At 39.1% G+C, this 144,179-nt stretch overlaps 1 protein-coding gene and 1 non-coding gene across 2 annotated transcripts; both read left to right on the top strand.

Annotated features, from left to right (window-relative positions):
* The first annotated feature begins 25,625 nt into the window (after positions 1 to 25,625).
* On the top strand, positions 25,626 to 139,128 carry TSPAN7 (tetraspanin 7). The gene is made up of 8 exons (XM_069463132.1): positions 25,626 to 25,712; positions 117,358 to 117,546; positions 122,100 to 122,174; positions 124,488 to 124,583; positions 126,310 to 126,465; positions 131,471 to 131,554; positions 137,777 to 137,852; positions 138,121 to 139,128. The coding sequence occupies exons 1-7, from the start codon at positions 25,632 to 25,634 to the stop codon at positions 137,843 to 137,845; spliced, it is 750 nt and encodes a 249-aa protein (XP_069319233.1). The 5' UTR covers positions 25,626 to 25,631; the 3' UTR covers positions 137,846 to 137,852; positions 138,121 to 139,128.
* LOC138379369 (small nucleolar RNA U13) lies at positions 106,553 to 106,656 on the top strand. The gene has a single exon (XR_011232132.1). It is a non-coding gene; the product is annotated as a small nucleolar RNA U13 (small nucleolar RNA).
* Positions 139,129 to 144,179: the final 5,051 nt, after the last annotated feature.

The raw sequence follows: 144,179 nt of genomic DNA, 5'->3' as shown, positions 1-144,179 counted from the left end.
GTTTTGATTTGCATCCACCTGATGATTAGAGATGTTGAGCATTTTTTCATATGTTTGTTGGCCATTAATCTATCTTCTTTTGAAAAGTTTCTGTTCATGTCCTTTGCCCACTTTTTGATAGGGTTGTTTAATTTTTTCTTGCTGATTTTCCTGACTTCTATATAGATTCTAGTTATCAGCCCTTTATTGGAAGAATATTATATAAATGAAGTTGAAATCACACAGTGTGTAAACTTTCTAGATCATCTTTTTGTACTCAGCATAATTCCCTGAAGATCCATCCAAGTTGTTGCATATACTGATAGAATATTCCTTTTTATAGCCGAGTAGTATTTCCTGGTACAGATGTACCACAGTTGTTTAAGTGTTCATTCATTAAAGAGCATCTGGATTGTTTCAAGTTTTGGGATATTATAAATAAAGCTCTATGAACAATCATGTACAGTTTTTTGTTGTGAACATAAGTTTTCATTTCTCTGGGATAAATGACCAAGAGTGAAATTGCTGGGTTGTATGATAAGCATGTGTTTAGTTTTGTAAGAAACTGTCATACTCTTCCAGAGTGGTGGGAACATTTTACATTCCCATCAGCAATGTATGAGTGATCCAGTTTTTCTGCATCATCACCAGCATTTGGTGTTATCATTATTTTTTATTTTAGCTATCCTGCTAGGTATGTAGTGATATAATAACATTTTTTAGTAATATGACTTGACCAGATGGGCATGATCTCTTTTCCTTTTTGTTTCCGCAAGGATCTTATTTTCTTCAGAGCTTCTAGGCCTAGGGTCTTCCAAGAAACTTCTCAACCATATCAAATGGCGAGGGGAACTCTTACTTTTTTTTATACCACCTCTTCCTCTTTGACCATCCTCCATATAATGGAGAAAAGAATGAGTTATTTGGGGTCTGTAGCTAATGGCTGGCTTTCCTTTCTTAGAAATCACTCCTAAAAGATATGCAGAGGCAGAATGCACTTTGTTCCAAAAAAGATTTAAATAAATTTTCTGTAAGATATTTTAAGTAAATGAGAAATTTAAGATAAAAAAAGATAAGGATAGGGAAAAGATTAAATATAAAGTTAAATATATAAAATGCATTAGATCTCTTGCAATTGAGTCAAAAATATGTCTGTACATTTGTAGAGTTAAGAGGCAGATGTGGTAAGTTATCTAATTCACAACACTTACAGAGAAAGAATAAATCAGTTTCTCAGAGAAGCCAGCCTGATTCTGAGCCCAGAGCAGAAATTCTCCCATGTCTATCTACAGAAGCCATGTAGTTAAGTGAGTGAAGCAGATTGGGAATAAGACAATAGGGAGTGGGGATTAGGGCTTTGTTAAACTGGAAAGCACATATATAGTCCAAAAGGGCAGTTACTACCCAGCCTCAGCCAATATTGCTGAGAGGAAAGTGTAGGTCCAGTGTTGCGAGATTTGAGTTATTTCAACTTTTAATGTATTAGTAACTATATCAGTTAAAATACTAACTGAACAAATCACTTTTGCAGTCCAGAGTTGGTCTACTACTGAGAGTTTAAAACCTCTGGCCTTAAAGACTAGGCAAGAACATCTCTCTCAGCTTACCTTTGGGTAAATATTGAATGCCACTGAGTTGATGGCTATGCTTCCTGACTTGTGTGGTTGGTCATATGTGGTACTATAGGCTTTCATAGTCACCCAACAGTAATACAAATATGAACAAAAGACTTGAACAGCCACTTCACAAAAGAAGATATCCAGATTGCCAATAAACATATGAAAAGATGCTCAACATTATTAGTCATTAGGGAAATATAAATTAAAACCACAATGAGATAAAACTATATACCCACCAGAATGGCAAATATCAAAAACACCCACTTAAATGTGGATGAAGATGTGTAGCAACTGGAATGCTCATCCATTGCTGGTAGGAATATGAAATTATACATCCTTGTTGTTTCTAATAAAATTTAACATATTCCTTCCTCATGACCTAGCAATTCATCTTCTAAGTATATATTAACCAAAAGAAATGAATGTATATATCCACAGAAATAATTGGACAAGAATGTTCAGAGCAGCTTTATTCAAACTAGCTGTTAACTGAAAGCATCCTAAGTGTCCATCAACAGAAAAATGAGCAAACAAAAACTTTAGAGTATATTCATACAATGAATGAGCAATAAAAAGAACTAATTAGGATGCATCCAACAACATAGATTAATCTCAAAAACATTAGGTTGAATGAAAGGAGCCACACACAAGAGTACTTACTGTATGATTCCATTTATATAAAGTTAAAGAACAAGCAAACTTATGGCAATTTAAAAACTGGTTGCCTCTATGGGTTGGGGACTTGATTAGAAATATTCAAAAAAATGAAAAGTTCAAGAACAAAACTTATGGTAATTTAAAAACCAGTTGCCTTTATGGGTGGGGAGATTGACTTTGGTTCTGGCAGATGGAAATGTTCTATGTCTTTAACTGAGTGATGGTTACATTGTGTATATCTTTGTCAAAATTCTCCAAACTGTATATATAAGATCTGTACACTTTACAGTGTGTCAATTATACCTCAGTGATATGCTAAAATAATAGCTGGGTCTTGGCAGAGAACTGAACAAAGTACTCCTGGCCTGGCCCAACCAACCTATCCAGCTCCACACAGGGAAGGAATGTCAGCCTCCTTGTTGGCATGTTGTACTTGGGTACATGTGCTGAGCCAGTTCCACACACAGATGGTAAAACATGCAAATTGAATGCCCGCGAGAGAAAATGCTTCTTTCCTCAGAAGATTCCTACCATACAGATGGGAAGTACATGCTAGTGTGAAGAAAATGACTTTGGGGTCAAATAATATTGATTCAAATTCTGACTCCCCAAATATTAGCTGGATGACTCTGAGCGAATTCTTTCACTATTCTAAGCCTCTTACTGCTTATCTATAAAATGGGTATAATAATACCTTCTTCAAAATATTGTCATGGAGATTGTCTATAAAGCCCTCACCTAACACAGTAACACACATGTAAGAAAGTAGTCAATGAACGGTGGCATTTCACTCTGTAGTCATATAGGGACTAAATGTCTGAACATCTAAAATCTCCTTAAAGATCCTTTCATATTCTAAGACTCCTAGGAGGAGTAACACACTGAGTTCTTAACACCTTAGTGTAAATTACCTTTAGCAAGAAATTACTTCCTCAGAGACAATCAAGGTAGGGAAAGTTATAGGGTAATTTACTTGAGGTGGATGTAGGGAAAAGTACTGCTAAAGGAGGATGTGTGTCACTTATGGCTTTCTGTTTTCAAATAACTGATAGAAGCTCTTCTTAACTGAAGGCAGAGGTGGCAGATCAGGCTTGGGCTTGCAGAAATCAAGGTCACTCTAGTGGCCATAGAATTCATAGCCACCGACTTAAAGCAGGACATAACTAATTACTGCATGACCTCCAATTGTTTCTTTACATCATTTCCTCAAGATTCAAAGTCTTAGGAGAGAGCATCAGATTAGTCAAGCGCAGATGAAAGTCTCCATCCTGGCTCTCAACGTTGACAAGGGAAGGAAAGACTGAATGCCTTCCATTTCCAAAGGGTGAGGCAGGAACCTGGAAATGCCTTACACCAAGACCACTCTAATGAGAGAGAGAGATAGTCCTTAAAAGAAAATTGGAGTACCCTTGGGAAGTAGCAGTGGATGCTAGGCAGCTGATGAACAAATGTCTACCAGGGAAAATACAGAACAGAGTAATGGAGGGCCAGAAAATGCCCTTTCCTCCTTCTTAGCAGATTCTTAAGTGACTTTCTATTTGGTATTCAATGACCTTTTTAGTGATCCCATTATTAAATTCATTTCAACAATAGCTCTAAGCAGCAGAGAGGGACTATAAATTTATTTCCTCATTAGTGACCTGTTCTTTCTCTTATTGTATTTCTTAACAGTCCAAGTGCTTTCTGTGGAGGTCAGCAAGAAGCCTAGAGCAAATATTTAAGAGCATCATTTGTGGTACATTTTTACACATAAAAGTTGAAAGATTAGAACAGCTTCTTGCACAAATTATAGGAAAGCAACTGTACTAGCAAATCATACACAGTAGTCATCAGAATATTAAAATACAGAGAAATTTCAATTTTAGTTTGTTTAAGTGTTGCCAAAATAAATATTTCACTTTCATAGAAATATTACCTTGGTGTTGTCCACTATAGCCTTCCAGGGAAAAGGGAGGCCAAAATATAAATTTGAAAATTATACCTAAAGTTTATTTTAATTTTTAGATTTTCCCATTTTTTTATATGTTTTTCTCAGCTTGAGAGAAACCATGTACTTCCATACTAAATTTTTTTTTGCATTCAGTATCAACTCTATCACAAAGATTTTTTAGTTTAGTTAATCTGTGTATGTGTGAGTGTGTGTATCATTTTTTAATACTCATTGTAACTGAAATGGTTTATTGCAAAATAAATGCATTATCAAACAATAAAATTGTTGTGGATTAGCATCATACAATAAAGACAAAACCACTGTAGCAAGAGCATTCAGGATAATCACTATATAAAGGGTTGGCAAACTATTGCCTGCAGACCAAATCTAGCCCACAACCCTTTTTTTTTGTTTTTTTTTTTTTTGAGACAGAGTCTCGCTTTGTTGCCTGGGCTAGAGTGAGTGCCGTGGCGTCAGCCTAGCTCACAGCAACCTCAAACTCCTGGGCTTAAGCGATCCTACTGCCTCAGCCTCCCGAGTAGCTGGGACACCCAGGCATGTGCCACCATGCCCGGCTAATTTTTTCTATATATATTTTAGTTGGCCAGATAATTTCTCTCTATTTTTAGTAGAGACAGGGTCTCGCTCTCACTCAGGCTGGTCTCAAACTCCTGACCTCGAGCGATCCACCCTTCTCGGCCTCCCAGAGTGCTAGGATTACAGGCGTGAGCCACCGTGCCCGGCCCAACACAACCCATTTTTGTAAATAAAGTTTTATTAGAACACAGGCACTTTCTTTCATTTATGAGTATTGTGTATGATTGCAACAGAGACCATATGACCCACAAAGCCTAAAATATTTACTATCTGGCACTTTAAAAAAATTTGCTGACCCCTGCTCTATCTACAACACAGCAGGGCTGGTCAGCCTCTATTTCCAGTACATATTTTATATTGACCTAATCCAGAGTTTCTCAACCTCAGCACTGTTGATATTTTGGGCTGGATAAGTCTTTGTTGTGGGGTAAATTGTCCTGTGCATTGTGGGATGTTTAGCAGCATTCATGATCTCTGCTCACTAGATGCCATTAGCACCCTCCCACTTTCAATGATCAAAAATGTGTATAGACAGTGCCAAATATCCTCTGGTGGGAAAAATAACCCCTGGTTGAAAATCACTGACCTAACCTATAATTTCCCACTGATCTCAAAAATTGAGACATGGCAGTGTCATGCAACTTGGGGCTGTGGCGTAATCCATAGGACAACAGGCCAGTACTCCAAGAGGCCAGCAGAAGCAAAGCAGTGTGGAGTGTTTTTCCCACCACCTTCCAAGGCTAGTGAGCATTAGGTGTCTCTAGTCACTGCTGAAGCACACACTATCACATCATTGAGTACCCTGTATTCTGTCCTTTGTTGGAAGGTTGTGTTAGTTCCTTTGTGTTTGGAAAAGGTCAGGAAATGAGGAATGGGTTATTGTTAATCATTTTTTAGATTTAACTACATGTTAAGGTGATAACTTCGTTCACTGCCTGTGTACTGTACACACTGCTACAGAAGATTATGGCAGAGGCCATAAGTATAAAATGGAGATCTAAACCATGTGAGAAGAGTGGGTAAATAAGCAATACATAATAAATCCACTACAAGATCTCTATCTTCCTAAGTCTTTGGATTCCTTCACCTATATCATACCAAGAAACCTTTAGCATCTCAACTTTTTTTACTCTGACCCCCTTGTTGAGTCCAGGTGAATAAACAATTAGAACCACATCCACATTCTTAAGGTACCACAATGAAATTAGAATCTCCTAGTGAGTGCTTCTTAAACCATGAATTTAGCTTGATCTAGTATGTTATCCTGCTTTTGTTGGTATAGCACCTATTGAACCGATTCTGATTCTTGCTAATATACATTAGTAAATTTACAATTTGCCAACTGAAGCCTGCCATAACCTGATTCTAATTTAGGTGTGGCAATAACCAGAAGTAGTGGGTTAAGATTGCAGTCCCCAATTCCTGGGCCACGGCCCTGTACCATCTGTGGCCTGTTAGGAAAACAGGGACATGCACCACCACCTGAACTCCACCTCCCCCCAATGCCTCCCTCCACCCCTGTCCATAGAAAAATTGTCTTCTATGAAACTGGTCCCTGGTTCCAAAAAGGCCAAAAAGGTTGGGGACCACTGGGTTAAGAAGTCAAGAGAATTCTTTCCCCTTTTCAAGGTAACACTCTCAGTAAGGTAGTTACAGGGTCTTCAAAGAATGAAGGACAGCCTCATCAACCAGGAGAGGAAGGAAGCTTCTATGGGTTTTGGAGTACTGAGTTATATGAGTCCTACCATATGTTCCCATTCCAATTCTTGGGATCCCACTCTCTCCAAATCCAAATATAACTTTTATGTAAAATATCTGGTAAACCAATGTTATTATGCAGCAGCCTAAGAAAATTTAAGTTGTGTTTTCAGCAATCTCAGCCAGTAGCTGGAAGTGATAAGATATTCCTTGAATAAAATCATAGAAATTTCACAAATTTTTGTTTTTGTCTTGATACAAGACATTAAGACTTTGAAGATGCTCTTCTGTTTTCTTTAAGCTGTCAAGTTCAGCTAGCAGCAGCTAGATTATACTGCAAATTTTGAATTCCTTAAGACTTTTATATTATTCTCTTAGGTTATTAAGTATGGAATGTCCAGTTCCCTTAAGTACTAAGCTTGACAGTTGATATCTCTGACATTTCACTTTGACACTTCTTTTTTTTTTTAATTATGAAGGTACATCCTGATTCTTTGAAATGAATGTTTTGGCTTATGATTATCTTTCAAAATTTTTTAAGAGCAATTTCTGTGAAACCATGGATAAGTCAAAAATACGTGTTATTTCTGAATTTTAACAGCTTTATTGAGATCTAATTTATATACCATAACATTCATTCATAATAAGTGTACAATTAAATGCTTTTCAGTAAATTTATGGTTTGCAAACATCACAAAAATCCAATTTTAGGACATTTCCCTTACCCCAATAAGACCCTTCATGTCCATTTTCAATCTTCATTCTTACACTCAGCCCCAGACAACCACTACCTAATTTCTCTCTCTATAGATCCACCTATTCTGAACATTTCATATAGATGGAATCATGCAATCTATAGTCTTCTGTGTCTGGGTTCTTTCACTTAGCAAAATGTTTTTGAGGTTCATCTGTGTTCTAGCCTGTATCAGTACTTTGTTCTGTTTAACTGCTGAATAAAATTCCACTGTATGAATATGCCACAATTTGTTTATCCCTTCTTCAGTTGATGGGCATTTGGATTGTTTCTGGGTTTTGACTATTATCATTAATACAGCTATGAACACTTGTATACAAGTCCTTGCATGAACATTGTTTTCATTTTTCTTGGATAGATACTTTCTCCAAAGTTGCTGTACCATGTTACACATGCACTACAGTGAATTAGGGATCCTATTTCTTTACATCTTCACTAGCACTTGTTAATGTCTGTCTTTTTATTGTAGCCATTCTTGTATGTGTGAACACACATCTCATTGTGGTTTTTATTTGCATTTCCCTAATGACTAATGATGTTGAGTATTTTTTCATGTACTTGTTAGCCATTTGTATGTCTTTTTTGGTGAAATATCTACTCCAATATTTTCCTCATTTTTAATTGGGTTATTTATCTTATCATTGAGTTTTAAGAGTTCTTTATATATTCCATATATAAGACTTGTATCAGATATATAATTTGCAAATACTTTCTCCCAATCTCTAAACTTTCTCCCCATTTGTAACCACAATTTTATGCTTTCAATAGTATAATTCTCACCAATTATTGGATTTTGTTCATGGAACATACCAAATTTGAAGAAAATTGGAATCAATGAGAAGGTGTGCTTTGGTAGAGCTCTATTTCTATGGTTTGAAGTTGAAAGGGCAATTGCAGCTGTCCAATAGCTAAAAATAATTTAATTACTTTAGCAAGTTTATAAAATAACATCTTGACCATCAACTTGCACCTGGAGAGAAAAATAAAGAAACAATATACAAGATGCCTAAATATGATCCTGAAAAACCAAATCAATACATTTAATACACATTTCTACCATTGGTTTAATTTCCAGTAGCATTGAAAATTGTTTTACCTTGATTATCTAGGAATTGGAAATCAAAATCTAAAAGCACATTTTCCAACCTGATAAACTGAGGTTTTTTTTTTATAAGCATTTTTACTTCAAAAGGAAGGTAATATTTGTAGATTTTAAGTTTATAAGTGAAATGTAAATCATTTTAACATTTTATCTGCATCTGGCTGATTTTATCAGTGTAAAATAAAGCAGGTGGCCCAATTCAGGCAAATGTTTATTGAGCAGCTGTTCAATGAGGCCCTGTGCTAGGTATGACAGGGAATATAGAGATGAGAATAATTGTTCCTTTGCGGTTTACTAAACAAGGTAACGAATTACCTAAGTGGGGAGATGTGCAGGACAATTTTGTATTATAAGAGTTGCTAATGATAAGCTCAATTCCACATTCTACTATAGAATAGAGAAACTGCATAAGAGGATATAAGAATGAAACTCTTTTTGTTTCAGTTTTGGCTGAGTTCCCAAAGACGGAGAATAAACAATAAATTCCAAATCCATTCACGTGCCAGAGTGAGGCACTGGACTTGCAAAGAGGATGGAGCAAAAGTAATGTTTTTTAATCCTCAGCACATTGTTTATCTTGAAGACACATAATTGGCTTCAGAGTGGCCACTCAGCTTCATATGAGCCTCTGGAGTTTGGGATACTGATGTCTGACACTCGCAGAGAGAAGTCCAGAGGGAAGTAACTGTGACTAATGCTGACTGTCTGACAGCAGAGTGAGGGATGATTGCATTGAAAGTGAGATGCACTTTCCTCCATATAGGACGGTGGAGCAAGGGTGCTTGGGTTTTCCCCTTGGCCAATGGAAGGATGGAGTTAGAACTCTGCCCTCGAGGATTTAATCCTTTCTGCTCCTCTATCTTAGAGTAGTGGTCCCCAGCCTTTTTGGCACCAGCGACAGGTTTCATGGAAGACAATTTTTCCACTGATGGGGAAGGGGGGGACTGTGGGGGTGGGGCGGAGTTCAGGAGGTGATGTGAGCGATGGGGAGCGGCTGTAAATACAGATGAAGCTTCACTACTTAGCCCACCACTCACCTCCTGCTGTGAGACCTAGTTCCTAAGTTTCATGGAAGACAATTTTTCCACTGACTGGGGCAGGGGCTGGGGGTGCGTGTGCAGTGACATGTGGCCTGTGGCCCGGTTTCTAACAGGGTGTGGACTGGTACCAGGTGTGGCCAGGGGGTTGGCAACTGTAGCCTTGGAGCCTTTCCACACTTCCCTCCAGAGACTGAGCAAAGGGCCTACACTGTTTCAAGTTTTCCCCTTCATGTGGGTAAGAGATGGATACTTGTTTTCTCCAGGGCTCATGGGCCTAATGATCTACAACTGTGTTAACCCCTTTTGCCATTTTCAGGGCTGGCAGGAGAAATAATCCACAAACTAGGAGATTCATAACTAGAGCTGAATGTGGCCCAAACACCTGGCAATCATTTTCATCACTCTCATTTTTTACCTGGACCATCCCTGCTGATGGAGCAAGGCTTACTCAATCTGATGGACATGCCTTCTATTTCTCTTGGCATCATCTACCTCTAGGCAGTCATAAAGGATGGGGGATGGTTTATTCCATCCAGTATTTCTCTAATAGCTAAGTAAATTATTAATAGATAGATAATGCAGTGTCTATACACAGTTGGGGAGACTTAGGAACTTTTTACAGGTATCAAAATGAACATTTCTCTATTTGTCACCATTCACAACTATTGAATCTTTGTTCATTTGTATGGTTTCTACTGGGGCTCCCCATCCCCTCACCCCACATCATCAGCATCTCTCTACTTAGTTATTCCTGTTCAGAGTCTTTCACCTTTATCTCTAACATAGCTTGGTTTGAGAACTTAATTTTTTAAGGTACCATGATCAAGTGAATTTATAACCTGAAGAAGGCATTACATGATGATTCGAATTTGGCATTGAAACACACAGAAGATATCTTGTGATTTACTTACATTTACATACTGACATTAACACATTGACTGCCATGTGAGTTGTATTTAACTCAGGCTAGTTTTGAGCCCAGGGCTGCGTGAAGCAAAACCCTGCAGTTGGTTGTGAAAACCAACTTGTTGATGTTCTTATTGTTACAATTAATATTGATGATTTAATTTTTTAAAAAGCGGACTGTGTTACATGTAACTCACACACAGAAAACAATAAAAAATAACAAATTAGAAAGGATCACTTTGTTTTAATAACACATCTGTGGCCCCAGGGTAAAAATGTTTTTCTAGTGTGGCAGTCAATGTGTTAATGAGATATAGCTTAAATCTTTACAGACAAAAGAACCCAGCAGCAGGCTTTGGGAAACATTTTTTCAATTAGTAATCCATTTCATTTATACAAGGGGAGGATTGAATATGTACATTTTATTGTTTTACCTCCAGTTTTGAGAGGGTGAGCATTGTTTTTTGCTTGTTTCATGTTTATCCTGCCAGTGTTTGAAAATAAATATTCATATTTTCTCCTTTTTTACACAAAAGTTAGCATATGCACTATACTATACCTTGACTTTTTTTACTTAATATTAATTATATATTTTAGAGTTTGTAGCATATCAGGACATAAAAACATACTCAATCTTTTCATAGTTGTGTAGCATTTTATTGTATGAATGTGTCATAATTTTTTAAACCAATCTCTAATTGATGGACATTGGGTGGCTGCCAAACTTTTACTATTACCAAAAACAACCAGCTACAATAAACAACCTTGCATATACATTTTCTTACATATGTACATGCATGCATGTGTGCATATGTGCACAAGTACCTGTCGTGAAGAATTCCTAGGTCCAAATTGGATGTGTAATTTTGATGATTATTACCAAATTGCCTTTCATAAGAGATATACTATTTTCCACTGGAAATGTATATGAGTGCTTGTTTCTTTACAAAGAGGATCATAGTTTTCAATGAACCCAGTTGTTTTTTTAACTAAAAACAAAAACAACCAACCAACCAACCAACAAAAAAATCTCCCTAGTTTTATAATCCCTCAGCCAGAATCAGGCTTTATTTTTTTTCCCTGTGTAGGCAAGTTCATTCTTCCAACTTGTAGACAGGCTAACCCATGTACATAGTTTTTTTCTAAATATAGGCCTTAAATTATTACATTTTGAAACATCTTTTCTTTTGGTTTCTGCTAAAATTTCTGTTTACATGATACATTTGCTTTTAACTATTAAACATTACTTCTTAAAAAATTGAAATATTTGATCTATCAGGATAGAGTGATGGTAGCTCCCCATGGAGAGAGGGATTCATGTTAATGCACCCTACAAAATAATTTTACTTCTTTATTCAAAGAATAAGAGCCCCTTGAGGCTAAACATCATATTTGACCTTACTGTCAGAAATATTACCAGTTTGTGAGATACAAAAAGCTAAAAATCCTAAAACTACTCATTTAGTAAAAGATATTTTAGATAATTTGCCCATAAAGAAAAATTAATTTGCTATGTCAGAGAAAAAGAGGAAAACAAGCTTGGTGATGCTATTAACGTATTTTGCTTTTAAATAATGACATGAGGTTGATCAAAAATATAATGTTTTGATATATAACCCCATTTGGCCAAGCAGAATTTGGAGACCTTCTTAGGTATAGTGTCATAACAATAACTACAATAAGTCACATTTTTATGACACTTTACAAAGCGCTTCCATGTACATGATAATAACTCCAGATGCCATTGGTTATATATACCAGGTATTTTGAGAGGCCATGCACTGGAAAATATTAATCTCTTTTCACCCAAGATGAGAGAAATAAAAATACATTATTTGTTTAAAGTCAAAAAGCCAGTGAGTGGTAAATCATAGAGACAGAATGTTGGTTGCCAGAGGCTGCAGGGAGGGACGAATGGGGAATAATTGCTTAATGGGTACAAAGTTCAGTTTTGCAAGATGAAAAGAGTTCTGGAGATGGATGGTGGTGATGTTTGCATAACAAGATAAATGTACTTAATAGTACTGAAGTGTGAACTAAAATAAAATCTTAAGGCTCAACCCTCCCTCCACTGGCTGACTGAATGGACCCCCTTGTGGCCAAAGGAATACCCTAAAACTAAATTGCCTGCCTGGAGGAGGGAGGTCAGACAGGCCTCCTCACGCCCCTCTCCCTTCTTGGGGACATCCTTTGTAACCCATTAACAGGCCTAAGAGTATGGGAGACAAACCTGCAGGTCCTCAATTTGTATATGTCCGGGTGGCTTATCTCTAATAAACAGCTCCTTATGTTAAAACATTCCAAGCCTTTAGACAAAGCTTCATGTCTCTAACCAATTACAAGTCAAAGAATCTTTAAACCCACCCATAACCTGTAAGCCCCCCCACCACCACCGACTTCGAGATGGCCCACCTTTTCCGGCCAAACCAATGTATGCCTCCCAGGTATTAACTTATGACTTGACCTGTAACCCCCATGTCCCTGAAATGTATAAACCAAACTGTAATCCACCACAGTGAGTCCACCTGCTCAAGGCTTCTTGGGCATGGCTCCAGGTCATTGTCCTCAAATTTGGCTCAGTAAATCTCTTTAAAATTATTTTACAGGGTTTGGCTTTTTTCCTGTAAACAGAAGTGTACATTTGAAATGGTTAAGATTGTAAATTTTATGTTATGTGTATTTTACCCACAATAAAAAAATGGGGAAAAAAGTCAGTGAATGGTGGGGCTTGAATTTGATTTTATTTCTGTCCAACATTTTCTTTCTACTTAGAGCACTTATCATCCTCACATTACAGATGAAGGTACTGAGGCCTACAAAGACTGAATTGTCTTAAGTCGCACAACTATCAAGTGGCAGAGTTAGAGTTTAAACTAATGGAAGTGATTTAGCAGCCATAGGTTTAGCATAGGAAGTCAAAGTAAAACTAAGGGCTCAGCTAAGCACTAAGGGTTAATCACGTCACCTGTCAGGGCCTCAATTTACTCAGTTGTAAAATAAATGGACTGATATAAATCAGAATTTTTTTTAAAGTCAATGTTTTTAACCATGACTAACAGTCAGAAATGTTTTATACTGACCCAGTACACATACACCACCACCACCACCACCATTTTGCCCTAGGTTGGGAGTCCCAGACACAGATGTTGAGATAGGGATTTGAATGCAAGTGATTTATCAAGGATATTCTCCCAGGAGAAACTGGCATTAAAGTAGAAGAAACAGAGAGAGGAAGAAAGGGGTCAAAATCAAGGAAGGATGAGATTTCAGGTGAAGTCCTAGCCTTGGCCTTATTCCACAGGGAACTCTGGAGCATGAAATACTTTGTAGAATTTGACCAGCCTTGAGGCAAGAGAGCTGGGCTTTCATACTTCATTACCATTCAATCACTGGTTATAGGCTACCCCAGTAGGAGCTAACCTCCCAGGCATTTCCGCTCATGGTACGTGTGGTAGCCAGTCGCCAAAGGTGGCCCCCAATGATCCCTACCTTATGGTATTCACACCTTTGTGTAGTTCCCTCTTACACTATACCATAGTTGGTCTGTGTGACCAATAAAACACAGCAGAAATGATGGTATGTCACTTCTGAGATTAAGATATGAGACCATCCATCTTGGATTCTCTCTTTCTTGGGTCACTGGCTCTGTGGAGGAGAAAATCCCATTTTATGAGCAGTTCTATGAAGAGGCCCATGACATGGACTCTCATGACAAAGAACTGAGGAACTGAGGCTTCCAGTCAACATTCGGCAAGGAACAGAGGCCTGCCAATAACCACATGTGTTTGAAAGCAGATTTTTCAGCCCCAGTCAAGCCTTGAGATGACTGTAGTCCCAGCTGACAACTTGAGTGAAATCTCATGAGAGACTCTGAGCCAGAACCACCCAGCTAAGTTGTTCTTGGATTCCCGACCCTCAAAAACTGTGTGAGGTAATAAACATTTGTTATTTTAAGTCACCATGTTTTTGAAAAATTTGTTATGCAGCAACAGATAAATACATTACATTTGGCTAATGTGGCTCCAGTAGCTGAAGGGTAGTTCTCTGAAGAACAAGAGGAAAAATCATGTAGGAGAGAAGCACAAACATGCTGGGGGATGGGCAGAACCAGTAGAAGAGACCTGAGGTGATGTAGGTAGAACATCCATCATGTCTTCTATCCCCCTAAAACAAACATTTCATGAAGTAACATTTACTCTTATTACATGCGATGCAGTCTGATATTTTCTATTTTATTTTATTCTTGTTTCTTAAATGCTGGAACAGAGCTCTTAAACTCATTTCATAATCTGCTAACAGAATGTGACCTGCAATTGCAAACAGTGAACTTAATCATCATTAAGGTCCCTTTTAGAGCTAAACTTCCATAATTAGGAGGCGGCACAGTATTATTATAATGATAACTAGTATTTAGTGAGCATCCATTATGCCAGAACTGCTTGAAATGCTTCACATATACTGTCTTATATGAAGACAATAAGGTAGGTACTATTAATACAGATGTGCAGACTGGCAAGTGCCAGAGGCCAGGAGGGAACTCAGGCAGTCAGACTCCAAAATCTATTGTCAAGATTGAAGGCTCCTATATCAGACTATTTGGGTTCAAATCCTGATTCCAATGGTTGATCAATAAATGTTTCCTTCCGATGATGATGATGATATAACCCAATTATTGGAAGCCATCAGTTCACTGATAGGGATAATTCTAACAAAAGGCCATTTAGGGCCAGGGTTATATATACATCAACATTGACTGAATTCAGCAGTTAACTCACTGATAATCAGCTCAGTGTTCTGTACTGCTTCAGCCACCCTGGGCCAGTCGTCCCCTTAAATGTAGTCACTCACGCATTTCAATAAGATGGGTCTCTAGCCTAGGTTATATAACATCTGTATAATTTAATGTTTATAATACATTTTATTATAACTTGATAGGAATTTAGACATACTCATTTTTATGTATTGATTATTTGTTAAAATACATTCAAATATAATTCTCTAATAAATGAACCTAACTAAAATAGACTAGTCACCATTACCTAGAAAGTATTCCTACTGGAGTCAGTGAATATTAATTAACCTTTGGATTTCAAAAATAGGGTCAATAAACATGATATAATTGACTAAAAGTGATAAAATTGTGTGTAGAATCTGGGTACCTGGAACTATCATCTTTCAGCTAAATTCTTCTGAGCCAAGTCTCCATCAATTATACCTTTCATGTCACAGGAATACAGTATTTATCATAGATATTGGAGTTAATGTAAAAGCATTACATCTTTTTAATAAAAGATTCTCAGTAATCAAAGATTCATACACCTTCAAAATGAATTATCCAGAGCTGGAAACAGATAGGGGATATGTGTCAGGAGGATGTTTCAGCAGGTACTGTGTGGTAAGGTGACGTGGGGTCTTTAGAAAGAGGGCAGAAAGAAAAAAAGGATATAAGTCCCACTTCTGATGCTACTGCATGATCATGGATTATAGGGAACAAGAGTGGCTATAACCTAGCTTGGAATACTGTTATCAGGGGTAAAAATAGTCTTATCATGTCACCTCTTTTTTGAAAAATAAAAGTCATTTCGAATATGTTGCTAAAAAGGGAGTTACAAAGGTTTTCATGGCTCCCCCAAACCAAATATCGATCAAGATATCTCAAAAAATTAACAATTCAAAAGAAAACTTTTTCTAATTATAAAAGAAATACATGCCTTTACAGAACATTTAGTAAATGCAGAAAATGCAAAGAATAAAAGAAAAATTGTCAAAATGATAAGATATTGGCACGTGAAGTAATAATTATTAATATTTATATATACACCTCCAAATTATGTGTATATATGTGTGTATGTATACATGTGTGTGTGTGTATATCTACAAATTGGCATCATACTATGTGTACCTTTTGTAATTTCATTTTTCACTTAAAAACATACAGTGTGAATTTCCTGTGTCAAAATATTCTACTTCAATATTAATTTGATGGATGTATAGCATAGCATTTGTAAGTCAGTGTCTAGTCAGGAAAGCAGAAACTATATATTTAATGCAGAAAAGGATTTAATTCTAGTAATTTGCTACAAAGGTATAAAAAGTGCTGATAAAACAAAAAGGAGAAAGAAGCGTATCAGTTAGCTATCTGTGTAACAAACCACCCTGAACTTACTGGTTTTATTTAAGAAACAATTCTGTGGTCAGCAATTTAGGCTGGGCTCATCTGGTCAGTTTTCTGGTCTCAGTCGAGCTCCCTTATGCACCTGCGGTTGGTTTTGGGTTGGCTTTGCTGATCTTGGCTGGGCTCCTCTACATATTTGAAGCATCACCTGGGACAAGAGGGCTTGCTAGACTCCAATGCACAGGGTTTTTCATTTCCTAGCAGGCTAGTATGGGCTTATTCTCATGGCAGTCACAGGGTTCCAAAGAGTGAGCACAAGCTAGTGAGTTGTCTTGAGGTCTAAGCTTGGCACTTTCACAATGTCATTTTTCATTGCATTTTATTGTTTAAAATAAGTAACAAGACCAGCCCAGATTCAAAGAGAGATGAAATAGATTCAACTTTTTATGAGAAGAGCTGCAAAGTCACATTGAAAAAAGGGCATGGAAAGGGAGAGAAAGAATTCTGGTTAGTTTTGCAAACAATTGACCATGGTATGTGTAACCTAGAGATCAGAAAGTTCTATTACTTCTGAGCTTGGAGCCCACAAGCCTGCACTTGATGCTGATCTGTGAGCAGTGCTATCACTGCAGCTTTTGGGTGTGTTGCTACCAATGAGTAGGAATCCAGGAGTCCATAGCCTTACTAATGCTGTTAGAACTGCCATACATGGTTTTCATACAAATAGTTGTCTGTAGTCACTGTTGCTGCTGCTACTGCGGCTGGAGGGATTCCCCAGAGACAGAAAAAAAGGCTTTTCTTTTAATCCCACCTTATAATCTCCCCACCAGTAGTTCCCATTGTCAAACCTAACAGGAGACCAGTTGGAAAGAGAATCTGAAAAATGTAGTTTGTGGGTTTCTAGCTCCCTGTGATACAGAGAAGAACACTCAAAGAATAGCTGGGAGCCAAGTGAAAAATTATTGCACAATTACATAACTTTTAAAACTAATCCCCTATTGCTGGTATTTACATTGTTTCTTTTGAGATACAACATAAATGTGGAAAGCAAAGCCACCAGTGGGATAGTTTTTGAACCCAATGGACAATGATATTTATTTCTAAGAAAGGTATATAAGAAGGGACATGTCCTTCTTGAGTTCAGAAAGAAACAAAGGATACATAAAATGGAGCAGCTCTAAGTAGCTCTGTTCTAGTCCTTCCATAAATAGATTTGTATTCATCATAAAGGGAAGAACACTGGAGCTCTTTGCATGTGCAGCTATAACCATATAGCTTACCTCAAAAATTCTTGTCTTCACATGGTATTCCCATTGGGTTGAGATCTTCAGGGATTATTCTTAAGTCATAATTATAATTTTTTGTATCCCTAAATACACAGAAATTTTATCTACATTTCCCTATGTCCCAATAGCCACAGGATAAATATAAGGTCCCAATAACAACCTTTCAGAAAGAATTTCTAGGGTTTAGTCTCTATACACAGTATTTCTTTTTAATAATTTATTTTTATAATACATATAATACTGCTTATAAAAAATCAAGTGAGCATTTTTGGAGGTGATATTCCTTCCTAAGACCATTCAAAGATGGTCATGTATGTTTACCTTGATTTTTTTCCCATAAACACTAATACATTTTATGATTATAATCACAAAAGTAGGATATTATAATTTTCTTCTGCAACTTACAAATAAAAAATTGTGTATAATGTATTTTATCTTGTGGAAATTTTGTTTTAAGCAGGCCAATGCCTTATCCATTAGGCAACTGGGGAAATTTTGTTTTAATACAGTTAAATGTATATAATATTTAAATACTATATCATATAATTCTATAGTATGGATATGCTAAAATCTATTTTATTCTTTGTCTTCCCCAGTGGAGTGCAAGCTCCCTGAGGATAGGGACCTTGGTGTGTGTGTGTTTGTTTGTTGTTGGTCTTTTTTTTTTTTTTTTTTTTTTGCTCACAGCTATATTCCCAGTGCTTAGAAAAGTGCCTGGCAAATAGTAGGAGTTCAATAATTTTGTAGAATGAATGAATATATGGCAAAACACTATTGATGGATATTTGAATTATTTCCATTTTCACTATTCCAATAATGAATTTTGCAATTAGTCTCCTTGCATATATATTTTGTACATGTATTTATTTTTGTGGGGCAAATTTATTGACAAAGAATTACTGGGTCAAAGAGCAAAAACAAAATTGAAGAACTCTAACCGCTCTCAAATTCCTCCCAACATTTTCAGTAAGTCCCCAGTGTGAAGAGAGGTGGCAGCTGTATTTATAAGCCTTGTCTTTCTGGCTAACATTGTTCTTCCATTGTAAGTCTTAGGAATGTAGTCTTGTTACTAAGTGGCATTGGCCTTTTTCTCCTTTTTAGCTTATTCTGTTTAGGGGAAGTTGTCTGAGTCTTTTATGTTTCCTCACTATGTTCTGAGCCATTCAACTGTCATTCTGTTGAAATGAGAACAGTAGGTTTTGTCCCTTCTATTTTTTGTTATGCAGGCTATATTGGCTACAAAACATTGTACTCTGATATCTTTATGAATTTTTTTCTAATCTTGCTTTGTTGAAAACATTTCCTTAACCTCTAAGGTTCAGAGTAAATCCCTATGGAGGAAAGGTGAGGACTTGCAATCATTCATTCCATATCTATATCAAGCTGTCCTCAGAACAACCCTAACCCTCTGACACTACCCAAGGCTCCTTGAGCTAAGTTTGCAAAGCTCAATTCTTTCCCATCTTTGGTTGAGTGCTGCTCTCCTGAGTGGCTTTTGCAAACATACCCTTGGCAGGTCTAGTCTCAGTCCTGTAGACATTTCTGAATCCCAGGGTAAAAGTCTTTTTGGGTGCTCAGGTAGGGATCCTGGAAACACTCAGACATACTAGTAAATATGGAAATATATCTAAATGGACATATGCTCTAATTTCATATCAGCAAGTTTTCAAAGTAGTTCAAGGTCTATCCCCTTAAATTCCAAAGCTGTAATATTTTAATCTTTTGGGTGGAGGACTCCCTTTATAGAATATTATTTTCTGATTATAAATGTAATATATGATCACTTAGAAGTTTTGGGAAATAAAGGAAGTATAAAAAAGAGAAAATGAAATCACCTATAACCTCACCATCCAGAGGCACCACTGTGGAAATTTTATACACATTTCTTCCAAGCTCTTTTCTATGGTTTTACATATTTAAGGTCATATTGCATATGCATTTGTTGGTTGTTTGCCTTTTTCTTAATATTATAACAAAAATTTTCCTTTGTGATTAAAAGAGTTCTTCATATACACACTTGCTAAAAACTGTATGCTAGTCCAATGTTTGGATATACCATATATCAGGGTTATGTGTTTTAAAAGCTTTCCTGTGAATTGACTAAGACTAGCAGTCAGTCATATTTTCCTTCATCACTCAGATCTACTCATTCCTGAGGGCTGTCTATTTTATTTATGGACAATTTCTTTTATCTATCCAGGAGTTTCAATCCAAGCTGGGGCATCTGGGGAACTTTTAAAAAATCCTGATTGCTGGGGCCCCCCCACAGACCAATTCAACCAGAATCTCTGGGAGGTGGAGCCCAGGCATTCATACATCTTAAAGTTCTCCAGTGAATTTTAATGTGGCCAGAGTTGAGATGCACTGCTCCATTGTTCCTCCCCAGCCCACTGTCACATCCTTAGGTTAGGCCATTGCAATTACCTTCTAACTCTTCTTCTGCTTCTAGTCTCTCTGCTCAGCAACCTCTTACCCTTCATACTGCTTCCCAAGTTACTTTCCTAAAATGTCACTCTCCTATTGAGAGACTCTGCACTCCTCCCTACTGCCTACACTAGAGAGTCTAACTTGGCATGAACAAGACCTTCTGCCACCACAGCCCAACTTATATTTCTGTATCTTTTCCTATTCTAGGTCCTTGTTTTAGTGTGTTTTTTGTTACTTATAACAATACCTGAAATTGGGTAATTTATAAAGGAAAGGAATTTATTTCTTACAGTTATGGAGACTGAGAATTCCAAGGCTAAGGGACCGCATCTGGTAAGAGCCTTCTTGCTAGGGGGAATCTTCAGAGTCCTGAGGCAGCACAGGGCATTATGTGGTGAGAGGGCTGAGCATGCTGACATGCTAGCTCAGGTCTCTCTTCTTATAAAGCCACCAGTTCCCCTCCCATGTTAACACATTAATCCATTAATCCATGAATGAATAAATCCATGCATGAGGGCAGAGCTGTCATGAGCCAATCACCTCTTAAAGGTCCACATCTCAATATTGCCACATTGGGGATTAAGTTTCAATATGAATTTTGGAGGAGACATTCAAACCATAGCAGTCCTCTAGTGTGTCTGGCCACTTTTCTGAGTGAGCTTTCTGCTTTTCTTCAAACTGTCTTTGTTCATGGTGTTTCTAGTCTGTAATAATCTCCTTCTCCAATCCTCAAAGACCATCATTATCTTACTCATAATTCAAGGCTCATTTCAAATATTAATATCACACCCTTATTCAACTAATTGACAAGCATCTATTGAGATACTACCATGCACCATTCATTTGTTCAACAATTTTCTTGAGTTCTACTATACCTAAGTGCTGAGAAGACAATAGTGAACAAAACAGACAAAAATACCTTCACGTGCAGAGCTTACATTTTCATGGGAGACACAGGAAAAAAACCCAAGCACACAGATAAGAAAATATTAGATAAGTGCTATGCAGAGAATGACAACAGATAGTGACTGGTTGGCTATTTTTGTCTGAAATGGCCTCTCTGAGGAGGTGACATCTATACTGAGATCTGAATGGCAGGAAGGAAGGGACCAACCATTCAGAGTTTAGGAGGCAAAGCATTCCAAAGAGAGGACCAGCCAGTTTGAAATCCCTTAGGTGGAACAAGTCTCTCTTGTTTGAAGAACAGAAAGAAGGCCAGAGCAGCAGAGGGAGAGTACTCAGCCTAAAAGAGAGCACTGGCAGAGAAAGTAAGAGGCAGCTCACCTATACTTTCTAAGCTAAGGTGAAGAGCTGAAATATGATTCCAAGTGCAATGCTGAAACGCCACTGGAGAATTTTAAGCCAAAGAGTGACACGATATAGTTTGTGTTTGAACAAGATCATTCTGGTTGCGTGTGAACAACAAATTGAGGGCGTGACAGTAGTAGCAGGGACCAGGAAGGTGCTTTGGTGGCAGTCCAGTTCTCCTTGAACTACTTGCTGAATTTAAAGCAAAGAAAAAGCAAAAGCTTCCCTCACTCTTACGCAAAAGATTAAAATTCTCAATATTACCTAAAAAGATCTAGATGGGCTGACCTCTCCCCAACCTCTTGTATACCTTCTTTCCTTCCTGCTTTTGAGCCTTGCTAACCTTCCTTTTAGTTGTCCAAATGCACCACTCCTTCAGGCTGCAGGACCTTTGGACTTGCTGTGGTTACATATTATTTCTGTGTGCAGTAAAATACACATAACATAAAATTTACCACTTTACCTATTTTAAAGTGACATTAAGAACATTCACACTGCTGCACAACCATCACCACTATTTAGATCCAGAGCTTATTTATCATCCCAAAAGGAAACCCCATACTCATTAAGCAATGAATCCCTATCAGGGTTAGCCTCTGGTAACCACTAACCTGCTTTCTGTCTCTATGGATTTGCCTATAATGGATAGTTCATATACATGGAATCATATATATATGGCCTTTTGTGTCTGGCTTCTTTCACTGAGCATATCTTCAATGTTCATTCATGTTGTAACAGGTATCAGTACCTCATCCCTCTTTATAAAGGCTGAATAATATTCCATAGTATGGATATGTCACATTTTGTTTATCCATTTATCAGCTGATGGATATTCATTTGTTTCCACCTTTTGGCTATTGTGAATAGTGCTTCTGTGAATATTCACATGCAAGTTTTGTTTGAATGCCTATTTTCAGCTCTTTGGGGTATATATCCAGGAGTGGAATTGCTTAGTGATATGGTAGCTATGGTTCTATTTTGATCAACTGTAGAACAACAGTGTGTCAGTTTCCGGTGGCAGCTGTAACAAAGTACCAAAAATTGAGTGGCTTGCAACAACAGAAATTTATTCTCTCATAGTTCTGGAGGCTAGGAGTCTGAAATCAAAGCGTCAGCAGGGCCATCCTGTCTGAGACTTGGGGTAGAGTCTCTCCTTGCCTGTTTCCAGCTTCTAGAGGTGACCATCCATCCTTGGCATTCTTTGGCTTGCAGCTGCATCACTCCAATCTCTGCTTCTGTTGTCACATGTCTTTCTCCGTGTGTGTCTCTGTGTCTCTTCTTCTTTAGGAATCTGTACTTAAAAGTCCTTGAATTAAAGGCCCCTACTGCTCCAGTATGCCCGTGTCTTAATTTAAATAATTATATTTGCAACAACCCTATTTCCAAATAGAGTCACATTCTGAAGTACTGGGTTTAGGACTTCAACATATCTTTTGGGGGTGACACAATTCAATCATGACAAACTGACAGATATTACTGTGCATCTGAATCCTCTGGAGATCTTGCTAACATGGGCTTGGGCTGGGGCTTGAGTTGTGCATTTTCAACAAGCTCTCCCAGTGGATGTCAATGCTGCTAGTACAGGAATAGTGTGACCAATATGTCCTGTTTTGCCTAAGACTTTCCTGGTTTTAGCAATGAAAATCCTGAATACAGAGAAACCCCTCAGTCCTGGGCAAACTAGGTTGGTTTGTCACCCTACATTATGAACCATAATTTGAGTACCAAGGATCTAGCTACAAGCTATGTTAATTCATCTATTAATTACATTACTGAATATTCATATTTATCTTTACATTTAAATAGTTTATTTTTGCTAGAACAGTACAAGTTTTCTAGAATCTGGACCTAATAGATATTCCAAAAATGCTTTAGACAAACTGTGCAATGGTGAGTTAGTTTAAGCTGTTGGGTGTCATATATTAACTCACCAAATTATCTATAGTCCTTGGCAGTGTGCCTGTTGGCTGAACATTGAGATTTCTGACCCCTTTACAGAGTAATTATACATGGCCAAGACCTTTTGAAGCTAAGGATACCCACTGGACTTGAAGTCTTTAGTATCCTTTCCTTGCTGCTGCAACAGTAGGCATCAGCCTGGGGACTGTAAAAGTGAAAGAGAAAGTTCCTTTCTGAAGTTGGGTCTAAGCTCATCACGGTAGGGGCAGTGGCCCTCAATGCTTGCTTCATATTAGAACCACCTGAAGAGCTTTAAAAAATGCTGAGCCCTCATCCTCACCCCATCAAATGACTCGGAATGGCTGGGATTGGGCACAGGCATTAATAGTTGTTTTTAAACACCAGGTAATGCAAATGAGCACCCAGTGTTGAGAATCACTGTGCAGAGTCTCCCTTTATAACAGACGCTTTGCTCAATCTGTCCCCAATCTTCTTGCACTTGCGCCCATACTCCACTCCCTTCTATGCCCACATACCCTTGTTATGTTTGAGTATTTCCTTAACCAGGTTCTCCTCTTCCTCATATTCGTGTCCTGTTTATACAATGACTTCACTGACCTGACACCAGGTATAACTCATTGGAGGTAATAATTACTCCTGTAACAACTGACCTTGGCAGGCTTTTCCCAAGCCTTATTGACTCTATTTTTTACTCTTTCACAAAAGGTAACATCATCCTTAACATCACCCGTGACTGACATAGCCTGTGATGGTGTTGTTGCTTTGACTGCAGATTCTCTCAGGAATCAAACTAAATCTCCCACCTGTGTTCCTCTACAAATCAGCCACAGGAAATCTCGGTAGAATGTACATTATTTTTTATTGTGATATAATTCACATTATAAAAGTTACCCTTTTAAAGTGTACAATTCCATGGTTTTTAGAAATTCACAAAATTGTACAACTATCACCACTATGTAATTCCAGAAAATTCTCATCATTCCAGAAGGAAACCCTCTACCCATTAACAGTCACTCCTCATCCCTGCCACACCCCCACCACTACCACTAATCTGTTTTCTGTCTTTATAGATTTGTCTGTTCTGGATGTTTCCTATAAATGGATAATTTTTTATAGTCTTTTGTGTCTGGCTTCTTTCACTTAGCATATTTTCAAGGTTCATCCATGTTGTAAGATGTGTCAGTAGTACTTCATGCCTTTTAGTGGCTGAATAATTTTCCATTGTATGTGTGCACCACATTTTATCTATTCATCAGCTGATGGACATCCATATTTTGGCTATTGTGAATAATGTTGCTATAAACATTTATGTACATGTTTTTGTATTGACGTATATTTTCGTTTCTCTTGGGTAGATACCTAGGAGTGGAATTGCTGGGTCATAAGTTAACTCTGTGTTCAATTTTTTGAGGAACTTCCAAATTGTGTTTGAACATTATTTTTTAACCTCCTTGATGCAGCTCTCCTTTATGGGTGTAAGGTGTTTTGTACTTCCTGGGGGGGGGAGGGAGGCAAATGATTCTCAGCCACTGGAAACATTTTTTCTGTGTTCCATTAAACATTTTATGTGCAGGAACAATAATGTCTCATACAGAACCTTCTTGTCATTTGGCTTCATCGTTTCAAAATGTGAGGAAATCTAAAAAATGGGGGAGGCTACAGATAATCATGGTGGCAAGGATTTGGGGTCTCTGAGTTCCTGTCCATCCCTCCAGCTGTATCTCCAGCCACCTGTCACAGTCTGTTCCTGGCACAGACAAGGCCTGCTTGTTGCCAAGGACATGACTACTCGGGCCACTTCCATCGGAGAAGGCCAGGCCCGGTGTCCAAATGCAGAAATGTGACTGATTTCGGGGAACACTCATAAACCTCTCATAGCCAGGTGCAGATATCCCTGCAAATGTAAGACCCTACTGTGTACAAAGTAGAAACCTAAATGCCAGGGCGGTGTGGGAGAGGTTGCTCTGACCTCCTACCTGGCCTCTAGGCTCTCCCCTTCCTTTCCACCCCCCTGCCCAGCCCTGCCCTTCTCCTCGACTGGGGGTCTGAGCCTGCGCGAGATTGCGGATGCGGGCGGCCTTCCCAGCATGCGCAGTCGCTGCCCGGCCCGGCTCCTTCAGCCGGAGCCCACGCTGGGTGCGCGCTCACGCACGCGCACGGCCTCGCTGGCGCGCTCACTGGGCCTCTCGCGGCACGCGCCCCCGCCCCGCCCCGCCCCGCCCCGCCTCTTCCCCCCTCCCGCGCGCCCGCCCGCCGCCTGCCGCCGCCGCCGCCGCCGCTGGAGCTCCGTAGTATGGCATCGAGGAGAATGGAGACCAAACCTGTGATAACCTGTCTCAAAACCCTTCTCATCATCTACTCCTTCGTCTTCTGGGTGAGTGCCCAAGCCAGGCTGGTGGCCGAGCCGCTGTCCATCCGTCTGTGTGATGATGCTCTGAGAAAGGAAGGGGGGAGGAAAACCCAAACCAAAAATCAATCTCAGCCCCCTCTTTAAGAAGACAGGCGCGGGGTGCTGGGTCGGGGCTGCGGGATGGCAGGGTGTAGGTCGGGGCTTCTAGGATCCTGGACCCTGCCCAGCACGGGCTGGAGGGGGCTGCGTAGTGGCGGTGACTGCAGGTTGTCGACCTTTCCAAAAAATTTTTTAGTGCATTGATTTCTTTTTTAAGAAAGAACCCTATCGCGGGATAGGGTCAGCCCCTGGGGAAAGTTGCAGGTTTATTCGTCTGTTTTCCTCGCTGGACACCCAACCGTACCCTCCCTTACTAGCCCGTTCGCGGCACCTCTTGGAGCTAACCTGTGGCCAGCTAGGAGCGGGCGCAGGAGCGCGGGTTTTAATCCCAGATTTCCAGTTATTCCCAACCCCTCGGGGCTGCGGGAGTGAGGCACCGCCGGAAGCCCTGTGCCTGCTTGGCTGGGCAAGGGCGACCAGAGTCCCCCAAGCGCACTGATGAAGGGCAGGCGCTGTCACCGCGTGGAGGCGCACAGAGGGGAGAAGGTCTTACATAAGCCATGGGCATCTTTGAGCTTTCTTGGCGACCCAGGAGATGAGTCTTTCGACCCTTTTCCTACATCCCTCCATCCTTACACTCCCCATCTGGTCATTCTATCACTGCGTGAACCCAATCTGCAGCGCCCTGGGGGAGGACCCCGGCCACTTGGTGACAGTGATAGCGCCCCAACTCTGCTCCCTATCTAACCAGTGCTGCCACGGGTCCTTGAAGCTCAATGCAGAAGGGTGACGTCAGCCCCTCAGCCCGGGCTGCGGGGGGGCTGTGCGGTGCACCTCACAGAGGGATGCGCTCTTCTGCGCGCACTGGGGAGAGGAGGAGGCGGGGGGAGGAGGGGGAGGACGAAGAGGAGGAGGAGGAGGGGGCTCCAGGCTTGTGCCTTACCTCATCTTGTTTGGCAAATCCTGGAATCGGTGCAGGGCTGACACTGCAGAGATTCTCTAGGATGGATAGCACCTAAAGACCATTCGCAGTTCTTTTTCTTATGTAGATGACCCCCATCCCCCAAGTTCCTCATTCCCAAGCCAAGCCACAGCCACCCCGCTGGGAAATGAATATTTGCCCTCTCCCCTCTGCCCCCCACCCCCAATCTGGGTCATTTCAGTTTCCAAGACAGTCATTTTGAAATCTGAGGCTCTACAGAAAAAGCCAGTCCCGCCTTTGGTTGTTTTTCTCCTCTTCCCCCGACACCACCACCACCACCACCACCACATATTGGCCCTAATTTTGCTTTGAAACTGGAGCACAGTGCTGTATAAGGTACCCAGACTCAGCTTGATGGTGAACTGGGCTGTTTGGAATGGTCAAGGCAGGAGCTGAGATTTATTAAGGATTAAAAAAAAATCCCTAATGGCTCCTGGGGAATTTCCTTGTTTCTGGTGTTGGTGATTCTTCAGGTTGGGGCAACTATGAACTCCAAGGACCAGGCATAGCAGGAGCTCTTCAATGAGATAGGATAATTAACTGATGTATCACACAAGGCAAACACAGAAACAGACTTTATTTGGATTGAAAACGACACAGGTTGAAATATCTCAGTAGTGGAATTGTGAGCTATGCCCAGATCATATCCTATTATGATCTGCCTGGAAAAAGCAATAACGCATGCTGATTACCGAAACTTCCCAGTAGCCATTCCTGGGAACTGGTTTAGTTTTTTATGTTTCCTTAAATCTCTTTTTGTTTGGCCCATTATTATTTACTTGACTTCTTATTTGTTACTGGAATAAATCATATGGAGGATTGTTTTAGCTTCTTTAAAAATAAGGTTTACAGTGCATAAAAGGAATGTTGTTCTTTCAACATCTCTGCAATGTGGTAAAGAAGAGGGTGTTCAGGCTGAGGCTTTTCATAAGAGCTCCTTAACTCTCCTTGCTTGCATCCCTCCCCACGAATCTAATTACTTAATGCCCCCAATACATCTTAAACAATTACTGCATTTTATATCCTCTGGTTCCTGCTGCCTGTGTTTTAATTTTTTTCTGCTTTCAAGATTTTCATAGTCTTAAATAAAATATTTACCTGGAACATTTCAATAATTTAAATTGTATTCAATAATCATTTCCTATGTCACAATCAAAAGAATGAGATCTCTTCAGAAGCAAGGGTATTTTAAACAAGACATTTTCATTACTAAACCATAGTCCCAGGGCTGTGTTTTCCATTGTACCTTAAATGCTACTTTTTAAAAAAAAAAAAAAAAAGCAGCTTTATTGAGACATAATTCACATGCCACAAAAGTCACTCATTTAAAGTATACAATTAAGTGGATTTTAATATATTATAAATAGTATACATTTTATTATATAAGTAGTATATATTTTAATGTACTTTTAGTATATTCGTAGATATGTATAACCATCACCCCAGTACGTTTTAGAATATTGCATCACTTCAAAGAAAACGATATTTCTTTAGCTGTCATCTGCTTTCCCCTGCAATTTCCCACCCTCGCCCCTGCCAGCTTTAAGCAGCCACTAATCTACTTTCCATCTCTGTAGATTTCCCTATTGTGGACATTTCATAGAAGTGGACTCATACAATATTCATCCTTTTGTGACTGATTTCTTTCACTCAACATAATGTTTTTAAGGTTCATCCATGTTGTAGCGGGTATCAGTACTTCGTTCCTTTTTATGGCCAAATAATATTCCATTGTATGATTATAGCACATTTTATTTATCCATTTGTCCATTAGTGGACATTTGGGTTGATTGGACCTTTTGACCATTATGAATAATGGTGATATAAATGTTCATTTACAAGTTTTTGTGTGAACATGTTTTCATTCTATTGGGTATATACCTAGGAGTGGAATTGCTAGGTCACATGGTAATTCTATGTTTAATTGTTTGAAGAACTGCCAGTCTTCTTTCCAAAGCAACTGCACCATTTTACATTCCCTCCAACAATGAGGGTTTCAATTTCTCCACATCCTTGCCAACATTTGCTATTATCTGGCTTTTTGATTATAGCCATCCTAGGTGTGAATTGTTATCTCATTGTGGTTCTGATTTGAATTTCCCTGACGAGTACTGATGCTGAGCATCTTTTTATGTGCTTATTGGTCAGTTGTACATCTTTTTTGAAGAAATGTCTATCTATATCCTTTGAACATTTTTTATTTGGGTTGTCTTTTTTATTAAGTTGGAAGAGTCCTTTGTATATTCTCGATACAAATCCCTTATCAGATAGATATATGATTTGCAAATATTTTCTCCTATTCTCTAGGTATCTTTTTATGTTCTTGATGATATCCTTTGAAGTACAAAATTTTTTTAATTTGATGATGTCCAGTTTACCTATTTTTTCTTTTGTTGCTCATGCTTTTGGTGTCATGTCTCAGAATCCTTTGTGAAATCCAAGGTCACAAACATTTACCTATTAAATAAGGTTTATAAGAGTGATTTCTCAATTCAGTAAATGCAATTAATACATTAGTCTTTCTTTAGCACCTGGAACTATGTCTGGCACATAGTAGGTACTCAAATATTTGTCCAAACTTCTGAGATTATGCTAGGTAACTAACAAAAAGATGACCTTGGCATTCTTTAAAGTGGAAGATGGAGCAGAATTGTTTCCTGTGTGTTCTTTAAGAGTTGTTTTAATAGAACTTCTTTTTTACCTCAATTTAGATTTAGGCCTAGAAAACATTTGACCTTAAAATGTGGTAGACCAGTAACATCAAGAAGGTTGATGTACTTGAACATATTCTAAACCAGAAGTCTACAGTTACGAAAGAGAGGTCATTGTTTTATTTGGCCTCCTTTTTCTATCTGCAATCATTTTCCCTCTCTAAGGTATTTCTCTAAAGTGATGGTTCTCAACAGGAAGCAATTTTGCACCCTTTCCCATATTTGGCAACATCTGAAGAAATTTTTGGTCACACCTAGCGGGAATGATGATGCTGGCATCTAGTGGGTAGAGGCCACAGATGCTGCTAAATATACTACAGTTCGCAGGACGACCCCTCACAACAAAAAAATTCAAAATGTCAATAGTACAGCAGCCTCTGCACTACTGGACTTACATAGCAGTAAGTCATATGAAGAAAAATAAAGCCTTATGCAAAACTCACTATATTTACTGGTGTTTGGAACCACCATAGCAGAGCATGCTCAACACCATCACATGTAAGAAGAAAAATGTTCTCTATGGTGTACCATAATTCTTTATCTGAAGACAAAAGGTAGGTACCTCTTTACATAATTGTGTTCAAATGGATAGCATGATTTGTCTTCCAGTTAAATAACTGCAATGCAAAGTAAACAGATCCATTATTTTTCTTGATTTGTATGTTTTATTTTCAGGTTTATAGAAAAGGATGGAAAATCATACCTAGGAGTAAATTATCCTGTGCTTTAAAAACTAACAAATAATGCCTAGCACATAGTAGGTTTATTTAGTAAATATTTACTTAATGAATGAATGAATAAATAAAATTTTGTTGACTACTCTTGGCTTTGGCTCAGTTATTTGTTTCAACTCACTTCAATGGAGAGGCTTTTTAAAACTGTTATTTTCAGTCTACCTGTGGTAATTTAAATGTTCTTTTGTCATTAATGTGTGGAAAGGTAAAACAGAAAACTTTACAAGGACTTGCTTATCCTAATGAAAGTTCCACCATTATATTTTCATGATCAACTAGTTTGTCAGACATTCTGGTTATCTAAATTTTTAATTGGAATTTAATTTGTTAAGCTTGAATAAAAATGTATCTGTCTTATTCTATATAAAACAAACCATCCTTCCTTCATGACAAATATAACTTTTTCAAGAACAAGCAGGAAAACTTTTTTTTTTTTTTTTTGTTGAGACAGAGTCTCACTTTGTTGCCCAGGCTAGAGTGAGTGCCGTGGCGTCAGCTTAGCTCACAGCAACCTCAAACTCCTGGGCTTAAGCGATCCTACTGCCTCAGCCTCCCGAGTAGCTGGGACCACAGGCATGCGCCACTAAGCCCGGCTAATTTTTTCTATATAGATTTTTAGGTGTCCATATAATGTCTTTCTATTTTTAGTAGAGACGGGGTCTCGCTCAGGCTGGTCTCGAACTCCTGACCTTGAGCAATCCACCCGCCTCGGCCTCCCAGAGTGCTAGGATTACAGGCGTGAGCCACCGCGCCCGGCCTGGAAAACTTTTTAAATATGTTGCTTACCAGGTAAATTGTTTTGATATAAATTTTTAAATGTATTTTAAATACTCATCTGAGTTCTAAGCTAAGATTTAAATCTATCACATCTAAATGTACTAAATAATATTGAAGAGAAATATCCCTTGCTTCATTCTAGTATATGTTGGATTTGATTTTTTTCTTGATTATCCAAGGAGGTATTTAGCATATTAATAGTGCTATCAAATTCTCTTGTGAAATATCTGATTTTTTTTTTTTCATTTGGGAAGCATCGTTAATCTTTTCTGGGAAAAAATTTAAAAATAATAGTCAAAATGTATTTTTTTCCTTTTTTCATTCAGAAAGTTTAGATACTTGGGTTAAAAAGAAGGGGAAAATATCTTTAAGAGCAGCCCCTAACATTTTACAGAATGTTTGAATTTGGGCACGTACTTTTATAGTTATTCTTTTGCATGTTAGTGCAATTCAACAAACATTCATTGAATGTCTATTACATGCCAGGTACTGAGTATTCAGTAGAATATTTACCAACATTTACTAGCTGCTGCTTTTGGCATTTTACCTACCTTTTTAAGTATGTATTCTACTACTTCTCAACTTTTCAGTTTTAGATGTTATATATTGTGTTTCCACTATGGAAGATGAAGATTTAGCTTTCCTGTCCCTGTCCCCTTCACCCATACTCACGTTTTCCCTATATTGTACTAGATCCTAATATATTATTTATCATTTTATCATTATCATATATCATATTGGTTAGAGCAGGAGTCAGTGATTTCATTAATATGACTAGGTAAACCTATTCACAGCTGAGCCATGCAGTGTGTATGTTATGATTACTTGCATAGCTCTTTGTTTTCTCTGCAATTAAGAATTGTCTTGTTTTATCTTTTGCTCATTAGTTTCCTATGTTCACCGCAAATTTAGCTCCATATTCTCCCTAAGAGCTGTATTTCTTCACTCAGTATGTTCAAATACTTCATGTATCATATCAGTTTCTTCTTGGAGACATTTCTCCCAAAGTATTTTGATCTTCAATCTGGACTAGTGTTCTCTGGGCCTCTGAAATAGCAGACATCATTATAATCTTCCTTCACCATTGTTCTAGGGAATCCTCTCTTTTATGTTGGATCCTCACTTTCTGAGGTGTCATGCCTTCCTCTTTCTTGGTTTGTTCCTTTATTTTGGTGGAGCAAATCTAGTAACTTTCTGGAAAAGGGTGAATGGGAGATTAATTTTTGAGGCCTTACAGGTATGAAAATCTTATTTTTCTCTTGCAATTAATTTGATAGTTTGGCTGAGTATAGAATCATCATTTGGAAATCATTTACCTGAAGAATTTTCCTGTCTCTCCCTACCCCAAGACTTCTTGTTCTTGTTGTTAGTGTTGGGAAATCAGATGTTATTCTGATTCTTCTTAATCTTGCTTTGCTTTTCTGAAAGTTTTTGGGATCTCTTGCTTGCTCTTAGAGCTCTGAAATTTCACAATAATACCTCTTGGTGTTTGTCAGTTTTTAACTGTTTCCTGTGTACCCTTCCAATCTGGAAATTTTCTGTGTACCTTTCAGTTTGGTCCTTGAGTTTGGGGAAATTTTCTTGAATTATTTTTTTTATTTCTTTACCTTTATTTTCTCTGTTCTATTTGGATGTTGAATTTCCTACTCAGCCTCTAATTTTCTCCCCTTCTATTTTTTACCTCTTTGTCTTTTTGCTCTACTTTTTGGGAGATTTCTTCCACTTTGTCTTGCTCCTATTGCATTTTTCATTTGTTTTGTATGTTAATTTCCAGAAGCTTCTTTTTGAGGTCTGAATGTTCTTTTTTTAGCATCCTACTCTTGTTTCATAACTGTAATATCATTTTTAAATCTCTCTGACAATATTACTAATTGTTTTTTAAAAATGTTTGTTTTTTCCTGCATTGTTTCCTTTAAACATTTTTGTTTTATGGCATATTACAGGTTTACCTCAAGTTTCTGGTCGTGCTTTGCTTTCTGTTTTGTACATGTTTAAGAGGAGGCACTAAAAAGCTGATCAGAAGCTCTTAGCATGAAGTGGGAGTTTGTCAACTGTACATTGGGTGATTTGGCTGGGCAGTTGAGTTTTGGAACCAAGGTCAGGAATATCTTTAGGTCTTTTGGTCTCATCAGATTTTCCACAAAATAATCTTTTAATTGCTCTCTGAATAAAGAAGATAGGAATATGGAAACTTCCACATACAATATATTAATCTTTGCTTAAACTCCTATTTTCAGTGTAGAATCCAGGTCCACTGTGTCTATATTCCCTAATTCAGAGACCCTCTGTACACCCTCCAGAGAATAAATATCTGAACCTATGATAGAATGAGGCAAGGCCAGAGACAGGAAGCTGAAGGAGATCCAATTGTCTTTCAAAAAACTTTTACTGGGTCCTATTTATTTTGTCCCTATTTATTTTGTCCAGGTGTGCATGGAGCTGCTAATTCCTGAGTCTTTTAGGGGTATTTGGGTACAAATACTTTATTCAGGGCTTCTTTCAGAGCTACCATAAGATTTGGCTTTTTGTCAGCTTCTAGGATATCATTGTGGTTGTCTCCTCTTCTATTCTCTTTGTTATTGTGGGTTAAAAAAATCCTTTTATTGTCATTTCAGTGGAGTTTTGGGAGACAGCCAAGATAAATGGATGTGTTCAATCCATCATCTTTACCTGGAAGTCCTTTATATCTGTATCTCTACATCACATGGTACTAATTAAATACACAGTTGATTGTGAGTGATTGAATAGACCATCTAAAATGGCAATAGTTGGGCTATTCTAATAAAAATTGATATCTACTTTTCAATTTTTAAAAAGCTTTTGGATTTCAAGAGAGGTGTTGTAGGTTGAGACAGGCTTATTAAGGCACATCCTTTATAAGTGCAGTCCCCAGCCCCTGGGCCACGGACTGGTACTGGTCTGTGGCCTGTTAGGTACCGGGCACACAGCAGGAGGTGAGTGGCAGGCGAGCCAGTAAAGCTTCATCTATATTTACAGCTACTCCCCATCACTCTTATCACCGCATAAGCTCTGCCTCCTGTCAGATCAGCAGTGGCATTAGAGTCTCATAGGAGCTCAAACCCTACTGTAAACTGTGCATATGGGGGATCTAGGTTGAGGTATCCTTATGAGAATCTGATGCCTGATGATCTGAGGTGGAGCTGAGGCAGTGATATGAGCACTGGGGAGCTGCTGCAAATACAGATTATCATTAGCAGAGAAATTTGACTGCACAGTAAATGTAATGCACTTGAAATCATCCTGAAACTCTCTCTCCCCACCCTGGCACCCAGTCCATGGAAAAATTATCTTCCATGAAGCCCATCCCTGGTGCCAAAATGGTTGGAGACTGCTGCTCTATAAGGTCATCTCGTCATCAGGGACTGGACAAATGGGAATGAAACTCTGAAGGTTGCTGCTGCTTTTTCTGCCTCTCTTATTTCTTTCTTTCTTTTTTTTTTTTGAGACAGAGTCTCACTCTGTTGCCCAGGCTAGAGTGAGTGCCGTGGCATCAGCCTAGCTCACAGCAACCTCAAACTCCTGAGCTCAAGGGATCCTCCTGTCTCAGCCTCCCGAGTAGCTGGGACTACAGGCATGCACCACCATGCCCGGCTAATTTTTTCTATATATATTTTTAGCTGTCCATATAATTTCTTTCTATTTTTAGTAGAGATGGGGTCTCGCTCTTGCTCAGGCTGGTCTCGAACTCCTGAGCTCAAACGATCCGCCCACCTCGGCCTCCCAGAGTGCTAGGATTACAGGCGTGAGCCACCGCGCCCGGCCTTCCTCTCTTATTTCTTCCCATCAAGTAAAGTCCCATGTGTCTTCTGACCTAATTTAGACCTTGCTGGATTAATTTAATGTTTATAGTATGATGTGTGTGTGCGCGTGTGGGGGGCTTGATGTTAAACTGATTATTGCTCTGCTATTTTTTGTTACTATAATGATAACCTTTCATGTTTATTATAGGACTTGTATATTATAATCTGGAGTCTTATTTAATCAACTTTACTTACCATATACAATATATAGTTAGGATGAGTGCACTACCTTTTATAGCATTTGGGGAACATTAAGTCTTTTTTCATTTAGTAGTTGCTTAGAAACCAGCTGAATTTTGGTCCAAACAGAATGAAATACTTTCCTCCATTCTAATCACAGCTAGAGTACTTGATTTGACCCTACCATGAGCTACATTACTTATGATTCATTGACTGGTCAGCATTATATACTGTTTTAAGTAAGTGCCTCAGAAGATACCGAGAATTGAAAGTCATCTGTGACTGTGTTTCTTTGTTTAAACATGCTAAACCCTTGACATAGATGACTAATGCTAAACCAATTTGAAACACACTTTAAAAATATATTCTTATGTCTTTTTCTCTTTTATTCCCATTATAGTGGCTTCCAATTTGAGTTATCTCCTCATGGCAAGCAGATCATTGGATTGCTGCTCTTAAATTTTTTCTTTTGGCTGTCATCCCCCTTGCCATAACAGAATGCTTTTCATTCTTGGCTGTACATTTTTGTTTTCTTTTATATAGAGTCCTAATATTCATCAAGAAAAAGATGTAGGGGAAAATATAGGAATGAGGTTTTCTAGGTTTTGTTTTCCCTTTTGGTTATTTGACCAATTGAACATGTAAGCATTTTAAATAGTTTGGTGATAGAATTAAAGATCACAGTTCTACTGTGGAAGATCTTCTTTAGTGCTTTCTGCAAGTTATGGTAGGCTTTTTCTATAATCATCTGTTTTAGGAGAAATTATAGATGTTTTATACTAGAGGATGATGGTGTGGGTCAGGCACAGGTACTCGTTGAGCAATCTAAATCAGTGATTCTCACCTTATTTGCTTGTCAAAATTGTCTAAGTAGCCCTATAAAAGATGGTTAGATCCCATCCTAAAAGATTCTGATTCAATTGGTATGTGTGGGGGCGTTCAGCATTGATATTTAAAAAATAAGCTCCCAGGTGATTTAGCTGTACAATTAGCATTGAGAAACATTGATGCAGAGAGAACTCAGCAGATAATAGCAGGCCCAGTTTATCTTGAGCCTCCTGTATCTGGAGGTAGCTAGGGAGCATCTAATCTAGTATTTGCCTATTGAATTGGTTTTCGCTGCCCAAGAGTTGGGGGCCAGTCCAGTGTCTCTCAGTAAACCAAAATGGCTTTGTCACTCTTGAGAGACCATGCTAATCATTCCTGACTGAAGGAATGCTTATCACAATCACTACAGGCTTTTTAAAAACATCGATTCCTCAGTCCTGTCTCATGAAGTTTCAATTTTAATTGATGTGAAGAGGAGTCTGGGTTTGTGAATTTTTAAAAAAGTATTCCCAAGGTGCTTCAGTGTCCTGGGATGTAGCTCTAGGCCTGTGATGCAGTTTGTTAAGTGAATGAATAAAGTAAATGAATTCTTACCTCATGAATGTTGTCCTCTGATGTGATCTGTGATACCATAAAGCTAGTTTGAGGAGAGTGTTCCACAAAGGAGGATGTAGCCAATGTAGTATTTCTCTTACCTACTGAACCGGTTTCTGGTAGAGGTCTCCAAGTGAACTCTTGGAGTTTGGAGTACTGTCTATTCCTTAGGGGGAATCTGTTTTTGTTCACAGTTTCTTTGAGAAGTTAGGAGAAGTCTTGGTTTGCCCTCTCTCAAAAGATGAGACCATCATCCAATAAATATGTAAAACAAGCAAAATTCCATAGCTTACCAAAGAGAGAGTTATGTTAGCCAAGCACAGTCTATGAATGAGGCAGATTGTTGATCTTTTTGGGAAGTGTGGTGAGGTGTTTGGGAGTTGTTTTGGTTACCAGAGACGTGAGTGGTTGACCTTGGCCTTAGAAACATAGCTATTTGGGTGAGACTGTTGTTGATTAACTCTGAGAAGCATGTTCACTGCAATATGTCTGCTACTGATTGGTTGACCTTGAATTGTGTGAGGCTTAATGTAATTGGCTTTTAGAAGTGTGTTCTCTGAAGCAAGTTGAGTTGTCACTGATGATTAATCTGAAGTGAATTGCCGTTGATCAAATAGGTTTAAAAGTAGGTGCAAGTGATTACTAGTTACCATGGCTATTGAATAATCAATCTTTTTTCTCCCTAGGAGTATAGTGACTTTTATTCTTGCTTCAGACTGCCAATTCTTGGTGAAATGAGATTGCTTCTGCACCTCAATTCCCATTCTCTAGGCATCATCATGGTGATGTGTATAACTCTTGGGTCAGTTCATTGTGCTAATCATTCCACAAACACTAATTTAGAGTTTATGATTTCCAGGAATTGGACAAGGACTTCCCAAAGTAGACTCTATTGGGTTGAAAAGGAACCCAAAACTTGATAATGAGGCTAGGTGGAAAATGTTCCTAAACATCCCTTCTACACCCTCATCTCTACTTGGGTTCAAGTTTTATTTCTGGTGAAGCTTTTGAGGCCTTCTAGTTCCTCTCAATTTCTGTTTCATATTCTAAATTGTATCACTCACGTGGTATTCTTTTGACTATTGCCTTCTATTGCAGGGAATTTGAAATTAGACTTATGGGAAATTTTGGCTTAGACATTTGCTGTGTGACCTTAGGCAAATCATATCATCCCTTTGAGCCTCAGTTTCCTTTTCAGAACTGAGGATATCTGTGCTTACTCACCTCAGTCAAGTGGCATTCAAGTGCTTTGTAAACTAAAGTGTGATACGTACTATGTTTTGGTAACATTCCTTAGGGTGTAAAGTGCTTTGTTTTTCCTAGTTTCTTACTAGGAATATATTATGGGAGATAATATTTCAGTACTTGTTAAATGAACAAATTGATCAGAACATTCCCTATCCTGAAAATTAGGGATGATTCACTTTTTGGGTTTTATAGTTTGCTACCAAAGAGAGCTGGGATTCCACATGGGTTTGAATAGGAACCAACAATATAATGAATTTGGTCACTGAGTTCAGTCCTGTCATTGAGATAAGGTATTCCTATCTGGGATGAATAAATATAAATCTGATACTTAAAGTCAAATGAATAATTGATTACTTCCATTCTTTTTTAAATAAACTTTTAATTTTAGAAGAGTTTTAAATTTATAGAAAAATTGTGGAGGTAATAAATAGAGTTCCCATATATCATACAACCAGTTTCCCCCATTATTAAAATCCTACATTAATATGGTACATTTCTTATAGTTAACCAATATCGATATATTTTTATTAACAAAAGTCCATACTATATTCATATTTTCTTTGTTTTTACCTACTATCCTTTTTCTGTTCCAGGATCCTATTCAGACTACCACATTACATTTAGTTGTCATGTCTCCTTAGGCTCCTCTTGGCTGTGACAGTTTCTCAGACTTTTCTTATTTTCAGTGATTTTAACAATTTTGAGGAGTGCTGGTCATTTTTGAAGAATGTCCATCAGTTGGGATTTACCTAATGTTTTTCTCATGATTAGACTGGGGTTATGTGTTTTGGGGAGGAAGACTACCCAGGTAAAGTGCTTTTTCCATCACATCATATCAAGGGTACATACTATCAACATGACTTAACAACGTGACTGTTGATATTGACCTTGATCACCTGGCTCAGATAATTTGTCAAGTTTCTCCACTGTAAAGTTGCTCTTTTCCCCCGCTTTCCATATTGTACTCTTTCAAAGAAAGTCACTATGCACAGCTCACACTTGAGTGGAGAATTATGCTCTACCTCCTTGAGGGTAGAGTATCTACCATTATTTTTATTTATGGAGGTGATTTCCATTTAACAAATATTAAAACCACCAGCAAGTATTTGTTCAAACAAATAGTAAAATGTTAAAATAATTTGAATCAATCTGGAAATAGTTAGGGATTCTCGCCTACCATTATTATTTATGATTTGGTTTATCTAGCAAATACAATTATACAATAAAATTAACATTGGAGAAAGAAGAGATAAAATTATCTTTTTTACAGATGCATTCATTGTATACTAAAAAACTCAGGAGAAACTAATAAAACACTACTAAGAGAATTTGGTAAGGTGGCCAGATACAACAGAAATATACAAAAATTAATAGCTTTTTATTACTTCAGCATAAGCCTTAGAAAAGGAAAGGGCAAAAAACATTTCATTTGCAGCTACACCGGAAATCGTAACAATTTCAGATTAAAGTTAACAAGAAAGACAAGGCTCTTCTGTGAACAAACATCTTATTGAGGATCTTAAAAAAAATCTGAACAGATTAAAGGACACCTGATGTTCTTGGGTGGGCAGATTTAATATTATAAAAATATCAGTTTTCTAAAGATGTTTTTAATACATTTCCAAATAGAATACCAACAGGATTTTTTTGGGGGGGAGTAGATGGTACTTGATAAAATTCTATTGTTTATATAGAAGAATAAATATTTGAGAAATCAAGAGGTATTTGGGGACAAAAGGAAGAATGTGCCTTCCCCTTTATCAGAACATACTATTGTGGCATACCATAAGATGACCTGCACGATCCTCACTTTCTGGTATTCATGCCCTTGTGTAATCCTCTTGGCTTAGCTGTGAGAGGGACCTGTGATTTGCTTCTGATTAATAGAACACAACAAAGGTGATTAAATGTATGAGAATATGTGTGCATGATTATATTATGTAAGATTGTGAAGTATGTCTTGCTGAGGCACTCTGTCCCTTGCTAGCTTTGAAGAATCAAGCTTTCATGTTGTGAGCTGCCCTGTGGAGAGGGCCACATGGCAAGGGACTTGGAGCAGCCTCTGCCTGACAGCCAACAAGAACCTGAGTCTCTCAGTTTGGCAAGCTGCAAGCAACTGAATGCTGCCAATAATCAAGTGGTCTTGGAGGCAGATTCTTCCCCATTTGCACCTCAGATGAGACCACAGCCCCACCTGCCACTTTGATTAAAGTTTTGCAAGACTCTGAAACAGAAGACCCAGCTAAGCTGTGCCCAGACTTTTGACCCCACAGAAACTGTGATATAATAAATGTGTTTTGTTTTGAGCCTCTACATTTGTGGTCATATTGTTATGCAGCAATACATAATTAATACAACTATAAAGTCACTAACCAATATGATGTTGGCTTAGAAATCGACAAATAGATCAGTGGAACAATAAAGAATGCAGAAATAAATTCTATTGAATATGCTTTAGTAAATGAAAAGGAGTATTCATTTCAGTGAGAGAAAGCTAGGTTTAAATGATGCTGGTAGTACTACATATTTATATGGGAGAAAATAAAATTGGAGCCCTTAAATTATATGAAAACTTCCAGTTGATTTAAATGCTCAAATATAAAAATAAAAAAATCCTGCAAGAAAATATAGAGACCCTATGTACAATATAGGAGTCAGAGAGACTGCTTTAACTAAGCTGGAGACTCAGGAGCAATTAAATAAAAAATTAATGTATTTGGTTATAATTCTTTACATGGCAAAAGGTACAATAAAGTCAATTAAACAGCTGTGATGAGATAAGGAGCTTGTGACAGACTTAATTAATATCCTGTTTCATTCAGAAACTCTTATTACAAAAAGTCTATTTACTTTCTGATGCAAGCTCCTTCTCCATGTGGACTGATAACACAGTTTGCTGATGAGCACTGGTCCACTGACCACACTTTGGGAATTACTAATCTAGAGAACGAGTCAGCAAGCCTATTCTATAAAAGTCCAGATAGTAAATATTTTAGGCTTTGTGAGCCATATGGTCTCTGTTGCAACTACTCACCTTTGCCATTATAGTGTGAAAGCACAGACAATATGTCAATGAATGAGCAATACAATATTCCAATACAACTTTCTTTACAAAAACAGGTGCCCAGCCAGATTTGACGTATGGGCTGTAATTTACTGACTCTTGCTCTAGGCAATATAAATATAAGGAAGGTATAATCCTTACCCTCAAGAATTCAAAGTATGAATTTTAATATGGGCCTATAGGAGGGGGAATGAAGCAAGCCTCACATTTTTCAGTTTGAAAGAGGTAGTCATGCACTGACCAATAAGGTAACCACCTGAGCATGTTAATTGTGGATAGTCCAAACCTGAGATGTGCTGTAAATGTAAAATACATACCAGATTTTTAAGATTTAGTATTAAAAATGTAAAATATCTCCTTTGTATATTGATTACATATTGAAATGGTAATATATTACATATATTGGCTTAAATAAAACATTGGTAAGATTAATTTCACCTCCTTCTTTTTACTTTATGGCTTTTGATTGAAGGTTTATGATACCCTAATTGAACATTAGGCACATAGCTTGCCAACATATCTCTATTGGACAGCACTCAACTAGATACTATAAGTCTAAATTACGTGCTATGCAACCAAGGAAGAGAGCCCACTGGACAGGGGCATGTGGAAAGTTCATGTGGACATAATCGACTTGAAGAATGACGGGATTTTGACAAGTGATTCTCTGGAAAGATGATCAAGACTCTCAGATGGAGGAAGTGGCATAGGTAGAGACTTGGGGAAAGTAGAATGGTTTCTGTGTTTGGGACAGGAGTGAGTTTAGCTGTAATAAAGGCTGAGACATGCAGTTAGTCTAGGTAAGTAGGCATAGGCCTTATTGTGGGTTGAATGCATGGGTTAGGGCTTTGGGCCTATTTTGGCTGGCAGGAGGTACTAGGCCATGTTTTTGAGCAGGGAGTAGTAACTTTGGGGGCTATATGTTACAGATCTTACCTGGAAATAGTAAGTTGGTTGGGTTGGAATAACACAGGCAAGAAGTGGTGAAACCAGGTCAACTAGGTAAGAGTGAAGGTCTAATATAGGGTGACAATCGGAATGAAGAATGGAGGATAGTGGACAGCTACTTTATGATGTGGCAAGGATATTTATGAGAGGGAACCCCAGTGTTCTGTGCTTAAAGAACCTGGATGGTGGTGAGACCTATGGACCTTAGAAGGAGCTGGTTTGAGACTAATATGATGTGTCCCATTTTGCATGTGTTTAGTTTGAAACAGCAGTAGATTTAAAAGATAGGAGGGTTCTCAGAAGCTTGCTCACCTATGTTTTTTACTGACTGAGTTATTCTTTACTTTTGATCATCTCTATACTTCCTGACCCTCCCCACTATCCACCATGGTCATGGTTGATTGACCCAGGGAGAAGATCTGACCCTTGGATATTTGTTGGCTCGTCAGTGATCAGGCTTGTAAGACCTGAATGGAGCAGTTCTTTTTTATAATAGGATTTTGAACTTGAGATACAATTCTTTTTTAAACAAAATTACTCTGGATACTTTGTTTTATTTCTCAGAGATGGAGTGCCTTTTTTAAACTACATATCTCATTTATAATGCAGCAGAGACATGGCTGATATAGGGGCAAAAGGAGACAGGAACCCAGAGGGAAGTAGCAGAGACAGGTGAGTGGTGGACAGCTGGAGTGTGACCAGTGAACTCTTCATCACTATACTGTGTAGGCTCCTGGAGAGCTCTACAACAGCCCATGCTTTTCCCTTCTGGCCTAAAAGAGTGTCCCTTCATGGTTCTGGTGAGGCCTGGCCAAGTGAGTGTGATTCCTAGCCTCCTCTTTTAACCCCCTTGGCTAACCAAGAAGGGTGATTAGGTATATGTTTGAAATGGTTAGAAAAGCAGGACTGGAATTAAAAGAGGAGGTTGGGGTGGAGATGCAAAGTTGTGAAAAGCCCATAAGTTCATCTAAGAGGTATGAGATAGGTAGTAAATGGTATTCTTTTCAACTGCATAGTAAGCCCAGAGTTCTAAATGAAGTTAATGCTAAGTGGCTTGCTGATAATAGGTGTAATAGGTGTAGCAAAGCATTCAGCTGGCAGCACTAATGGAAGCCTGTGATTCCAGTAAGTCTTGTCTAAGGGATAAAGGTTCTCCTACAGGGTAAGAGCAAGTTACTTATTAATCTTCTTAACAGCTGCTGCTCTATTTGGGAAGTGAGGCTGGTGGCTGCTTTAGTTTATATGCTTCAGAGATATTTTGAGGACAAACAAGTAGCTGCTTTGTATTATTTCAAAAGATAAACCTGGTATACATAGGTGGTAGCTAGCTTAGTGGTTTTTATAAACGACCTACAACAGGCAGCTCTTTGAGTGGTGCCTCAATGAGTGCTTTGGGGGGCTTTTTTTTTCAGTCTTGATGACAAGTAGAGGAAAATACATTTTTCCACATCATTGAAAACTCAGATCAAAGTCTTTTAAGATGTCAGAAGTGCACTCTGGGTATATAGCACACCAATAATTTTGAGATAAAAAATATAGGAAATAGAGTTGCATAAGTGAATATTGTACTAAAAAGCTGTTCGAATGAGCTTTCTGCAAAAAATTTGTATATATGGTATGCTATTTTTGTAAAGAAAAAAAAATGTATGTAACAGATCCTGGAGGGGGATCCACATCAAAATGTTAACAGTTATAGTTGGGTGGTAAGATAATTTATGGGTTAATTTTTTCTGTGTGCTTTTCTTTATTTTCCAAGTTTTTTCCCTCCTTTTATATATAACATGAATTACTTTTGTGATGCAAAAAAACCCAGTCAATTCTTTTTTAAACAACAAAATTTCTCTGGATCCTTTGTAGTATATAGTTTTATTTCTCAAAGATGGAATACCTTTTTTTAAGCACATATCTCATTTATAATGCAGCAGTTCATTGACCCAGTCAATTTTTAGGGATTGGATTAGATTAATGCAAAATAAAAACACATTTAATTTGATTTTTAAGCCCTATCTCTTCAAAATAAAGGGAAATAACTGTTCCTATTAGGCATTTAAAAGTTTTGTGATGCATTTCAAACATAATCCTAAAACAGAAAATATGATCATTTCCTGTGTACCTACTAACTAGCTTTAGCAGATCTTGGCATTATGCCTTATTTGCCTCAGCTATTTAGTTTTTACGGAAATATTAAAAATTTACAGATGTTTCCCCTACATCTCCTTCTCTCTGTCATAAATTCAGAGTTTATCAGTTGAGCCTGTTTTTATAAATTTACCAATATTTATAGATCTATAATTATTATAAAGTATTGTTTTCATATTTAAAGACTATATAAATGAATCATGCCATGTCTATTGTTTTGAAACTTGCATTTTTGTTCAACATTGATTTGTTTCCATGTTGATAGATGCAGCTCTAGTTTAGGGGTTGACAAACTATGGCCTGTGGGCCAAATCTGGCCAGCCACCTCTTTTTGTAAATAAACTTTATGTATTATCTATGGCTGCTTTCACACCAAAACAGCAGAATTGAGTTGCAATAGAGACTGTGGGACACGGAAAGCCTAAAATATTTACTGTCTGGCTCTTCACAGAAGAGGTTTGCCAACCCTTGGTATAGTTCATTCTTTGTATGTGAGAAGGTGTCCAGTGTAACATATTAAACATTAAGCAGTTTAGCTTTTATATTTTGGTCCCATTTTTCATTCTTAGCAAAAAAAAAAAAAAAAAAATCCAAGGCAGACATGGGCCCTGTTACTTGCTAGGTGTTTTATTTAGTGGTCTTGGATAGAGAAGATATTTTTATTCTGGATTTAGATGTTTTTTCTCAAAGTGGATTATTATTGCTTGAAGAGAAGAAAAGACTGTGTGATCCACATGGAGCAAAATGAGAGTTATGAATGGTCTTGTCAGCAACAAAGGAGTACCCGATGTATATAGTTAACTGTGTTAAGTTATGGTGATATTGTTATTACTATTAATAGCTGCTACTATGATTATCGAGCATTTAATAAGGGTCAAGGATACTACTAAGCACTTCACATGCATTATTTTGTTTAATCCTCATAACAACCTGTTGAGGTAGTAATTACTGCTCCTTATTTTGAGAGGAGGCAGCTGAGGTCCAGAGGTTGTGTCTAAAGTGAGATTTCAATTTGGACCTCTCCACTCCCACTGGGCCCAGTGCTGGATGTCCAGGAGCACAGTTCTCCATGGTTAACCTTTGGAGATGAGTTAGAGGGTATTCTTTGAGAGTCCCTGCTGGCCCAAGGGACGAATTCTCATTGGCTCCAGTGTTGGCTCCTGTAAGCTGGCCAAGGCTTCTTCATGTACAAGGGAGAGAAGCCTCTGTTTTCTAAAAAGGTCAAAGCTTACAACTATAGTGGGAGTAATTATCCCACATTGTTTCTTTATAGAAAACTGAGGCCTGGGCCATCTTGTCCCATTGTTTTCTATCTTGCCAGCTCAAAATTTCAGTTTCCCAAGTGAGAGTTACAATGCTTTACATATAGAGGGTGCTAAAGATGGTCCAAGGGACCCTAATGTCAGGCCTGGTGCCTTGTGAACAGCTGAATAACTGCTCATTAACTTCCAAAGGTTTGAATCTATAAACAGCTTTTCTACCCTTAAGTTTATGGCTGCCGTGGATAGGACATAAGAAATCCTAAAAACTTTCATGGGGATAGATAGTCCCTCTACTCTGTCATTTAAAACAAAATTATCTTATGCCTAAAACATTCCAAATTGCTGGCTCAAACTGTGTGGGTATTATTTCTTCTGCTGCTGTGAAATGTGGTAAGGATGTGAACTTGTCTCCTATGGCTATAAGTCCCCAACCACTTTGAACAAGGCAGAAACCAAGTCATTAAAAGATGCTGGAGGTGCAGTTTTTTTTTTTCTTCTTTGCTTTAAAGAAACAAAGCTGAAAGCAGTGGGAATCATTGGACATTTTCCTGTGGAGCTGACACTAGCTAGACAGTTATCTAGTCCACATATGGACACACAGATAAGGCTCACTGGCACATCGCCAAGTAAAAGATTGGCAGCTGGGATGATCCTGCGTCCTCTCCCTGAGCCTGCTTTCAGGAAATAATTTGACCAATTGTGTATACCCCCTCTGAATGGCAAGAAAAATTCTTGCCTGTATCAGGATAATTAGCTATATTATCTCGGGTGAGAAGAATTTAAGGTATTAGAGAAAGTCTAGTTCTAAGAAAGAAATCCCTCCTAGGCTGCTAAAATCACATCCTGTAGATGGGCCTCATTTTCTGCTTGTAAGACCAACTTTATGCCAACAGCAATGATGATAATTTCATCATACATTACAAGTACAAAGCTCATTAATATAAATTATTCCTTAAATTATACTAGTTAATGCACATGTGTTCTACTTTTATAATCACACCAAACTGGGACACCATTTTCTGTCCCAGATCTATCAGGTGGCAGAAGGAAGTATTTTGGCCCTTGGGGCCTGTTAACTTGGGGCCTAGCTTCAACAGATGTAGCGAAAATTAAGTGTTCCCGTGTAACCATGGCAATATTTTTCTAACCCTGCTGTATCTGGAGCCTCTGACTTCCGTTTGCATCAGTTTCCCGTAATTGTAAAGGTTTTGGAGAATTTGTAATTTAAAAACATCTATTTGTAGATGGGGACATTGGTCAGAGAGACAGAGAAAGCTGCATTCAGATTAAGTCTAAATTGAGCAGAATGTTCAAAGTTATGTTGCCTTTTGTATGTAAAGTAGCCCCCTACACCCCCTCTAGCAATTAAAGAATGGCATTTGTCTTTTTTTCTCTTGCTCCTATCTCCCCCAAATTTCCCTCCCTGGTGTCTGTTGTATCCAGTTTCCTCAGCTACAAATCCTAGATTTTTGCTTGGCCTCACCCTCACTCATATCCCATGAATCACCAAGCCTTGTTGAATCTAAATCTTCAATAGCTCCGGCATCCCTTTCCTTCTATCCATCTCACTGCCACTGTCTTTTCTCTCGTTTGGACCATTATAGCAGTTTCCTACCTGTTTTCTCTCCCTCTAGCCTCCTCATTTCATCCCATCTATTCTGTCAAAATGGTTATTCTAAAACAAAACAATCTGATAAAACCAGTATAAGACCAGTAGTTGTTTCAGGTTACCTACAAGACTAAGTTCAAAATTCTATGTGTGCTGATAAAAGACCTTTTATGATCCTCACTGCATGTCTCCGCCTACCCCCATGTTTTTAGATTCCATTCTGGTCACCAGCTCCAAGTCCTCTGCTTAGTGAATCTCACTTGTCTTCAAGCTTGCATTCATTTCTGGGAAGCCTTGCTTTTTGTGACAGCCTCTTCTTGCTACTCTAGAGTGAGGCTCCTTCCTTTATGCCTTCTTTGAACTTTGCCCATCCATTATTGTACTCATATAGTAATGATTTATTTGCTTACTTGTCAGTCTTCCCCATTTATTCATTGCATTTATTCAAGGAATATGCCAGGAATATCGAGTTCCTGTTAAATACCAGGTGCTGGGATTTAACTGTGAACAGAATGAACAAACATTTGTTAGGGAGGAAAATAGACAATAAATAAGAAAATAAATAATTTCAAGCAGTGATAAATGCTCTGAAGGAAAGAGTTCATGGGCTGGTGGTGTGGGAGCCTACTTGATAGAGTAATCACAGAAGGCCTCTCTGAGGAGGTGATATTTAAGCTGAGGCCTGAGGGATAAGGAGGTCCATAGTCTAGAATCTAGATGATGCAGAATTCAGTGTTTGTTTTTTTTTTTTTGTTTGTTTGTTTGTTTTGCTGACCATTATTAACTTTATCATTCCAGTTATCTGTGCTGAAGCAGATAACTTAGAAGTCAATTTACGGTTTTGGATTGCTGTCATTTACCCTCCCCTTCATTGACAGAAGCATCAGGTTTGCCTTCCTAATTATTAATATTCTGTTAGCATGAAACAACATGGACCTGATTTTTTTTTTATTTCAGAATATTATGGGGGTACAAATATTTTGGTTACATGTAATGTCTTTGCCTTTCCCAAGCCAGGGCTAGATTTTTGGGGGGTGGTTTTTAAAAGGAGATATATAAACAATGGAGTAGAAATGGAAAATGTGCACGTGGGCAAGTAAGAGATGGCCGTGAGTTAAAGTACTTCGTTGTTAAATATAATTGCAATTGGGATGAACTAATGAAATTAGGGTAGGCCATTCTGCCATTCCCTGAAACTTGCACGATCCTTTCCTTCTCTATTATTTCCCTTACATCTAAGCTTGAAAATTTCTCCACTCAATTCTCATAGCCAAATTGATCTGTCTTCAGGGCTTATTCGCTACAATTCACATACAATCACTATCTTTACTTTTATGATGATTGCCACTCATTTTTAAAAATACAATACCCTGCTTTTTAATGATAGTAAGTTTTTGCTATCAAATGTACTTGTCAGTCAAAAATTTGCCGTGGCTAATAAATTTCAGTCGTAGAATCACCCCACATCTAGACTTGTGTATATAATCCTAAATCTCTCAAATCCACCTTGTATGTTTGAGTTCTGTAAATGCCTATTAAATATCAATTCAGAGATGTGTGGTCTTTCTAAATCCATTGACAGTTGGGTCTCTTTTTGTATACTGATTTTTTGACACCACCAGCTCTAGATTAAATCTGTTACGTGACATCAGTCAAATAGTTTTGAAATTATGAACCTAAGTACTTTTCCAGAAAAGCACCTGATGAACATGACTTTGTCTCATCACATCCAGTTAGGCTGTGATCTTTGTCATTGTACCTTCCTATCTATGTAGTTGTAATCATCCTGAACACACTGAGTTCTGTTTTTCCCAGTTAATGTTATTCAAATGGGGACTTTTGCATGTGTCTAAGTGGTTGTGTGTCTTTTTGTGTTTTAAAAGTGAAGTCTTTATGTTGTTGGAGAAACATAAAGGGCTGTGAAAATATGTACAGTTTAAAGAATAATTAAAAATCAAGTACTCATATAGTTAACTTCCCATGTTAAAAAATAGAACATTGTCAGTACCCGAAGCCACCAGAGTTCCCTTCTCTATTATGTCCTCTTTCTCCTCTTCCTTCTTCATGGAAAACTCTATACACATTTATTTACTATCTCCTTGATTTTCTTTAGAGTTGTTCTACCTATGAATTAATTTTTAAATGTCCAAATTCTTTTCTCTCTTTTTTTGGCATATTTTTGAACATTATGTAAATTGTATGATACTCTATGTATTTTGTGACTTCTTTCACTTAATGTTTGAGATTCATCCAGGTTGCTGCATGGGGCTATATTCATTCTTTTTTGTTGCTGTATAGTATTTCATTGTATGACTATACTATAAATTCTCTGTTCTACTATTGGACATTTGAGTGGTCCTCAATTTCTTTTTATGACTAATGCTACTATGAACATCCTGTTTCTTGTTCAACATGCATGAAGATGTAGGTACATCTTTAACTTAATAGATACTCTTAAACTGGTTTTTAAAGTGGTCATATATTGGTAAGAACTTTAGTTTTTCCATATCTTCCCCAGCTCTTGCTCTTGCTAAAATTCTCAATATTTTTCTGATCTGGAGGATGTGTAATAGCATCACAGTGCTTTTAAGTTGCATTCCCCTGGGTAATAATGAGGAAGTGCACATTTTCATGTGTTCCTTGCCCATTCTTATATCACTTTTGGGGCCATATTTCAATTTTTCCTAAGAGATATCTTATTTTTCCCCTAGCTTCTATGAGTTGAAAGATTTTTGATTAATAAATTGCATTTTAAGAAATGTTTTTATTAATATAATTATATACAATACATTTGTATAAAATATTTGTATACAAACAATAATTTTAATACAGTACAACAGTATGTAACTGTTCATAGGGTCATTCATCTACATGACTGTGCTTGTTTCTTTGTTTCTCTGAACCATGCAGCTTAGTGCTACTACCTGAGTCTTGGCCTAGGTGCTTTGTTTTAAGTCCTGAAAATGCACAGTGGGCCCTCTTTACTACTTTCAAGTTCCTTCAGTGGTTTGGAGACCTGGCATTGGACTAGGGGATTGCTCACATTTCTTTCAGCCATCATCTATGTGTCTGATGAAGCATTATGTCTGTTGCTTCACCTCAGTTTGCAGAATTGGGAGTTGAGCAATATTTAATATCAGGAATGCTTTGAATATTTTTGTTCTAATTTCTTTTGGGGGTTATTTCCTTGGAATGTGAAATTATAAAACACTTGATTTCTTTTAACATTGCATGTTATATAGTAGGAGGATGAAAAGATCAAATTAGCTACTTACCCAGAGTCTGTTCCACATAGGGCCTTATTTAATATGCATTTTGTTAGTTTAATTAGCAGGCAGGAGTAGTATAGATTTTTCTTTTAATTTGACTAAATGTTGAACTTAGGGGCTTGAAATTTTAAAAAGTCAATTTCTTGAAAAATCCTTTATTAAAAGTCTAATGAATATTTTCATTCTGTCCTCAGAGTATATGATCAATTCTTTAATTCCTCTATGTTCTACTGGAACAAATGACCAATTTATGAAGTTATTGAGAGAGTTGGTCAATGACAATGATTTATGGCTATAAAGCTTAACACGAGTTTAATGATGACTCCTAGAAAAATGTACTTGAGCTGTTTCCAAATTTGCACATGCTCATTAGCTATGGAGGAAGGCATTGTTTGTATTGATTACCTATATTTGAAAGTGTCCTAAGTAACCCTTAAGCTATCAACAGTCTTCATTTTCCCCCCTTTCTCTGGGAGTGTTACCTTTCACCATCAGCTTTAGCTCAATTTACATAATGAGCCTTGTTATAAGTGTCTAACATAGAGGTTCCCAACTGGGAACAGTTTTGCCTCCTCCCCAGGGGACATTTGGCAATGTCTGGAAAGATTTTTGGATGTCACAACAAAAGAAGGAAGGTGCAACTGGCATCTAGTGAGTAGAGGTCAGGAATGCTGCTAAACATTCTACGACATTCAGGGCAGCCCTCCACAACAAAGAATTATCTGGCCCAAAATGTCAGTAGTGCTAGGACTGAGAAGCCCTGCTCTAGTGGAAACAAATTTCCTTCCTTCCATTTCCTCCCCCTTCACTGTTATTTCTGTGTTCAGAGAGTGAATCATCAGTTCACATTCATGTTCCATGGGCCTCTAATGTAATATTGTTTAATCAGCTTAGTTTTGGAGATTATATGTGTATATATGTATACACACAATAAAATTTGCCAATTTTAAGTGTGTCAATTGATGGATTTTGACAAATGTACAACACAGTTATGTGACCACCACCATAACCATGTTTAATGTGTTTAAATTTTAATTCTATAGTTTCAAATATACATTTGTTAAATGATATTATATTCCAGGACAGAAGGAAACCTGAAGTAATTCAGGTACTGATGGGTAGCTTGTGAAGGATAACACCCTTGAGCTGAGTTCTCAACTTTACTGTATTTTAATGTTAATCCGATAATGCTTTATGTTATTTGGAGGATCATGTTTTGACCCCTGGATGATTGACTGAGAGTAGTTTCTACATTATAAAATAGGAAATCTATATTAGGCTCTATCATAAAATACTGAGATTTATGTCCATAAATTTGTGGGTTTTCTTTGAATTTTCTAGATCTATTTTGTTCCTGCAGGTATAAAATAAAATTGGTGTTTGAAAGCAAAATCAGAATATATACTTCTCTCCTAAAGGATAATTTGCAGAATATTAGTTGCTTTGGTGATTGAATTTAACCTCAGTAAGTGGTAGCAGTTGTCTGCCGTAAAGTGGATGGAAACCCTTGCTTCCATTGCCTGAACCACCTTCTTAGAGTGAGAGGTTTGCTTTGACCACTAAGTGCTGTAATTGGAGCTGGGGAGATGGTTTGAGATGAGTCTTGGGTTGGTAAGTGCATCTGACTGCTTGGCAGGTGTGTTCTCTCTTTCCCTTTAATTCCCTTTCTAGTCAAAGGAGTTGGTATTTGTATTCAGGATTTCATAAGGAGTTTGCTAATGTGTCTTCAGGAGAAACACAGAAAAGTTATACAGAAAGATGGTCAGTAGTTACTCTTCGTTTATGTTCCTATCATTGTGGTATGATGAGAATATAGCAATTCTTGTGTGATGGCAAAAAATGAGGTAAACATTGGAGCACCAAAACATTTAGAGGTATTTACATCTCAATACTATAGGCTATGGCTCAGAATAACCGTAGGAATCTTACTGGTTTTATTTGTGGGTTTATTTTAGGCAAGCTATCAACAGTGCTGAAATGATACTCTGTGAAAAGGAAAAAAGAATGTACCCACAAATTGAAAGTGCTGCATTTGCTGGTTTTCCTCTCTTGGCCTTATCTACCGATCAAGAATTGTTAGAGAAAGAAGTCATGTTGAATAATTCTGCCAATTCCACTATGTAATCTTGGGATCATTTGTTCCTCCACACACAGTAACCTTAGTATTTCAGAATATTTGCGATGAAAATGGTCTTTCAACTTAAGAAAAATCAAGACTCTTTGAAATAATATTTCGAATGCCAAGAAAAGACTGTTTTGTTGTTGTTGTTGTTGCTGGAATATTGGTCCTCACTCCCTTCTTCCTTTGCTTCTTAGCCCAAGGTGCCATCTTTATGCACTGGCTGTCGAGTTTTAAGAGTGAGTGTCTTATCCAGAAGAAGTGCTGTTTTGAAATGATCTCGTCTTTTTTTTTTTCTCCAAAGAAAGCACTGATAGAATGATCCCAGCTTATTGCTTGTAATGGACTAGAATATGAACAAAAATCTCAGGCATTTAAATTCCCCATTTTTCCACACTTTTCTTCAGTGTGTACTTACTATTTTCTATTATCTACTTGCAGTGTCCCTATTAACTTGGAGGCCATTTTGCTAACGGATTTGTGGTTATTACACCTCCAGGTCAAGGCCAGGTTAGCACTAGAAGGATGGCTTTCATTTTCTGAGTTCAGAATTTCTATTCAGTGGTACTCAAGTCTTTAGTTGGTCAGCCACTTGATTGGCAATGAGCCATAAAAAGGTCACATTTTGGTAAAAGTACTTAAGGAGTAGTGCAAAACTTTCAAAATCTGGAGGAATGTGACAGATTTAGAATCATATGTTACTAAACACTTTTGTGTCCAGGTATTTTTCATTCAATCAGAATTTTGTCATGTCTTTAAAAATTCTTTAAAAAATACCATTAAAAATGACCATATATTTTTCCACTATGAGGTTCATTTATTTAGCGGTTTCCCTGCTGTTGCATATCTAGCTCATTTCCAGTTTTTCACTAATATAAGATTGTGTTCAGTAGCACTTAAATCTTAGTCTTTACATTTAATTATTTGCTTAAGCTAACTTCCTTATTGTAGAAGTATGAATGTTTTTGAATATTGAAAACTTTTGCTAGAAGAGCTTTCTGAAAGGATATTTAGCAATATCTCTCTGTTAATTGTATAAGAAAATGTCACAACACACACTTCCTTTCACAAAAATTTTATAATTTATAAATTTAAAAATGGTAAATTATATATACATTTTAAATTATAAGGTGAAACTTTAAAAATCTATTTGTATTTTATGAAATGTCTGTTCTTTTGCTCTGGCTATTTTCATGTTTGATTGTTTTATGAGAGTGTTTATAAATTACATCTCTCAATCCATTGTTTTTATTGCAGATTAGTAAATTTATCATTATTCTTTTAATTCATGAGGTAGAAGCTACATAAATTATGAGTTTGATAAAACAAAATATAAATTCATATATAGCTATAATGGTATAGTGTAGGTTGATGTTATTGTCTGTTTACTTTTCCATAAAGACCTAACAGCGTACTTGTAAGGCACTGTGGCTGGGAATTTCTGGTCTGGTCTGGTCTGGTGGTCAGGATTCTACTTTTCTGCAATATTTTTATGATTCCCCTTGCATTCATAGGAAAAACTACTTGTTAACAATGTATTTTTTTAAAATATTTTGTTAGATTTGATTTTCTAGAATTTTGATTGGAATTTATGCATCCATGTTTATGAGGGTGGTTAGGCTCTAGTTTTCTTGTAATACCTTTGGTTTTTGTAAGAACAGAATGCTAGCCTTATAAACTGAGGTGGTAATTGTTCCTTTTTATTCTATGTTCTGGAAGTGATTATGTGGAATTGGTACTAATTCTTCCTTAAATGTTTGGTAGATTTCACCAGTGAAGACATCTGGGCCTGCAGTTTTCTTTGTGGGAAGGTTTTTAACTATGTATTCAACTTCTTTAATAAATATAGATCAATTCAGGTTATCTGGGGTTTTTTGTTTGTTTTGAGTGAGCTCTAGTAGTTTGTGTCTTTCAAGAATTAGTCCATTTAATCTAGGTTATCAAATTTATTGACAATAAGTTTTTAATAATATTTACTGGTTATGCTTTCAATAGCTGTAGAATATGTGATAATGTTATCTTTCCCAATATTTAGATTGGTAATTTGTGTGTTCTCTCTTTTTTTCCAGATCAGTCCAGCTAGAGGTTTATCAATTTTGTTGATCTTCTCAACGAACAAGATTTTGGTTACATTGATTCTTCTCTCTTGTTCTTTCATTGTCTTATTTATTGATTTCATCTCTGGTCTCATTTTCTTTCTTCTATTTACTTTGGAATCAATTTCCTCCTGTTTTCTAGTTTCTGAAGGTAGACACTGAATTCATTGATTTGAGACCTTTTTTCTTTTCTCATATAGCCATTTAATGCTATAAATTTTTCTCTAAGTACTGTTTTAGCTGCATGTCAAAATTTTTGATGTGCTTTTTTTCATTTTCATTCTGTTCAAAATTATTTTAAATTTCTCTTTTGATTTTTTTCTTTAACCCATGGATGATTTGAAAGTGTGTTATTTTGTTTCTAAATAGTTGAAGATTTTTCAGAGATCTTTCTCTTGTTGATGTCTAAATTATTTGTGAGAAGAACATACTTTTTATGACTTGAATCCCTTTTAAATTTATTGAGATCAGTAGCCCAGAATATGGTCTGTTTTGGCAAATGTTCCATTTGTGCTAGAAAAGATTGTATATTTTGCTGTTGTTGGATGGAATGTTCTATGTGTCAACATTGATAATATTCAAATCTTCCATATCTTTAACTAATTTCCTCAAAACTAGTTCTATTAATTGAGAGGTTTTTGAAATCTCCAACTATAATTCTGGATTTTTCTATTTCTCTTGGCAATTCTATCAGTTTTGCTTCATGTGTTTTGAAGTTCTGTTCTGAACTGCATGAACATTTAGGATTGTTATGTCCTTGTCATAAATTGAGCCCTTTATTATTATGAAATGATTTCTTTATCCCTGGTAATATTCTTTGCTTTGAAATGTACTTTTTCTGATATTATTAATAATAAAGCCACTTCAGTTCTATTTTGACTAGTGTTAGGATGGTATATCTTTTCCCACTCAAAATGTAAACCTATTTGTACCTTTTATGTAAAGTATGTTTCTCATAGTCAGCATATAGTTAAGTCTTACTTTTTAATTTAATTTGACAATCTCTGCCTTTTAACTGGGGTGTTCACTCCACTTACATTTAATATAATTATTGATATGGTTAGGTTGAAATATATTATTTTGCTATGTTTTCTATTTGTCCCATCTCTTAATTTTCTTTTTCTGTCTTATTTTTGATTTACTATTTTTATGATTCTATTTTATCTCATCTGTTGGCTTATTAGCTGTAATTCTTTGTTTTGTAATCTTATTGTTTGCTTTAGAGCTCATAGTATATACATCTTTAACTTATCAAGATCTACCTTCAAGTAGACCTAGAAGTAATAATATACCACCTCACTTATAGTTTAAGAACCTTGCAATAGGATATAGTACATCTATTTCTCCATTCCTAACATTTTTCATATTGTTTTATACATTTTATTTTTATCTACATTTTAAACACCACACTCCATTGTTATTAGTTTTGTTCAAACAATTATATTTTAAATATATTTAAATAATAAGAAAAAAATCTTATATTTATCCAAGTAGTTATTTCCAGTACCTTTCATTCGTTTATGTAGATCCATATTTCTATCTGGTATCATTTTCTTTCTTCCTGGAAGACTTATTTTAACATTTTTATGATTTGCTGCTGATGAATTCTTTCAGCTTTTGTATGTCTGAAAAAGTCTTTTTTTGCCTTTGTTTTTGAAAGATATCTTTGCTAGTGTAGAATTCTAGGTTGATGGGGTTTTATTCTTTTTTCTTTTTAAGAATGTTGTTCCTAGGTCTTCTTGCTTGCATTGTTTCTAATGAGAAGTATTTCAGCCTTCCTCCATGTGTAACATTTCTTTTTTTTCTGGTGACTTAAAGACTTTATTAATAATCTTGTGTAATTTCATTATGATGTGCCTTGGTATAGTTTTCTTCATATTTAACTTGGGATTTTTTGAGCTTCTTGAATATGTAGGTTTATTGTTTGCATAAAATTTGGAAAATTTTGGCAATTATTTCTACAAATATTTTTATGTCCCACCCTTTTTTGTTCCTTTTATGGCAGAATGGTATTTAGAAATGAGGGTCTAGGTACTAGATATGTTTGTTGCTACTGAGATGTCATTGTTTCTCGGCCCTACCAGCAGCTAGGAAATATATGGGAGTATACTAACAATGCAAACACACATGTCTACATCTATTTGCTATGGTCCCCTCCAAAACTCATGCTGAAATTTAATTGCCATTGTAACATTATTAAGAGGTGGGACCTTTAAGAGGTGATTAGGCCATAAGGGCTCTGCCCTCACGAGTGCATTAATGCCATTATTGTGAGAATGGGTTTGTTATCATTGGATTGAGTTCCTTATAAAAGGACAGGATTTTCTCCCTTTTGGCTCTTTCTTGCCCTTTCTTTGCCCTTTTGCCATGTGATGACACAACAAGAAGGCCCTTGCCAGATGCCAGCACCTTGATCATGGACCTCTCAGCCTCCAGAACTGTGAGAAAATAAATTTCTATTCTTTATAAATTACCCAGTCTCAGATATTCTGTTATAGTAGCACAAAACAACTAAGACATTGTTTGCTTTTCTCTCTTTCTCTCTCTTTTTCTTTCTTTCTATCCCTCCCTCCCTCCATCTGTCCATCTCTCTATCCATTTATAGAAACTATGAGCTCATATTGATACCCTTGATTCTAATCCAATAACACATGGTTCATTCTAGCCTTCTTTCTTCAATGGTGAGAAACCTTTCATTATCAATAATACATGTAAATATTTCTGTATTTCTTTAATCCTAATATACGCAAAGTAATTTCAGAACTGCTAACCCATACCTTCCTGAGAAATACATTTACTAACTAGTGTACAGTTCTGGATACAGTTTTTGTTTTTTTGTCTTACAATATCCAGTCAAGATACTGTTTTACACAGTTAATAAGCTTAGTGCTTTTCTTCCTTGCCCCCTTCAGTGTGGTTATGTTATTCTCTTGTGATACAATTAGGTTCTTTTGTTAGTCTTTGTATTTCATTTTGCCTCCTTCCCCCAAACATACATATCCCAGCTGATTTTATTACTTATTTATATTTTCAGTATGTAATATGTTTCTCAGAGTCAGGGCTATACAAAATGGTATATTCAGAAATGTCATTCCTTCCTCATCCCTAGTACCTCTTCCCATTCTTTCCTTTTTCATCTCTTTTGGTCTATTGCCTTAGATAACCACTTTCTTTAGTTTCTAGTTTATCATTACTGTATTTCTTTTGCACAAATGAGAAAATATATGAATGTTTTCTTATATCCTCTTTCTTACATGAAGGGTAGAATACTATTGATTTTTTTGTACTTTGCTTTTTAAAAAAAAGTTTATACATTTATACAAAAAAATAAAATGTGTTTTTATACAAGTAAAATTGTATATATTTAAGGCACGCAATATGATGATTTGATATATGTGTACATTTTATAATGATGACCACAATCAAATTAATTAATACATCCATCACCACCCATAGTTACCATTGTGTGTGTGTGTGTGTGTATGTGTGTATGTGAGCGCGTGTACTCATGATGAGGACACTTAAATCTGCACTCTGCCTTTTATCTTGCAAATCATTTCATATCAGTTCATAGAGATCTTCCTCATTCTTTTTTACAGCAGCATAGTACTTCTTCATGTGACTAACTAAACTATAGTTTAGTTTACCATTTTACTATTTATGGACATTTAGGTTGCTTCCATTATTATGTGATTGCGAACAATTTTTCAATGAATAATATTGTATATATGTATTTTTGTATTGGGGGTATTTTCTTTAGTATAGAGTCCTAAAAGTGGGATTCCTAGGACAAATAGCCCTTTTTGTCCCTCTGCTTGAAGAATTTCTGATTTGTATCTGAAAATAGCAGCTTTTCTTTACATTTTCTTCCTCCAGGGCTTTTAGCAAAGAGAAACCAAATTTGTACTGGAATGTAGATGAGAACTTTTTCTGATGAGTCTGGTGTTTCAAGTACACTTCTCCTAATAATACTTAACCTTCATCCTTTGAGCATTAGATTCCTACAATCATATTCCCTCTTTTGTTAATCATTTCTTTTCATAGAACTCTATTATATTTATTCTAAAATGTTCTCAATTCACAGCTTAAGCTGAGATTTGCTCATTGAAGTATAATCATCAGTATTTTGTCTTTATCTTGTCAAATTTAAAAATACAACAAAACCAGTGTTACATTAGTGAGATATAGTCAAATGAAGACAGTTATTTTTCTTCTTAACTGAAATTGGTACCATGTGTGCTGAAAGAAACTTGGTATAAGGAAAAAAAACTAGCTGTGGATAGTTCTTAAGTACCATGGAAAATCAGACTTGTTTATGTCATGGAGAACCCTATGCTTGGTCTCAAATGGAACTTTGAGTTTTTAAATTATTAAGCACAAACTATCAAGTTGGAATCAGTGGCCTGAAATGATGAGTCTTGAATATCCCCAGAGCCTTTCTTACTCTCTGCCTTCCGTGAATGTCTGCCCCTCCAAAGTACCAGTGAACACACTTCTCTTTTTATCTGGTTTGTGGCTATTTTTGTATCTCTGCAAATATTTGTGGGTAACTAATGTTCCTCCAAATTATATCTTGGAAATCAACTTTCCACTGGGGCGTTTGTATCAAACTGCTCCTCTCATTGGCTTTTTGGTGCCACATTTCCTTCCAAAATGACAGATTGTCTGATCTGCATTTCTATTGCCCTTTATTTCACAAAGTCGCTTTTGATTTATTATGTTTATCTGGGGGTAAGAGCACAGAGGCAACGAGAAGTAAATGCCTTTATCTGCAGATAACAGCTTCCTAATAATCCCAGCCCTTATCTGCATGTTAAAATGCACAAGTGGTGCTTTGCCCACTTGTGTGTCAGCTGCCTACAAATGAAGCATTCTACACCTTTCAGATGATTGTTGCTTTACTTGCTTAATGCTGCCAATGATCAGTTGGGAGAGGAGAAAAAATACTCCCAAATCTGAGGTCTTATTTGGAAAGCAATATTGAGATCCTAATATAATTCGATTTTCTTCACAACACTAATAGACTTAACAAAATGAATAGAGTTGTCTATTCTAGACAATTTTACATGTGAACGTGTTGATATTCTGAAAACTTCGTTACTTTTTAGTATCTCATACTAAAAAGTGAAGTGCTTTTTTGTCTAAGTAATTATCATCTATTGGATGTAGGACCATGTTGGGGCTGATGAATTTCTTGAAGGAGCTTGTGATGTTCTGAGATCTGACTCCAGACTTCCTTGCTACTCAAAGTATGTATAGCATCAACCTCATCTGGGAGCTAGTTAGAAATGCAGAATTCTCAGGCCTCATCTTAGATGTCCTGAATCAGAAGTTGCATTATTCACAGGATCCCCAGGGGATTCCTGAAGACAGTAAAGTTTGAGAAGCACAACCATAGAAAATGAAAAATTTATTTAGGAATCAGGACATTTAGAATTTATTCCTGGTCCTTTTCATTTTTTTTTTCTGAAACAAGAACATGCTTCTCAATTTTCCAAAGCTTTGGTTTTCTCATGTTTTAAAAATTGATTTAAAACTGAGGTTTTCCAAGCTCTTAGGAGATGAGCAAAGTGATATGAAGTCTAAAGAGATACTTTTGAACTAATTTGGGAAAAGCACATTACTATAAAGATTTGGCATTGTTGCTGACTTGCTCTGCTCATCTACTAAAGTACCTTTTGAGGCCACAAGGCAGGGCATAATCTCTTGGTAATACAGTCAGTCCTCATAATTTGCAGATTCTATATTTGCAAATTTGCCTACTTCTCTAAAATCTATTTGTAATCCTTAAATCAATACTTATGGGGCTTTTGCGGTCACTCAAAGGCATGCACAGAGAGGTGAAAAAAATTGAGTCGCCTCACACACACATTCCCAGCTAAGGTCAAACAAGGCAGTACTCTACCTTCTTATTTTAGCTGTCATACTGTAAACAAATATCCTTTTTGCAGTCTATTTAGTGCTATGTTTTCCCCCATTTTTGCTTCCTGTTGGTGATTTTGGTGTTTACAGCGGCCCCCAAGTATAGTGCTGAAGTGCTCTCCAGTCTTCCTAAACATAAGAAGCTATGATGTGCCTTATGGAGAAAATACGTGTACTAGATAATCTTCCTTCAGGTATGAGTTATAGTTATGTTGACTGTGAGTTAATGACAATGAACCAACAGTGTATATTAAATAATGTGTCTTTAAACAGAAATACACATAAAGTTATATATTGATCAGTTAACAAAAATTTGGGACCAGAGGCTTGCAGGAACCTAACCCTGTATTTCCCCTAGGAGCAATGGTTCCATATTTGTTAATTCAAGGTTTGTGGTGACTTCATACAGCATAAATGCTATAAATAATGAGAGTGGACTCTATGTTTAAAAACAATTAAACTAGGATTTCAACTGAACATCATTTTTTTCTGGATGATAGTGAGACTAGCTTGCTATAAGAAATGTTTTGTACTTGCTATAAGAAATTAGTTGTACTCTGTGAACACAGTTTCAAATAAAAAGAACTGGTAATTGACAAAAACATGCTTCATATTTGAAGACTTTCTTGGGATTGAAACAGTATTCTAGATAGGTTTTTCTCTTCCTATGAGCAAGGTTACAGTCTTTTAGTTGTGACACTTGAAACAATTGTACTACAGTTGCTTTTAGACTTACAGTTTGTGTGTTATGCTCATTTTTTCTTGGGTCTATGTCTTCTTTTTCCATTAACTTTGTTACATAAATGTCATAGAAATTGGTGTCCTCTCCTGGATCCATCATCCATGCAGCTGCTTCAGTCCAGGTCTATATCATGTATTGCTTGGATTTTAGACTAGTATTCCAACTGCTCTTACCCATAGCCCACTCTCCAGTGCCAACCGTTTTCTGGTATGGTAAACCTGATCCTATCACTTCTCTGTGAAATCTTTAAGTGGCTCCCTGGGATAAAGTTGCTTTGGGATAAAGTTCAAGATGCTCTGAGATTTGACTCCGTACTTCATTACCACTATGCTTGGAGACCCCTGACCACTTGATAACTCTCCCACCTTTGTGCCTTTGCATGATCTGTCCCTCTGCTTGTTATATCCTTTCTTATTAATCTACCAGGAAGTCAATTCCTAGGCTAAGACTTTGCAAATTTCCTCTTGTTTTAGTGTAGTTTTCTTAATTATTATTTTATTCCTCCATTAAGCATTGAGAGTTTTATGGAAAAGGAATGGTTTTTTTTTTTTTTTCAGATTGATGTCACTAGTGCCTTGTATCTTGTATAGGAGTGTCTGGCCATGAAGTTATTAGAAATGTTAAACAAATTAGAATTTAGGGATGAGTTTAATCTGACTAGTGTTGTAATAAAGTGGCTGTGTATCAGCAGCCCTAATCTACATCAGTTTTGGTGTCACTAGTCTTTAAAGAAAGTCAGTATAGAATACATAATGAACATTCAATCCTGGAAAATATAAAAAAAAAAAATGAGGGTGAAGAAATTAGTTATGAAGTACAATTAAAATCGTAGCAACTTGTTTTACATGGTAAGTTATTTTAAAACATATGATGTTTTGTGTAGCATTTGTTTGTTTAAGAAATAAAGAACATAGAATGAATTAATGCTATAATGCTATAGAACATTAATACTTTAAATTTTAATTCCCCATTTTCTCTGATTAACACCATGAGTAATATACAGCAGTAGACATGAATGAATTATTGCAACACACAACACTATGGTGATGAATCTTATTAATATAATAAGTTAAAGTAAGGCACTCAGGATTGCATAATGGAAATATGTCAAAGATGAACACATGATTCTTAATAGTGGTTGCCTTGAGATGAGGGAGGCAGGCGGAGGGGATGGGGATGACTACATAGGGAGATGTAAGTTATTGTCCATGTTCTAGTCTTTGTGTTAGGTAGTAGGTTCATGTGTGTATGTGCATGTTAATCTAATAAACACAAACAAGACCATGATGAGTGGTCATGAATCAAAGATGTTGATTAATAAGATTTGTCCAATTCTCTTCATCCGAGCTCCAAACTTTAAAAAAATCCTACTTGTGAATATTAGAGGAGCCTCCACCCTTTACCCTCTCTTAAAGTTGAATTAAGTGCATATGTAGGAATTTTACATATTTTATATGGGGAAGAAGGGGAACAAAACGACCAAATATAAAGTGTAATATTAATGGTGAATTCAAAGACAATAGGAATTATGAAACTGAGAAAATATAATAATAGGAACATTGCACAAATAGCCAGCCTTTTTGAGTGAGTCAGGTACTGGGGATGTGGAGATGAATTCCAATCAGCTTTAATGGAGTCCCCATTTTGTGGTGCTTGTATTAGCTTGTCCTACATTTTCTTGGCAGCGGGAAGGAAGCAAAGGGCACTATTCAAAGAAAAGCAACTGTGTGAGGCTTGTGAGAAAAACATGCATCCTGTTTCTTCCATGTTGCATACCATGAAATGAAATCCTTGCCTTCCAATTTTGTAAGAAATATCTTTCATTTGAAAATGATTTTGTTTTACATTTCTCCCAACAGCACTCTCTTCCCATGCTCAGTTTCTTGTCAATCCTACATTCTCTTTTCTGCTATAATCCTTGAAATCTCTTTCTAGTAGCAGTTGGTGCAAGACAATGTGCATTTATGTTGGTGGCAGCCTTTCGTGGTTTTCATGCCAGAATGTCTGCCTTCACAATGAGCTCATTTTAAGGCACTTTAGATTTCAGCTGATTCCCAGTATCAGATAGAACAGACAAAATTCTATCTGGGAGTCAAATCTCTCTTTAGGCAGGAGCTTTAGTTACTTTCTTGGTGGTGTCCAGAAAGAAGAATCAAGCATTGATTGGATTCCCAAGTCATTTAAAAAAACTATATCATGAGTGTCTTCCTGTCTCCTTGGTGATATGTGACCATTTTGCTCCTGGAAGAGCTATTCTGTGTATTTTTAGTAACAGCAGGAGAGGATAGATATTTGGGTGAGCTGTGTACCCAGCTGGAAAGCCTAAGCTTACAAAGGGTCTTAAGTTTCCCTTGATCTTGTTTTTCCCCCCAACCCCCTGCTTTCTTTTTTTATAAAGCACAGAAATGGAAGGCCCACTTATGAAAAGCATCTCACTTAGGGCTTACTGGCTGCCGTTCTCTTCTTTGGCCCTTTGTTCTGTTTCTTCTATCAGCAAGGGAAGCATATAAGCTCTGCCAGCTGTTTGTCACTTCCAGAGATATTATGCTGTTTCTGTCGTGTCTGTCCAGCCCAGCTAAGAGTGGAATCTTACAATTTGATGACCTATAAATAGGAGGCCTGGGAGGGTATAATTTAGCAATGTTTTCGTATTGTCCAAGTCTGATTTCTCTTGCCTACAAAGCTAGCAAGTGACATAGACTTACTGCCTGATTGAATTTGGATAGTTTCTAACTAAAACTGATGTCCTTTTCTTCCAATTAGCAGGAAAGCTGCTTGGTATTCTTTCTAATAGCAATGGGCCATTACGTCAGCACCTCCCTTTCAAGATCACATACCCAGGGCTTAGAATGAACTGTGGCTTTAGAACAACTTCTTTTTGAGATGATGGTAGTGGTGTTTTTGTTTCTCTCATCTTCCTGAAATAGGCTAACTTGTCTGTTTCAGGACAAACTGTGACCTCATTAACACCATAATCAAAGGAGTTTGCCAGCATTATACAGGCGTTAGATTGAACTACGTGAATTTTCCTTCATGGTAGACAGAGAGTAGTCCACCTTGAGTTGACCGTTGCTCTGCTCTTCTCAAATCTCCTTTGCAGAAGGTGCCCCCACAAGAACACACCAGCACAGGGGTCAATAATACAGTGTAGAGTATGGAAGAACATGATATTCTGAAGCAGGCATGGAAATTAGAGGTGAACAATATATAGTTGTCAATTAATAAGCAGGGACACTTCCCTTTATGGAAGTGCATATCATACGGGGTATTTCATGTAGATGGGATGACTTCACTTTTGGACTTTATTAATCACATAAAACTGCTTAAACAAGAGGCAAGAGAGTCATTCCTGACAACACAGTGGTAGAGACTACGGCCCCTGCCATGGGCTAAATGTAGTTGTGGGAGGAGCCCTAGATAAGAACTGCAAATGTGTCTTAAAGGTTGTTTTACCAAAAGATTTTCAGTTTATAAACTTATAAAGTTCACGTGAAATAATAAATATAAATGCAATTAGTAATTATGGAAATTGGCATAAACCATCCACCGTTTATTATAGCTCCATTCACACAAATATGCATCCTGCATGTTCTTCCTCTAATCCAGCATAAACATTTTTTTTGTCTGTTTTGAGAGGTACAGTGGCTGCATAACACTTCATTAAATTGAATTACAAGATGCATGTACTGGTAAGGGAATGATTAGTTATTGCTGTGTAAAAATGCATCCTTAAACTTAGCAGCTGAAAACAGCCATCATTTATTTGTTTACAATTCTGTGAGTTGGTAGTATCCAACTAAGATGACCTCCTGTCTCTGCTCCACATAGTGTCCTCTGGGTTTACTCATGCATTTGGGCTTCAGGTGGAGTGGTACTCCACTTTCTCTCCCGCCCTCCAGGAGGCCAGTGTAGGCTTTTTCACATCATAGCAGAAGAGTTCCCAGAAGTAATGCACAAGCAGTCTTCATGCCTCTGTCTGCATAATGTTTGCTAATGTCCCACTGGCCAAAGCAAGTCACATCACCAAGCCTAGTGTCATTGTGGTAGGGGAGACTACACAAGGGCTTAGCTATGAGGAGGTGTGACTTATCAGGGGCATTAATGTAATCGTCTCCCACAGTGGATCTTTAAGTTGCCAAATGCTTTTATTATTAATAAAATGGGAGCAACACTGCTGGTTGCTAGGATGAGGGATGAGAGCTGAGGATGGAAGAAAACCAAGTTTCTGCAGTGGTGTGATGAATGTGCTCTCTGAATGAGACACAGAACAGTTTGGCAAACAGATTTTATGATAAGTGCCTTAATTTTAAAACCTAATCACTTTTGTGTATTCTTGGGAAGAGAGCTCATCAAAGGCAGTGAATAAATGTAAAAATTAATAGATTAGTTTACATAAAAATGAGCTCTTATATGGCAAACACCATGAAAAACAAAGAAAACACAAGCTGGGAAAATTATTGATAATAGACCAAGGCATAATATTCCTAAAAATTAATGAGAAAGACAAATATGCCAATAAAAATCAGCAAAGGTCATGAATAGGATATTTACAAAAGAAGAAATATAAATATGCACATGGCTGCCAATAAACATCTGAGAAAACATTCACTTTAGTAGTCAAAGAAAGGCAAGCAAATATAAGTTTCTGACAAACAAATATCAATTCCTGATATATCTTCATAGCACTTATAAAAGCAAGGTAAGGGAATGGAGGGATGGGTGGAGGGAGTTGCAATTTTAGGGAAGGGGGACTGGGAAGGTCTCTCAGAGGTGGTGACATTGAAGTAGAGGCCTAAATAAAGTGAGGGCTGAGGCCATGAGCTCCAGAAGCATTCCAGGCTGAGGGAAAAGTAATGACGAGGTCCTGAGTGGGGACCAAGCAGTGGGAAAGCCAGCTAGTTTGTGGCTGCAACCACCTGAGCTGGGGAGTAGCAGGGAATAAATTGATATTCTCTACTACTTGATTCAGACAGACATAGGGTGATAAACAAAAAAGCAGATGTCACAACTCACAGAATGGGAGAAAGTTTTACAAATCATATATCTGAAAAGGGACTTATACCAAGAATATATGAAGAACTCTTACAAGCCAATAATGAAAAGGCAAACAATTCAGTTAAAAATGGGTAAAGTATCTGAATAGACATTTTTCCAAAGCAAGTATCCAAAAGGCCAATAAACACGTGAAAATGCATGATATCATTAACCGTTAGGAAAATGAAAATCAAAACTATTAATATAATGAGATACCACTTAACATTCCTGGAATGTCTATAATAAAAAAGACAGAAGGGTGGATAAGGATGTAGAAAAATTGGAGCCCTCATACATTGCTGGTGGGAACATAAAATGGTGCAGCCAGTTTGGAAAACAGACTGGCATTTCCCTAAATGGTTAAACATAGAGTTACCTTGTCATCCAGCAGTTCCACTCCTAGGAATATACCCAAGAGATTGAAAACATTTCTATACGAACACTTGTATATAAATGTTCATAGCAGCATTATTCATCGTAGCCCCAAAGTGGAAACAACCCAATGTCCATCAGTTGATGAATGGATAAATAAATATGATATATCCATACAATGGAATATTATGGGGTGATTAAAAGGAGTGAAGTACTGATTCATGATACATCTTGGATGGGCCAGTTACAAAAGATCACATATTGTATGATTCCATATATGATTCCATATAAAATGTCCAGAATAGGCAAGTCTATTGAGGCAGAAAATAGATTAGTATTTGCCTAGGGCTGGAGGATATGGAGGAATTTGAGAGCAACAGTTAGGGGTGTGGAATTTCTTTAACATAAAAATATATCAATATCTTATGCATTTCATATTTTAAAAAAGGGATTAGAAATATGCCTGTTTCAGGAAAATGGAGATTAGAATTACAAAGAGGCAGGACCTAGCCTAATTAGGCAGTGAGGGGAGATGGAAAATATGCAAGATAAGACATCAGTTGATTTTGATCTTGGTACCAGAAGGGCCAGAGCTGCAGCCTTCTTCAGGGTATCAGGTCAAAGTTTTCTAGGATAGTAGCTGATATGGTTAGTGTGATCTTTCTTTTGGTCCTGAAATCCTGAATCCTAAGCCCATAATATTGGTGGTCTACAACCTAGAGGAGATAAGTGCAATAAAAGACATTCACCCACAACATTTCTGCCTCACCAGAAGCAGAACCTCCCCTTACCCAGTGGAGCCCCCTTCATGACAATGCACCTAAATTAAAACTTGAACTTTTTTCCCAGTGAAAGCATTTTTAAATGATTAGATTTCTTTATAATGTCAGTTTTATTATAAATCTATTGTTGATCAGACATTTAAGACTATGTATAACATTGTATGAGGAAATATGTTCAGGTTGCAAACAAATGATTTAGAAATGATCTTTTGGGAACCCAGATTTTTTGTGAGATAGAACTGCCTACATTTCAGAGCTCCTCTCTGAGCCTTGGTGTGAATGTAGAGGAGGACATCCTGAGAAAATAAGATAAGTAACTTCAGTTCTTTTAGATTAATAGGTAATCAAGTTCCTATTCTAGCATTTACCACTCCAATTTTCTGGGAACTAATTTAGAAGACTGCACTTTAGCTTTTTAGATGTGATTTGCATTCAGTTGACATCCCAGAACTCCCATGTATGATGAATTTCATTAATCCAGTGATTTGTAAAAAGAGCTTAAATTAAACGCTTCTTCATGCTCCAGAGGCTGCATTGGGCTGCTCTGTATTGGTTGCCACAGTTTCTCCAATTGTAGTGATGTAAAAATGAAAAGACAGCTAGGAATGAAAGATAATCCAGAGATCTTCAAGTACAGCATTGCAGATCTTGAAACAGGGATAAATAATATAGCTTTTTTTTTTTTTTTTTAGATGTCTCACTGCTTTTTTTCTCTCTAGTTTTGTGAAAACAATTATGCTTTCACTGTGCTTCAGTTTCTTATTCTATAATAGTAGTTCCCACTTAGGTAAGACTCAAACACCTGGAGAGCTAGTAAACATGCAGGTACCTGGGCTCCCACGTTCAGAGTTACTGATAGAGTAGACCTATGCTTGGGGCTGGAGACTCTGCATTTCTAACAAGACCCAAGCAGCGCTGCTGCTGCTAGACCAGTGACCACACTTTTAGTAGTAGTCATGTATAAATTTTAGAAAGCCACTTTCACCTCTCATTTTCTATAATTCTGTGATTTCATGTTCTGACATCTGAGGCATGTGCATGGGACCAAAGGTGAGCACTGATGATTGAACTTGCTCGACCATCTTTAGGACTCACCTTCTTCCTGATTCTGCAGAAACCAAAACATGGCTATGCTTTATGTCTGCAGAAGGACTAGTCTCTGATCTGTTTTAGCCTTAAGGAAAAAAAAGGCAGGAAAGAGGAGAACCAGTTCTTAGTTTGAATTAAGATTACCAAGTGAATTTTGAATGGCTTCGAAGCTCTATCATTTTGCTTCCTGGGCATCTCCAAACCCTGGTAGGAAGGGATCCATCCTTTAGGAAGTATGGGGGATTTGGGGAAATATAGCAAAGCAGAGTGAGATGGGGAGGGCAGAGCATTGTAAGAAATAACAAGCAAATTGGAGACACTAAGCTTTTAGTTGCTTTAAGCATTTGTTTCTTTTGGGCAATTTACACTTCCAGGAGAGTTGTTGAGATACCATTTAAAAGGAAAGAAATGAGGTAACTGAACTATTAGCATATGCCACAGTTAGGGTCTTCAGAACCTAAAGTTCCAGAAAACTTGACTCCTGACTCTCCTTACAGCAGAAGCTAATATGGGCAGCCCTGACTTCAGAAGACAGTACTTTGTTTTAAAATGTTCAGTTCCATTGCTTTGGTTTTCTGGCCATTTCTTAGTGGATAAGTGCTATATGGTAACTTTCCTAGGTGCCATTTCTTAAGCTTGTTGTAGACAACTTTTCAGAAACGTCGGAAAAGTAGAAAAATTGTCTTTTCCCCTTCTTTATTATGTATATTGTATTATTCAATATATCTTTATTACATTTTATTTAAAATGTTTATCTCATATTTTATCATTTTATTATACCAACCATATACAGTTGAATAATTAGAAATTACTGCCCAGAAGAAAATTTCTCACAATCTCATTAATCAGAGATAACTTCCTTTAACATTTTGCTATACAGCCTTCCATACATTTTTTTCAAAGATTAGTACTTATTTTGTACAAAAATGGAGTCCTGCTATCTAAATAACTTAACCATCTTTTCCTGATAACATTATTGCAGATATTTTTCCTTTTTAAAAATATTAATTTATTTTTATTGACATATAATTGCTGTATATGTTTCTGAGGTACATATGATAATTTGATATATTCATATAAACAAATCAGGGTAATTGGGGTATCCTTCACCTTAAATATTTATCTTCTCTTTACACTAGGTGCATTCTAATTATTCTAGCTATTTGGAAATGTATGATCGATTATTGTTAACTATAGTTACCTTACTAATCTTTTAAATTTTTTTTTATTTTTTATTTATATTTCCATAGATTTAGGAGTACAAAGGGTTTTTGGTTACATGGATGAATTGTAGAGTGGTGAAGTCTGGGTTTTTAGTGTACCCATCACCCAAATAGTGTACACTGTACCCAATAGGTAGTTTTTCTTCCCTCACTCCCTCCCATCCTCCCCCCTTCTGAGTCTCCTCCATTGTATCACTCTGAATGCCCCTATTGCAGATAGTTTTCCATTTCACTTAATATGTTGCTATGCCACAGGGCTACATTGTATGAATATGTTATCCTCTAGGTAACTACTGGCCTTTTGTGCTATAAAGCAAGTTCCTTACACGTGCATTTTTTACATGAGAGTCCAGTTACTTCCTAAGGATAAATCCTTAGAAGCTAAATCCTGGGTTAGAAGTGTCTGTAAACACTTTTGGTACCTGGTGCCAAATTGCCCTGTAGAAATGTTGGGCCTGTTTACATGCTCTCTCAACTGAATAATAATCTGCATGCTTCAGAGTGAGTTTTTATTGTTTTTAAGAAGTGACTTCATGGCATTAGAGAATTTAAGTGTTGGTTTTGAATGAAAGTATTAGCAAGCTGAATGTATTTGAAGTGTTGTTGGTGAATATTATTTGGAGCTATCTCTCTTTACGCAACCTTTCTGCAACATTTTTGCACTGCCTTGATAATGAACCAATTCTATTATTAGTGGAAGACAGTGTGAGAGACTCTGAAATGTTTACGATCAGGCTTCCTCTGTGTTTACGAGCTACATGTATGAAAATATTTTTCCTCAAATACCGTTTTATATTTATCTGTATAGTTGAATAGCTACTCAGCCAAATATATCTGTTCACACATACATTTCAAGAATGCATTCAGTTTTGATCTCCTGTTTTAAATATCTTTTAGAATTAATGGAGTTCTGTGCATGATGCTTGGCATGTGGCTTTTTAAAAAAATTAAAGTGAGAAAAATTCAGGGACCTCTGTTTCCTACCAGGCTACAGAGAACCCTTTGAAAAAATATTCCTTTATCTTCTGACTGAGGCAGTGACATACTGCTTTGAAAATAAAAATTTGGAATTCTAAAGCCATTCTTTCCAATTCCTGCAAATATAGCATTCAGATTTCACACGAGGACATTAACAAAGACATGGATGTCTGAAATGATGAAGAGAAGGGTGGACACAGCAATAAAGAATGTTGCTATGTTATGTTAAATTTACCTCTTGGACTTCAAAATTGCCCCTTTTGCCAGAGCTGGATAAGGTTCCATTATAAAAATAAGAGGTGGTGCAAAAAAATTGAGGGATTTTTGTCCTAGAAATGTGCTATTGGCATGCCGAAGAAAGTTTTATCTGATTTCTGAATTATTTTAGTTAGCACATTTGCATATTTTTTAAATAGTTTCTCATTGGGGTTTGACAGAAATTGGCTTGATGGTTTAACAAAGCATTTCTAAGGCATGTTCTGTGTCATCGCAATTGTTATAAGCATTCTATAAATATCAACAAATTTAGTACCCACGATCCTGTGAGATATAAGTGCTCATATTAGCCCATTTCACAGATGAGGAAATTGAGGCACAGAGCAGTTATATACATTGCCGAAGATCACTCAGCCAGTGAGTGACAAACCTGGTAGTCAAACCCAGGCAGCATGACTCAAGATTCTGTGCTCTTAATTACTTAGCTGTGCTGCCTGGCATATGTAAACATACACACTTTGTTACAACAGTGATGGTTTTTGAGAAATGTTAGCTTATATTTTGGACAAGAGGAAACCAGTCATATTATTCTCTAATAGACCATAGTTCTCACCCTTCTCTGCACATTAGAATCACCTGGGAAGCTTTTAAAACTCATGTAACCCAGGCCACACCCCTGACCTGGTAAATCATTTTCGGGAGGTGAGGCCTAGGCACCAGTAGTTTTTAAGGCTCCCCAGGTGATTCCAGTGTGCAGCCAAGGTTGAGAAGCTCTGATCTGGGAGAAGAGACATTACTGATAGCCAGTACTTTGTCAGAAACATCTGATGGAAAAGTGTATTTTGACCACGTCTTGATCCACTTCATTGAATCATCTAAGAGGTGAACCTAGTCACAAAGGAGCAATCCTTTTCAAGTTTAGGTTTGGGAAAAATTATTCTTTCTGAAGATTTTGGTACTGATGATATTTTAGAAAAGTTGGGGTGTGAATCCATTTGTATTAATATAATGTACGCAGCTATTTCACTTTATTACTTGGGTGAGTGGAATATGATGCTTTTACTTAAAACAATGCCCAGTTGGTTTTGATTCTCTGTATCTGAACTTCAAGGTGAATCCCAAAAGAGGTCAGAGAAAATTGGTGGTGGTGGGGAAGGCAGGCCATGTCTCAGCCAGATGGCTGAACAGCATGAGGCTTGGGCTGCGGCATCTTCCATCCTCTGTGAGTGTTGCAGAGCAGTTTCTTTTTTCTTTTAGTGGACACTGAAGGGAAACATTCAGCACATGAGAATTTGGAAAGAGTTTTTCTGTTGGAGTAGCTTAGTGAAATTAAATAGCAAAATGTCTTTCAAGAAAAGTGACTTTTAATCATGCTGGTATGAACATAGCATGCGTAGCATTTAAGGAAATCAACCAAACATGGGTCAGCAGTTAATGGTAAACATTTCTGCTGCTTCATCTGAATCATACTGGGAAAGTGAACCTGTTGTTTGGGGTATTTATTTTGGAATCGCCAGTTTGTTCAAACAAGACTAAGTCATGTTGGGGAAGTGATGAGAGCTATCTCTTCTGGCTAGACAGTTCACTTTCGCTCAGAAGCCTGTCAGCTCACAGGAGTCCCACTGGTCGAGGAACACTAAGGCATTTCTCATTATGGCTGTACATGAAAGCTAATTACAGAGGGTCTTGTTTCTGTTTGTTCCTGCCATAAAGTGTCTTCTAGAATTGCTTTTCTGTGACTGCTGTCTTAGGGCACATAAAAGGATCGTGATGACAGGGACAAACTCTGTCTACTGCTGTTTTGGGGAACAACAGAGACAAATTGTACAGATTTCTGTACCATTTGTAACGTAACCCGTGACCCAAATTGTCTTGTAAATTGTGAAATGTATTCTAAATACAACAGAATGTTTAGTAAATGTAGGTACAGTATAAAGAATAATAAACACCCCCTATTTAAGAAATTGGACAATGGCAGTTCCTTAAAGGCCCTTTCTCTGTAACCTTCCCCAGTTGCATTACACTCCTTCCCTTCAGAGACAACCATTACCCTGAATTGTGTTACTCATTTTCTTCTCTTCTTAGCTTCTCCACCTGTGTGTGTATCCCTAAACAATAATATGTTACTCAGTTTTGAAAACCAGCCAGCAAGCACAAACCTAGCTGTGCAAGGAAAGGGAGACATTGCTTCTGTTTGCTGAAGGTCCCAAGAGAAAGGAATCTGAGCCAAGTCTCTGGGAGAATTCTGGCTTCAGCTTCCATGAGCTTATTGTGGGGAAGTTGTGGGCAAGGCCATGAATGAATCTGGGGGGAAAACCGGGCTCCCTACAGGGAGGACATCTGACAGCTCAGCGCCCAGCAGGAAGGCGGTCAGGGCACAGGTTGCCCTGTGTTTCCTGTTCTGCAGATCCCTGCCACCTGCCTCCAGCTCTCAGGAATAGGTTAAAGCAGAAGAACGCTGCTGTCGAGTGAAATGAGAGTCATCTTCTGGTCCAGATAGCAGAGAAAAGCTGGAATCTCATCAGCCAATGGCCAGGAAAAGCAAAAGAGAAGAATCTGGGACTGGCTCCTGGTTATTGTTTATATATTTGATGGCAGTAGGCATCTTGCAGTGACAGTCCTCAATGTGTCCCTCTCTTGCGTCACATTGCTCTAATCTGGACTGGTTACTCTCATCTTTTGGTGCACAGCTATCATCCTGGGATTATCCTGCATTCTGATCTAGAGCTTCCCTTGACCTCTTTCCTGTGTTAGAGCTTCTTTTCCTTCTATGTCTTCCTCTTTTCTTGCTGGTTTGGGTGGAGCAGATCTTCCAGTAACTTTGGGAGAAAGGGTATAAGGGAAGTGACCTTTTTGAGGCCTAGCATACCTGAAAATGTCCATTCTACCGTCACATTTGATGGGAATTTGGGAGTAGAATTCAAAATTACGAATCAAAATTCTAAAGGAAAATTAATCCATTACTCTGTTGTCTTCTGTTTCTACTATTGCTGTACAGAAGTGTGAACCCATTCTGATTCCCAATAGGCTACTTATGACCTGATTTCTTTTTCTCTCTGTAAGCTTGTAAAGTCCTTTTGTCCCCAAGGGTCCAAAATGTCACACTAATGGGCCATGGCATGGGTTTGTTTTTTATCCACTGTACTGGACGTTCTATGACATACTATGCACCATTTCGTTCTGACACCTCAATCCTTCAGTTTTGGGAAATTTTCTTGGACTATTTCTTTTATTCTCCATTTTTCTCCTCATTCTGCAACTAACCTTCAGGAGCTGGAATTTCCATAGCAGTTATGTGATTTTCTATTTTCTCCTATTTTTAATCTCTTTGTATTTGCTCTTGTTTGGGGAAGATATCTTCTTACATTTCTATTGTTTTTGATTTCTCATAGTATTTTTCAATTCCAAAAATGTTTGTTTTGGCTTTTTAATTTTCTGGGTTTATAAAATCATTTTCTTATTTTGTGGATGCAGTATCTTTCCAAGGATATCATTGATATATATTTGCTTAATTTTTCTCCTAGCTATGTAGTGTCTCTTCCCACTAAGTTGCTCTTTTGTTTGTTGGTATTGATCTGTCTTCCTTGGTAGAAGCTGTGCTCACATGTCTGGTAATCCTTGGTTGCTTGGGAACTAGAAAGCTGCTGTGAAGCTCTAAGGTTGGTGGAGCTTGTCAAAACTGTTTCACTATAGAATGAGCTGGATTGGGTGTTTATTGTGAAACATCAATGTCAGTATCTTTAGGTCTTTCAAATTGGGTCACCTAGGTGTCCTAGAGCAGCCTTCCAGTCTCCTGCTGGGAGGGGTGGATCTGGTGTCCAGTGTGGGAGCTTTTGGGGGAAAGAAGAGGGAGGAGATGGGGTTGGTGGTGTCTGCATTCAGGGTTTGGCATACATCTGGCATGCACCTGTTTTCAGTAGGGTACTCAAGGCCTTACTATGCCTTGTAGGCTAGATGCCCTGTGTTTTACCCTCTTTAGGAAAGGATCCTCCAGAAGGTGCAGTCCCTCAGCAGCATGGAAGGAAAGCTAGATGTATCAACTTCTCAGACAACTTTCTTTCCAGCCTCTGCACTGTTGCCACCCCCTTTACCCCCAGTTCCAGAGGAGTTTGGTGCCCATTTTCAGTTTTCCTCCCTGCTGGTTTGAGAGATTTTTTTTTCTTCCAATTTTCCCCTCACCTGCTGAGTTGGTTACCACTCATTTGTCTGCTTTGTAGCTTCTGAAATTTTGCTATTGTCCTCTGTCCTATTCTCCTGGGTTTGTCTTAAAAAGCAAAACAAAACAATACAATTCCTTTAAGTGGTCTTAGTGGGGTTTTAAGAAAGTGAAATTAGATGCATGTGTTTAGTCCATCAACTTAATCTGGCAGCTGGAACTTCTTTTTTTACATTATTGAATCCAGTACATTTTTGAGTATTCTAAGTCAAAAGCTTTTGACCATTTATGGACCACCTTTGTGCCAGGTACTGTTGAGTTCTTTGCATGTGTAGAGATGCAAGTAGGAATGCAGGTTGTCCTTAATTTACAGAACACAAATTGAAACTCAGATTAAGCAGGGCACCCAAGGTCACTGCCAAAAAGTGGCAGTGCTGGGATCTGAATGCAGTCCAAGATTTGGGTTTTGAAACCCTGTGAAAGTTTTTCTTTTTTTTTTTTCCTAAGTCCAGCTCTTTCCTTATACCAGGGGCTGGTTTGAAATAATGCCTGTGACTCCTATCAGGATCTCTAAGAGTTAACTGGACTTTGAAGGAGAAAACTATTCTGACATGTATTGAGTAACCTTCCTTGGGCTTTTTAAAAGTGAATGGAGCACCCACATAGCTTGAGAAGCACCTGCTTTCCCCAGCTGCAGGGACTCTCATCTCTCTGCTAGCTTGGTGTGTGGCTGAAGGTCATTCATGGGCGCTGTTGTGCGATCTGTCTGGAGAACAAAGCATGCATGGTTTTCTGGCCCACCCAGTAGAATGTGTGTCTTATGGGTTAGACTGAGCTGTAATGAAGGACTTATTTTCTATTTGGCTACAAGACTAGGTAACTCATTACCCATTCAGTGTCATGAGCACCAGCATCGCATTTCCCTATTGAGAGGTTTGCTTTTTTTTTCCTGCAACAGTATGAAGCCATTGATTTGCAAAATGAATACAGCCACAAATGGGAGCTTTAGAGTCTCTACAGATTTAATTATTTATTATTTTTTGCAAACTTTTGTCAAACCACATTTTTCAGACCAAATCATGGATCAAAAAAATGTTTATTTCAGCACTAAAGAGCTTCCCATAGCTTTCAGTATGGACGGGGTGGATTTGCATATTAGAGTATTGGAAATATTGGTAAACAATGAAACCTCTACTCCTCCAGTGTTGAGAGTGTTATCATTCTTTTAACAGGTTTCAGCTTCAGTGAGTTTTCTAAGCATGGCTGCTTAGTTGTTAAGAATAAAATTCTGTTTATATTCTTTCCCATAACTATAGCTAGCCCTTTGCCTAGAAGAATGTGATATAAATTCTTACAAATAGCTGAAAATAAGGTGTTTTGAAAATGCAAAGTAAAATCAACCTGCTTCTGCCGGCAAGCCCTTGAAATGAGCTGGGGTTCCATTTCAATACAGCGTTTCAAGCCAAATTGTTTTTAGTCTCTATAGAGAACCCTTTTCATTTAAAAGGATTAAAAGAGCACTGGACCAATTTCAGCTGCTTTAAAATGCACATTTGGGGCCTCTTTATGTCCCCTCAAGTTCTAAAGAAAAGAACATTATAAGGACACTCTGTAAACTGCTTTACTATATTGGCTTTTAAATTTAACTAAACCTTTTACCTACAGAAGAAATTGATGCTTAACATATGATGTATTTTATTTGAGAGAAATAAGATGCTTTCCCTTATATTTTAATTTATTTTTTAACATTTTTGCATCATGAGAATATCATCTCTCCTATTCTTACCCAGAGAAAAATATTAATATTTAGGTGTCTCATATCAGAAAAATCTGCTATACCAAGGCCAGATTTTGAATACCAAGAGAAATTTGGAAGACATTGTGAATGCAGACCTGTGATGATTTTGAGGTCACTATCACTTTAGACCTTGCACGAGGGGGCAATACTGGAAAAAGCCTGGACTTCGGAGTCAGATCTGGGTTTTGATTTTGCCTCCACCTTGCATACTCCAAAAAGTCATTTGACTTCTCTGGGCCTAGTGCTGCATCATTAAATGAGGATAATTTGAAGCTTGCATGGTTATTGTAAGGTTCAGAGAGAATGTACTTGAGGGGCCTACTACAGCAACTAATGTGTAATTGCAGAGTCTAATCATAATCGTAGCACTAAGCACTTGGTACCTGTTAGTCTCTGTTCTAAGGCTTTTATGTGTATGAACTCATTGAAGCCTCACAACAACTCTCTAAGGTAGGTACTATACTATTTGGGTACTATATTATATGGGAGAGGTGGGTCTGGTGTCCAGTGTGGGAACTTTTGGGAGGAAGAAGATTGGGGATGGTGGTGTCTGCATTCAGGGTTTGGCATACATCTGGTCACTTAATGCACCTGGTTTCAGTAGAGTACTCATGGTAGAATACTCATACCCTGACTATGCCTCCTAGGCTAGATGCCCTCTGTTTTACCCTCTTTAGGAAAGGATAATATTCCCATTTTACAAATGAGAAAACTGGGTGAATTTAGTGTGCTTAGGGTTATACAGCTAGTAAGTGGTGGAGCCGGGCTTTAAACCCAAACAATCTGGCTCCAGAGCCTCTCTCTTAACTGCTACATCTTAACCACTACACAGGGGGTGGCTTATAACGATATGCTGAATTGTGGTCATCTGTAGGGCAGAGTTCCTGCCTTATGCATCTCTGGGACCCATTGCATGCTGTAGACGGTGGTAGGTTCTCCATAAGTGCTTGCTAAATGTATGAAGAAATTTCCATGACTTACTGAGATGGGCCACTCTTGCTACACAAAATGTGTTTTTCCTCAGAGCCACTCTATTCAATTTCCCTGAACCCCTGTGAACCTCCTCTCATATTTGAGTGTTGATACCAAGCCCTGTGTCAGTATTTCTACTGAGCTTTCCATGGCATGACTGACCCCATGGCCAACCTGGCCACAGTCGCCTTGCAGTGACTCTGAAAAATTTGCTTGATAAATATGTCTTTGAAAGCTATTCTTCTAGAGCAGGGGTTGGCACAAAGGGCCAGATAGCAAAAACTGTAGGTTTTGCAGGACATAGTCACAGCTACTCCATTGTAGCTCAAAAGCAGCCACAGACAATATCTATGGCTATGTTCCAAGAAAACTTTATCTACAAAGAGCCTGGCTGGCTGCATTCAACCTGAGAGTGCTGGTTTTCCAATTTTGTAATGCTGAAGAATTGCCTTTTAAAATAGAGATTCCTGGCCCCACTTCTGTTAAAAGATGATATTCAGAAAAAAAGTGAAATCATTACTTTCATACAGATAAAGATAAACATGTGTTATTTTATTTTACTCACGTGAGGGAACCTGGCAGATGTTATAAGCAATTCAAAGGGAAAAAGTAAAAAAGCACAGATTTATATTGAGTAAAGGAATTGAATTGCAAACAGAGGCAAACTGATTTTTCCCCTCAATGGGGAGGGGAGTAAAGCAAAACTAGACAATGACAGAGTTTTTAATGTCTACCAGTCACCTACAACTTATAAACTTGCAAAATAGCTCAAAGGCAGTGAGAGCTTCAGACTTGGTACCCAGGAGGGATGTGCTCTATGTAGACAATGCAGAATTTTCCTTTGAAGCACATATTTTACATACCCCAGAGAGAATGGCTCTGGAGGCCTGATGTTATACTCAGCAATCTGCATTTTGAACAGATTCCTAAAGCTTTGGTCAAGCAGGAAGGCTACATCCTACTGTATACAGGTTTGTTATTTGTATGCTCTCTCACTCTTTTTTAATACTCCTTTCTGCTCTTAAAGCCTCTCCTCTGATTTAGGGAAATCAACCCTCATCCTGTGAGGCTCACCCATCCATTTGACCAGATGGGTGACAAAATGGTTTTCATTGTTGTGGGGATTGGTGAGGATGAGAAGATTAGATATTGGGGGAACCTCGTCCTCATCTATCTTTACTCTTTGTTTGATCATTTCAGAAGGAACAAAGGGATGGAGGGAGACTTAAGCCATATTGATGATAAAAATATTTTAGATGTTAAAAAAATTTAAAAATATAAAAAAATTAGACTAAGGAAAGGGTGTTTGCAATGGAGGAAGAGTGAACCTTGGAAGCTCTTCATGCAGCGAACCTCAGGAAGATGGAGGAAGGGAGATGGAGAGAATGAGGCCATCACTGAGAAGGACTGTAGGGTGGTACACACTGGGAGAGCAGGAAACATGAATTTTAAATAATCGGGAGTACAGAGACCTCAATAAGCCTGTTAGAGACGTCAGAACTCATTAAGTTGACAATCCATTTACTTTCTTGCTCATCTTTAACTGCCAGCAGCTGTTCTGCTCCATCAGATGCTGCTATTCCTCCCTGGATAGAATAGCAAACTTGGCTTGTGCATTTCCGGAGGATGGGGAAGTTCAGAAAGTCCCAGACTGTCAGCAGGCTGACTTCCTTTTTCCTGGGTTTTCTTTCTGTGTGAATAAGCAAAGGGTTGGACGGATGGGTGGGTGTCCTTGATAGAGGGTATTTGAAAATTACTGTCACATTGGGGGTTGAGGCATAATTCCCCCTCTGATTTGATTTCCAGTCGGACCAGTCCTTTGTGTCTGAGAGTGAGGGTGGGAGAGTAAGGAGGGTTCAATCCCCCACAGATCTTTCACTCAAATAGTCCAGCTTCTCAGACTATGCCCCTAGTAACAGAGCTACCTTGAGAATGGTACCATTTCACACTAGCTGGGAGAGCCTTGATGTTCATTCCCTTGCTCAGTGAGTTCAGGAGTTTAAAGGGCATTTTCCCTCATCGAATTCTCTGAAAAATGCTATGCTAGGTCCAGGGGATTCAACAGAAAATGGGCCCAGATTCTGGCTGTGTGCTGGGAGTCAGTGGTCAGTAGTCTCTCTGTGGGTGGTAGTAGGTGGAGAGGCATGTCGGGTGACATAGTCTGTGGGACTAAGTAGTTATGTTAGTTGTACTAAAAGCTGGCTGGCTTTTTTTCCTGGCAATGAAACTGTGGCTTTGAGCACATTGCCCTCCTTTGGCACTTGTGTCTTGCTAAGGATTCCATGTCCTTCTTGTCTTTGCCCTGAGATTACATCTCAGGACCTGCCAGTGTTGCTGGAAATGTCAAGTTGCCACTTACTCTGAAATCTCAGACAGCCCAGAAATGCACTTTTCTACTAGTGTCAAGAGGCTACATGATAAGAATGTCCAAGTGGTGGCCACTTCTGCCTCTGGGATATCCCAGGCCTCCTGCTTGACTAAGAGGCAATAGCCATGGCAGCTGTTTGGGCCCCACTTGCAGCAGGGCCCTCACAGCACTGGAATCTGCCCTGCTGGAATTTGGGATGCTGCCCTTGCTGCATTCACTCTGCCTTGAGTTGTTAGTGCTTCCTGATAGAGCACAGCAAGTGTGCTATACTCTTTGAAGGTGTTATTCTTCATACTCTCACCTGTTTAGACTGCAAAGGGCACCTGAGATGGGGCAGGTCATCAGTGTTAATTAGCTAAGGCATGGCTTCAGCCTTGAGTCTCTCTCAAGAGCTATAGGAAAGGCCTTTGCTTTGTCTCTGAAATGATCCTTTGCTGCTCATTTTTAGAGTTAACCAAAGAAGTCTTAGGGGGCTGATAGCTGTATGAAAGGCAGGAGCTTGTTTTCAGGCAGTACATATTGTCATCTAGATTCATAACCCTTAGTTCCTAATTGAGACTGAAAATCTGAGCAGCTCTGTGACTTCCACAGTATTGACAGTCTGGATTTTTTGTTCATGGGTTGCCAACACAGAGCATACTGAGATGAAACTGCAAAATTTTATACAATTTAGGAGTGAGATTTTAGATTTGTTTGGGGGCTCTCCTGCATTGTACTGGTCATCTTTTATTTTGAAGTTGTAGATAGCAATAAATACAGAAGTTTTTAAAACTTGAGATGAAATAAAGGGAGATGAAATAAAAAAAGAAAAGGCACTAAAGCAATAAACTGTCCAAACCAAAAATGAAGCTACTCAGATTTTCCTAATTTAAGGATAATATATTTTCCTATTCTTTTCTCTTAAGACAATGGTATCTATCTTCCATGCTAGAGAAATGAATGTAATATATTTATTGTCATGCAGACCCATTTGGAAATTCTGAGGGACATAGCAAGGGTGGGTGGACTTGTCTGTCTGTGCAGCAGGTAGAAGCTGTTTTTGGGGGGAGATATGATGGGACATGGAGGGAAAGCAGGTAGGAGAGTTGTGAGTGGGATAGGGTGACCTCTGCAGGAACACAGTTCTGACATTCTCCTTGCCTTGCAGTTGCTACTTTAACCCATCAGCGATGACAGGCTGTCAGGAAAATCCTCTTAGTGGGTCAACACATTCCCTGACCAAAATCAAGCAAAGGATTCTCCTCCTTATGGGGGCAGACGGATGGCCATACCTATCTCTTGTTGTCAAGCAAATCCCTGCCTTGGTCTCTGAGTCCTTTCGTGGGAGATAGGCCCTGAACATGTGCCATGTGAAAATCCTTTTCTTAGAACCCTTGGTTTAGAAATTGCTTACCTTTTGTGTTTGAGATTGGGAGCCAAGTTTATCTTAGTTGTGTGTCACAATGAAGCAACATAGTCACTGTGGACCTACAGTTTCTGTCTAGAGAAAAGCTAGGAAAGGGGTCAGAATCCCCTTCAATTCTAGCAGTGACCTGGTTTGGCCTCTAGAGACTTGGCTATAAGGGGTAGGCAGTTCCTCTGTTGTCTACTCTCAGCCTTCTTGGGAGCAACTGCAGCTCTGGCACCCATAACCTCTCAGAGCGGTGAAGAAACCCACCATCATGAAGAGGACTGGACAGAGAGTAGGTGAAGTCTGAGTATATCTTGGTACTATTAATATATTTAGTGAGGGATAAAGAGTGTGGGAAAACTTGTGACTGGTCTGTGCCCCTTGGCATCCTGAAATTGTTGACTCATGGCAGGCAGGGCATGTGTTTTTCATTGCTCTATTCCCGTTTAGCACCATGCCTGGCGCATAGTAGATGCCCAGTAAATATGTATTTAGAGCTTGTCAGAATTAGGGATGCTATCCCTTCTAAATTGTTTGGGACAGCCTATGGATCTTGAAAGGCATTAATATAAGTAACCAAGGGTGTTGGACACAATAGCTATTCATTACCAAAAAAAAAAAAATACTGTCTTATATTCTAAGAAGCAACCATGTCTTATGTGAGAAGGCTTAAAATATGAAGACTAGATATCAGCAAGAATAGCATAGATTTTGAAAGATATTTAGAGATTTTAATTTGCCCTTAGAACATACTACACTGATTTTTCTTTTTTTTAAAGCAAGATCAGCCCATTGTATAAATGAAATGAAAAAGAATTTCATTTTTTACTTTTAAAGACAGTCCTGTCTTTTACCTACATTTAGCATAGTGGAATAAGCAGTCTTTTTAATTTCCAAGAAATAATCCTAGTAAACCAAACCTGGGCCTCTAAATAAGATGTTGTCTGCATTACACCTATAAGAGTGGTACATCATGGGTTTTTTGAGTGAAATATCCTATACCAACAACATGACAAAACTCAGCTAGGGAAAGGACAAAGAGTTAAGTAATAAGATCTAAGGTTATAAGGAAAAGAGTGGAAAATCACCAGGAATTCTCATCAAAATATTTCAAACAGTCCCCTGAACACCTACTGGTATTGGTGGTTGATTTAAGGAAAGGGAATTGGGGAATGAGGGGCCCTTGGTAAAAGACAGATTCTTTTTACCATATGCTCCTTTGTATCTTTTAAATTTAATATTACATTTATTTATGATCTTTCAGAAATAACTAAAAACAAAAATACAGTGGTTTTCTAATCAGAAAGAGGGAATAATTGCTGTGGCACTTGCATTTCAGAAACTTAGCATCCAAACTCTGGTGATTGTGGTGACCCATCCCACTTGGTTTTGCTGATGTACTTACTGTAATTACATTCTCCATTGAGGCTGATTTCAGAAACAGATGTAGATGCAGAATTTTAATCCAGGGTATGCTGTATAGATAAGTAACTTCTGCATTTACAGTCTACCATTTGGCTTTATATAGCTAATAGTCCACAAACATACAAACTAACTTATAAGCCAAAAAGAACCGATTTACTCTGCTTCTGGGTCCCCAAAGTGAGTCAGAAAAATTTCAGGTTGCCAGGCCTTAGCTAGACCACAGTATATAGATTATTGGTCTTGAAGTTAGTTCTTTAAAAGAAATTAAAATTTTTCATGCTTAGTTTTAGGATCTATGCTTTTTTTTTTATTTGCCTGGAACTGAAAGGCTCAAAATAACTGAATTTCCTTGGCTCTAAATAACAAGCTGTAACTTTGCTCAGGATTCTGACTGGTATGTGTTATCTTGCATTAGATCAGGCTTGGGTCCTATGTGGTCCTGTTTGAAAGAGTGGCTGTATTGATAACCGTGTTGGCAGTTCACCTTCAGAAGAGTGTAAAGTAAGGCCACGGTGGGGCAAAGAAAAACAGTCATAGTTCTCATGCCTTCTTTAATTTTGGTTTCCATAACTTGTTCAGTTCAGACTTGGTTCTTTTCCCTTATTCCCTGATGTTGATCATGCGATAGGTGATTCCCCAAAGCACTATGCGGATAGTAGTTGTGTGCTTATTTCTCTGTATTTGGGATAGCCCTGCCTACTGAGGAGAATAAGAAGCTGGTTTTTTCCTCATTTATGTAGCAAGTCACATGGTGCAGGAGACAGAACCAAAAATTTGAGGTCGGAAGACCCAACTTCTTGTTTGGCTTTTCTGCAACCTAAATGGTTGGCCTTAAATCTCGATTGAGTTGTAGTTTGTTGTTGTGATTGTTTTATCTGCACAGTCAAACCTGAACCTCCTCACCTCCCAGGGAGGTTGTAGAGATCTGATGAGAGCCTGTGTGAGGCAGCATTTTGTAAACGCTGAAGTGTGATCATTCAGTTTTATTTACTCCCATTTGTTAAATGTTGCTGGCAGACACTTTGGTTTCTGAGAAACTTGGGTTTCATTGGAATGATGAGATAAGCCACTGAAGCTAATGCCATGTGGTAAAGTCAGAGACCTTCCTGGAGTTCAGCTCCATTCCTCCAAATAATCAAGAAAAGTATTCAACTTCAATCACTGAGAATTTTAAAGCTCATTGGACATTCTGGGAGTTTCTCTTGACTTGGCTTTCAAAGCACCCCATTCTCTTGGTTTTCCTTCTACCTCACTGGTTGCTTTTTCTCAGCCTCCTTTATCCTCTTCTCCCCAATCTCTTAATATAGAGTGAGTTCCATGCTGTGGCTCATTTCTCTACACTCCCTTGGTGACCTCATCCCATCTCATGACTTAAAATACCATCTCAATTCTGAAAACTCCCAGACTTTCTCCTGAAATTCAGACTCTCATCCCACAGCCTTCTCCACATTGTTATCTCAAACTCAATGTCCCAAATATGTCCCCAAACTGAACTGATCTTCTCCCCTCAAAATAAAAACAAACCAGTTCTGCCTACAGCTGCACCCTTCCTTAAACCTCCCACTTCTTCTTTCCCCAAATTATTTTCTAGATACTTCTCTGGTAGAGTCACAAGGAGAAGAAATAAACATCTCAGTGTTAGAACCGAAACACGACCCACATTGTCATCCACTATGCTTATTTTAAGGATGAGGAAACAGACCCAAGGTCATACAACTAGGTTACATGGATTCTTATTCTCTTGGCAAACAACCCTGTGAGCTTTTGGGTGTTTTTTGTTTTTGTTTTTTTCAGAGCCATCCAGTGTAGTCATTTATAAAAATGGGATAGCCCAGGCTGGCTCCAGGCAAGAGGTAAAACCAAATAATATATTAGCCATAATTTTCCTTTCAGCATTTCTGTTGTCTACCTAGTAAGCTATGACCCCAGCCATCAAAACATTATTTAAAACTTCAAATTGTAAAGCTGTATCAAGCCTACCAGTTGGAGGAAATGTTGTTGGCAGATTGGTTCTGACCATGCACATTTCTTGAGACCCTTAAAACCAGATTCATGGTAAAAGGTGCTATCGAAGGACATATTATTGTATTTATTTTTAGGTTATTAAATTATTTATGTTAACACTTGAGAGATTTCTCTGTTTTTTGACTAGCAAAAATTGACTTCTCTTAGTAAGGTTTTGTTTTGTTTTGTTTTGATTTTTGAGACAGAGTCTTGCTCTGTCACCCACACTAGAGTGCTATGGCATCAGCCTAGCTCACAGCAACCTCAAACTCCTGGGCTCAAGCAGTCCTCCTGCCTCAGCCTCCCAAGTAGCTGGGACTACAGGCATGTGCCACCATGCCCGGCTAATTTTTCTATTTTTAGTAGAGATCAAGTCTCGCTCTTGGTCAGGCTGGTCTCAAACTCCTGACCTCAAGCAATCCCCCCTCCTCGGATTTCCCGAGTGCTAGGATTATGGGTGTGGGCCACCATGCCCAGCTTCTTAGTAAGGTCTTAGTGGTGCTCAGTAACCTCACAGGTCACTTACAAATAGGTCTGAGTTATTAATGTTCTCTAAGAAACGTTGCCTAGAAATAGTTAATAGAGCCTAAAGGATTGAGGTAAGAAGAAACAAATGATCAAGGCAGAATTATCTTGCCTGATTATAAGTAGTGTATTTAATCTTTCTGTATCTTGCTCACTTGAAAAAGCAATAATACAATATTGAGTGTCTACTCCTATAAGGTGGTGGTTCTCAACCTTGGCTGTATATTGGCATCACTTGGGTGCTTAAGGAGTACTGACACCTCGAGCATCTAATTTAATTGGTTATGGGTGTGGACGAGGCATCAAGGTTTTAAAAGCTCCCCAGGTGATTCTTATTGTGCAACCCAAGATTTGAGAATCTCAACAATAATGTCTTGAAAGCAGTTTGCAGAAGTCTGTCCTAATTTTTTGTTTTCTGGAAAATACCAGAACCTCCTTGGAATTTTCCATATCTTTTACTCATTTGTGGAAGATATGAAAATGAAAAACAATTCCTCCTTGCCTTTAAACAGTATACTTTTCCAGACTCTAGAGCACTAGCAACATTTGCATAGCCAGTTGTCAGGGCATGTGGCAGATACATTTCCAACCCTATTGAGCTTAGGAAATTCTTATCAGTGTCTCCCTTAATCTGTCTAAATGCCTAGATCAGCTCACCATCACTCAGCCAGTAATTGTAGGCCTGAGATTTGAAGCCTGATCTTTCTGATTCCAAAGCTCATTTCCTTAACTACTGGGGCAAAGTCTGTTAGGATTTACCAAAACCCATTCCATCTTCTTCCTAGGCACACAGCCTCCTTCAAAGTTAGATGTGGTCACGTGACTGGGTTGTAGTTGATACAGTGAAGGCAGAAGTAATGTATGCCACCTCTGGGCCTGACCTCCCCAGGTGATCCTCAATTCTTTCCCCATCTGTCAGCTACAAGTGAGGACCACCTTTGGATGGCTGTCTACTAAATACTCACAGTGTAATTCTATGTGAACAAGAAAAATATGTTAAGGGAGAGATTTAAAGGTTTATCTGTTTGAGCAACTAGTTCTATGTAAAAATATTATAACTGCTGTGTATTAATGACCCAGTAGAGAGGGGAAAATAATGGTGTAGAAATCCTGGGAGATGGGATTCAGAGCATAAGTGGACGCATTAGTCTTGAACAAGACACATCTTTGATTTTGACAATTAGGAAGGAGGAAGAATCAAGTATGAATGCATGGAAATTTAGAGGTATGGCAGGATGTTGAGTCAGGTTTTTTTTGATAGCTTCAGTTTTCTTTGTGATGTATTAGATATGTCATCTATGAGAACTTCATGGGGCAGGGTAGGTAGTTTGAGGAGTTAGTATTTTGAGAAACTTTATCTTGTGGTGGGTGGAAAAGAAATACAAAGGAGACAGTAGTAGTCAGTGTTAGGAATGTATCAAGGATGGAAATCACGTGAATTTGTTATTGCAAAGACTATGGTTTTTTTTTTTTGTTTGCTGCTATTTCTTCAGTGCCCAGTGATGTGCCTGGGACATGATAGGCTTTGAATAAATGAAGAATAAATATAGTGTCACTAAAGAAGTGCAAGCTGGAAAAATGGGGGGGGGGGTTATGGTCAGAGAGCAGGATTTTAAATTGACTATTCTGGAAGTAGAGTGTTTCCAAGTGTTGACAAATTTTATGTTGTCATCATAAGAACAGGTGGCAAACACGGAATGGAGGAGAAGGTCATTCATTGCCATTGGTGGTACTTCAGGACTGAAATGATAAAGGCAAGAAGTCCCCCTGGATGATAAGGCATGGAATAGAGAGTATAACTGTCAACCAGCTGTCAATCTTTAAAAATATATAGGGATTAGGACTTGACATTAATAGGAAGAGATAGAGTGTCATATAGTCAGATGGTCAGAGCATCAGGGGAGCAGGACAGCTATTTGGGAGTGGAAGGGCAATGGTCTGGAAGTTGCATTGGGGCACAAGAAAGATTCTAACATGCCTCATAGCAAGGAGTGTGTTGGGTGTAGGAGAAAGGGCCACAGAAGGCATGGTATCCTCAGGGGAGAGCTGAGTTCTAGGGAGGGCCAGGCGGTGAAGGCACCTTCAGAGGAGAAGATTTTATTCCTCAACAAATTAACTGAGTTACAATGGGAAGACTTTGGAAGTGGTTTGTAGTGTGTACTAGTTATCCCTTGCCATATTAACTCTGCATAATAATCAGGCATAAAACTTCAGGGGCATACAACAATAAGTGTTTATTATGCATGTTTCTGCAGTCAGTTGGGGGTCACCTAGGTGGCTCTGATGATCTTGGTTGGGCTTACATGTCTGGGGGTTAGTTACCTGTCAGCTAACCCGTGCCAGACTTGGCTGCGGTAACTTGGCTCTGCTCTGTGTGTATTTCTTCCGCCTCCTGGGACCAGTGGACTAGTCTGGGCATGGGCTTATCGTAGTGAAGATAGGGCAAGAATGAGAGTGAGCACAGTTGTTTAAGCGCTTTTCAAGTCTCTGCTTGGGTCATGTTTGCCAACATCCAGTTGGGCCAAGCAAGTCACATAGCTAAGCTCAGAGTAAGTCACAAAGTTATATGGCAAAAGGTATGAGCATCAAGAGGGGTGGAGAACTGGGGCCATTTTTGCAGTCTGCCACATGTTGGGAAAGTGGATAAGGAGAGACATTGAAGAGATTGGGTCTAGAAGGGCTTACTTCTAGGGATGAGCAAGGAGGACTTGTAAGTAAAGCTGGTGTGGTGGTTGGCCAGCAGAAGCATTACTTCCAGCAGCTATCTGATGGATTGACAGTGGACACTCTGAGCCCTCTCAGAGGAACGTGTGATCCACTTATACTCTTGGCCTTAATTTCTCTACATGTAAATGGGGATGTTAACACTTGTCAGATTGTTAGATTACACTGAGGTAATATTTTTGAAAACATTTTGTAAACAACGAACTTAAGACATGGGGGTATGTGTGAATGCATGTAAAGTCTGTTTAGTTGTCTCAAACCCCTACCAAAGCTGCAGTGACTCCCACCACAGGATTCCTGAAAACAATTTTTTCTTTTATCTTTAAGAGACTATCAAACAATGGATGTGGATGGGTAGATGTCACATAAGAATACAGACCCTAAACCAGTAATGATGTCTGCCTCCTCTAGAGGGCAGTGCCCTCTACCCAGACCCTGCTAGGTCCTCTGGTGGCCACAGTAGGACTCGGCAGCTCTTTCTTTTAGAGGACTTGCTCAGGGCTCTCTGGACTTGAATATGGGAAACAAGCTGGCCTAACTCCCAAGGTGGCTTGCTCTGGGCTGACTTTCTAGCCTCCATTGGCTGAAGGTGAACTTCTCTACTGTCTAGGACAGGCTTTTCAAATGCAGGGGTCTAGATCCTATCATCTCTCCTGAGCAGTGTCCAGAAGTGAATCCATTGGCATTAATTCCAATTACTCTCCTCATATCTCCCCCCCATCATAATTCCCACCATGGAGCATGGGAGCTATATTGGTAAATGGACTCCCAAGAGTGTCCTGTAGGTCCCAAGCAGGTATGCAAATTATTCCTGGAGTGATCCTGGTCATATCTCTGAGTGAGAACATATTTGTCACTATGAATATGGCTTCAAAGGGACTATGGCAGCCATGGGCTTTTTATCTTGGGAGCACTTAAGGTGGCCATTCTGTTAAAAAAAAAAAAAAAAAAAGAACTGCAATTTTCTTTACTGAATAAGGAAAGAGTCCGTCCTTACCTATGTGTGGTGGGCCAGGAACATACCCATCTGTAGAGGCTTGCAGATAAATGGCATGCATTTTGGCTAAAGTAGCACAATAAAAATCTCTGCATGCAAGGTTGTACTATCTACTTTATTCTTCTCTGTTTCATCTCAGGTCAGTATTAGAGCTGAATGTCAAAACAACTTTTTTTTATATTCACCAGTCAACTATGTGTATGTTCTGATGGTTCTTAACACTTCTGCCGTCTTGACCATTCCTTGGTGGATTTAGAAAGCTGAGTTATTTCACACACCTATATTTATCAATTTAATGACTTTATTCTAGTTTCATGTTTATCAAGTATTTGTTTCTCGGGGATTCTATGGCGTTATCATCACATAGTTTTGTAATGGCTCAGAGTTGACAATGCGCTCCTACTGTGAGGTTTTAAACTTTGACCAGAGACTTTTAGGGATATGTTTCCTTAGCTAGCCACGCTGGGAGTTCCTGTGTCCTGGTAGGATTTCAGCTTACTGCTGCTTTTGATATCTTGCAAATTGGCCTTGGGGTATTCTAATGGGCAGGTTTCCTTCCTGTAAAATTCAAAAAATGCTGTTTTTCATTCATATGACCTGTATGTTCTGGTAAATAAAGTTATTCTGATGTTGCTTTAACCTTGTGCACCATGGCAAATATTTGCTGCCTCTAAAACTACTTCCCCAGTTTGCTTCTGTTTTACATTCTCAAGGCTGGTCTTTTCTAAGAGATATTTAACCTTGTGTCTGTGGTCCTAGACTTGGAAATGTCATGACTGTCATTGCTTCGGTTCAATACCAGATCCCTTAGGTGGCCCAGTTCAGCCAAGCTTATTTGCCTTCATGTGCTGCTCGTTTATTGTTGGAGATTCTGAACTCAGTGTTTCCTTTCCGGTGTCTCTTGAAACACAGCCATCTTTCCTCACAAGAGAGCAAGCCCCTGCTGATAGGAATCTTTCCATGTGCACATGCACACAGCAATTTGCCAACATGGGTGGCTGCCAACGAATTTTTCCTAGTTGCAAAGAGTTTATTTTCCCTGGACAGCAATACTGTGCCACACAGGGGGCCTGTGACACAGTAGGCTCCCCATTGATAGAAGCTTCTTTGTGGAGAAGTGCCTCTGGTGTACTTGGGGTTCCCACAGACACGTGTGACAGTTCAGTGATTGAAAAAAGTTTTTGCATTGCAGTGATTTTCTGCTTATTCTGCAGCAGAAAGATATGTCAACATTAGGGTCTCCTGTAGACCCCTCAAGAGGAAACAGATTGCCCCATTCCCAGGACGGCTGGCTGGCTGTTACATCAGACCTGGAGCCACTGGAGTGCTCTCCCCCTACAGACAGTCACCTATGATTGGCCTGCTAAATGAAAGTGTTAAGGATTCTCCACTATTCACCCCTACCTTGTAGGACATGACGTGGGTTCCTGGCAAATCTGTGAGGTTAGCCAGGGACCTACAGCTACACCTTAGGGAGCTATACTGCTCCCCCAACTAACTTTCCAATTATGGTAATATGCTGCAGTCTTTAATCTTCTGCCCATTTTTTTGATCAAAATTGTATTGACTTAACCTCCTTCACCCTATGTGACTTTCTCTCTCCAAAAACACAGGGAAGGCCCCCTATGTTTTTGTACAATCTGAGTGCTACCTATAAAAAAGTTTTTCAGACTGTGGATTTACTTAGGACAATTTAGTGGGTAATGACCAATACATAAAAAATTGAAATACAATAGAGTAGAAAATAGAATATGTGTTCATAGTGAGAATAAGTATTGCTTTGAGAAACCCTTGTTTAAGTTATATACATGTGTATATGGGGATTTGGCATAAATCTTATTTCTTATATAAATCATGGTCAAGTCTGAAAGCCCCTGTCTTGGGGGGCTCTATCTTCTACCTTAGTCTCAAATTGCCTCCCAATCCCAGCAGCTTGCCTTTGCAGTTGGCCCAGCTTCTGCTCTGCAAAGCCTCAAGTGTGTGGAACCTTCCTTAATTATATGGACCCAAGGCACTGCTAGGTCTTAAATCATCAAAGACATTAAATTATGGCCACATTGTATGTTCTGAGGCAAGGGATATACTCATGGACTTCAGATATTTTTTGAGTTAAGACAAATTGGTTTTGTATTAATGCTCAGTTAATAACAAAACTCAATGAACCCCAGCATGACACTCTGTAAGCATTTTGGTTATTCAAGGCTTTTCTCTGAAATGCATGAATTTAAACCATAGAGCAAGCAGGGACCATGCTGGGGAAAGGTTTTGGTGTCTTTTGTTTTCATGTTTTATTAGGTAGGAGCTTTGTAGTGTATGCAGAAAAATACATTTAGCTATCTATACAACACCCTTTGCCTCTGACCCATGGCACGAGTAAGGAATTGTTCTAGCAAGCCCTTCCCAGCCACATCTAGAAAATCTCCTCAAACGCATATTTATTTCATCTTTAGAAGGGACTCTCCTGGGTGATAATGAGATGAAAGAATTGCAGCAGCTCCAGGTTATTGGATATTTATTATTAGTCACAGGCCTAAGTGATTTAGCTTACATTATTTCATCAGATCCCCTTAACAGCCCTCTGAGGTGGCTATCAATATCCCCCTTTTACACAGGAAAAATAATTGGGTCTTAAAGAAGTTAAGTAATTTGTAAGGTCACATACCTAAGTGAGTGGTGGAGAAGGGATTCCATTGAGTCCAATGCAGAAGCCCAGCACTCGCATGCCATGTGGGATGGCCCCTTTACATGGTTATTGTATTTCCCCTTCTGCCTGGAATGTTCTCTCTTGCCCATCCCCAGCCATCAGAATCTTTTCTATCTAGCAGCCCCTAGTCCAAATGCTAACTTTTGTGGAACTCTTTTTGTTTTTCCTGGTGAGAAATGATTTCCTGTTCTCTGTACTCATGTGGCATGTAGTTGTCCCTCTTGTGGCATGTCACATTCTGCCACATATTGGGTTATTGTTGTCTGCTAGTATAAACACTACCTGCTATTGGGTTGCAGTTCTCATTGGATGGTTCTCTTGCTACTTTGGTTTTGGGAAGGAGGTATGCACTATCAGTAGGGTCTGTTTTGGCAACTTCAAGTTCATCTCTTTCCCTCATGTCTGAGCAATGATTCTTGTCCTTGAGGGATGAGAATATTTTCCTTCACCTTCATAGTAATTGCCACATTTTATATGAGGATTATTTATTTTCTGATTGTGATTCTATTTACCAGAGTGATTCATTTAGAAACCTCAGCTATGGGCCGGGCGCGGTGGCTCACGCCTGTAATCCTAGCACTTGGGAGGCCGAGGCGGGTGGATTGTTTGAGTTCAGGGGTTCAAGACCAGCCTGAGCAATAGCGAGACCCCGTCTCTACTATAAATAGAAAGAAATTATCTGGGCAACTAAAAATACATATAGAAAAAATTAGCCGGGCATGGTGGCACATGCCTGTAGTCCAAGCTACTCGGGAGGCTGAGACAGAAGGATTGCTTAAGCCCAGGAGTTTGAGGTTGCTGTGAGCTAGGCTGACGCCATGGCACTCTAGCCAGGGCAAAAGAGCGAGACTCTATCTCAAAAAAAAAAAAAAAAAACCTCAGCTATGAGTGGGATAAACTAAAATATATGCACAAGCAAAAATGGACAGTTTTGTTCTACAATGTATCTGTTCCATGTTTTGCTGTTGTGTACCTTCATTGATTTTGAAAGGGGTGAGGAGGATGCCAGAAGAAGTAGAAAGTAGGTCTAAAATATGTTGGGGTCACAATTGAATTTTCATTGTATTTTAGAAGTCTGAAGGTAATTGAAACTTAGTTTATCAGAATCAAATGTCTAGGGTGCCTTCCTTGGAAGGGAAACTACCATTTCTTGAGTCCCTGCTCTGTGCTAGGGTCCACATTAGAAATGTTTCTACTCCTCCTGGCTTCTTCCCCACTCCCTTTCAAAGCTCATAAATAGCACAACAGCAAAATATGGGAACAAATGGGCAATTCCCAAGATTGTCTCTTTTCACTGTTTTTACAGATACGGAAACTGAGTCTCAGTGAGATTGTGCTCAAAGTTACACGGTGCCTATCTGATAAGAACCCAGATCCATCCTACCCCAAAGCTCTTTGTCCACAGCATTTGCTGTTCAAGAAGAGGCCTGGGAATTTTCTGTGTGTGATAAGAGGGCGACTCTTTCAATGGGTCTCTCCTGAGCAAGCCTTTGCCAAAGCTAACTTGATTAAATCTCATACACTTTGAGAAGGATTGTTATTTTATTTCCTGTTAAGGGTATTTTCTCTCTTAAAATGTTAAAATTCAACCACAGACTATGCCTTTAAAAGTGAAATTTCAGGGACTCTGGTATTTAATGTATGAGAAGGAAAGACTGGAGCAAGATCCCATCTCATGCTTCTCAAATCATGTTAAGTAGGAGGCATCTACCTATGAGGTGAGGCTGATTCTGTTTTAAAGGTTAAATAACAATGGTTATCAATACATTTATTGAGCACTTGTATGTCTTAGGGACAGTACTAAGCACTTTAGCTATATTGCATTTAATGCTCACTATACCTCTGAGATAGGTTATCTTCATTTGACACATGAGTTAAGGGAGGCTTTGTCCAAGGTCAGCTGTTAGGTATTCTTGGGATCTGGGTTTTGCATCTGCTCAGATGAAAAGCCAAATCCAGTGCTCAGTCTTTCTGCTAGAGAATTTGTGTGTAAAATCTTGGCCTTGGAGCCTGGTGCACCCTCTCCCCGTAGGAGGTCTCAAATATGTTTGCAGCATGATTGATGATCAGGATGCAGCCCCCTCTGTAAGTATTTCTACTATCTGTGATTCTGAAGAGAGGCTTTGAACTTTCTCAAGCAAAGGTTTTTCCTTCCAGATGTATGTTTGTAGTTGAAGAACAAAGAAAATTGTATGACACTAGTAGTGCAAGTTCCCTTGTGAAGGCATGTGTTTTGTTCTTAACTTGCTAAACCCAAGTTCTCACTTATCTTTACCTTCACAGTGACGTTGACAGACTTAACTATGAGGAAAGGAGTCCAAAAGCTTTCTCTGAAGGAAGCAGCCATCCTCTGACCAGCTCTACCCAACAGCAGGACTCCATCTGTGATGCCTTTCCCTAGTGTACCCTAAAACTGAAATCTATAGAGATGAACCGCCATTGCCTCTTCACTCCCTTCTTCCTTTCAATTTCTCCTCTTACTTCACCTTCTGATTTTTTCTTTAAATTTCATTAATGTACCCCTTCAAACTCCTACAAACAATAAAGTCTGATTCAGGGGTGGGGAACCTGTGGCCTTGGGGCCACATGTGGCTTTCTGGATCCTTGAGTGTGGCCTTTTGACAGAATCCACATTTTACAGAACAAACCCTTTTAATAAAGGGATTTGTTCTGTGAAGTTTGGATTTAGTTGAGGGGCCACACTTGGGGATCTGGAGAGCCACATGTGGCCTTGAGGCTGCAGGTTCCCTAATTTTTTCTGGTGGTGTGTAATTTCAGAGTGCCTTCCCATTTTGTCCCCACAGAGCAGGGATTATCTTCATTGGATACAGACTGGAGGTTGAGGTTCAGTGGTCTTAGCCAAGATCACAACAAATAAGTGGCAAAGGTAAATCGAAAAAGAAGAGGGTACGTATGGGCCAGAAAAGAAGAAATGCTTTTCCCCTGGGTCTCCTCCTTCTAGTCTTTTGGAAAACCCTCTTAGCATTTGATCTCAGGGTTTATGAAGTCTTTCTTTAGTAGCTGCAGCCTCATGCTGCTATTGCCCCTTCGTTTTCATTACGAAGTCTGAAATAGTGATTTCTGTTAGGTATGAAGAATTCTCCTTTTACAGTAGATATTTGTCATGTTTCTCCTGAAAGCCATTAGCAGTTTCTGTCCTGTTTGTGGCATGTTCTAGGGTGTGCATTTGTATTGCAAGAGTGAATTGGCTGTTTCTTTCAACCCTGTCTGCAATGATTCCCAGGGGTTAAAGAGAACACACCTCAAGGTTATAGGTACCATTAACTAGAGCAGCTGTGGCTAGAACATCTCAAGACTGAACTTAGGATTCAGGGTGACTATGACTAATTGAAAAAGGCTGCAAAATGATGTTGAATAAGGGCAAGTGGCCAATACCATCATGGAAGGAAAAGAGTCACCCAGTTTCCCAGTGGGTATTTAGAGGACAATTATGCTTTGCTCATCACTGTGCTGAGTACTGTGGTGGATTCAGAAAAGGCTGGGAGGTTGTCTCTACATCCCAGGAGTTAAAAATCTAGTTGGAAAGCTAAGACCTAAAAAGACACAACAAATAAGGAAAAAATAAATGGCTATGAGCGTAAATGGAGTGGTCTTCAGAATCTAGGGTGCCTAGGGGAAATTGACTTAAATGCAGCAAACATTGAAAGAATGAAAGATTCAATATATACAACCTCTGACCTAAGGAAGCCCCCCTCTGCTAAGAAGATGCATGTATGATGATTAAACTGCAGTGTAATCATATAATAGAAATAGCTACAAGAGTAAGCAGCTGGAGGGCAGCGGTTGAAAACACAGACAGGAGTCATGCTTCTTGGGTTCAAATCATGGCCCTGGCATTTAGTGATCATGTAATCTTGGGCAGCTTATTTAATCACTACTTACCTCCATTTCCTCATCTGTAAAATGGAAAGTAATAATAGTACCTACTTTATGGGAGCTCGGATTGTTATAAGGATTGAATAAGTTGATACATACTTCAAAGACTTCCTGGCCCATGGCAGTGCTTTGTATGTTGTGGTGATGGTGACAGCGAAGAGCAGCCCAGAAGGAGAAGAGAACCTCTGCTGGGACAGGACAGGGTGGAGGGCGGGGAAAGTTGCACAATGGGTGCTTAGTGCAGGGTTTTTTAAAATGTCCAAGCAGATGACAAGAAAAGGTACAGAATGTCACGATGGGTTGGGGAGTGGGGCTGCAGCTGGTTAGGTATTGTTGCAGCATCAGATTTGAGTGTAGGGGATTTAAATCCTAGGAGAAAATATGACCCAATTTGGGCTTCAAAGAATAGGTAGAATATTGGTAGTTGGGAAGGAGTGCTTTTCAGATTGGAGAGAATGTGTGAGCAAAGGCATAGAGTCAGGGTTGTTTGTTCAAACAAATATAAAAGAGTATGTGTAAATAAAGCAAAAAAGGTCACAAGGGGGGCATGTTTCTGCAATGTGGTTGGTTGCTAACACTCAGCAGAAAGTACTTAATACTAAAACATTGAATTAAGATTTAGCCTACAATAAATTAGAATTTCCCCAATTTTACTAAGGAAAGCAAAGTTGGGATGGAAGTTGGGCATGAGAGGAAAGATCAGTTTGAAGGAGACTAAGCATAGGTTAAGGAGTGAGAATTTTAGGAATTCAAAGCAGTTTTGCTTTGGTGGTAATGAGTGAGAGATGATGGGAGGGCAGGAAGGGTGATATCTTGGCTATAAAAGACCAACAAGGTAACTCTCTGGAGTTCATAGGATCCCACCTATGTGCTTCTATCACTTTGACAGTATGTTTGAATGTTGCTCTCAGCGTAGGCTGGATGGCTCCAGTGGGTGTGATAAAATTAGTGGAGCCCAAACTCCCCCTTCTTCCCAAGCTGTGCTGACCTCAAGAAACTATGCACAGGAAAGAGGTTTTGATTCAGTAGGGTGATGTATAGGCTAAAATTATTCTGAGTCACTTGTTTTGGGGAACATTTTGCTGAGAAGTGCTGATGCTTCTGACCTTGGGTTTAAGAAACAGCAGCACTGTTGTTCCGGTGGCATTCTATGATGTTAAATCTTCATTTCAACCTTGTGTGACTGGACAGCGATTAGGAAGAGGGGAGAAGGCACACTAGTATCAAAATAAATCTTCATACAGTATGCCGTGGTTTGGCTTTCCAGTTATTTAATGAGTGTCCCTTTTGATTTATATCTTTTGCATTTCCCTAATGAGTTGTTTTTTTTTTTTTTTTTTTTTTTTTTTTGAGACAGAGTCTCACTCTGTTGCCCAGGCTAGAGTGAGTGCCGTGGCATTAGCCTAGCTCACAGCAACCTCAAACTCCTGAGCTCAAGCGATCCTCCTGTCTCAGCCTCCCGAGTAGCTGGGACTACAGGCATGTGCCACCATGCCCGGCTAATTTTTTTCTATATATATTTTTAGCTGTCCATATAATTTCTTTCTATTTTTAGTAGAGGTGGGGTCTCGCTCTTGCTCAGGCTGGTCTCGAACTCCTGAGCTCAAATGATCCGCCCACCTCGGCCTCCCAGAGTGCTAGGATTACAGGCGTGAGCCACCGTGCCCGGCCTCCCTAATGAGTTTTGAGTTGCAGAATAAATTAAATATTGTCACTGTAAACAGTCCTGATAAGAATCTACCCATGTTCCCCAGAAGACTCTTTTACACTGCCCCTGGTAATAGGAGTTGTTTAGAGGTGTTTCTTTAAAGGTGACATTTTGAAGGACTCTATATGGATGAATGAATGACTTGGATTCTAGTTCTGCCTCTGCTTCTAACTCACTGTGTGATCTTGTGCAAATATTTTGCTTCTGCAGGCCTCATTCTTCTCATTTGTAAAATTGTGGGGGTTGGACTAGGTGATCATGTTGACGAAGATAGCAGCTAACATTAATTGGATGCTTGTGATGAACCAGGGATTATTCCAAGTACTTTACACATATTAACTCATTTAATCCTCCCATCAACCCTGGCAGTTAGGTACTTGGTCATTACTATCCCTGTGTTGCAAATGGGGGAATGCACACACACAGGCCACTTGCCAAAGATCTCCCAACTAGTAAATGGTGTGGATAAGATTATTCTAACCCAGGAAGATGACCCCGGAGCCTGTCCTCATGGCCACTGCTGCCTCCTGACTCATACTCTCCTTGCTGACAGTAGATGATTTCTAATGTGGTATCCAGTGGGGCTTTATAAAATGTCATGACCTCAGTATTTCCATTGAAGTCACCCCACTCACCTGCACTCATACTCTGGCAATGCCAGCTTGAGCCCACACAGATTGCTCATTGCTCCTGCAATATGTGGCGTCACCTCAGTTAGCCGGGGTGGAAACATGAGGCAGCCTTGAAGTCCTTACTGATTCCCAGGAGCTTCTAACTGCTGCTCTGTGAGCTCCTTGCTGCCTGGTTCAGTTTGGCCTCCTTGGCCAGAGTCCCCACAGTAATCGTAAGGCAGACCAAAGAGCTGACAAACTCCATGCTTCTTCCAAGGCTCAATTTCAAACAGCTGCTGTTGCTGATTTGAAAATTAATGACAGCAAACTTTCTGCTGAGAAGTAAGGTAGGAATGGCTGTGCAGAAAGTGAAGATATCGATATTTTCTAGCTGCAAAACAATATAGTTTGTTTCCCTAAAAGCCAGAGCAGATCTCTGGATTCATAACTGTGTAGATATTTAACAAAATGAAAGACTCTCCCAAGAGGCAATTCAGAACATAAAAGGATTCTAGACAGTACAGATTCTCAGTAGCATGCATGGCTGTGGAAATATTTGGAAGTGCTCAATAATAACAATATTAATAATAATACAATAACAATAGGGAAACCACAGCTTTTGTTTAACATTTCCTGCTTATCAGGCCTGAATATCTGCTGAATACACCAGATATGTTATCTATTTAAACCACTCATCAGCCCTATGAAATAATAAAGTGGAGCCAGTTGACATGTGAAAAGCCTGAAAGTATAAGGGTTGTTTTTGGAGTGCCTGCCCAATTCATGTTTAAGTTAGAGTACTTCTTGTCAATCACCTGACAGTGAGTGACTGACCTGGCAAATTCTAGACTTTTACTGGTCAAACAGACTTAAAACTCTGGTTTTAGACTGGTAACAGTTGGTGTACTTTCTGACAAAGCCTGTAAGGATATTAAAACCTGGGAAAAAATCATCTGGCAAAAAGTATAGATTCAATACCACAGAGCTTTTACTATAATAGCTTTTATATTACATGTTCACTAAAGAAATAACAGGCTGTAGGATTTTGTGGCAGACAGGATGTGGCTATGATTTTGGTAAATAAATTTTATTTGGAGGGTTGGTTCATACAAATATTAACATGTGTAACTGTGGGACTTGGTAAAGATAGTGTTTGTTGTTTCTCTTTCCCTAAGGAGGCAGTGCAATAGAGTAGAAAGATTGGGAGGGGATGGATGCTTGTAAAACGGGGGTTCTTAACAGAGGATGTCAGAAACCAAAGGAGGGGACGGATGTAGTTGGAGAAAGTGTGTTCGCAATTTCCATTGCTTGGAAGAGCTTTTGAAATTCCAGATAATCTTAAAGGGGAGGGTATGAGCTAACCAAAACGGGTATAAGTTTAAAAGTTGAGAAGCTCTAATTACTTCCCAGTTCAAGTACATAGTGATGTGTGATTTATATGCTGTAATTATATGCATTCATGTGGAGTGGAATGTCTCCAAATTTCAAATATTGCATTACAGTGATAGAATTTGGGGCTAATATTTAATTTTTATAATTCTGCCTTTAATAGGGAGAGAGAGACTGCGAGCACGAGAGAATGCATGCAAGCACAGGTGCAGTCAAACAACTTTATTGCTTTTATCTTTACTTCTGGGATATATGTGTCTTCATGTTGCCAGAGATTGGTGGCCACAGGAGAGCAGGTTGTCTCAGTTCATGGTCCCTCACTGAGGTCAGTGCTTAAATTCCCCAGTGTTCCACTTAGAAGGAACAGTGCTGATGTGTATATTTAAGATAGCTCAACCTGAAAACTATCTGACCTGTGGTGAGAATTAGGGGCACACTGGGGGAGACGATAGGCATCAAAGTTTGGAGAGAGCTGTGCTGCCTATATATTTTTCTAATTATACTCAACAAGAAATGCATACATTTAAAAAATTATGCTCACTACTCTGTTTTAACACAGAAATTTCTACAGTTTGGTTTTACTAGCTAAAGATTTTTAGTTAAGCTCCGTAAATTATTCCCCCACTTGAATTAAAGAGAGATAACACATACAGTTAATACATAAACCATCATGGTAAATTTGCCCTGAGTTTACCGAAATATTTTTTGCCTGTGATACAGAATTTTGTGTCACAGAATTCAATTTTTTATACTATTCCTTTCTGGAAGGTACCAAATATATTGAGAAAACATGCATTTATTGAGTGTGTATTATATGTAGGACACCATACTGGGTGCTCCGAGAGATATAAACACAACAATTCAGTGCCTAACCTCAATTGATTGCATGCTATTAAAATGACAAGATGGAACTCATGAAGTTTCAAGACAGATTGAAACTATAATCTGCAAAATGACATAATTGTGGCAGTATTAATTTAATAGGCTTTATTTTAACCCTTTGATTTTTAGTCTTTATTCTTATGGTTTGATTAATGAAGAGCCCAAGACACTGGATGTTAGGCAGAGATCGAGTCCTGGGATTGTGGCAGATAGTCAACTCTGATTCCTATATGTTTAGATGATGTTTTTAATAAATTGTTCAGGGGAGCTTACAGTGTAGACAACCAGGTTGGGCACAAGTCAGATATACAAAATTCAATGAACTTAACCAAGTAACCAGAAAAACTAATTTATAAAAGTTCCCAGCATGGTGTAGTCAAAAGGACTTGGCCTGTAAGTCAGGGCATTGTTCTGTCTTGGTCCCTTACAGACTTTGGGACTTGGGACAACATTTAATTTTCTCTGATCTCTCATTCTCGTGTGGAAAAGGTCCCTGCTACATTAGTGGTAGTCATTTGCTGAAGGGGAGTAGTAGCCTATCTCAAAAAAATAAAAATAAAAAAATTAGCTGGGCCTGGTGGCATGCGCCTCTAGTCCCAGCTACTGGGGAGGCTGAGGCAGGAGGATCACTTGAGCCCAGGAGTTCAATACCAGCCTGGGCAATATAGCAAGACCCCATCTCAATAAAAAAGGAGGGTGAGGGAGTAGTATTTACTGAGATGTAGTGAGACGCTCAATGCCGGCTGGTGGGAGGATATCCAAAGGATCCTGCCAATACCATTTGATCATTTAAGAGAGACCTACTTTGAATGGTCCATAGAGTATAGTGAGTTCGGCAACAAGTCAGTTCCTTCAGGATAGTGTCTCCATTTGTTTGAGGTTACTTGGCATGGAGCCTTGTGTGGTCAAGGGCCTGAACCACCTCTGCGGAGGAGCTGAGGGAAGGATCTGGCCTCCCGGGAGTTGCCAGTGCTGCATCTCCCCGCAGTCACCCTGGTTAGGCATCCCTGACGTTGTCAGCTGCTTGTGCTTTTCCACAGGACTCCTGTGGCCCTCAGGAAGCCCTTTGCTCAAGGTGGCTCGTATGACTTCTCTTTCCTGTAGCCACATGATCCGTGGTTAAGATACTTTGTGATTGAACAATGCAAGGCAGAATGAGTTGGGAGAACGGTTTAGTAAAAATAAAACTCATTGATTTCAGAGGTCAGAATACAGCCATGGTGCCTGTTGGTCCACCTTGCCAGCAAGCCCCTGCAGTCTGTGGTCACAGTCACTCACAGCGTGTGCCAGGGCTTCAGATGGCCCTTGGCTTTGAGTGAAGACATATGATTAGATCCAGTGGCTTCTCTATGCCCACAAAAGTGTGTCCTTAACCATTAAATTGTGTGGAGCACAGCCAGAATTCAGCTATTCTGTCCCCTTCCATGCTCCTTTAAAGAGAGGTCAGTGGGCCACTTTCAGCTGACACTGTCAGAGGGGAAGGATTTCTGTTTCTTGCTGAGAAGCCTAGCTTTCTAAAATAAATTGCTGATGGCAACTTTTGGGGAGGGAGGGGGCCTACGTCAGTGGTCCCTGATTTGGGGGGCTTGGTTACCAAGTTGTACTTTTCTGGACTTCTAATTTGCCGAAAACCACAGCAGTCATATTTGTTTCTAAGCACAACATGGAAGGAATGCAACAGTTTTTAATGCTGGTGCTACACTTGACTGTTGTGGCTCTGTAGCCTTTTTTACTTGTGAGGACCCTGCCCCACCTCTCCCATCCAATGCCCTCTTAGCAACCTCAGAGACCAAAGGGGAATGCCCTGTTGATGTGTCATTGATGAGAGATTTGCAGTCAAAACGCTCTTTCTGATCATATTTCATTGTCAAAAGGAAACACTAGATACCACTGGATATATATATTTAATAACAGTCCTACAAGTGATGCATCTGTTTTCGGGGAGCAGGTGATTGGGGATGCAGGTAAGGTGTTCACAAAGCCTTAGAATGCAAGGTAAAAAATGTCACTCATAAGAAATATGTGGAAAATCTTAAGCACATTCAGAGGAGGATGAAATGATTGTTGTCTTTGAGCATCAGGAAAGGCCTCTTGGTGGAAAGGGCATTTTTGTTATGCTCCGAAGGGCAGGTGGGAACTGGCCAAACAGGTGGAACCAGCATGCGCCCTGCAAGAGCAACTCAATGGCTGTGTTGCATGGGGGGTCAAAAGTGGGGTTTATTTGCCCCCATAACCATCCAAATAGCTATGTGATTGTTTCATAGGAATAGAATAGATCTCTGGTGCAATATGCCATTACTAACAGCACCTTATTAGACAGTTTCTCTTTTTAGTCCTAATGTGTATGAGGTTTTTTGACAGAGTCATTGCCATATGTGAAAAGTATGAAGGTTGCATCTGTAGCTTTTGTAAATTTATTTTTAACCAGCTTTACTGATTCTTAAAGTCAGCAAGGATTTCTAATTCTGGCTGAGAAATGGTAGAGAGTGCATTTGCTTAGGGAAAATAGAAGTATTAAAATAATAGAGCAAATGCTCCTTCAAGTACCATAGCCCCTTTACAAGAACACAGGTCCTTTTAGTTCCAACCTCATTTCACTGAATTCATTACGTGAATTTTACTCTTTATGTAGCAAAATGATGTAGCCTATCACTTCCTTTTGGAGGTGAAAGGAATGTGAAACTCAGGGTCTGGGAAAATGGTTTTTCTAATTCCTGTGCTGCTAGAACTCCTATTCATCCATGCATGAATATCCAGGGAGATAATTGGCTAGGAAAATCACAAGGCTTCTGGGACAGTAGTCAGGATGAGAACAGCTTTTGAAAATCAGTGCAATTCAGCCTTTCCTGCTGGCTTCCCGTCCATAGGACTTCTGTCCCATGATTGCCTCTGGAGACTCTGTGGGGATGCCCAGCAAGCTGTTTACCTTCTGTTGTAACACCTCCCAAGGCAACCCACTCCATTTTGGGCTATGCCTATTATTAGAAAGTTCTTCCTTGTATTGAGCCAAAAATCTGTTTCCCTATAACTTTCCCTAATACTGGCTTAAATATAGATGTTTGAAGACTGGCCTAGAAACACAGCCACTGTGTATAACACTGTTTCCCAAAGAAAATGCATTTTGAGTTCCAGACAGGTAATATGAAGTAATCTGGAACACAGCCCAGTTCATAAATTGGAACATGCCCAGTAGGGAGTCTGGGAGGCATGGCCCGGGAAAGGAGACGGGACAAGGCCAGTGCCTACAGGGTCAGTCTGTAGAGTCCATCTCTTCCCACCCTGCCTTTTCCCATGTTTCCTGGCTGTGATGATTAGAAACTGCCCAGGAAACCATGCTGTGGAAATCGGTTCACAGTGCTGGTTTCCCCATAACTCCCTCTTAGGAAGCCCTTAGGCAGTGTAAGGAAAACCGGGTTTCACCTACCTAGAGGATGGCATCGGTAACTGGGTCATAGTGGATGGAGAGGAACCCAGGTGTAGTCCCTGCCCACTTGTGCTTACACTGCCGCAGTGGGCAGAGTATCATAATGGCAGGGTTGGACAGGATGGATTTGACTCTGGGCTGTACCACGTATAAGCTTTGTGACTTTGAAGCAAGTTGCTGAAAGTCAACAACTGAAAGCCTCAGGTCATCATCTGTAAAACAGAGATTAAGAATAAATGTGATGAAGCGTGTAAGGAACACAGCACTGCCCAATAAATGCTGTTTATCACATGACATACACTGTTAACTGTGTTTCCGGACTGTGCCCTTCGTTCGTGAATGGCCAATCAGACCCCTCCCAGGCTATGCGGTGAGCAGATATGATTGATGCCCCTGCCTTCAACTGGTGACTCAGCCCATTGCTTTCGGTCAGAGCAACTTTCAAAGTCAGATGATTCCACAGCTTCAAAGTGGGTTCTCCTCATATATATTACAGCTGTGGCCTCCTGTTTTTCTTCTCAGGGCCCAAACCAGAGTAATTCAGTTTCTTAAACTTTTTTTCCAGAATATACTTGGTAGAAAAGCAATACTCAAGACACTACAGTTTTTCTATTTGTATGCCAAACTTTATTGATTCTTCAGATTGGTTCTCTTGTAGGTATGTGCATGGTGCTTGTGATGATGAACATTTCTGGTTCATCTTGACATATACATGAGGATATTTATTCCCCATCCTGGCTTTTAAAGTATCAAACAATAGCTTGGAATGGAACATGCTTTCATTGCTATATATTTGCCTACTTGAAAGGGGGAAAATAATGGATAGTATTTTAAAATAAATGAATTAGTGCAGATTTTATTTTTTAATTGTAGCAGTCAAATTCTCAGGGATGTTTCAATGACAAATCAATGCCAAGATGGACAACACTGGCTTGTGAGCTCTTCTTGTAGAAGAGTTAGGAGTAGAGGACTGGGGAGAAAGAACCTTCTGCAGACAGACTAAAGAGGACATTAAGGGAAGGCAGTGGTTGAGGGCCAGGGCTTGGAGTACCTGTTCTGCCTCTTACTGGCGATGACCTCAGGTACATTTCATAGGGTTATTAGGAGGATTGAGCCAATCAGGGGTGGGGAACCTATAGCCTCAAGGCCACATGTGGCCCTCCAGATCCCCAAGTGCGGCCCCTTGACTAAATCCAAACTTCACAGAACAAATTTGTTCTGTAAAATTTGGATTTGGTCAAAAGGCTGCACTGAAGGATCCAGAAGGCCACATGTGGCCCCAAAGCCTCAGGTTTAAAGCATTAAAGCACTTAGTATAGTGCCTAGCATTTAGTGAGTACCCTGGTTGTACATTTTTTAAAAGAGAGAGAGAGAAATCTTACTGGTATAAACACTGTTCATTCTCTTGGCTCCTAATCATGAATTACAGACCTCCTGGAGTTATGAGATGTTAGAGCTTTAAATTACTTTTCCATTAGTGGTGATGAATTAGAAGGAACCATTCCCATGCTTTCTCATTTAGTCCCCCCTTGTGGCCAAAAGCAGACATTTATGAAGCAATGTGGTGGATTAGAAGCAAACTGGCGAAAGAACAGGTTTTTCTCTGAGTGGAAGTGCCCGGGCCTTAACAGGAATCAGGCCTACTGTTTGGCTCTTCAGTGCAGTACTAGTGACAACAGACTTCACCACCCCTGAAAGTCACACTTACTCACCTGCCTGCCATCTTGTATTCAGTCCTTTAACAAATATTTACTGAGCACCTACTATGAGAAGGTATTTGTCTTGGTGATGCACCAATCAATAAGGCAAAAATCCTGCCCTCGCAGAGCTTACATTGATTTTGGGAGACAGACTAAGTAAGGTAAATAGTATACAAAGGTGATAAGTGCCATGGAGAAAATTCAGCAGGAGCCCAGATGGAAAGCAGCGTTCTAGTTTTAAATAGGGCCATCAGGGAAGGGCTCAAGGAGCAGAGACTTGAAGAAATGAGAGATTTTGGAAGTCCAAGCAGAGGGAACAGCCAATACAAAGTCCTGAGGCAGGAGTATGCCAAGAGTGTTTGAGCAAAGAAGCCTGTGAGGCTGGGACAGAGTGAGCCAGGGGAGAGTTACTGGAGGCCATGTCAGAGGAACCAGTGAAGGTTACAGGTCAAGTAGGGCCTTGCAGGCCAGGGTAAGAACATCGTCTTTCTCTCTGAGAGATGGAATGTTGTGGAAGGGTTTGGAGCAAAGAAGTGATATTATTGGATTTAGGTTTTAACAGGATCACCCTCAATGCTGTGTTGAGAATAGGGCATGGAGGCAAGGGTGGAGGCAGGGACAGATGGGGGCTTGACCCAGGGTGGTAGCGGTAGAGATGGCCAAGTGTCCTCTTTGTGGTTTTCTAAAATGACTTTTTTCTTTGTTGTCAAGAACATATTACCTTAAAGTTATTTTGTTTTCATAATTCCCTGTCAATATTAGATGTCTGAATTTTCCCTGTATATCTTATTTGGTATCAGCATCACATATGTGTGCAGTGTGGGCATGTGAGTATTGAGAGGAAAGTTAATTAAATCACTAATAGAAGTAGTTTTTTGTATTTGTTTTCCTTAAATCATCTCAGGAGAGGCTGGGCACAGTGGCTCACACCTGTAATCTCAGCACTTTGGGAAGCTGAGGCATGAGGATTGCTTGAGGCCAGGAGTTCAAGACCATCCTGACAACATAGTGAGACCCCCGTCTCTACAAAAAAACTAGCTGGCTATGGTAGTATATACCTGTGGTCCCAGCTACTTGGGAGGCTGAGGCCAGAGAATCTCTTGATCTCCCAGGGGTTTGAGGTTGCAGTGAGCTATGATGACACCACTGTACTCTAGCCTGGCAATAGATCAAGACCATGTCTCAAAAAAAAAAAAAAGAAAAGAAAAGAAAAAGAAAGAAAAAATCATCTCAGGAGAAAAGATCACCGAAAGCAGTTACCACCTCACTGTTTATGTGAGAATTTTGTTCTTGAACATTGCATACATGGTTTCTTCCCCAGGTTTTCCCCATTTAATAATAATAGGTCCTATATCCTTTTGTAGTTCATAAACATGATGATTGGATTTTCACACTGATGTGTGAGATGTGCCTCCCTCAAACCTTATTACAAAGCAGGCACATTACCCGTCTGATGTGAGGGAAAAAAATAGTAGGTCCTTTTCTGACATTATGTCTTATCCAGTTTCACCTGAAAGGAAACCACCTCATCCCGTCACACCCCATCACAACCATCAATGCTTAGGCACAAAGAACATGGGAATTCAATGCCTTCTTCACCATCTGAGTTCTAGCTGCTTCCTATGTATAATGTATTTATTAGGACTATGGTTTTGGTTTTGGTATTTTGAATATGATAATCCTATATAGAAATTATGCAAAGAAAATTCTCCCTTTTGAAAATAACGAAATTCCAGGAAAGCCAAATCTGTTTAGCAACATAATCATGAAAGAGATGTGTGCTGCTCTGTCACTGATTGGCATTTAGGTTCACAGTTACGGAATAATTGTTAGGATTAATTCATGTAGGTTCATTCTAATCCAGTGACTCCTGAGGACACAGCCACTTTAAGGGAGCTGAATTTGAAGAAGAGCTCATTGCTAAGATTCATCCTGTATTTTTTGAGCTCCTACTATGTGTTCCAGAGGTATATTGTACTCTAGGCACAGTGACTGGCTTTCAAATTAAAAATTAGGAATCATAGATAAGCAGTGATTCTGCTTAAATGGATTAGGACAGAATGTTTAAGGGACATGTTGTCTTGGAAAATAAGGCACAGGGCATGGCTGAGGCTTTGGTGGATATAGAGGAGGAAAGGATTTAAGGACTTTATTTCCTCCCACGTGACTCCTTTTTATGTATTTATTTTTTTGAGACAGGGTCTCACTCTGTTGCCCAAGCTAGAGTGCAGTGGTGTGATCATAGCTCACTGTAGCCTCCAACTCCTGGGCTCCAGTAATCCTCCTGCCTTAACCTCCTGAGTAGCTGGGACTATAGGCACATGCCACCACTACTAGCTATTTTTTAAAAAATATTTTTGTGGAGACTGGGTCTTGCTATGTTGTCCAGGCTAGTCTCAAAGTCCTGGCTTCAAGTGATCATCCTGCCTCAAACTCCCAAAATGCTGGGATTACAGGTGTGAGCCACCACACTCGGCCCATGTGATTCTTAAAATCTTGGCATATACACAATTAACAATACAAAACAGGACAAATGTGTGGTCAGCAGAAACTTTTTGTCAAAACACATTAATATAGTTGTAGCTCTTGTTTATAAGATTACTGTGAAATGATCTCTTTTAAAAGCATCTTTTCTTATTAGTGTGGAATTTGATCCATCTTTTCACAGTGCTGGTCACCTGAGGAATGGAAACAAGGGAAGTGATTTCTTCCCACAACTCTTTCTTCAGTGGTGATTGGCTGGCTATCTGCTAACGATGCTAAGGTCGTTGGTGCTCTTGGCACTCCTGTGGCCTCTGTGTGTGTTAAGCTGTGCCAACAGATTTGAAATACAAGTGAAATCAACTTGGAGGTTTCATGGAGGAGGTGTGGCATAAAGGGAATCCCCCAAACATTAAGCTTCTGTCACTTTAGTCACTACAGCTCGTCCTAATTTCTAAGTACATAAATCTCCTGGTAAGTGGCTTTGCTGGCCCCAATTCCTAATAGGTATTTACCTATATGACATCTATTTATATATCTGGGTCATTGTGAAACCAGAGGTGTGAGCTACATTCATACAGTTTTAACCTCTGGTTTGCTTACTTCCTTTCACATGCTCTTGAACACTTGGAGTAAGACACTCTGTATTAATGTAAATCAAAATCCTAAGTCTTGTTTTAAATTTTTTCAAAGAGGAATCAGCAATGCCTATAAAGAAAAAGTAATGCCAAGAGGCTCAGAATAAGCTACCCTTAACATTCCTCCCTGATTTAGTGGAACGTTTCTCAGTGTACTGATACACATGGAGTTATAATTCTTTTTTTGCTTTAGGGACTTTCTTTGGGGATTTATTTTTTAAGGTGGAGAAGACCTAAAGTCCATAAGCTTTTAGAGTGATATGAAAGAAATGAGAAACCAATTCAGGGCTCCCTTTCTTTTTCATTTCCCAATAGGATATACAGAATCCGTAATAATATGTTTGGAAATTTTCTGTGACCCTATTTGTTGAATAATGGAATTAAGTATAAGGTAGAGCTTTTTGGCCCTCATTCAAAGGGGTTTAGTTATATAAGTAGTAAAAGGCTCTCATAATAAAGTGGTATTTATTAGCTGTATAGCCCTGATTTTCTGTGATAGGTCAATTTTAAAGATCTCAACCGTGTTCAAACTCTGTTTTTAATTCAGAAAATACTGCCATTATATGGGTCAATTTCTACCACTTCATGGGCCCACTTCTAGGACATTATAGAGTATTCAGTCTCCAGCCAGCCACCTCCTTGAGCCACCCCCCAGATAGACTCCCATAGGCTGAATACGGAGCCCAGGCAGCATAGGCCATTGGTGAATGCTGTTCTGTTGACCAGTGTGTTCTGCATCCTAGCTAATAGTTGAACTTGATCTTGGTCTCTCTGAAGACCATTAGGCAATTCAAAGAAACACAAAGAACTCTAGTACTAGATCGGCCCCTGTAGATGTCACTAGGGCTAGTCCTGTCACTTTATAGATGACTAACTAAGGCACAGACATGCGACATGACTGGTGCAAGCTGGTGATTGCAACTTAAAAATAACTGAGAGAAAGAAGCATTGTCTGTTGGACTTACAGCATGCATAAAGCCATTTCCTATGAAATGATCAGTTGCTTTCACTACACACATAAGGAGCCTGTGATGGAACCACAGCCTGTGCTGGAATTTCTGACTTTTCATAGTGCTGGTTGAAGCCCTTTTCATATTTTCATAAGCATCTGTGATCTGTTAGACAATCTGCATTTCATATCCTGACTAAATGGTCACCAAAAAAATCCAATAGAAGCTAGAGTTTGTGACAAATTGCTCTAGGCTTGGTCCTGAAACTTGAAGTCTATGAATTGGCTGGAGGATATAATAATATTTAAATACGAAATATAATCTCAGTGGGCTTTACTGGGTGCATGAGTGAAGAGTACCATGTCTGCTCATTAGTATACCTAGGGTCAATGAATTGTGCTGGTATTTTATTTCCCAGAATTCTTTAAAGGGGAAAAATGTGTTTTTTTTTCCCCAAGTCTCCTATTGGCAGCTACCTTCATAGACTTGTCCACTCTGTTCTGTGTCTCCTGACTGTTTCCCATCTTCCAGCATTGTCCTCCCACGTTTTAGTGACAGTAGTCTTCCTCAAGCCTTACCCCTTGACCTTCCCACCATCCTCTGCTTCTTTTTCCTGAGACTCATTGTTCTTTCAGCTGTCACTTCTGGCCTCAGCCCTTACCTGCAGTCTGACTCACTCCTGAACTCTAGCCCCAAGTCCATAACTGCCATCTGAACATGTTACCTGAGTGGCCTTTGATCACCTCAAGCCCAGTAGAAAATGGGGCCTGGACCAGATAGTCTTTGGATTTGCTATTGGTTCTCAGACTCAGTTTTAACCAATCAGCATTTAAGATTATCTCCTCTCCCTCTTCTCAACTTCCTTATCCTTTTTAATGATGCCATTAATCTCTCAGCCATGTGACATGTGTTCTCTTCCTCATACCCCCCAACACACACCACCAAGTACACATAGACACAAAAATGATGGATCAAAGGGTTGAATTGGCCAAAACATTTGCCTAGAGAGGAACAGTTCAAAGCATATGTCATATTGCCGTTAAGATAACAGTAGCATCTTCATGTATAAAGAAAAGCTTTTGTTACGCTAGTGAGCTTATGAATTTTTGGATGTCTCTGCAAACTACAAATGTGTGCCCTGCTGGGAATTCTTCCTTCCCTCTCTTATCTAGGAGCCTCTTGCTACCTCAGAAAGCTAACAGAACAGGGGGCATCAGATCTAGAAATGAGCCAACTTTCCTACCGCTACTGCTGGCAGTTTATCAGTTACAGGGAGGACCTTATAAACTTTCTTTTGCTTGTTTGCCCAAAGGCACATGAATATATTTGAGATTCAGATTTGTTGTATCGGAATGTTAGAGCTGGGGAGAAGCACTAGAAATTAGGTTTCTCCACTCCTGATCTTACTGAAAAGGGAACTGAGGCCTAGAAAGTTTAGGTGATCTACCCAAAGTCACATAGCTAATTAGTAAAAAGCAACCACTGCAACTGAAGCCCTGATCTCCTAGCACCTAGCCCAGAGCTTTAACATTCTTTTAAATATATTGAGTCCCTTTCTGCCACCCATCAGGAGTGGATTCTCAATCCCAGTGAAAAACCCCAATAAATTCTGATTCTTAGTCTATTTTATTTTCTTACGTCAACAAAGCAAAGACAAACTTAGTATATTTTAAAATATACTAAATATATACACATAATTCATAATAAAATCTTAAGTTGTAAATATAATGGATTAATGCTGTTACTTCTTTAAGACTTAAAGAGAAGATCATGAAATTATAGAAGCCTCTGGTTTCTTTGCCTTTCTGTTCACTTTATTTGCCTCTGCAAAATCAAGTTCTCATGTTATGCAAAAATTCACCCTCCCCTCCATCCCCTCATCACACAGACTCACGTGAGATTCAGCTGAATGAATAGTTTGTTGGCTATTTTTCTTCTTAAAACCTAATGTCTGAGGAAAACTGTATTTTAATTATTTATGATGTATATGGAGTTTCTGTGCCATGCATTTTTTTCTGAGTTATAAAATTATCTGGAGTGGAGAAAGGATATTTTTTTCACAGTACCTCTGTGTGTAGTCGCCAAGGAATTAACCTGTAAACCTCTGGGATGATTGAATTGTGGCTTTCACCTAAAATGCAATCTAGCTGAGATTTCTGCCTATGATCTTTTCTGTGTGTTTCTTTTGATCGGTTTTTAGATGCAGTACTTTCTTTTTTTTTTTTTATTTCATCTTATTGTTATGGGGGATACAGAATTGCAGGTTACATACGTTGCCCATGTACCGCCTTTCCCCCCAAGTCAGAGCTCCAGGCGTGTCTGTTCCCCAGATAGTGCGCGTTGCACCCATCATGTAGGTATATATCCCTCTCTTCCCCACCCCCCCTTCCCGAGTTAGCGCCTTCAAGTGTTACCATTCCCCAAACGGTGCGCAATGCACTCATTGTGTAGGCATACCCCCATCCCCTCCCCCACCCCCCACCTCAGTCTGATATCCGATTGGTGTCGTTCCCAGATGTGTATTTAGGTGATGTTCAGGGAAACTAATTTTCTGGTGAGTACATGTGATGCTTGTTTTTCCATTCTTGGGATACTTCACTTAATATAATGGGTTCCAACTCTCTCCAGGAGAACCATAGAGATGTCATATCTTCATTATTTCTTATAGCTGAGTAATATTCCATGGTATACATATACCACAGCTTACTAATCCAATCATGTATTGATGGGCATTTGGGTTGTTTCCACATCTTTGCTATTGTGAATTGTGCTGCTCTAAACATTCGGGTACATGTGTCTTTGTTAAAGAATGACCTTTTTTCCTTTGGGTATATGCCCAGTAATGGGATTGCTGGGTCAAATGGCAGGTCTACTTGAATCTGTTTAAGATACCTCCATAATGCTTTCCACAGGGGTTGCACTAGTTTGCAGTCCTACCAGCAGTGTATTAGTGTTCCTGTCTCTCCACACCCATGCCAACATGTGGTGTTTTGGGTTTTTTTGATAAAGGCCATTCTCATTGGGGTTAAGTGATATCTCATTGTGGTTTTGATTTGCATTTCTCTGATGATTAGGGATGTTGAGCATTTTTTCATATGTTTGTTAGCCATTCTTATATCTTCTTTCAAGAAGTTTCTATTCATGTCATTTAGATGCAGTACTTTCTATCCTATATGGCTTCTTAGGAAGGAGTCTCTTCTAGGTAGCTGATACCTCTATGATTCAATTTTTTTGCTTTTTTTTTCTTTAATTGCATGATATAATAAAGAACTTGTGTCATCATTAGAACAGTATGCATATGTTCATTGAGAAGGTGGGGCTCACAAACTATGTATTACAGATTTAGTGACAGGCAATTGGGATGTTACCCTCTCAGACCCAAACCTGGCACTACATGAGAGCAGCTGCAGCAATTTCATCAGAAGGTCTGTGATCTGCGTGCAGAAAAGAGAGTGGGCTCAAGTAAAATGCCTCTGGACATGTGAGAAAGATGGAAACCCTATATCCCTGGCTCCACTATGAGGATCAGGACAGGGTCAGCAGGGAGACTTCTCAGCATTAACCCAGTTGACCTGGCAGGAGCAAGGGGACTCATTTATGTCTGCTGCTTACTCCCCTAATATCTACCTTAGGATTAAAATAAACCTTAGTAAATCTCTCCCAGAGCATGTTGGACACCCCTTGGCATATTGTCAAGCCTATCTGTAGTTTTCTTTCAGTGTAATTTTAAAGTAATATGTACTATCACACAAGAGCTTTTCTAGTTCTGATCTAACTTTTCTAATGCTACAGTTATAGTTGTATTCAGCCTCATCGCCAAGCCTAAATTAGTAATAGCTAGTGGTACTCTGCTACCCATAAATTTTGAGCTGTGGTGCAGGCACACAGAAAGATGAGATGCTGGGAATGAGCAGGAGACTGAGAGCCTCAGCCTGGGTACTGCTGATGGAGCGCTGTGCCTGCCTTTCTGGCTCGTGGTTGATTTGGGAGCATGAAAGATGGTGGTGATCCGTCACCAGGCCATTCCTGTGGTTTATCTATGGTCTCTGATCTGTCTCCTCCTCAAACCACAGCATTGGCTGTTTGCTAATTGAGTCTTCTGAGAAAGAAGCAAAACTTCCATGAGAAAGGTAACTTGCACTAATGATTGATTTAGGAATTTGAGGTCTCTGAGGAGCTCAGACACAAAATTGCTTTGGTGAACTCTGAACTTACTCATTGTGCCTAAAAGTAGGAGAGAGACAGATGCCAAAAGAACCCATCCCTTGCTTTTGACTTTGAACTTTTAAATGTCTGAGAAGTGGCTTTCCTGTGGGTGCTTGCAAAGGTGCATATATGGGTGAGTATGTGTTGACAGGAACCAAGAAAAAAAATCATCATACAGATGACAGTGACTTTTGTCTTTGTCTTTTCTTTGTATGTTTCTTATCCTTGGTAAGAAACATTTTTATACTAAGAAGAACGTGAGAAAGTGCTAATTTATGATAGTGTTTTATGGATCTTTAGCCCTTTGCTTGTAGTTTTTTTTCCCCCTTCAACTGCCTGGAAATTTCTTTTAACATTGACCCCAAGTCCACCACCGCTACCACCACCAAATATGGTCTTACTCACCTAAGGGTGCACTGCAGCCCAACCATTTTTTCTCCCTTGTCATTTAACCTTTTCTTCTTTGTTCTTCACATTGTTATTTCCCCAGATTACTGGCCCACTCAATGGGTCACGTTGGCATTCTTACCATTGCTGATAGTATCTCACAGTGGTTCAGTGGGTAGATGGCAAACATGAAACTACTTTCCCTCTCTTAACTCTACAACTGGCTGCTTATTCATTCATTCAGCCTACATGTATTGGGCATTGAATGTACAAGGCACACAGTTCCTGCCCTCAAGGGGATCAGAGTCCTGGCTGTGCATGGGAGAGGGATAGGGCACAGCAGGACAATAGCATACTGCAGAGGAAGTTTAAGGAGACTGGGAGGAATGTGTATAGTGTGTACCAGGAGAGTTTAGGATATAGGCAGGGAGCAATAGGAAGGATAGGAATTTTAGGTAAGAGGATCATCATGAACAAAGGTTGGGAACCACACAGAGAATAGCTCAGTTTTTCTGGAACTATATAGAGTAAATAAAGGGCAGTGAAGGAGATAAGGCTGAAGAGATGGGCTGTGCTGTGTGCAGAAGGCCTTACATATGTGGAGTTCAGGCTTCCAAACCAGGCCTAATGGAGCCTGGTCCATGAGGAGTGTTTGAGTATGACAATAGCAGCGTTAGGGAAGGCCTTTCCTCTCTGGGTTATTCTTAGATTCCTAGCACATGTGTGCTGGAAGGGGCTGATCTAACCCAGTCTCCACATTATTCAGAGGAGCATGAGTCCCTTAGAGTATGACTGACTTGGTCAAGGTCAGGATGTTGAATGTTTTTTCTCCCATGCAATATGGTGCCCATAGTGTTGTGTTTGTCTGCACCCACTGGCAAACTTTAAGAGGCACCATTGAGCTCTGCAAAAAGAGTCCTTTTCTAAAAATGGAATATTTGTGTAATTTACATTATATGAGCATATTTAACACATTGGCATTGTAGGTTTTGTACTTTACATGAGGAGAGGCTTCATATACATTTCTATACAAAGCAATGGTTGTATTAGGATAAATTATGTTTGAAAGGAGAAAAGGCATAAAAACAGTCTTAATACCGTTTGCCTTAAAAATCAGGATTTGTGTTAACTTTGACATACTGCATGTAAGATTTGTTATGGTAGTAACTAAACTTCATGAAATCACTGGTCATGGAAATGTAAGATAATATCAGACTCTTATACTCGATCAGTAATGTATACTTTCATTAAAGCAATCACATTCCAATAAGGATTCGCAGTAGCAGTACATAGAATGCAGCTGTTCAGTTCATATCTAAAGTGTTATTGAATCTTTGGGAGCAATCCCATGAAGTCACAGAGTCTCTAGATGAGACTTATATTCAGCCTAAATCATAACTAGCTTAAATGAATTTTTGTTTTTGTTCAATACATTTATGTTGTGATATTTGCAGCTTTAGTCTGGTAATGCTAGAGTGGAAAGTATGGGGGAAGTTTCTCTTTGGCTCCATTTTAAATGACCTTATAGTGTTTACCCAATGTAGAAGTTTTGCGAGTATTTGGCATTTGACAGGCTCTGTTTTATAAAATACAGATTCTAAGACTCAGAGAAATGATTTTTTTTTTTTTTTTGGTCAATGAATAGTAAACATTTACTTTGTGCCTGGCACTATGCTAGGCATTAATAAAAGATAGCCCAGGTAGTGTCATTTTCTACATAGCGTTCACTGCGTTCTTACCCCTAATGACTTGAGAGTTGATTCTTACGTATTTATTTTAGCTGGTAAAAAGTCTTTTATATTTTTATCTGGGGGAATGTGGCAGAAGAGGCTGTTCAAGGAAGGTACTTTTTTTATCAACCACCAGGTGTCAGTAGAGGACTTGGAATTTTTGGCAACATTTGTGTCCTTGGTTTCCTTAATTCACTAAGGCCATCCCCATTGGAACTTTTCAAAGGCAGTCAGCCTCCACTGGGCCACGTTCTCCCAGACATTAGTGTCAAACACTTTCTCCTCAAGACTACATCACAATAATGCATCTTTGCCTAATAAAAGTAGCGCAAGTTCCTTGATCTTTTACTGATTTAAAACTCTTAATTCTGTCTTTCACAGTGATGGTTCTACAAAGTAGAGAGGCTATTGGGGTGGGGGAGAGTCAACAAGTCTTATTGTTTTTGCTGACGTCTCCCCCTATATAGGTAGAACCCACCCTTACCTGATGTGGGGAAAGATATAGGGTCCATTCTTTTTCCTGCTCAGAGAAACAGTCTAATAATGGAGCTTGATGGTCCCAAACTATAGCAAGTGTTTTCAGAATGTAAAAGAGAGAGGCCTACACATCTTTACTGTACTAGCCACTTGGTTCACAGTATATAGCACGTATTCGGCGATGGTCACAGACGTTAAGGAACAGTGTGTTTATTGACAGGGGAAACCTTGGCAAGGTGGGTATTGATTTGTTTCAAGCTGATTCTCTCTAGTTTCCCATCTTGCCTCGTCACTTGAGCGGGCAAGATGGACAGGGGTCAGAGGCATTTGGCATAAGGCACTGGGTTCTAGGATGGGACAAAACTGGGGAAGGGCTCCCTCAACACCCAGGTTTCTTTCAAACCTCATGCAGTATCAGAAGTGGTAGCAGTTAGAAGGCTTTAGTTTGAATGAGTTGCTAAGCTACTGGCAAACTGAAGGAGAGACCAGCTGGGGAGATGGTTAGAGACATGAAGCAACCCTGGTGGCTTCAGCAGCTGAAGCTGCCAGAGTGTGTGGCCTGCAGGGGGTGGAGAGTTAGGCATAGCTTGCAGCCTCAAATCTGTCCCCTGAAGTAAGGGCCTGATTGATGCAGGGTTCTAGTTTAGACATGCTGTAGGGATTTCCTTTAGACTGATCGGTGGGATTTGACAAATCGCATTACAGCTAATTCCAGGAATTATTCAGATTCTTCTGTTATTTTATATTGAATAAAGTATTGTAAATGAGACAGCATATCAATAGGGATTCAAAAATATTTGGAATATTTGTTTTTGTGGAGATTTTTGCACTAATACTCAAAGAGAATCACCATGTTCCTTAAAACATTGTGCAGGATGTCCTTAACATACTGTATACACACATGCCATCAAAGAGGGCAGCTGACATTCTTCCTGGGATTGTACCCAGCTTGGTGTCAGACAGCAGCTGGAGGAAGGCTCTCAGACCCTGTCTTATGATATACTTTTTAAATAGCTTTTTTTTTTAAGTTCTTTATTATTGGCTTGACTTCCAGTTAACACAAGAACCACATATGGGATTATGTAAGGGGCAGATCTAATAGGACAAAATCAAAGTGTCTTTACTCTATGATGCTTTTAGTCTCTGACATTTCCTGTTGCTCAGAGAATCCTACAGCAAGTACCATCTTGCTCATGGAAGCTTGAGTCTCCAAATTTGGCCACATTGCTTTGCGTTGATTCTTACCTCCCTCAACAGTGGTTTCACACTCTCCTCTCCCCCTTTTCAGATCACTGGGGTGATCCTGCTGGCTGTTGGAGTCTGGGGAAAGCTTACTCTGGGCACCTATATCTCTCTTATTGCCGAGAACTCCACAAATGCTCCCTATGTGCTCATTGGAACTGGCACCACTATTGTTGTCTTTGGCCTGTTTGGATGCTTTGCTACATGCCGTGGTAGCCCATGGATGCTGAAACTGGTGAGTATGTCTCAACATAATACTGTCTTTTCAACATTTTTTTGTAAAACTGTAAATCACATGAAGATGAAGTGGCCCTTCTTGAGGCTACAGAAAAGGCCTTAATATTCGTTGATTTTAATTTTAGTCCAGGTTCTTACCTAATCTACCCTTTAATCCCAAACATAGCCTGGCACAATAAATCAGTCCCAGTCCCTCAAGGTAGATAATGACAAAGCAGTGGCCAGCAATTCCAAAAGGCCATTTATAGCCTCATGACAAGATGCCCTGTTCCAGTTTTGAACTCTTAGAAAAATTTCCTCAAGCATGTGATGTGCAGCTTTGGTGGGCAAGGCAGCATTCTGAACATGAACATCCTTTCACCTGCAAGTTCCTATTGGAGACATACTTTCTGCCTCCTTGAGCCTGGCCATACATGGATGCATGTGCATGTTCTTCTCTAAACCTGCACTCCCTGGCTCAGTGCTATGAGAGTTGAGCTAAGCCAGAGTCTCCCCACTCAGATGGTTGATGCAGTGCCAGGTATTGGCTACCAGGACCTATGCTGGGTGCTTATACTCTCTCCTGGACAGACAAAGCAGTGATGCTTCCCAAAGGGAAAGGACAGGATATTGAAACTGGTGAGCAAGGGCCTCTCCTCAAACAAAATTTTGTTGAAAATGATTTATTTCAGGTGTCTCATTCCATGAAAGAGGAAAGCAGAGAGTCCATCAGGGGCACGTTGCCTGTCCCTGTTTAGCCCTAGGGTATAGTAACATTTAATACCATCTAATGACATATGTGTGTGTTGGGGGGTGATTTACTGGAAAGGAACCACCTTCCCAACTGGCACTGGGCAGTCACCCTCTTTGTTGGCAACCTCATGGAAGTGGTACTTTACTTGGCCACTTTCTGACTGGCAAACCGTGCAGGAAGCTGATGCCTCAGCTACCACTAACGCTTCCAGGTTGGTGGAAAAGCCATAATGAGGCCATATTGAGGCACTTCCTGCTGCTATCACCTGACTCTCTATCCTAGCACCCTGAGCCTACCTTCTAATACTTTCCATAGACACTAGAGTTTCTTTTGGTCTAGTGTGGTTCTTAACTCTGGATGTATGTTTAAATCACCCGGGCAGCTGTTTGAAAACACCTCTGCCAGAGTACTACCTCCAACCAATTGAACCTAGAACTGCTGGTGGTAAGGCCCTGGCATCATATTTTCTAAAATGTGCTTCAGGGAAGTCTATCACATAGCTGGTGTTGAGAACTTCTTGTTTAATACAATGAGTAGCAAGGGGAGATTAACTTTGGAGGCATAAAAAAGAAAGATTGTTAAAAAACCATCTGTCCAAACAAAAAAGGAGGAGGAGACCTGGTGATGAGACCTGACTGATTATAACACTAACTGGCTTAAGTCTTTAGTGGCAAAGGTGTAACCTTCACTGGGCCTTTGTTCCCAGTTATAAAAAATAGTATTGTACTAAATCACCAATGTTTCTCCCAGCCCAAATACTATGACTGAAGGAGGGAAGGAGAGGGGATACTTTCATGTTCTAACTCTATGTTTGCTTTTGGGGCAGAATTGTCCCATAGCTGAGTATAATGTCATAAATAGGATGCATGTGTAAACAATGGAACAGTTATCTCTGGCCTCTTCCAGAGGTGGTTTCACAACATACTACCATTTTCCTCTTTTAACACTGGAGAGTTTAATGGCAGGTGAGCCTTTTGGGGACTAGAGAAGTTTTTTGGCATTTTGGTTTGATTTTATTTGATTTTTTTCTTTGAAAATATCATTTAGATCAACTTTTTTAGATTCCACGTATGTGTAAGGTCATGCAGTGTTTGCCTTTCTGTGCCTAACTTACTTCACTTAACATAATATCTTCCAGGTTTCTCCATGTTGTTGCACATGACAGGATTTCATTCTTTTTATGGCTGAATAGTATTCCATTGTGTATATATACCACATTTTCTTTATCCATTCATCTGTTGATGGACACGTAGGTTGATTATGCTGCAGTAAACATGGGTGTGCAGATGTCTCTTCAACATACTGAATTCATTTCATTTGGATATATACCCAGTAGTGGGATTGTTAGATCATAGGTAGTTCTGTTTTTAATTTTTTGAGGAACCTCCATACTATTGTTCATAATGACTGGTACTAATTTACATTTCCACCAAAAGCGTATAATAGTTCCCCTTTCTCTACATCCTTGTTAGCATTTGTTATTTTTTGTCTAGCAGCTGGAGAGGAGAGGAGAGGAGAGAGAGGGAGAGGTTGGCCAATGGGTGCAAAGGTACAGTTAGGAGAAATATCTGGTGATCTAGTCGGGTGACCATAGTTAACAATAATGTATCATATATTTTAAAATAGCTAGAAGGGAGGATTTTGAATGTTCTTGGCACAAAGAAATGATAAATATTTGAGACAATGGATATGCTAATTACCCTGATTTGATCATTACACAATGTATACATGTATTAAAACATCACACTGTACCCCACAAATATGTACAATTATTATGTGTCCATAAGAAACAAAATGAAACTTTAAAAATATCATTAAGTTCCTTTTATGTTCTAGATGCTATATGGGGTGCATATGACATTTTATTTATTCCTCACCACCACCATACAGTGTAGGTTGTATTTCTGTGTTAAGTGATAGAGACTTGGAGGTTCCATAACTTGCCCAAGTTCACACAGCTAATGTGTGGAAATTTGAACCCATGTATGTCTCTTTCCAAAACCAAGACTATTTCTACTCTAATGTTTTCATTTGGAAGAAAACTCTAACCCCTACCACCTGTATTTAATACAAGCTCTTCCCAATAGGCTTTTGGCCAAGGCCTTCCATAGGTGAAGCAGCCATTCTCTGGAAGCTCCTGGTGACAGAGAACTTGCTGGAGACAGAAAAGTGCTGATCTGGCTGATGAGAGCAGAGGTCACTTGATTAACTGTCAGTCTAGAATTTTACAGTCCTCATTTAACCTCATTAATTGCAAAACAACTTAAAGTAACTGTGTCTACTTTATGGAGGCCCAGAGAGGCTGCCTCTTTTTTAAGAGTTCGTCCATGACAAGATGAGAACTGAAACCTAGGAGGACCTTCAACCACAGAGAGAAATGTCCTTTCTTCTGCCTCCTGACAGTTATTTTCCTATGTGACTTTCTGGTAAAGTCTAGGCCTACTGTGAGATTCTTCCCAGAGTAAACTATGCTTCTAATTGCATTTTATATGAAATTGAGAGAGAGAAGTCATTTATGTGGGGCATTCTACTTATAACTGCACATTTAATATTTTAGTGGTTGTGCTTTGTAGAGAAGTTTGTTAATATTTAGAACAAAATTTGTATTTTAAGCCAGTATTTCCTTCTTTTAATACATGTGCCACTAGCTAAGAAAAATGATCTATGATTCTTCTCATTTTGAGATGAGAAGCAGCAGATTGTAAGACATGTGCCTTGTAGGTAAGGAATCAATTCTCCTTCCTTTTATCTGCTTTTCAAAGTCACAAAGATGGAAACCCTTAATATCTCATAAGTACCATGTAATATCCCTGAATTGAGATACGCACACATGTGTACACACACACACACACACAATCAACTTGGGAAATACAGGCAGCATGAGACAAGAAGCACTAAAGGTGTTAGATGGTTGCAGATGTCGTTAGTAGTGTAGCATATTTGCTTTTTGAAAGACTATAAACTCAATGCAGCGTCGGGAACAAGAAAGGCAAGCAGCCCCACAGAAAGCTGCCGAGGCTACTGTGTTCAGAGATGACCGCCATACTGAAGAGGAATGTCCTCCTGTGCACAGTCTGCTCTTTGGGCCCAGACGGGAGTGATACAATTCCAAATGAAGCAGTTTTGTAGCTGTTTTGTCTGAGACATGGTTAAGGAAACTGGAGAAATGAAGAGAAACAGCAGGTTCACATCCTGGCTGTGTCACATACATGAAGGGCTAGTCTAGAGAACAGAGGTTGGGCTGGTTCTTATATCTCCTGAAAGCAGAATCAACACCAGCGAGTGGAAGTTAAAAGTAGGCAGACTTGTGGCCAAGGGAAAGGAAGTCTTTCCAACAATTGGAACAGTGCCAAAACAGAACGGGCTGCAGGGGTTGGGCTTGCAGATGTTAGATGACCACCATGAGGAAGGTGGTTAAGAAAGACCCCCAAACAGGGCAGAACTGTGTCCTGTGAATTCCAAAGCAGTTTTTTTCCTAGCTCAAAGATTCTAGTGTTACAAATAATGGATACCTTAGTTATAAAAGGCCTTTCCAGGTTTCTCCTGGTTGAGCTGAGCTGACAGGCACAATGCTAGTCCCTTAATGAGCTCTCCTTAGCATGTGTACTGCAAAATCCTTATGTTTGTTAAACTCATATCCCTATATTGAGGCTTATGTGGGTAAATCTGAAGAAGGACATTTTAAAACTTTTTCTAAACTTTGTCTAAGGAGTGTGAGGATTTGTCCAATTCCCCCTGAGAGGAAGTAACCTGCCCTGCAGAAGCCTTCTTCTTAATCCCGACATATCTGACTTTGTCCTTGTCCATTTGATTTTCAGTATGCCATGTTTCTGTCCCTGGTGTTCCTGGCTGAGCTCGTAGCTGGCATTTCGGGGTTTGTGTTTCGTCATGAGGTGAGTATACAAGAAGTGGAGAACTCAGTTAAAGGGTCTTTGGGAGGAGGATTTTTGAAACCTCTTGAAATGTGTAAAGGGTGTATATGCTAGCTGGTTTCTCCAGTGGTATTGCTGTTTTCCAAATGTCACGTAATAAGACCTGAAACTCCAATGAAATTCTAAATGCAGGAATTTCCCCAAACTCAAAACCTTACTTGTTGATCTTCACTCTATTTCTCCATGTAGCTATTACATAAAATGATTTTCCACCTGTTTTAAAACAGTGACCTTCAATATAAATTAAATACGCCTTTAAAAATAGCTGCTTCCACAATGCACAAGTGTGTATCTGTGTAACAAGATTGTTGAGACTAATTGTCTTGCTGCCTCAAAAATCCGTTATTGGACCCTGTAAATAGCAGGAAAGCCAGAAGTAGATACACATGTGTTAAAAAGGAAGAAAAATAAGATATAGGTGGAAAACACACTGAGGTAGAGTGTCACTGTGGGTCTCGAAAGTCTGGCATCCTCTGTTCCCAGGAGCCGCTTTTGTGCTCGGCCAAGTTCAGTTCCCGCTGAGCTTGCCTAATGTGCACGCTGCTCCTTTCCCCATTGCCTTGGTCTTTCCCTTTGCCAGAGGCATTATCCCAGATGCCAAAAGCTGACTTCCAGAAGCCATTTCATATGAATGCTATATCTGGAAGTACACTCCCATTTCTTATTCTCCAGTGAAGTGAGACCTGATGAAGTCATGGCCTTGAAAGCCCTAACAGGTGCCCCAAGTACAGTGTGAACTCCAGAAGCTCCTACCTGAGCCCTTGTGTGCTTTCCTCTCGTGTGCTGCTGCGTCTGTGCTCCATAAAGGGGTTTTTCTCTAAGTGGTTCCTACTACTTAGGGCCTGGAAATCCTCATCTACGTAACCTCTTTTCATCAAAAACACTTAGGGTGTGGTGGGCAGGGAGTGCAATGTCACTCTTTGACCACTAGTACTGGCTTTCACTTTGGCTAAAATAGTCAAACTTGCTTGATAACTGTAGGTCATATTTAGTGCCATTTACTCAGAAGGATATAGTGAAGGAAAGCAGAGCTTGCCTGTAGGGCAGTACCAGGCCTGTTTCTTCAGCATGAGTCCTCAGAGTGGTCCGGGGCCTATTCCCGTGTACAGCTCCCCACCCCAAGAGACAACTTGGATGCAGTGAAATGAAATGTCACAGCTGGGTGTGGTAGCCACATTGGCCTAGAAGCTTCACGTAACTAGTGACTCTTTATCTCTTGTAACTGTCTCACGGGCATAGTTTAGAGCAGCAGTCCCCAATCTTTTTGGTACCAGGGACCAGTTTCATGGAAGACAATTTTTACATGGATGGGAGTGAGGGAGGCAGAGCTCAGGGGAGCAGATGTAAATACAGATGAAGCTTTGCTCACTCACCTGTTGCTCACCTCCTGCTGTGTGGCGTGGTTCCTAACAGGCCACAGACTGGCACTGGTCTTCCGCCCAGGGATTGGGGACTACAGGTTTATGGTATTTCCTGAAGGAGTATGCCTAGTTAGGAAAGTCACCATACTTAGCCCTAAGCTTCCCACAAGGTAATTGTTGTCATTTGCTATCCTCCCAATCTGGAAGCATGTCACCAATCGGATCAGTTTTACCATAACCAGGGATGCCAAGTAACACACCTGACACTCCACCTTCGTCAGGTTTCCAGGGGAAGGGAGCTTGAAGGTTAACCCCAAGGTCAAATGTGTTTGCAGAGAAGGAGAAAGGATTTTGTTAACCCTTATTAAGGAGAAAAGTTCTTGTCTTTAGTCTTTTTTTTGGGGGGGGGCCTCAATAAACACAGGTAAATGAAAGTTGATTTTGCTCCACTCTTGTATGGTAGAATAAGGATCAGTTTTGAGCCAAAACATCAGTCTTCCTGTTCCCTTAATGGTCTGTCCTCTTATCATTGTTCTATGCGAGGGCAGAGAAAGTTATAGAAAGAAAGATGGGCTTTAATTCAAAGAAAATAACTAGAAAATTTATGCCTGAAGTTTGGCAGGTCACCATCACAGCCCTTTCAGAAACAGACTGGCCACTTCAGTGGGTCATTTAATAGGTCAGGTTTTCTCTGGATTGGGGTTGAGGGGAACAATTTTTTTAAATTCCTGAGCTAATAAACCCTTTGGTGAATTTTCGGAGCTCTTTTATCTCAGAAAACGGAGCATTCCCTCCTTGGCCCACATTTATTCAGAGACCTTCAGAGGAGGCTATGTTGAGATAGAAGTCAGTGTGGATCTGAGTCAGTTGGGCTATGGAGGACTGCAACTATATCCTTCTTTGTCTTCCATAGATCAAGGACACCTTCCTGAGGACTTACACAGATGCCATGCAGAATTACAACGGCAATGATGAGAGGAGCCGGGCAGTGGACCATGTGCAGCGCAGCGTAAGTTCCAGGATAGGAGATTGGGATGGGAACCACCTCTGAGGTCTGGGCTTAGATTTGTAGGCTGCCAGTAGGTTGGGCCAGTAGCATTTGCTGTTGATTCTCATTCTCCAACTCATGGTCCAGTTCCATTTCCAACAGTTGACACTCAGTCCTTATCCAGGCTCCAGTTATCCAGGTAATTAGTGTCAAGGAGAACCAACTTCCTTGAGTGTGCCATGCATCGGCAAGGGTTGCAAGCATGCCAACAACAGCTTGTTTTCCCTTAAGATCTGAACCCTGAGAAAGGAGTTAGGCAGTGAGTGTAAGAAGGCCTTGCTTAGTTGGCTCCCAAAGGCTGGCTTTCTGGAATCAGTGTCTTCAGGCTGGGCAGAGAGCTCAGGTGAGCTGTGTTCACTGTCTGGGGAAGTGAAATGGGAGTGGAGACTGGATGTAGAAGAAACTGAGGATCTGTCAGGTATGCGAATGGCTTGGGCTCCCTGGTGCTTTGCAGAGGATGTGAGGGAAATAAAAGAGAAGTTTCCTGCCTGGAAGCATTTAGGGTCTCAGGTGCTGGCACTCAAGCCTGACTGCCCATCAGGATCACCTGGGGAGGTTTTTGCTTTGGGTTTTCTTGTTTTGTGGTTTTTGTTTGTTTTACTCCAGAGCAGTATTTTTTAATAATTTATTTTGATAAAATTTCTCATTTATATAGAAAAGTCACAGGAATACTATAAGGAACTGTATATTTTGTACCCAGATTCACCAATTAATTATATTTTTGCCTCATTTGCTTTAAAATTCTCTATATCAGGGGTTGGGAAACCTTTTCTGTAAAGGGTCAAATTGTAAATATTTCAGGCTTTGAGAGTCTCGCACTCTGTCACAACTACTCAACTCCACCTCTAGCACAAAAGCAGCCACAGACAATATGTAAATAAGTAGGCATGGCTGTGTCCCAATAATACCTTATGTACAGACAGCTGATGGGCTATAGTTTATCTACACCAGCTCTCTCTCTCTCTCTTCCTCTATGTGCATCTTTTAAAAAAACTATTTATTTACTTATTAGTATAAATCCCAATGGAGAGTTTTTTTTTTGGGGGGGGATGGTTAATTTTTTTTTTTTATTTCATCTTGTTATGGGGGATACAGAATTGCAGGTTACATACGTTGCTCCTGTACCGCCTTTCCCCCCAAGTCAGAGCTCCAGGCATGTCTGTTCCCCAGGTCGTGCGCATTGCACCCATCATGAGGTATATATCCCTCCCTTCCCCACCCCCCCTTCCTGAGTCAGCACCTTCAAGTGTTACCACTCCCCAAACGGTGCGCAATGCACTCATTGTGTAGGCATACCCCCATCCCCTCCCCCACCCCCCCAATGGAGAGTTTTTAAAAACCATATTTACCTTGGCTGCCCCATCAACAATCCTGATTTAGCTGACATCCGTATCTGTAACAGCACCCAACTCACACAGGACAGAGAAGCACTGCTTTGTTTTGTAGAGGTGGTAAAAAAGCCAACACAATATATAACCTAGCTCTTCCTTCTTTGAGATCAAATGGACATCGAAGTGAGTGTAATTGTTAGTGGAGCTTCAGTTCATCTTTACTCACCAAAGCTGCGTATATTGTCTTAGGGGCTTAGCCCGTGTTCCTCTTTTAAAAGTTGCAGGGCAGTAGAGTGAGGAGACCACAATGTCTTTGATCTGCCACTCTTTGATTCTATTCCTTTCCCTGTTAATAGCTGAGCTGCTGTGGGGTGCAGAACTACACCAACTGGAGCACCAGCCCCTATTTCCTGGACCATGGCATCCCCCCCAGTTGCTGCATGAACGAAACTGATTGCAATCCCCAGGACCTACACAATCTGACTGTGGCCGCCACCAAAGTTAACCAGAAGGTACCTGCTTTCTCCCAGCCCTGATGGGACCAGTGGTGAATGGGAAGGCTTTTTTGTTACTATGAAATTCTGACAGGTTAGAAATGATAGTCCGGAAAGAATCGAGACTCTTCCTTTGTGGTCCTTAATTGCCTGGTAGAGACACTTGAGGCTGCTCACTTCTAAAAGAGAAAGCTGTGACTCAAACCAGTCTCTCCTGTCTCTCCTGCAACAAAAATCTACCAGTCGCAGTCATGAAGGTTAGCAAGTGGTTCCTGTTAACACTGATGCTTATGTCAGACAGTGAATGTTGGCTTTCTTCTTTCTGGGTGTCTTTCTTCTGCTTAATATACCATCTAAACATGAAATTATTCACAGCTGGGTGCCAGTCTTTGGCAGGAAGAGTGGAGTAGAATTGACAGACAGCATCTGCTTCTGCTAGGAGGGTGGCCTTTATTTTAGGGAGTTCACTGCCATAAGAAAGAAATCAGCAACTCCAGTTCAACTCACTGTCAACATCCTGACTTCCAAAGAAATTAGAAAGAAATGATGGCTAAAAGAAATTTGAAAGTTAGTACATAGTGGAAATGAGGAAAATGAAGTTTTAGTAGTCAGAGAAAAAGAAAATCAATTCTGTATTCCACTTTGCAGAGACTATGATGAAGACCTGATAGAACTGCATTTGAAGGCTATCTACATTCTTAAATGTTTAGAGAAATTTTATATTTAAAATATGTTTTGGTAAAATAAAAGGGAGGAGAAAAACCTATTGAGTTTACCTGTGGTTATTCAGCCATGGGGTACATTTTCTTTTTTTTACTAAGATAAAATTCTATCTGATGTTTTCAAAATTCTATGTGATCTGAGCCACTTACTGAATAATTCAGAGAGAAGAGAGACATTCTCTCAAGATTAGAATGTTAAGATATGGTTTCTGTATTTTACTCATTTAATGTTGATATTTGTAGCATAAGCACTGCAAGGCATTGTTGCCATTCTGGAAGCTCATTTTTTCATTCTGGGCTTGTTACTTTACTATTGGTGTAGTTCAGTAAGATTCTATACTGACAGCTTCTTGTTTTGGTTACGAGGACATCTGTTCTTAACGGAATTTTTTCATGAACCCAACTTTTGAGGCCTCCTTTGCGTTTCATTAGTTAATAAGGTGACTTCTGGCTTCTTCATGGATGTGTCCACTGAACACTCATGTGTCCTTTTGTTGCCATTTTATGAAGTGCCAAGCGGACCTGGCATGTGGTGGACGCTCTGGCTTATGGAAGGCAATACGTGCTTTATGGCAGTGCAATATTTGGCATAACAGCCTCAGGAGGTCATTTGTAAAAACCAGCACCCATCAACTTTTGGTAAAAGTCTTTTTTTTCACCCAGATTTTTTCTTGTGAAAGTTAAGGATCCAGAAGTCAGGAGCATAGCGTCTAAAGACAAACTTCAGTTTAAATTCTGGCTCAGCCACTTGCTGTGTGTGTGATCTTGGTCAAGTTACCTAACCTATCTCAGCCTTGCTTTTCCCATCTGTAAAATGGGGATAATAACAGTTCCTGTCCTTTAGGCTTCATTTGAGGATTGAAAGAGGTAAAGTATCTAAAACACAGTGCCTGGCACCAATTAAAGATGCAGTAAATGTTCATGTAATGGTAATGATGTTCATTTGTCTTCTGTATCACAGTGTGTCTTTTATTAGAAATGATGCAGCAGGTCCTTGTAGGGAGGATCTTTTGTTAGTATCTAAAAGTAAGTTTGGAGGCATATCTTATAATGTATCTGTAATCCTTATAATTATTTCCAGAAAGAAAAATAGGGAGGCATTTTTTCATTTCACTGATAACTTCCACATTGACCTTCCTCTCTGCCTTCCCACTATACTCTGATTTCATATTTCCCGGGGCACTCCAAATACTTGGAAGAGGTGCTTGACTTCTCTCACTTCCTTTATACTCTCCAACCTGGCTCCCTGAAGAAAAAATGGTGAATGAAAACTGAAATTTATCTACTGAGTTTCATTAGACATTCTCATGTAATGCCCACAAGAACCTCTGAGACAAATTACTTCTCCTGAGTCCCAGACACCTAACCTATAAAAGGTAGGGGATGGGGATGGGGTACTAGTAGATGCTCATAAGTTAGCTCCTCCTCCCCAACTCCTTCCCCCAGGAGACTTAACTACTGCTACATTCTTGTCATGTGGAACTCAGGATTTAGAATAAATGGGTCATCCCTGTAAATCCTTTGGTGTCTTGAACCCTACACTCTGATAGCACAGAAAGGTGATTCTTGGCTCTTGCCTGGCAGCCTGAGGAACCAACCTTGTGCAGATAACTGGGAAAAAGCAGGAGGGAGGTGTGAACAGTAAAATGGGATATTTATTGTCTGGATTTGGGGACAAGTTTTATTTTGGTTTTGCTAGCAGGATGATGAAATGTCTGCAGGTTCAGTTGGCTAATAGCATTGGCAGAGCCCCTAGTTGATAGGAATTCTTTGACAGTTTGTAAGAGCAAGAGAAAGAATGTAATTCTGGTTAGCAGCTACAGAGATACCTCTTCCCAGAACCTGTCTGGGACTAGCCTTCTACTCCTAGTAGTTAAAGTCTGCCACTTGCAGATGTTTTCCCTTGGTGACTGTGTTGATTTAGATACGCTGAGTAAGTGGGCAAATTAACTGTTCTGTTTCTGAGTGTTTCCTAGGAGACTTAGCAGGTCTCTGTAGATTTATCTCACACCTGAGAACCAGATTTTCATATTAAGAAATTGAGAGAGATTGTTGTGGGCAGATAAGATCATGGTTTAGTGGAGAACTTAAAATTGAATGTAAATGTGGCCTGTGGTTGCAGTATCAAAGCAGTTCTTCCAGTATGGAGATCTATGCTGAAACCTGGAAAATGGGATTTTGAGTCCATGTGGTGAATAATAGAGAAAAATCCAGAGATCAAAAACATTTCCTTTGACATCAGTTTTGTATTGTTTAAATAACAACAAAAAAGCTAAGTCACTTTCATCTTATTTTAAGTAATCCTATCACTGATATGATTCATTAACTTGCTTACTTATTTGGAGCAAAAAATAGTGAGGGAGCTTTTCTTATAGAAGAGTGCTTCTTGAAGTTTAATTGGCATGCGAAGCATCTGGAGATCTGGTTAAAATTCATTAAAAATTTGTTGAAAAAGAATAACCTGTGGATTTGGCAGATTCTGACTCAGTAGGTCTGGGGTGGGACCTCTGATTCTGCATTTCTAACAAGCTACTGGGTGATGCAATGTTGCTCATTTAAGAACCACACATTGAGGAGCAAGGTTTAGAGAGAACTACTTTGCCACACTTACACTAATGCCAGGCAGTTATTTTATTTTTCTGTTTCCTCTTAGTGGTCAGAGTGGCCTTATCAAAATAATGTGACTGACTCTAAAATCTTCTAAAATGGAATAGAAATCCTACTTTAGAAAAAATATATTCAGCTTAGGTGTGGAATTGAAGTGCATAGAAAAAGCAAATGTATGCCAAACTATTTTGCAGCATAAGAAAATATCCTACCTTGCTTCTCTCTGGGTTGTATTGTAAGGTTTGTGTTTCCATATTTTAGCTGACCTAACACTGGGTGCTGGTCTGGACTTCATTCCTCTGCCACATCATCACTGTGGGGAGAAGACACAGTGACAATGGCCAGCCCAGCAAACCACCATCTTAACTGCTACCATTTGGGAAAGTGTTCGAATGTCCGCCTCTCTTTCGACTTTGTCTGTGTTCCTAACCAAAACACCTCTCCCTTCTACTACCTTTTGAAAAATAGTGTGATATGTAGCTTAACTAGTAAAAGTGAAATCAGCAAGCTTCCACAGAGAATCCAATTTCGAAACTCTTCATGAGCAACAATGTATTTCCTTTCCCATCCCCACTCTGGCCTTCAAATTTGCATCAGATAACTAGGGAGTATAGTTTGTCAATTGCATTGAAAACATGTGACAAAGCACTGCTGCTAAATTAATGCACCTTTTCCCCTACAAACAGACTTTGGGTGTATAAAAATGTCAGTTTATTAGAAGGTACAGCACTGGCAGAATTTTCATATGTTATAAAAAATGTTAAATCGTAAAATTTTAAATTTAAAAATGGGAGACATCGTAGAGATTTTTGTTGTTATTCTTCAGATGTTATTATAACTTAGTGTGCCTTCCTCGATAAACAAGAACCACCTTTAACCTGTTTACTAAATTAGTGTCTATTTTTCGCAGACTTTATACATTCAAGTCAAAGTCCTTTTTCAGAAAACAGGAAAAAGACCACATGTTCCTAGCCGAATAAGTCAGTTCAGCAGTCTAGGTTGATTTGGCCAGTTACAGTAAATATTAATATAAATACACTCTCTCTGGAAAAGATTACTGTAGAACATAGGTTTTTCCTATTAAATAAATCTTAATGATCTCCTTAGGAAAAACCCTGAAACTCCATAAACTTGGCAGGTATTCAAATATCTCCCTCTAGCCAGATGATTTCACATTGTTTATCCAAGATTTTGTCTTTTGTTGTCAAAATGTTAGTTAACTATGTTTATCATGCTGAGGTTTCCTGTTCAAGGATGTGGACTGCCTTTTCATCTGTTCAAGTGTACTTCTTTATCTCTATAGTGTTGACTTCATAGATCTTACACATTGATTGCTAAATTTAATCCCACTATGGAAACATTTGTGGATGAAATTATATGTGTCTGGGATTGGCTTTAAAGTAATGTTGCCAGGGGATGGGAGTCGGGGAGGTTCAGATGATACAAGATCAACCATATGTTGTGATGTTAGGGGAAGGGTCATGGGGGGTTCATTGTACTAACTATATTTTTTGTATGTTTGAAGCTTTTTGTTGTTATTTTATTAAGTGTGAAAAGAGTGCTAGTAAATTCTTAGCATGAGTTGCAATTGTATTTCCTGGATTAAGGTTGGAGTATATGTGGGAGTATTTCAAGTGCACGTAGCCTGGCCTGGGTGAAAACATGTCTCTGAGACCATATCTCTCTGTTTCCAGGGTTGTTATGATCTGGTGACCAGTTTCATGGAGACTAACATGGGAATCATCGCTGGAGTGGCATTTGGAATTGCATTTTCCCAGGTATCCTACATAATTGTATGGAGCCTAGTCTAGCCTTTCCCCCACCCTTCCTCCCTGGCCTCCAGGTTCTTAGAATGCCTTCCTGTGCCTAGGGAAAGGCTGATAGATGGGGTCAGAGCTCATTAGTCCTCAGGTGATCTGTTTATTGATTTTCCTTTTTCAACTTAAATGAAGTTTTGTCATCAAGGGAATATCGGTTCAACTAATGACTAGCTCCAGAAAAACAACTGGTTCCTTCTGTAGGTCAAGTGGAGGTTAACTGAACAATGTGCTGGCATAATTAGAGCATAAACAACTGAAAACATTCAATGGCTGATCTGGATTTGGGGGAGGCTTTTTTCTTCGTTGACCTGTCCATTTTTAGTTCTTTCTTAGCGGATTATGCATGAAATCTCTCCCTTTAAAGAAAGGCTAAATTTAGCAAACTTCATCTTGTGATCATTATTTTGATTTCTAAGTTTGATTACTCTGTTTTTTAGGAGGAACCAAAGTTTTGTGTATTAAATTTTATAGCCCATTATCTCTACCCACCCTCTAAAAAGCAATGAGGGGAGTAATTATGCTAACTAAGTAAGGCAAACACACTCAAGGATGGAACAAGATTAAGGTAAATCTAAAATTTAGCCCACCTCCATCCAGAAGAGTACAGTCCCACAGGCTCTGATCTCCTAGGCTAATGATACATCCTTGCTATAATATTGCTATGGGTGGAAGGATTGACATGTGTGCTCAGCAACCAAATAAAAACTTTATTTGTGTTTAACTCAGACTTTGTTCAGACCAGCAGATCATTTTTCAAACAAACCCCAATTAATGTTATCTCAGTAATGTTTCCACAGCTCTAATTTCTATATAGGCTTATCTCAGACTCTAATTAGTTTTTACCTGCCTATCTGTACCTTGGCTTTGCTGCTTAGTGATGCAGATATACTTTAATTTTATTGAAGTTTGTTCCTAAAACTTTAAATTGAAATATGGAATGTACAGAAAAATGCATAAATTATAAATTTACAGCTTAATAAATTACCACAAAATGAACATAGCTGTGTAACCCTCACTTAGATCAAGGAATAGAACCTTAGCCCGACAGTTTGTTTTTGCAAGTACAGAGCCTTAGATAAGTAGAAAAGCTTTTCTTTCTAAGCAGTTACAAAAGCTCATGTGACATTTCATCTCACAAGAGCATGTGGGCTCAGCCAACACGAGTGTGTTTCCTGTTGCAATTTCAAAATTCTTTTACTTTTGCTTAATTTTTTTTTTTTTGCAGCTCATGAAATGAATTAAACCTTCCGCATGCCAACACACAGACAAACCAGAGTGAATTCACAAACAATGCCAATTAACTCAGTCTCCAGAGACATTTTATTTTTTTTTTATTTTTTTAATTTTTTTATTTTATTTTTTTTTTTGAGACAGAGTCTCACTTTGTTGCCCAGGCTAGAGTGAGTGCCGTAGCGTCAGCCTAGCTCACAGCAACCTCAAACTCCTGGGCTCAAGCGATCCTCCTGCCTCAGCCTCCCGAGTAGCTGGGACTACAGGCATGCGCCACTATGCCCGGCTAATTTTTCTATATATATATTTTTAGTTGTCCATATAATTTCTTTCTATTTTTAGTAGAGACGGGGTCTCGCTCTTGCTCAGGCTGGTCTCGAACTCCTGACCTTGAGCGATCCACCCGCCTCGGCCTCCCAGAGTGCTAGGATTACAGGCGTGAGCCACCGCGCCCGGCCTCCAGAGACATTTTAAAAGCAGTTGCTGCCCTGAACTTTCTGCTGGTTGTTATAATGCTTTAATAATAATAGTAACATCTCTATAATGGCCAGGGGACATTTTAGAAGATCCTGAACCTAGTTATTGATGCCAATGTGCAGGATGCACTTGACAGCCTTGAACATACTGTTTACTTAATGCATGTATGTGTAGCATCAGATTTTTAACACCAAAAGGGCATACTTGGGTTTGGCATTTGAGGGGGACTGTCCCCTTGGCGAAAAAATTATTGCTTAAGTCTCCCTTAATGGCTCTCCTAGAACCATGAAGTAAATGATGCCAATACTGTACATGAAGAGAAGAGAGCCTCAAAGAGCCAGGAATCTCATGGATGAGACATCTTATCATCCCAGAATATTCCCATGCGGCATGAGTGTATAGGTGGTGGAGAGGAGGATCCTGTTTTCATTAGTGAGATGAATCAAGTCAAATGGATCCTTCTCCAAGTCATAAACAATCTGATTAATGCTTCTCTTCCATTCCTCTCTACACATCCCTTTGAAGAAATTTATGCTTAGACAAATGGTTATCTGGCCTGATAAGCATTCATCTCTCTGTGCTGCCTTAAAGAAATCCCTCATTTGGGGATTGTTGAGTATGCCCTGGGGCTCTCTAGGGCAGTGAGCGAGTGGCTTCAGCACCAAGAAACCCCAAAGGGGAAACTCTGCAATGAGTTTAGGTCTCCTCAAGGTACCGTATAATTATTGGGATGAGAAAACAAAACACAAAGCCCAGTGGCATCACACAACCAGTACCACTCGCCCATGTGGCCAGACAGATCCAGCAGGGGAGACTTGAGACCTGCTATGCTCAGCTTTGAGTGGGGAGAGGAATGGCTATGACTGGCTTTTACCAGCCAGATGCTCTAGGAACTGCAACTGTTTATGGTGCCAGCAGCCTCAGGGTTCCAGATGCCAATAGATCCAGGGCCTCACCAGGACAATGGTGGCCATTTACCAGATGCCTGTTCAGAAAGAACCAGCCCTGCTGATTTTGGTCAATGACCCAGAAGCAAAGCTTTAGCTATATTTGTTCAGAAATTTTAGAGCCAATATTACAGTAAAACTTAGCAAATTGTGGCTGATATTGATGAACCAGTTGTGCTGGCCTATGCCTCGGCCTTCCTGTAATACAGCAGGCTCTACTGAGTAGAGGCTACAGAGAGGCAAAGTGGATAGGAAAGAACAGAGCTCATCCTCTCTCCCTTCCACTTTCCTTTGCCTGCCCTCCACCTTCTTCTTGCCCTTTTCTTCACCTGCTCTTGTGACCTCCACACTATTATCTGTTGGAAGAAACTGGCTGTGCACATCTATTGTCTCAGAGATTAAAGCTGGTATAAAGTGCAAGGAAAACTAAGCTGAGTGTAGCCTTTTAATAGACTGGGCAAGACCTAAGTCCCCTGTTAGCTAACTTAAAGCCCTTGAATTCTGTTTTTGGACAGGCATTTAATACTTCTCTCCACAAACTCCCATTGCCTTTGCCCTTTCAAGGAAAAACCTATTTGTCTGAACTTGATGGGCAGGTCCTGCTGCCCTATAAGTTTATAGTAAGAGGTGCCTCTGCTCTGCATCTTTGGTGACTACATTTTCACTCAAGAGGGCAGAGAGAGAAAATATGCATGCACATCACCCATGCCCCACTTCCAAAATGGCCTAGAAGCCAAGAGCCATGGGATGTCTGCGTCTGGAGACTTATATTGTTCAATTAGTGACACTGTGTGTGGTGGGAGGTGGGTCATCCTCTGGGCCTCTGTATTTAGCACTTCTGTGTCCAGGATAAACATACCCAGGGCTTTGCTAGACTTGGAACCTGTTAGGCTGGATTTAATCATACATATCATAGACTGTTATAGTCTTAAGTGGAGACAGTGGAGTTATTTCTAATAGGGGAGGGTTGTGAGTGGCTTGTTTAAGACTTGAGGTTGGGCAGCTCCTGTAGATCCAGGATTACAATTCTGACCTCCTCACCTGGTCTGCTGTATTAAGTGTTAAGGCTAGAGATCACCCTTGTTCCTGCCTCTGATAGCACCTAAAGGAAATTCATTTTGTGCTTTTATAGCAAAAAGATTTGAGACTGTGGGATTACAAGGAAAAAGGTACTTATCAACAAATACAGATCCTACGCCTACCCAACTGTTCCCTGACCCTCACCCCCTCCCTGGCCTCCCCCAGGGTCCACACAGGCTGCTGGAATGATCTATTATGTGCCAGTAATTCTTTTTTAGGGCCCTTGAGGAAACCTGTTTACCTTTTTCTATGTAGAAGACAGGACAAAGCTGGGGCTATTCTTAAATAGGGGACAAGGGTACAACCTTAAGCTCTGTGTGGATTACCCGTGTGGTTTGAGGAAGATTCTTTAACTTCCCCTAAACTCATTTTCTTATCTGGAAAATTGGGATTGTAATATTGCACATGGTTGTGGTAAAGATTCAATACATTCAGCCCTCTGTATCTGTGGATTCCGCGAATCCATGGATTCAACCAACTGTGGATTAAAAATATATGAAAAAAATTTAAAATAACAACACAACAATAAAAAACAATACAGTATAGCAACTATTTACATAGTGTTTACATTGTATGAGGTTACAAGTTACCTAGAGATGAGTTAAAATATACAGGAGGATGTGTGTAGGTTATATGCAAACATTATGCCATTTTATATTAGGAATTTGAGCAACCGTGGATTTTGGTATCCTTGGGAGGTCCTGAAACCAATCCCCTATGGATACCAAGGGACAACTATAATTTTTTATGCCTGAATGTATTATGTACCTCTGATACTTAGTCATTTTTTGGCCAAAATCTGATTTTTTACATTATCAAGTGTGTGCTGGTATTTGTTGGCCCTGGGAAAGGGAAGTTCTAATAAAAAGGGTCAAGCTATAAGGTTCAAAGCATTTGCATTCAAAGGGAGATTTTAGTTTCTTTTAGAATATTCTGGAAGTTACAGCTATGGTATCTTCCGCCACTTGGCAATAAGTACATGATACTGTGTATTTTGTGGCATGAAATGAGGTTGACCAGAGCCTTGCTAGGAGATGAGTGAGTCCAATAAGGTGATAATTTTTCCTAACTTGACAGAGGTTATAGTTTGCCTATCTCACAGCACAATTTTCCAAAGGAAGATAAGAATCGGGGACTAGAACTTGCATGGGTGGGTTCAGAGTCAGAAGAATGGAGTTCAAGTGTTGCCCTGACCAACAGTGGGACCCAGTGTGGCTGCAGGTGTTTCATCTGTGAGATAAGGGTGCCTGGGTGGACTGGATGAGTGGTCCCCTGCCCCAGAGGGCTTATTAAAACACCAGCTGCTGGGCCCCACCCCCTAGAGGATCTGATTCAGCATGGCTGGGGCCTGAGAATGTACATTGTTAACGAGGTTCCAGGTGATGCTGATGGTGTTGGTCCTGAGGCCACACTTAGAGTGATATTGCGCCAGATTATCTCTACAGGTCATTCCCACCTCTGATTCAATAAAACATGCCCAATAGCTTAAGGAGAAGGGACTGTTAATACATTGGTCAAGAGAAAGTGGCTTCTAGACTCAAGTGCACAATTGGGCTCCTTTGCAAAGAATGTTGATCCTCCAGATTCATGAGTGAGAATTTGGTTCCCAATGAGCAGAACAAGATGTGCTTAAGGGTGTCTTGATAGTAGCAGCCATTAAGTTTCATCTGTGTCACAGGTTATAGCGAGGTACAAAGACAGGTGGAAATACTCTGTTACTAGTTGTTTGGTGGGCCCTGAGTGTAGATGAGCCCACTTAGGCCTAAGATATCTACATGGTGGAGAGACAAAATTTAAAGTCGCACTTTCTCCTATCCCCTCTTACCTCTTACAAGCTGTGACTTTCTTACTTCAATGGCAAATATACCTGGTCAAGAGTAGTGTCTCTATTCTTGTCTCAAGGAAATAACTATTATTCTGTCAGCCGGGTATGGCTGGAATATCATACTGTGCTGAGACCAAATGCATGTGCTATGGCTTTGAATTAAATTTTGGCCTTTTAGTTAATATCATGCTAATTCTATGTTACTTAGTTTTTTTTTCATTACTCTCATAGCGTAAACAAATTTTAATACTACTTAAGTGTCAAAAGTTGTTCTTAAATGGCCAGAGTGAGCTATAGCTGGAACCTTATGGCCAGTTTGAGAACCTCCAGTTGGTCCTACAGTTAGACTCCCTACAGAGTAGATTCCACCACTGAAATCAGGTTTGATCTTTTGCTCTCATGCCCTTTCCCCATTCACATACAGAAACCCTTGGTTGTTAAAAAATTACATCAAGGGATATACATATATCAAAACATCACATTGTATGCCATAAATATATGCAATTATTATTTATCAATTAAAAATCAAAATTTAAATTTAAAAAGTTACATCTAGGGGACAAAGAAGGGTGTTGTTCAGTGACTTGAGATTCTTGTTTTTGTTTTTCTCCCTGACCACAGTTGATTGGCATGCTGCTGGCCTGCTGTCTGTCCCGGTTCATCACAGCCAATCAGTATGAGATGGTGTAAGGAGAAGGTGAGTGGCAGTGGGGGCTATTTAATTTCGGGGGTTCCCCTTTGGGACACATACTACACTTCAAATGGGCAAGAGTACTGCCTGACCACTCAATTACCTGATCTTGGCGGCACTTGTCCATGTGCAGAAATCTCATTTCCATGGTGTTGGGGAGGAGGTGTGATCAGTACTATTATGGAAAATATGGACATGCTCTTTTCAGCTTGTTACCTTTTTTCCAGGTTTTTATGAATGGTGAGTTACTCACATGTTTTAATTTCTCTCTTAGTCTTTCAAGAACGACGACAGAATAAGAGACCTGTTTTAAAAAGGAACTGCAGCAATCTTTGAAAGACTTCCAAAGAATGTTAGAGCACAGTACATAATACACCTGCCCTGCTCCCCTCTATCCCTTACCTCCCCCCACGTGAAACTGACACTCCCACCCAGTCTCTGCTCCACCTTTCAGCCTGTGTCATGTGTAGTGTCCATTTTGTGAAGCCCTGTTGTGGCACAGAGTGTAGCCAGGTCCCCCATGCAGCTAGTCCTAGTGAACCCCACCCAGAGGCCCTGCGCGTGCCAGCTCCTCCACCCGTACTTGGTCCAACTGCAGCTCGTTGTAGGTGACTGGCTATCACACCACCGCTGGCCCCTTTGGGCCCTGCATGTAGTGTGGGAGGCTTCTGTTAGCTCCTCACTGTGGTCCATAAATGCCACACACTTTAAGTAGATAAGAGGATGATAGTTATCTATTTTTTTTTTTGGCTTAATTTGGTTTGTTTTTCCCTTTCCTAAGACTCTTTCCTACCTTCTTCAGGCTGCCCTAAGACATGTAAAGAGACACATCAGTAATTGTCAGTGAGGAGGAAAAAGCATGTGTCATGCACGAAGGAAATTATTGTTGAGCGTTAGGTGGCCTCCTGCTTGTTGTTACATACCTGAGTATGTCTAGGCAGTTTAGTGCACCTTTGCCTCTCAGTTGAAACCTGTATAATCCTGTTACAAAGCTGTGTTGTTGCTTCTCGTGAAGGAAATGATATTACTTTCATTTTTCCCCAATTAATTGCTATTGTGTTATTTTACTTCTCTTTTGTTTCCATATTTTTTTCTTGCATTGACATTACAGACATTGAGGACCTCATCAGATCAATTTAAAAATGAGTGTGAAGGGGGAACAAAAGTCAAGATATTTTTAAAAGATCTTCAAAAATAATGCCTCTGTCTAGCATGCCAACAAGAATGCATTGATATTGTGAACATTTGTGATACATGTATCAATAAATAGAGCAATTACAAGTGGCTGTGTTCTGGTGTTGTTCTTTGGTTATTGTGAAAGTTTTGAAACACATTTCTATTCTATTTTGCTCCCCAGGGGATTGCAGACAGACCACCTCACACACAGACATGCCTCTCAATACGTGCTCCCACCCCACAAAAATAGCACTGGGCAACAGAAAAGCTGAAGGGTTAGAGTTTTTTTTAATTATAGACATTTCAGAAACTTGAATCATTTATCATGTACAGGATACATTGTTGGCTGCAGAAAGAGAACCTTCATATAATTTCAGGCCTCTGAAATCCATCAAAATAAATACAAAAATTTCAGCTTCTTAAAAGTCTGGATTTCATTTAAAAAAAGAAATGAACATCTATTCTTTCCTTCATTGTTTCTAATGAGCATGTATTCTTCTTCCCTTCCGTCTTTCTTCTCTCAGTTGAATTGAATAAATGCAATCTAAAGAAGAGGTTACATCCTACCATTCAGCTGTCCCAATTCCCCAATTTGTACTAAAATTTGGAACACTTACACTTGATTTAAAGAGCATTTTAGTAATAGGGGCAGTATAATATATTATCTGCGGTCAATTTTTTTCCTTCTTGTTGAGTCATCCAAAAAAACAAAAACCTAGAAAAGGCATAAATTGATCTGTTCCCAAATGAGTAGATTTAAAAAGCTCCCTCTTTTCTGTAGAACAACTTATAATTAGGATGGAGATGGTTTTCTAACTATATGCATTTATCAGCCTGAACTGGCCGTGGGGTAAACCCTGCTAGAAGGCTGACAATGGGCACTTCCCAAACCTTCAGATGTTTCCTCTTCAAAAAGTCAACATTTTTAGAGAATTAAAGATAGCTCTTCTATGAAAACATATGTAGCTCAAAACTTTTTAACATTTCATTTTTTATTTCTATTTCATTGTTTATTGAAATGAGGCTTTCCTGTAAAATCCTAAACAGAGTTCAACCTATGGTTCACCTTTTAGCATACTCTGCATTTATTGGTATACTTTGTTAAGTAAGAAATCCGTATACTTTCTAAATTAAACTCAGATCTCAGCATTACATACTTTTAATGTGAAACACTTGGACCAAGGTTGATTTCACTTAAAAACTAAAGTACTCATATTTCAACTCTAAATGACTTGTGCATAATGTACTTTCCTCCCTCAAATGAAATGAAAATGACACAAAATATTTTTTTTGAGGTATAATGCTTATGGTACAGTGCACAAAATGTTAAGTGCACAGCTCAAAATTTTACATAGGTATAAACCAGTATAACAACTGCCCAGATAAGATATAGAATATTTTCAGTACCCTTGAAGTTTCCCTCATGCCCCTTCTCAGTCAGTAACCAAATCCCTCTCACATTCTCCCAACCTCACCCAAGGTTAACTACTACTCTGAAAAATATTACCATAGATTAGTTTTGACTGTTCTTAGACTGCATATAAATAGAATCATCCAGTATAGATTGTTTCATGTACCTTCTTTCAACACTGTGTCTCCAAGAGTTAGTTACATGTTACATGTAAACATAGTCTTGTCTTCCTTGTGGTATAGGATTCCATTGTATGAATATGGCACAATTTACCCATTCTGCTGGGCATTAGAGTTTTCAGATTTGGACTATGAATAGAGCTGCAATGAGCATTATGGGATATGCTTTATGGTGGACATAAACACATGTGTGGAATTTCTCAGAAATAAGGTATGTTTAACTTTAGAAGGTACTGCCTAATGTTTTCCCAAAGTTGTTATACTAATTTATACTCCCACCAGCAATGTAAAACAGTTCTAGTTGTTCCACATCCTCACCAACACTTGCTAGTCTCAGTCTGTTTTATTTTAGCCATTCTGTGGGTGTATAGTGGTATCTCATTTTAACTTGCCTTCTCCTTATAACTGATGATATTGAACACTTTCATTTTTCATTGGCCATTTTGATATCCTCTTTTATAAGATGTCCAAATCTTTTGTGTATTTTAAATTCAGTTCTGTTTATTGATTTGTATGAACTCTTTATATATTCTGGATACAAGTCCTTTCTTGGATGTATATATGGCAAATATTTTCTTCCAGCCTGTGACTTACCTTTTTGAGTACATTCCAGTCTAGGTTAACAACACTTCTGGTTAGAGGTGGAAGCAATGACACAGATAATTTAAAATATCAGAAGTCCTTTCTTCCTAGAAGAGCAGTGTTTGATTCCAAGGACCTCCATTATTTGTGGACTGAATTTAGGAGCTTTGCGTTTTATGTGTGTTGCAGTTATTCTAATACAATTAGTTTACATTTCCTAAATATACAAAGATTTAGGGCTGGAAGGAGGAAATAATTGAACCATGTCATTAAAAAATGTTGAGACAGTCTAAGGAATTTAAGATTAAACTAACAAAATACACAAGGCAAAGGTTCTTACTGTTTGCACTTATTTAATGGTCCATGTTAAAAGCCTCTGGACAAAATTTAGGCTTAACAGATATTTGAGATTATAATCATAGCCCAGAGATTGATTTCTTGAGGTTTGGCCTGGCCATTGAGATTTTTCTTTTTTTTTTTCTTTTCTTTTTGTTTGGCGGGGGGGAAAGCTCTCTGGGTGATTCTAGTGTACAGGCAGAGTGGAGAACCTCTGTACTAGAATCTAGCTTCACCTTACCTTTTTCACCTTATGTCCCCTGTCCCTTTCACTTGAGATTATTTTATCCCCATGCTTTCCCTCTCATTTTCCCTGTTTGGCACGCCTTCTCCCAAGGCCGCCCATCTTCAAAGACCATCTTTCCTATGATGTTCTTCCTGATAACTCCAATCCCAGCCAACCATAGCCATTGTCTTCTGTACTCCACATTTTAAATCAAATATTTTCTTTCTTTTTTTTTTTTTTTGAGACAGAGTCTCGCTCTGTTGCCCGGGCTAGAGTGAGTGCCGTGGCGTCAGCCTAGCTCACAGCAACCTCAAACTCCTGGGCTTAAGTGATCCTCCTGCCTCAGCCTCCCGAGTAGCTGGGACTACAGGCATGTGCCACCATGCCCGGCTCATTTTTTCTATATATATTTTTAGTTGTCCATATAATTTCTTTCTATTTTTAGTAGAGACGGGGTCTCGCTCTTGCTCAGGCTGGTCTCGAACTCCTGACCTCCAGCGATCCACCCGCCTCGGCCTCCCAGAGTGCTAGGATTACAGTAAATCAAATATTTTCTAGAGCAATGTCCATTTCTTCTGCTTTCAAGTTTATGAAGTTGTTATAGTAATTTCTCATTTTTGAAATCTTAATGGTACCTACTCTTATTCTCTTTTTCCTTCCTAATATTTTTTTCTCTCTTTTTAGTCATGCTGGAAATTTGTCTATTTTATGTCTTTTCAAAGAATCAGACTTTTGCTTTGATTCTCTCTACTATTTGTTTTCTATTTCATTAATTTCTACTCTTTACTTCCTTGTCTTTCCTTTGGGTTTCCTTGAGTTTTTCTCATTTGTAGATTCTTAGCTCATTAATATTTGAAGCGCCTTTTGAATATTTTTATGAAAATCTGTGAATTGTCCATCTGCTTTAGCTGCATTTCAGTGTTTTTTATTTATTCAGGATATTATGGGGGTACAAACATTTTGGTTACATGTAATGCTATTTGCCCCGCCCCAGCCAGGGCCACAAGCGTGTCCCTCCCCCAATACAGTGTATTCCGCTTCCATTAGTTGTCAAATTTACCCGCCCCACCCCCCCATGCATTTCAGTTTTGATTTGAAGTGTTTTGTCTTTCAGTTCTACACATTTTGAGATTTCCATTAGAATTTATGCATTGGACTATAAATTGAGAATCATTTTTTAAAGTTTACAAGCTTATGGATCTTACGGCTTCCTTTTTGTTCAAAATCTTGGTTTGTGTGATAAAGATTCTTTGTTATTTGTTGAGACTTGCTTTGTGCCCTGTATGTGGGCAGTGTTTGTGTGTGCTTAAAAGTATGTATCTTCTCTAATTGTTGGGTGTAGGATCAGGACAAGCCTATAAATAAATAGTATAGTAAATTTATAATAAATAAATTAATAGTAAATTTTATGAATATTAATAAAATACTGTTTTATGAATATCTTGTCTATCAATTTTTAAGAATGTTGTATTAAAACTCCACTGACTGCAGATTCTGTCAGTTTTTGCTTTATATATTTTTAAGCTATTATTGTTAGTGACATGCAAGTTCATGGTCATCTGATTGACAATTTTTTTTGTCACTATGGACTAACCTTCTTTACCCTCAATTATAATTTTTCCTTTAACATTCTTTTTGTCTGATATTACAGTTGTTATAATTACTTTTCTTTTGATTAGTATTTTCCAAGAGTATTGTACTGCTTCCCTCTGCTTTCAGCTTTCTTTGAAATATTTTAGACGTGTCTCTTAAGCAGCATACAACTGCATTTTCTTTTTTGTTTTGGTCCAATCTGAGAAAGTCTTAAATGCAGAGCTTAGTTCAATTATGTATTATTATTACTGATGTACTTGGTTTTATTTCTACCATATTATTTTTTCAGTCTACTGTTCATTTCTTTTCTGTTACTCTTCTTTCCTGTCTTCTCTTGAATTATGTTATGTTTATATCTCTTTTTTGGAAATTATATATTTTATTCTTTTAATGCTTAATTGCTTAACATGCATATTTGAAATTTAAAGTTAATCAGAATCCCCTCTTTCCCCAAAATAACCAAAAAAAACTTGGTTGGTTTTAATTCTGGTCACCTCTCACTTCCATATTTTTGTTAATTGACATTTTATTTCTGCCATCTCCCCAAATGCGTCCTAACTGTTAGTAGCTTTACAGTTTATTTAGATTTGCCTAAATGTGTATCAGTTTTGTTTTCTTCCCCCCTTTTTGCATCTCAATCCTTCTGGGTTCAGTGGTATATATGTAGCAAATTATCTCAATCTGTATCAGAAAAGTTTTGTAAAAAGACAAAAGTGCAGCAAATTTAGTTTAAAGATTTCTGTTGGCTTTATTTGCAATTCTAGAATCAGACAGCACTTCACTCCATAAAATAGAATAAGTGTTCAAATGAGCTAAGCAGAAGAGATCAC

The sequence above is a fragment of the Eulemur rufifrons genome, chromosome 30 (assembly GCF_041146395.1).
Source record: "Eulemur rufifrons isolate Redbay chromosome 30, OSU_ERuf_1, whole genome shotgun sequence".
NCBI classification, from domain to species: domain Eukaryota; kingdom Metazoa; phylum Chordata; class Mammalia; order Primates; family Lemuridae; genus Eulemur; species Eulemur rufifrons.
Note: the sequence above shows the minus strand (reverse complement) of the source record. Positions and strands in the feature narration are given on the sequence as shown.

Coding starts and splice junctions, on each gene's coding strand:
- TSPAN7 (XM_069463132.1), top strand. CDS start 25,632: ATGGCATCGAGGAGAATGGAGACCAAACCTGTGATAACCTGTCTCAAA. Junction 122,175..124,487: donor GGTTTGTGTTTCGTCATGAG/GTGAGTATACAA, acceptor TGTCTTCCATAG/ATCAAGGACACCTTCCTGAG. Junction 131,555..137,776: donor TTGGAATTGCATTTTCCCAG/GTATCCTACATA, acceptor CCCTGACCACAG/TTGATTGGCATGCTGCTGGC.